Genomic DNA, 144,179 nt, shown 5'->3' on the forward strand with positions numbered 1-144,179 from the left:
TCTTTGTTGACACTTTTTTTAAGAAGAGCAAACTTAGACCAAAAGGTGAGGATACACATATTTATTCACTGTATGAAAATGTTACTGGATTTCTGTGCAAGTTCTATTTCTGCTTATCTGTTGTGCAGGTATTTTGGACACTGATACCAGAACTTGCTACATCAAGTCAGCAAGTAAAAACATACGATTTCATCTGGAAAGTTTTCTGCAGTAAACTAGGCAAAACTTAGCAAATTATGCTGTATTTTAGATCACTTACTACCAACTACATAGTACAGTGTTTCATATCAGATTAAACCTATGGTTTGTTTCTCTAATGATGGCCTGAGTATTTGACAATTTTTTTTGCATATGAGATAGAAACATACAGCTCAGTAGGAAATGCGTTTAACTCCTTGTCTTCCTCACTCCCCAGAGAAGTAGGGTCTCAGCCCTTCAGCTAATTATTCCACAGCTGTAGTTGTTCAAATGTGTTTTAACTTGTGTTTACATTATTTTATTCCCAGCGGCCTTTGCCAAGACTATTTAACCTGCTGATTTCTGCAAACCTGATTTAGTTAAAAAAAATTAGGCATGTGTTCAACATGAAGCATACACATAGTCCCAGTGAGATACATAATAACTTTGTTTAGGGCAACAGTGCTAAGCCTACATTAAGTATGCCTTGCTAGAAGATGTGATATCCTCGATTTGTAACCGCTTGCAAAATACTGGGGCTTAGTGGGCATTCCTAGCATCCATTTTCCTCATCTCAGAGCCAAAATTTTCTCAGGAGTATTTGGAATACTACAATAGCCAACTCGGCTCAGTAAACATCCCAGTGGCTCACCTGTACCACCCAGTGCAGAGCTGTTTTGAAGTCCTTGTCCACCAGAGTTGGGTCTGCTCCCTTGTGCAGCAGAGTCTGGGTGTGCTGGGGTCTGTTGTGGAAAGCAGCCCATTGGGGTGAAGTCATTCCCTGCAAGCCACAAGCCCAGAGGTGAAATTACTGTTGCTCACAGGAGCACCCTTCAAGTCTCTATAGATAAGCTAGGCAGTTGTGAAACCATCCAGGATGGTTCCATCTCCATCTTGATTTGAAATAATTAGCAGCAGCTTCTGAATCAGGGGAGTGGTTTAAGGGGGAATCAAGCAATGAGCTTTTTGGAGTTATTATACAAAATAGATACAAATACAAATGCTTCCTCTGTATGGGACTATATCACGTTATAAACAGTGCTTGGTCAGGACCACGACGGCTGGCAGACAGTTCCTCACCGCTCAGCCTGGATCTTGTGTGAAAAGTCTGCTTTAGACTGGTGTTTGACATTATGCAGTGTGATGTTTATGTTTGGTCTTATCTTTGACCCAAAATAAACATTGTAAGCTAGTACTGTAGCTGGCACTAGTCAGCAAGATAAAGAACTGACACAGTGATGTCAACAAAAAGTCACAAAATAAATGTCTTATATTTACTGTTTTGAGAGAAAACAAAGTGAATGATAAGCTATTCACCTGCATTTTCATTCCATCTTAGCTGCATCCAGTCAGTCTCGGTAGATCAGAGAATTCATGGCCTGTATTTGCACCATGAGCATTGTTACATAAACCTATATTTTACTCTATATCCATAATAATTAAGATTTTCTAGATAAATTTAATCATTTATTGTGTTTATTAAAAATTGCTAGTGTTTTTCAGGTGTGGCTACATTTTGTTTTGGGCAGGTGTTGTTTACTCTCTCTTAGTGGGAAAAATGTATTTCAAGGCTCTTGTTTGGTTTCCAAAATGATAAAAGTGCAAAAGAAATTAAAACTTGAAATAGAACCCTGTAAAGCCAATTGATAACAACTCAGGTAAATGATGAGCTATACCACATTGATACAGACAGCTTATCAGTGCACTAATAGTGGGGGTTGTTTGCAGTGATTTTCTGACTAAAAGCTTGAATGCCTTAACATTAATTTCTCTCATTCATCAAGTATCTTCTAAGCCCCCAGGTGGCTTAAGTCTGTGTGATGATGAAACAAGAGCGGTTGAACAAGAGCAGTTTTGGTTTTACTTATGGTTTGCAAAGCTTAATCATGGGGGTTAATTTGGTTTTGCAAAACCAAAATTGAGGGTAAACTCCTGCTCTAACTGAAATTTATGGGAGGTCTGCCAATGAATGTCAGTAGTCCAAGATTTTGACACAAGGGACTTAGTACTGTTGACGGACACTCAGTATTTGAGTGATATGAATGAGTGATATGAGGCTTCACTTAAATGATTCCCAGGTGGGAAACTGGTACTCATTGCTGGTCCTGGAGAGCAGGAAAAATCACTGAAAAAGGAGAAACTACAGTGTACCAGGCCAGCTTTTTGTCACCCTCTCTCACTCTCTTGATATGGACAAAGAAGATCCTTGAAAAATCAACTTTCTTTCTGTTTCTACTGTGGTAACCACCAGAATTAGCTGTAATGTAAGAGTGTAAAACTGTGGGTACGGTGCAAAGATCTCCCTAGTAGAGGGACACAGCTCAAACAGGTCAGTAGCAGATGCAAAAATATAAGAAATAAGGCTTGACAGTATACTGCCACCTAATATTTGGTAATCAGGCTAAAGATTTCCTATGACATCTAGACCTTCACAGACCTCCACAGGGTCATGCATTTTCTGAAAAAGTGTTTATTTTTCTTTGAAACTACTACGTGGTAATTTCTGTAGGTGTTCCTGTAATTCTATATGAAAAAACCTTCCATTTAGTAATCAATCTCTTTTCATCTTGTCTATGCAATTTATGTCACCATGGGTTTATATTGTCCCTTTGACACAGTTGCCAGGTTGAAAGTCCTATTGTAGTTTGTTTGTTCTAGTTGTTAGCCTGCTCATGAAAGGAAGCTGCTCTATAACTATTATCATCTTTATAGTCCTTTCTCTGTTCCTTTTGTTGTATATCCTTTTTCAAACTACTCTTGCATCTGACACTTGCCATGCGGCAGTACCAAGGATTCAGACAGAGTTTCCTGTTTCGTTCTCTACATCCTTTCTAGTACTCTGTCCTTTTGGAGCACCCAGCTGAGCAAAGTGCATTGAGCTGTTTGTAGCAGGAGCTCACATACGTGGGCCTTCTACAGCAGGCAACAGGTGTCTGGCTGTCTAGCCCACACTGTTTGATTTGTGCATAGTGTTACCACCCTTGAGTGCCATCTGTAGGTACACCACTGTGAGAGGAAGCATGAAAGTGATGTCAAAACTGTCAAAGTTGAAGGTCCAGCATAATATAATCTTAACGGTGAGACAGTCAAACATAAGGATGCAATAAGGATGTAAAAAATAAGGAGCAATGGGGGACATAAAAGCACAAAAGCCAAGAAATGGCAGAGAGAAATACAGATTTGCCCAGATTCAAGGCTTTTTCAAGGAATGTTTCTTCACATTGTCATCTCACAGGCTTCATAAGTTAACCCATAGAAAGCCACAGTTGTGGAAACTATGAAACTTCCAGATGTATTTCTTACTGTTTATGTGTTCATGCATTCATCAGGGTGTCTTTTCCAAGTGTCAGACGGGAAAACGTGTTTTACTTATGCCAAGAGAACAGCTCTATTAGCTGCAATCCTTTGTGAGGATCCACATTTTTCAGAAAGCATGAGTATTCAGGGCTTAGTACTGACTCTTGAACAAATACATTGTCAGCGCCAAATGACAGTGAGATGGACTAAAAGTTTCAAATTGCATGTAGCAATGCATTACAGCAAAGCATTACAGCTTGAAATTATGACCCACTGTTTCACACAATTCATTAGCAACATAATTCTACATCAAGACAAAGCATATGTCTGGTTTAGGATGCTGTGAGGAGTGTGTGCAAACGTTCCAATGGATAAGGAAGAGGAAATAATAACAGCCCTCTGGCCATTCTGGCACTGTGGAGAAGAGACATGTCCTTGAGCAATTGTTAGAATGAAGTGAAACATGAAAAGACTCTCAGAATCTCTCTTGTGTCTTGGCTTCTCTCTTTGGAGAAAAATATATGTGGAAAGTTAATAGTCTCCTATGTACCCTACAGATATACACTAAGGACATAATTCTGTATGGATCACAGAACAGTATAAATTTTGTAGTTCCGTGTCTGTTCTGCGTAATACCAGCTCTTTGATACTTTTCCTGAGATCAGTAGTTGAATGATGGGATCAAGGAATCATAGAGTCACAGAATGGTTTGGAGAGTATCTTGTTCCAACCTCCCTGCCATGAGCAGAGACATCTTCCACTAGACCAGGATACTCAGAGCTCCATCCAACCTGGCCTTGAACACTTATAATTGGTAAAGCTGGAGATTCAGTCCAGTCTCTAACTGCAGAAGAATCAAAGGCAATTACTGTCTTGGTAAGTGACTGATTCAAGGTACTTCATAGCTGCCTGTATATGGAGATGGTTTATTGTCTATAGGTGCACGGTATATAGTAGGAAAAATGAGATAATACTTCGCAGAGTTCAGCAAAAGCATTATAGATATTTTTGACTAGTGCATAGTCTCATAAAAGTGATTGTACAGTGGACTCTTTCTGGACAGAATGACTTCTAAGCCCCCAGAGCCTGGGACTGTGACTTGTAGAACAAGCTCACTCACCTCATTGGCCTGATGATTAATTTCACTAAGATTTGGCTGCTGCAGAAGCATGCTCAGAAGCCTGTGGAAGCAACGACACAGTCAGTCTGCTGTACTCCTGACTAAACTTGAAAAACTGACAGATTTTTAAAAAACAAAATGTGCAATTTTGTGAAAAATCAGTATCAGCGATGGGCACAGGTCAGAATCTTTGGTCTAAGCTTTGTCATGTGAGAAAAACAAACAGGACTACGTAGCTTACTGTAACAATGAAAGTTTAGTGCTTGGAATTAAAAGCAGATCCACTACGAATAATTCTTGTGCTGACTGCCAGGCTAGAATCAGGGTGTGTAATACTATACGCATGTGCAGTTTTTGGTAGCTTAGCAATTTACTGTGAGCCTATTTTATAATGTCTTAAACTAAGACAAATGCCAGGTTCTGCAAGGATTTTTCACTCTATTTAACTCTTGAAGTAATGTGATGTAGTGTACACATTTGCGTGAATGTGCGTGTGTATACAATGCTTACGGTATATTTACATGCACAAACCCTAGTATTTTACAAGGCCTCACAGTATGCCTCTGCAATAGGGCCATTATTATGGCATAAAACAGAGCAATGCATGGGCTCACATTTTACTGAATATCGAACTACAAACACTCCCCTCTGGTGGAGGGAACAGTAACAATAAAGTAGTTACATGAAATATTATTCAAGTGCAATAATACTTTTAACACTTCATGGATTTTACTTTTCTCTTCCTTTTGGTATCCTGTGAAGATGTTCTGAAACCACTATAAGTTTGGCAAAGATGGTTGTGTTTTATAGTAGGAGGCTAAGTGTTTGGATCATGTACATGGTTGGACCATGGAAATGGAAAACACCATACTGTTACAGGCTGTAACAAAGCCAAATAGCACACATCCTAACATGAATGTACAGTTCTTATGATTCTAGCAAGAGGAAGGATATATTCTAGGGGATCATTGTGCAATTCTGTGGCTCATCTGGAGGTTGTGAATTTGCTAGAAATCTTCAAAACATGGACATTAAAAAGGCATGTTCTTTTGCAAGGAAATTAAGATGATGAGGTGTAAAGGAAAGAAGTCTGATAAATGTACAGAGAACACAGAGACTAATGTATAAAACCCTTCATTTATCCCCATGCATAGGAGATGCAATGAAAAACTTTGCTGCTTTTCCTCAGGTCAATCTTCAACAACTTCTAGTATATTTTCTGGATTGAACTGTGCTCAGATGCGTGGATCAGATCAAGTTGAGAATGCTGCATGTCAAATTTGTTCTCCCCTACCAGTAAGAAAGAACTAGATATGTAAATTATTCAAAAGAATAAGCTGCCATTCTGCAGCTGAAAAGATTCTTCATTGTTAACACCTTCTTTGGGTGCCAAAAGTCCAAAGTCAGGCTTTTTTAATGCAGAAAATACCTAAAGAGTGATCGTTTGGTAGATCCCAGTGTAGGGATTTTGCTTTGACTTCAAATACTTCTGCATATGGATACAAATACTTGTAGAAAAGAGATGTTACACCTCCTTTTCTGAATGGAGTAATACTATAGGAACTCTGAAAAGGACAACACTTTAGGATTGCTGTGATTAGTTTGGTAAATGTTTGTAAAAGGGAAGAGAGATTTTGTGGTCGTTTAGCACAGTCACTCAAAATCTCAGAAATTCAGTGCCTGAAAACAGGCCCTGGTAAAAATGGACTACTGAGCAGAAAGAAAGTGAAATAACCATAATATGCTTGTAAAACCCATTTATCACATAGTTTTAGAATCTGATACAGGGTTCAATGGTCCAACCCCAGATATGATCAATGAAACCACTGTATGTGAAGGAAATCTAATTCTTTGAATGCAGAACCTTCATCAACAACAAACTTTGGCTCATTTACGTTGTAAAACCATTACGGCAACATAAGTGCTGCCATTTAAATATACAGATACCCAACCATGCAGCTGAGATTTCTCTGATATCTGCTCTTAAAGGCATAGATCAGGAACAGATTCTCTTTCCACCTTGCCTGTTAGGCTCTGTGGGATGCACTGAAGCACATAAATCAATTATCAAATCAACACATAAGTTGTCTCTATCTTTCCATGTAGTTCACATGCTGCCTCCAGCACATAAGGTTGTAGTAGTGGACTGACAGCTTTCACACTTGGCTGAAAAAGCATTTCATAGCTGACCACTGCATGTTCCCTTTTGGCAATGATGTAGGATTCAAGAGAGCGACAGTGACCACAATGGAAAAGCCCTACCCTTTGGTGCTCCATGTATGTGTTCTGGGCATGGGGTAAACCAGTGAGAATACAGAGGAAAAGGAATTTATCAACTGGTAAACTGCTGTGTAGAGCAAAGAAAGGTCTTCCTGTACCCATGGAGAACGTGAAAAACATTCAAGGAATCCAATGTGCTGCTGGGAAAGCAGATTACTGTTCCCTTTCAAGTAGCAGCATGTGCCATGTTGTACAAACATTGCCTTCTTTCTGTGTTGGCTTTGTTTAATGATAGTGATCTGTACTTTTGCAGAAATCTCAAACTGTTCTCTCCGAGTGATGCATGAAAAGGAATGATAATGTGGAAAATTAATAAAGCTAGTAAAAAAGGCTGGAGAGCAGATCAGCAGAAATGCGCAGGGTCTGGGCTGATATGATATGGTGACAGCAGCAAAACTGTAGACTCAGTGACTAAGTCACATGAACATTTTGCATCTACTGAATATTTTACCTGTCTCTAATGTCTTCCCATCCCTCTTTACTTAGGAGAGTTTTTTGAGTGTATTTATTCAGATGTACAACTCAAAATTTGTTAAACTTTCCTATTGTCACAGGCTGGAACGAGACAAAGAGAATCTTTAAGAGTTCTTGTGAAGACACTCCATAGTTTTTACTCCACTTTCAGTAAAAGTAGTTAAAAATGAGCCAGACCACTAATCCTCAACTTCCCCTTTATAAGAAGGGGCTCTCAAAGAGGTTGTGGTGTGGAAAATTTTTCTCATGTTTACCATTCTACTCAGAGAAGAAGTCCAGAGAAGTAGCTTCTCGTAATATTTCATATGATGAGGTAGCAGAAAGGTAGTTGGGTGGGGGAAACCCAGGGTTTCAACCTCTGTTACAATATTTTTACCCCCCTCCAGCTCTCATGATCTTAAACCAGGCTCCTCACTTTACTTGGCCATTGATCTCTGGTACACAAGTGTGGTACAATGTTTTTCCTCCTCTCTACCCTCTTCATGATAAACACTGAATAAAGCAGCAAGTCACACACAAGTTTAGCTGTCACAGCTATTCCTCCTGACATGGGTTCTCCTTAGGTTGCTGACTACCTGTTGAGATTCAGCCAGCAAAAGCTGTGGGACCCTGGGACATACCTCACGTCAGGCTCTGCAGTTGCAGCATGTAGTGGCAACCTCCCATTTTTGTCAGGTATGTTCTGCTTAGCACCGTTCCTGAGCAAGCTGACACAGCCTTCCAGCCAACCTTAAAAAGGAAGAGCATGTAAAAAGGAAAGGGAAATGCATCAGGCCAAATCTTTTCTTGTTGGTGCTGGCATTTGTGTGTGACTGTAGCCATTTCTGACAGCAGAGGAACTGGCCTTTTTTTTCCCCAGTTGAGGTTTCTCAGCACTGAGAATGGTTCCCTTTAGAGCCCAGGTCTCAAACTAGCTTGGTCATTCATTTCTCTGATAAGGTGAGGTGTTACACTTACACTGTACTTTGTTTTTTTCTGCAGCTGTGGCAAGTACTGACTGTCTAAACAGTGATTAAAACACTGCTAATTCCTGTATCACTAGCAAATGCTACACATATTCTTGCATGGGAATACAATTACACTAGATTAAACCAAGAACATGTACATTTAATCTCATGCACATTTGTGAGATCTTAGGAGGGATGGCAAATCACCAGTAAAAACCTCAGAGTGTGGTCTTATGAATGTTGTTGCAAAAGTTTGTATTTGTGACAATGTTAAGACTGAAAGCAGCACCAAAACAGACGGGATGAATCAGTTCTTGGACTAAAACCGTCTATTGATCACCCTAGCATAAAAGCAAGTAAACAGTCTGATTGTAAGTTGTAACTGCATAAATCTTTCAGTCCGGGGGAAATCAAGCATCAGTTTGAGTGTTTTGCTAAAATCTCCACAGACAGTCGATAAAGACTATTCCCTCCTATTTGAGCTATATTGGACTGGCATTACTAGCATTTTTATGGAAAAGGTGTGGAATGGTGCAATCAGTACATGCCTGTTGGAGCTCTTAGTGGAAGTACAAGACCACCAAATCCTGCATGTGATTGTGACTGTGCAGCTCTGCTGAATTCAGTTCTGGACTGACATGTCAGTCTGGACAGACATCACAGCCAAATGCTCCCTAGATGTCTGGTTATATCCATCACAGAAACAGAAATGGAAACTTCTAGGCCTGGGTGGTTTAAATCTATTCCAGTAATTTCTTTTTTTTCCAAAGAATATTTTTTTTCTCCTCCAGGAAAGGAGGAAGGAAAAAAGGAGCATGACACTAATTATGGAATTTTTTGAAAATATCTAGCAGAGGAAATGTTTTTTCTCAAGTAAGGGTGGCATGCTCCTTGCACTGGATGAGACTGCCTGTTTTGCTATTTTCTATGCTTATTTTCAGGCTAAGCATTGCTAAGCTAAGCAGAAGCATTGTTTTTATCCTGAATTTTCAGGAAGAAACTAGATGCAAGGGATGTCATTTAATTAGGCTGCCACAGTACCTGTTTAAATGGGTTGGCAGTCATCCAGCCATAACTCATATTATGCAGCATGGGTGAAAATTCCTTCTTCCTGTCCAAATAATAATGGAAGCCCACTCTGCTTAGCTAACTTGGTCCCCATTCTCTCTCTGAAACCTGAATTACCTTCTGCAAGGAGTAAAAGACTAAGGAGAAGAGGACCATCCTTGTTGCTTCAGAAAGGTGTGCCACATCTCCCTTCCCAAACGTCTCAGTGAGGTGTCTGCCCCTACTGTCACTTGCAGGTAGGTTGATCAGGGGATTGGATTGCTTATGATCTGCATATTTGGAACTTGCAGCACCCTGAACTTCAGTTCTCAACCTGGCCACGCAAAGTCCAGCACTACAGTGAAAAGAAGCAATGCTCTGGTTTATGTGGTGTGCAGGAACACCAACCTGCTGACCACTAGAATTTGAGACAGGAATGCCCTCACTGGAGCATAAATATCTGCTGCTGACTGTGGGAGGGAGAGAAGTTTATCTGCATATCAAGAACAAGAGAGGACTTTCCAGTACACAGAAAATAAGTGATTTTCTTGAAACCACACAGAGGACCCTGGATCCTACTGAGATCTTCATACCACACACTGATTTTACAGCCTGAAAGAGAAAGGACAGGATCTGACAGGAGTCCTGATCCTCTTCTAATAATCATTGCTCCAGCTTTGCATCATAGTAAAGTTTAAAAAACAATTCCACTGTTGTCTAGAACCAAATGTTTTGCACTTTTTTTCCTTCTGTAGTATAAACAGAAATCTCTTTTGGTCTGCATATTTACTCTCTTCACTCCATCCTTCTCCCCCAAGTCTTGGTACCAGATAAGTTGCCAGAGATAAACTGGTACGTCCACAGGCATCTTGAGTATTAATATTGGCTCCCATCTTCAACAGAAGCTTCACTGTATCAACCTGGCATCCTGACACAGCATGCATCAAAGGGGTGCAACCTGGGGAAGAAAGCCAAATTTTTTTACAATTTTTATTTTGTCAAAACCATAAGATACAGTTTCTTATTTGCTAATGTTAACACTGGCAAATTAACAAATTCTTCCTCTGGCAACTGTCCAATAGTTGTACTCAGCTTTTTGTAAGCAGGAAGTAACTGCTATGCCACTTACTGACCACCAAGTTTAAAAAGAGTGTGACTTCATTAGCAAAAGCTTTGCCTCATTAACTCTTCCTCTGTAGGAAAAAGCGCTTTTCTGTTGACAAGTTCCCAAAATGAGCTTTTGTTTTTGTACACCATTTTGGACGCTGATAGTATTCAGAATGACTAGTAGCCAGATATAGTGCTTGGTTAATCTTCTCAAATGCCAGCTTTGTTCTTTCCCTGTGTATTCAAAACAATTATGAAATCAAGCCCTGTCCCTTGCAAAGGTATATGTGTGCCACTTGGTGCTTTATGTAGACAACAACTTAATTTGAACACTGGATTTGTTTAGGATATTTTCTTTTCTGTTTTCTTAAGAACTTTTTTATTATTCTGCAAACAATTTCTATGCTGTAAAAAACCTGAAATCCACATTCAAACCTAATACTTGACTCTCATCACAAAGTATTATGATGTCATTTAATTGCTTCCTCTTCCTTCCAGTCTGTTAACTGCTGAAAAACAGCAAGAGATTTTCCTGCAGAATCTAACAAACCAATTTAAAATTACTAAGCTGGGAATATAGAAGTTAACATGAAAACTAGAAATTATAAGACTATTAGAAACTTCAGACACAACTGAAGAATAATTATTCTTACTGGATTCAATGAGACTGCTGAGGAAATGTGCTACTCAACCTGAGGTCACACAGACTCTGACAGACGTGCAGGACGAGCTGTGTGTTCTGCATTGCACAACTCGTCTTTAGTTACATTTGTATGTACAGCATAGCAAACAAGTTAATTCTAGAGATGATCAGCCCATCTCCACCCACTCCACCCCACCCTTTGGATCTAGTCCCTCTCCCCTTAAAGATCCAGACTGAGAGTATTTTATCTTGATTAGGCTTTTCCCTACTGACCAGTAAATGTTTTAATGATAACAGTTAGAATGTTTGCTTTAAAGTGTAAAAAAAAAATGGTAGCTTAGTAAAAACTGTTTGAGATTAGAATAGACAGTGTTCATATAGAAGAGACTGCAATTAAAAAAATACTTTTGATAAAAAAAGTCTTCCTTGAGAACAGCTTCCAGGGATCTGTGGCTCTAATTCACTTGGGAAATAGATGCATATAAACCTCAGCCAATGTACAAGAACTAAGCATTAAATAGTAACCTGAACACAAAATGAGCATAGTCTCACAGATAAAACAGATTATGTAGATGATTGCACACTGTACAACTAACCCTTTGGCAAAAAATTACTTGACAAAATCATTCAAGCTGTGACTGTACACATACTTTTTAAGTACAAAAGACTATAATCTCCTATTTCTGAAATGTGTAGAATGTATGGCTTTTGGCTTTGATAAAAATATTCTTTTGCCTTCCCTGAAATGACAACAATTTCTCAGCACCCCCCTAAATAAGATAAACTAATGGTACTGTCTATTTATAGCAAAACAGCTTAATTGTATCTGTATAAAAATTGCAATTACAATTACATGCAGAAAGAAATCTCCAAACTCTGCATTTCCAGTGGGATAACTCAAATTTATTCTGCTACTAAATATAATCTTCTGCACACAAAAATCAGGATAAAAAATTGGAAAATTAAATTGCAAGCTGAAGCAACAGTCTCCTGAGAACAAACCCAGCCTTCATTTACCCTCTCTGTCACAACACTCAAGGACAGAAGTATCTTCCCGAATCACTGCAGTCAGTGTGTTCACATCACCATTGGCTGCTGCTTGGTAAACCACAGTCAAGTCAATCTCTTCTGCTGCATCAGCTGCAGAAAAGGAGCATGTCCATGAGTAAGCAGAGAGCAAGTACAAAAATGATAAACAGTGAAAATAATGACACATCTCACTGAGTTTTAATGACCATGTAACTTGGGGTGGAACAAAGTGTATCTAAACATCACTGTGGACTTTATTAGTCATCTGGAACTTGATTGTCACCATAATGTCTTCCAAAAACTTTCAGACATGGACACTGAAAGGACTTAAGAAAACTTCTGGAAAGTTTCCACCTCTTGTAAGAAATTATACTAACATTACTGTAACAGGACGTGAGAAACAACGAAGTAATAACTGAACTAGCTTATAATGTTGCTGGCTACACTCTTATGACGGAGGAAGAAATCAGGACCCAGGTGTTTTCAGTTTCAATGTTATCCTTGCACCAGTCAGAAGACCAAGGCTTTTCACTTCCCTGTGCTGTCCAAGGGAATTCTCTTCTTAGGAGAGTGAACTTCTGGCAACAGTAGTTTGTGTTGATTATTTCTGCAAAAATGAAAAATGGAATATTGCTTGGAACTCGGGATAAGTTTATTTTGTTTGGCAACTACAGTGTGAGTTAATATTTAAACCAATGCCTTGCAGGACTTGTTCCCGAACGCTTCTCAGATTTTTCTTTCTAGAGAAATTAATGTGATAATTCCTTCTTTGCTTGCAGACTGGTCATCCTATATTCCACATGCCTACATCTCCTTTGGCTTCAAGTGGACTATTAAGCTGTTAACTCTAGGAGTCAAAAGAGTTAATTTTTTGGTGCTGGATTAAATCAGACATACTGGTAAAATGCTCTAGATATGTTTATCTAGGTCAGACACAATCTCATGTTTCTGATCTCCATTAATTCAAAAAGAAGTACAGCTGCAGCGAGCTCAGCTGTTCACAGTGGCTGAGGGTCTGTTGTGGTTTAACCTCAGATAGGAACTCTGTCTGGAGCCCTTGTTCACTCAGTCCTTGCCCTGACTCCGCTAGGGTGGGAAGGAGAATCAGAAAAAGGTAAATTGGTGGGTTGAGACAAGAACAGTTTAATAACTGAAATAAAGTAACATATACTAACAACAACAACAACAACAATATTAAGTAATTGTAATGAAAAGGAGGGAGAGAGAGAGAGAGAATAAGAGAGAGAAAGAAATAGAGAGAGAGGAGAATAAAAACCAAGACAGGCAAGTGATGCAGAACACAACTGCTCACCACTTGCTGACTGATGCCCAGCCATCCCCCCACTTTATATACTGGGCATGTTGGTCTACAGTATGGAAAATCCCCTTGTCCAGTTTGGGTCCGATCTCCTGGCCATGATCCCCTCAACCTCTTGTACTCCTGCTTGCTGACACTGAAAAGTCCTTGACTTAGGATGAGCAGTACTGAGCAACAACTAAAGTTGCTGTGTCACCAACATTACTCTTTTACTAAAAACAAAATACAGCACTGTACCAGCTTTTAAGAAGAAAATTAACTCTATCCCAGGTGAAACCAGGCCAGGGTCAGAGCTACAGAACAGATAATTTGTCCAGTCGCTGCACTACCTTGTTAACAGGAGAAAGTAAAACTGACACCTAAATCACACTAGAGAGTTGATCAAAGGAAAGACTTATCTGTACTGTTCTATCTTCTGGAGACAGCATGACTATGGAAGCTGTGCAGAAAAAATGGAGATAGTTTAAACAGAGTTTGAAAAGTTTGTATAAAGTCTTTATCATAATCAAATAATACATTATTCTTAATGCACTGATATAATATTTTAAACATTGTCATACATATTTTTGAGTGATCTTTAAATATTATTGTAAAGCATTAGCCACACTATTCACGTTGTGATCAGACGTTGCCTCAGACGAACCTGCAGGAGATCTGTGTTGGGATTTACAGCTCAATTCCCACATGTGACCTTCTCTCCCTGTGGTGCAATCAGCACTCTGGACTTCAAAATTTGGCTGCCATGGAAACACAATCTGCTCTTACTCTGGAATAGGTTAGTCTGTCAAAGCTGGAGCTCTGGTTGTGGGCTTTGGAATATTAGAAAGCTGATGTTAATTCTGCCTTCACCACAGATTCCCTTTCCATTGCTCCTCAACTAAAGAGAACCTAATTATTTTCTTTCTTCTAACTGGTATTTTATATTACAGATTTCATAAAATTTGTGAATAAAAATGTTAACTTGATTTTTTATTCTAGTGAGGAGTCTATTGCTGAAGGAAGCATTCACTTAGCTCAGAAGATTTGTCCTTTGTGCCTGGGAGATCAGGAGAGACTAAGAGTCATTGCCTCTGGAGAGTCATCATCAGTGACCAGTATATGAAAAAAAGAAGTAACTTTACCACAGGACCAGTTAATATTTCCTTATCACATCAGACCTGCAGACACCTCTCACAAATGGTAAACTCAGCAAAAACGTGTTAGTAACAAGCTCAGGTCTGAACTAGTCCCTTACTCGAAGAGAGGTGTAATTTGGGCTGGGTGGGAGGCGAGGAAACAGGACAGAGGTTGACTGCTTGTGTTGTTCCTCTTGACTAGTCTCTGGAGGTACATGGGGGGTGCCAGCCATAAGCACCAACACAGGTCCTCCCACAGTTGCATGTCGTGTACAGCTGTGCATGGTTACTGTCTGGGTATGGTACAGAAAAGATGCTGCTGGTATTGGGAAAGAAACCATCAGATGCACTGAGACACTGAATCAAAGGGGTACTCACCTACTTTGATGCATTACACATTTTGTACTTTTTTTGCCTTGTAAGTACTGTTATATCTTCCTGTTGTGAGTCAGGAGCAGAGAAATCCAACCACAAAATGAAAATCTCTATCTCCTGAGCATAGCAGTTGCTTACCTGGAGGGTGGTATGGCAGGAAGATGAGGACATGGATGCACACCTTCACGTGGGTCTCTGACTGCCTCTACCCTTTATCATCGAGGTAAAACTGAAAACACCTCCCCTGTGCCTTTGCTTATGCTAGGCTGAATCTGTTCTCCCTGGGCAATTATCCTTCTGTATGAGGAGAGGAAGCAAAACGCTAAATGAATGGATGGATGGATAAATGAATGAGTACAGTTTTCCCCATGCCTGATCTTGCAGAACACAGGTTCCATTCCTGTTAAGGGATGGTGGCATGAAGCCACAAGGATTCACATTTCCCCCCCAAGTCCTAGCTGTCAGAGCAAGGAGAGTCAGGTGGACTAGGCTGCCACTCTGCTGGCAAGGGAGCCTGGGCCAGGAGGAATTGATGAGTGCCCATATTATGCATCTGATATAAAGTAGACTGATTCCTAATTTCACTAATTCCACAATTTCCAGTGGGTGTCTTTAACATGATCCATATGGCTTTGCATGGTGGGTTAGGAGGAAGACATGTAGTCTTCTGATGCTTCACATGATAGGGAGCAGAAAATGCCACAAGGACTTGGATGTCATTTATGCTGGATGCACTTGGTTCCAGGTGACACAACATCTACCATTTCATCTTCCTCCAGCTTACCTTGTCAAGGAAGGAAAGAACATAGGCAGAAAGCTCACAGGCCATTTCTTTTAGAAGACACCTCCCTGGACAGAAGAGGAGTGGTTTGGAAAGTGGGCATTTTGCAGAAGGCAACAGTTAGGTACTGAGTGCTTGCATCCCCCGCCCCCTCTGTGAGCTTACCCTGACGGGGGGCTTGGCTGTGGCTGGGACACCAGCACCATGTGGCATAAAGGGACTGTGAACGCCAAATGCCTGATCCTCCATCTTCAAATGTGCTAGAGTTACTCCATTACTACCTTGCAATTCTATAAATGCCAGTCCCATTTCAGATACATTTTGCATTGTATTTTGGAAAATTGCTGTGCTACTGGTAGAAAGGAAGCTGTCAGTCAGCTTCAGGAAAGCAGAATGTCCAACTAAGAGCCTGCATATAGAGAAAGGGAGAAACTACAGGCTGACACAACAGCAGTGTAGAAAGGTCTGGAAGGAAAGACCAAATGACATATGGGGTTGTGGCATGTTTTGTAGCTAAAATCCTGAGAAAGAATCAAAGTTAAAAGCCAATCTATCTGAAATAAGCTGCAGTGTTTTAAAAGTGTGTCATTTCTTCAAGACAAAGTATCTGTCTTTTGATCAGAAAAGGGGGTATACAAAGAGAGACACAATGATCACAGGATTCAGAACAATGAAATTATGCTGTTTGAGATATTATTCTTCTCTGATTGTCCTATGAAGAAGGTATGTGTTACACAATTTCTGATGTCAGCTGATGTGTTGTTTTACAAAGTGCATGTTAGGTGTATATAAGTGCATGCTTTCTGGTGCATTGGATTTTTAAGGTCTAAATAAACTTGCCACACCTTAGTGTACATGCTCTTGACAATGGCTGATTTAGAACTTTCTAAAACACAAAGTACAGAAAACCAAAGACAGGATAATAGGATATTTTATGTTAATTGTGAAGAAGAAATATTTATGCATGTAATTTACTCCCCTCTCTCTCATAAACCCTTGTCTCCACCACTAGCCTTATGTGATTTCCTACACTTTGTTGTCAGGACACAATACTGGGCAGTTTGTTTGGTTTCAGCCCATCAGTGCCAAGGGTCAGTGAGTGCAGTTTTTGGAAACTGTAACTCATTCTTTAATATCATGGATTTATGGAATTTTTAACAAAGTAATAATCCCTGTCTATGCCTGGCTGTGCATGTACCAGTGCAGGCCTTTGTCTAGCTTCTCTGTTTAACTGGTAAACACTTGAAGCCAGGAACAGCACACATTTACTTAAATGCACTGAGCAGTATTAAGAGGGAAGGGGTTTCTGGTTTGGGTACTGCTTGCCTACTATAAGTCCCATGTTGCTGTTACTATTGTTAAGTATTATAAGATATTAGTGAGCAATACTATAGGATGTGTTGCAAAGAGACAGTATGATTTTCAAGCCTGGAATGCTGGTTTTTTTTTAATCTGTAGCAAGGAGATTTTTCTGATGTGTGTGGTGGAGAAAAAAAGGTTTGTGGGGAGGGTTGAATTATTTTTTTGGACCAACAGATATCAACCTAGTCTGTTTGAAAGCTACTTTGTATTATTCCATTGTTATAAATTGCTCCAATGAAAGACATCCCCCTTCCCTTTGCTAAAAAAATGATGTCTGCTTAAATCAGTATTGTGCCACAAAATTAAGATAGTATTTAGATAAAATCCACCATACACTGTTAATTTTGAACAGAACACTATTTGCATGATAACCAATGAGTTCAATGTCCCACTGCTGTGTGTTTTATGCTCCTGCTCCCCATCCACCTCCCATGCAGCTAGCTGGGAAGGCAAGCAGTAAGCCACTAATCACCTAATGAGCAAACATTCCTGCAGTGGTGGTGAAGGGGATATGGTGAATTTATCTGGAGGATTTGCTATGAGTAGAGTGTGACATGGACTGGAGATGATCCTGGACAGGAATTAGATGTTGCCTTCCAGCTCTCTCACTTCTATTTGGATAAGCTGGTTAGGGTCAGTAGTCTCCTGCATTGCTCTCTGCCCCCTATCTGGAAACTTGACTTCTCCTTCCCCAGGCCTGGTGATATTCCAGCCTTATTCCTCGCATGACTTCCATAGCTCCCTGGCAGCCATCTCCATGGCACTGAGCATGCAGGGTTTCCTCTCTGCCTCCCCAGTCTGAGCCCTGCTGGGTCAGCATGTGGCACAGGGAATACTCCTAGTGCTGCACAAGTAGAGGTTGAGAATGGCTGTTTGGAGCTGCAGAAGCTCAGTCAGCTCCACACCTATGTCCTGCTGGGGAAAATTCTTCTTATGTCATTCACAAGCTTAGGAGCACCTGTCTCTATTCCTGCAGTACACCTTCCACCATTGCACTTCCCTGTCTCCTTTATACTTGCTGATAGTACGTTTTTATCTCTTGTCACTCAGTTTTGCTTCCCACCCTGCCCCCCACTACATGGGAGTGGGTCCCATCTGGATTGGTGTAAACCAGATTCGCCCAGGCTTTAAGTGCTGCTATGGCTGAAAGGTAGCCACAAAACCACCTCTTTCCAAGGGCTATATTTACTTTGGTTTCACCAAAGAAGTGTAGGCAAGCACAAAAGTACAACCTGTGAAACCTGGCTGCCCAGAGGGCACCACAGTGTCAGTCTTCCTCCTGCCCTGCATCTTTGTTCCACAGCCAGCACCCTCACTGTGGGGCCAGTGTGGCCATGTCAGCTTGGACATTCTGCAGGTGCGCACTGGAAACTGTGCCCACTACACACACAATATTTGGCAAGTTGACTTAAAAGAGAATTTGTGGCAACATGGATGATCAAACAGTGACAGCGTCATGCTTTGAGAACTTAAAAAGGATGCCACTACACTTGTAATACATCAAGCCGTAAAACATAAAAGTTTATACTGGCAAATAAAGACACAACACTTAACATTTAACTTCAAAACAGACAACAAAGATACATCTGTATTTCCATAGCAACCTTACAATGTAGAAAATCTTCACGTTAGGGGGCTTAATGATATACAAAATGCACAGTTATGGTAATACTCACCTATACAGCTTAGATTTGCCAAAACAAAGTCGATCACTTGTCAGCACCTAATCCTTTTAGTGTAGACTTATGAATATCAGCTGTTGTTAAATTTTTACTCCATTTTAAACTGCTGTTTGCAAGTACTGCAATAACTTTTAATATATATCATAAGGGAATTAATATACAATATAAAAATATATACATCCATCTCTCAATGCTAAGCATAAGAGTAATTAATGCTGTTGCTATTCTGCTGAAAAATTTATTTTTAAAAATCACTGTAGGCAGTAGACTGAAACATCTGTCTGAAACTGATGGAAAAATTCCTTTATGTGCAAACAAAATAAAGCTGTTCTTCTCCAAAAATTTATCTTATTCATTCTGTCAAGTAATCTTAGTACATTTGCATGGGACGCATGGGAGGACCAAAGGATTTTGAAATTAGTAGCAGGTGACTTACCTTTGTGTTGATCAAACACTGATGATGAACTGAAATCCATTGTGATCTATCTCATTATTTACAACCAGACCAGACAAATGCCATCTCCAGGGTTTTGCGGGAAGAATCTCATGTATTACAGTGCAACGATAGCTGTTGCCAGTCTTCTTGTCAGAGAATTAAACTCGCTTTTATGGCTGCAGGTTGTAGACAAGGCAAGAGTCCGATGGAAAGACTGTATGCTGTCATAGACCTTCCTAAAAGGACGTCCCTGGAAGCTTAACTGAGATTCTGAAAAATGTCAGGTCTTCAGCGAGTGGCACTGCCTACGAGCAGCCGAGAGATGCTGCAGCTGCCCAAGTTCCAGCAGCCGAGGGCTGGGTGAGTGGGACTGGGCTGGCAGACAGAGCATGTGCAGAGCTCCAGCGCAGGTCGGGGCTCCGTCCTGGCTCCACATGCTCCACGGATGGACAGCCCTGTGGGCGGCCTGCCTGTGCACTCACTGTCAGCATGTGGCTGAGGATGTTTGTGAAGTGATGCTTTCAGACATCACCCGATTTAGCACCTTCACACAGAACACAAATTAGCAAATTTAGTTAGTTAAAGTACAATTAAGGGATAATAACCAATAGCAAATTACTGTGGCTAGATGCTGCGGAAAGTAGAGATGACTGGGAAAGATTTGAGGCTTGGAGAAGAATATATAATCCATGACAAGGACTTTTACTACCAAGATGGACATTAAACACTGAAAAGGACATTATACCGAATGGACAGTTCACCCCTGTTATCCCCAGTTATCCCCAGTTTGTGCTTATATGGTTTTGATGTTATGTGTACCCCTGGTTGTCATTTTAAAAATCCTATTCTCCATATTGTCTTCCTTTCCCCTCACGGTTTTCCCGCCTAAACCTGTTGTTCTCCCCTGCCTTCCCGCTCCTCTGCCTGCGATTGGTTGATGTTTGGTGCAGTGCAGAGGTAGCTCCCATTGGTCCTTTCCCCCAGATACCCAGAGTTACCACCCATCCTTCCCCTGATACCCAATCCCAGTTTGCCCTGAGCTGCCTGTCACTTTCTCCTCCCCCTGCCTGAGTCCAACCCCTGATCCTACCCTATATAAGTCCCTGTTCACCTCAATAAATTCGGCATTGCTTCCTCACCGTCAGTTGTGTCGTAGTTCCTTCTGCAGTGCCCTATCCTATTCCCTTTCACCCACGAGCCGTGGCAGCTAGAGTGGATAGTCTTAGCTATAACTGCACAGGACAACATATACAACAATGCACAGCTGTGCTAGTTTTAGCTGGAGTAGAATTAATTTTCTTCAAAGCAGCTGGTACATGTATGGCTGTGTTTTGGGTTTGCTGGAAAGTGTTGATAACACAGGGATGTTTTAGCTATCACTGAGTAGTGCTCACACAGGGTCTTTTCTGCTCCTCACCTCACCCCACCAGGGAGGAGGCTTGAGAGCACAAGTAACTGGGAGGGGACACTGCCAAGACATCTGATCCTAGCTAGCCACAGGGATATCCCATCCCATATGGTGACATTCTCAGCATGTAAAGCTGGGGGAAGAAGGAGGAAGGTGGGTGGGTATGTTGAGAGTGATTGTGTTTGTCTTCCTAAGTCACCGTTACATATAATGGAGTCCTACTGTCCAGAGGAATGGCTGAACACCTGCCTGCTCAGGGAAGGTGATGAAAGAATCCCTTTTTTTTACTTTTCTTGTGCACACAGCTTTTGCTTTCCCTATTAAACTATTTCTATCTCAACCCATGAGTTTGCTCACTCTTAGTCCTCCAATCCTCTCTCCTGTCCCACTGTGGGGGAGTGAGTGAGTGGCTGCGTGGTGCTGAGTTGTCAGCTGGGGTTAAACAACAGGGAATGCTTCAAACCCAGTGTCTGCCAAACTGACAGTAGATCCACGTCTTCATGCTTTTTTTTGACTGGGCTTCTGCCTTCCCAAATTGAGAACTCAGACTGTACTGTAAAGGGAATGGCACCCTGGTGAGCTTTGCTTTTTGCTAGGTTATTTCTGTGGAAGTAAAATAAATGGGCTAACTTGGAATTTACCTGGGGGAGTAGATGACCAGCAGTGCCTAGTGACTGGTGGATGGGAGGAATATAACAAGTTCACTTAGCACTGGTGCACTGAAAGAGACACATCATTACTGCTAAATAAGGCAAAGTAATATATGAAAATTAGGAAAGGCAATATACTTTTGGCCCAAAAGTACAGGCAGGACCTACACTAAAGCTATGCCTATGTTTGGTCAGCCTAGGAAGCCCTTACACTTTATTGATTGTATTTATTCTGTTCTGGTGTTTTGACTAATTACTGTGACTACTGCAGATGCTAGTGACAACATACATGTGGACACTGTAGGAGTTGTATCTGGAACTCATTCACAACCAGGCACCTGTTCCTGAACATAAATCCAAACTCAAACTACATGTTTGAGAAAAGATAGTATGGTCCAGGAAGCAACACAGCCTCAACAGCTTGAAATGAACACCAGAGCTGAAATTTTCTCAAATGTGACAGTGTGATCTACTGAAAGGTCTTTAACTGTGGAGAAGCATGCGGCAGGACTTTGGAGCCAGAGACTGGCTGTTCTTTTCCCTACTGCTGACTGGTTTGTGGTTTGCCTTAGCTCAGGCAAACTTTTTTACATTGAGGAGGCACCCACTGTGTGGCAAGTGCTGTCTGTGCCATCTGGGAGCAGAGTCTTGGTTATGCAGATTGTCAGCTCCTAACTGGCATCTACTTGCCGGGAGGGTGGCTCTGGCTGTGGTGCTGGCAGATGAAGTCCAGTCCATCCAGTCTAAAACCCTGACTCTGTTCAAAGAGCTGCCATGGCTGCTGACTTCATGGAGGAGACACTGGAGACAACAGTGTCTTCTGACCAGTATCTCTGGTCAGAAATTTTGAACTGCAATTCATCACCCCTGCTACTCTTTGAAAGACCACAGAAGTGGCTTTTGCTTTCTGCATGTGACAAGAGGCCCTGTGTACACAGGATTTCTGACCCTGGGCACTGCTACAGTGCAGGTTACACAGGTGTTCCACTGTCCTTTACTTAAGCCAGTCAATTAAATGCTCACAGTTTTACCTGCCCATTTGCCATTTCTGGGTCTTTGTCTTTTTATTCTGCTTCTGAAATGAAGGCAATGGACCTTGGGGAATACTACTCACTCTTGTAGTGCATTAGCCTGGGGATGAGGTGCACTGCAGGTATGCAGCCAGGGAAACTGGGGGAGGAACACCTGGCAGCTGATGGTTTGTGCATCCCACATGTGGACAACATTGGCTACAGCACTGTTTACGTTTGCCAGGGGCTCAGATGGCCTTCAGCTACAGGAAAGTGAGGCACCTTCTCTGAGACAGGTGTCCACAGCCTACAGATACAGTTATGTTTAAGAGTTGGCAACTTCTTTCCTCTACATCTATCAGAAGAGAAGCAAGGCCAGTGCTTTAGCAAAACACCTTCTTCCACGCAGATGCAAGCACCAGGTGAATACAGTTCTGTGCCTCGGCTGTGGTAGACATACGACAACTCAGAAGCTGCCAGAAAAGCTGAAATTTAGGAGCTGGGCTTAAGTCACTGACTTCCCTATATTGCCTCTTTAGAAGAAGGAAATACCTCCAAATTCCTCAGGACATCCTGGGCTCAGTGGCTGTGAAAGCAACCCTGGCTAAGGTCAACAAAGCAACAGAAGTATTAGAAGTTAGTATACTCAGTAAATAAAGATGGTAGCTTTAATATTGTTAATTTACATTATTCTTCAATTTAAGCAAATTGTGCTTGACTTTTTATGCTGTCAGCAGTAGTTGTTTTTTTGGGGGGAGAGGGGGTAAGAAAGCCCAGGTACTGAAAAGTGAAGAAGAGAGAGTAGAAGAAACACAGAGATTTTTTTTTGTTCATTTGGTTGGGGTTTTTAAATTTTTTTTGCACACATTTGCTGTGTATCAGTGTATCAGCATTTCGCTGTACACAGGATAGTAAACTCTCCTTCTCCTTCTAATTATTGTTCTTTGGGTGAATGCAAAAGTTGCATTCACAGAGAGTGAGTGAAACATAAATTCAAATGCTATGTAAATGTTATTTACTCGGCTGCAGAGCAGGGCTGAAGACTGGTAATGCAGAAACTGGGAGCTCTTTGGTGCTTACTGCTGACAGCTCCTGCTCTGTGCCACGTTGCCATCACGACTAGAGACTCAGCTTACAGATATTCTCTTCTACTGCCCCTGTAGAGAACACTGGCAAGTGGACAAGGGTTTTGCATTCATTTGATGCAATGACACAGTCAGTGCGTTGGAGGAAGGATGAGCCTCTCCCCTTGCACAGCACCTGGAGCAGCAGTGCCCTCGTCTGTAAGGAGCACTGCCAGCAGCCACCACTGCAGAGACAGCAGCTCCAGCAGTGAAGTGCTTCCCTGCTTTCTTCACAAACCTGACTGTTCCCACCCTCAGTATTCCTTGGTAAGCATGCAATCTAGGGAATTGGAGCCATAATTAACATAGGGGTACCATCAACCTTCACTTCCAGTTTCTAATGAATTTTATTAGTAATAATTTGATTGTAAGGTATTTGAAGTACCCTGCTATATATAAACTAACTCTTCATTAGATTTGGAGCTCCATCTGCAATGTTTGGAATATTAGCACCAAGCTCAGACGTGTGAAGAAGTCAGACCACTAGCCAGGCAGAAGGAGTCAGCTCTGCTAACTGGCTGGGACTAATTTGGAATCCAACCAAATGAACAAAACCTCCCTTGAAATGTCAGCAGATAAACAGTGACGGGAGAAAGGAGAATAAAGTCACAACACATGTTAGAGATTCTCACATGGAATATAAGACAGAGTGAGGACCTACTCTACTTTGCTCCCTGCTTTATAAAGCCAAATACATCCTCTGCTCAGTCAGTATAACCTTTTGCTCTTGACTTCAATGGGATCAGAGCATCACTTATGGTATGATTTATTGGGATATCATTAGAAACTTGTGAAACAAATTTAGTAAGAAGTCAATATGCCTTAGAGTCCGTTCTCTAACTAGAGTAGGGCTGTTAAACAGTTACTGGGTTTATGGGTATTGTTTTCCCAAATGATAATCTGTTTGTAAGTAACAACCCCAAACTTAATTTTTTTTCTGTGTGATTGTTGTGCCCACTTCAGAAGGAGTGAGTAGTCTCTCACTGAGTTTATCACCCTGACCATGCTTTCTCTTGTTAACTTCCAAAAACTTCTGTATGATATTCCAAGTCTAAAACTGCATTCAGTGCCTCTGGCGTGATCTAAGGCTGGTTTGATGAGCCTGTCACAGTGTGTGAGCCAGATGTCCCTGTGGTAGAGCAGATGGGGTGGGTGTGGAGAACTGCTGAGTCAGGAGAGTCAAGGTGCAGGTGTGTCTGTCCTGGGTACACACTCTGCCTGAGACACAAAGGAGCCAGAGATGGGGCACGTCACTTTTGTGGTGTTACACTGTTAAAGAGAAATTTCTGGGCAAACTCTCACTTCAAAATTTATTTTTAAAAAAATATGTTATTGTTCTACAGGATAATATAACAAAAAAAAAAAAGCAAGTATCTATTCCAGGTCAGATCAAAGTTTCGCCTGGCCTGGTCACCAGAGTGTCTGAATAGCACTTACCAGCAGCTGTCTGGTGACCTGCAGGACCTGTGTGCAGTGAGTGACATTTCGTCTGAGCACTTCTCTGGTCTCCAGTCCTTTTAATACTCCCGCAGAATGGTCTCCAAGGCAGTGCTGTGATGCTGCTGGGTTCCAGAAGGTGGTGGGCTAGGATCAGCACTTGACTTCATGAACCAGCAGGAGCAACTCTTGAGTAGAGTAGAGAGCACTTACATTGCTTTCCATTAAATCCTTTTAAGCACTGGAAGAAACGTTTGTCTGTGGGGAACCAGTAATCTCTGACATTATGTAGTGCATTAAGAATGCCTGAAAATTAATGAAGTCCCATTCTACATATCAAATAACAGTACAGAGCATGACTAATCATCTATGAATGGTAAGCTCTGAGAACCTTGATGTAAACCTTTGTGATAGTAGGTTTGCATTGGTAAAATACAGGAAAAGCTTAACGTATGTTTTTACCCCTTTGACTCTCAAATGCTCTATCTTAAACAAGGAAAGCTAGGAATGTAAAGATAGATAGCAAATTACAGTGGATTGGAAACAGTACTGAGAAGAATGGATCAAAAAGACAAAACAGAGTGACTGGTGTAAGTTAAAAGGCAAAGGGAGAAAATCATCCATTACAGCATTGCCTCAGGAGAAGAGCTTGTTCCCAGTGGGTGAGAATGTATGCAGCAGAAACTGAGGTCTTGCTGAGACAGCAAGGTCAACTCATCTTTGTACTGGATCCAGAGTAATAAAACCCAGTGGATGTCTGAATGACTTTGCAAGCCTATTTGCACCATTCTGCTTTTGTGTTGTTGCTGTACCAGTTTTCCTAGAGTATGCACAAGGCTGGGCTGGTGAGGGAGTGTTAGCTGCTCTGGGAGAGCTACCTGCCATACCAATGGCTGTGTTCAGACTCTACAATGGGACGTGTGGATGACACTGGCAGTGTAACAAATCCAAACAGGCCCAACTAGACAGGGAACAGGAAATCTAAGTGAGAAACAAATTCTTAGAGGAACAGCTGAAAAAAATTCCTACTTCATCACCTGCTTCTGAGCACTTTTATATTATATGAAAGCCAAATATGAAGCATCCAGTCCAATTAGCTGGGATTGTAGAAACAACAGGAATCTATTTATGGTATTGTAGGATTATTATATCACACAGATCTCCTCTGTTCCTCATTAATGCTTACAGTATACTGATACCAGTCAGCCACACTTTGTATTTTTTTCTGTAGCAAGCCATGGAAGCACATGCCTTCTTTCTAGTCCTGTTTCTCTGAATTTATTTCTCTGCCTCTTCATGCAAAAATCAGAGGACATAACAAGACTAAATTGTGCACCTGTGTCTTTGTGTTGTGTTCTTTTTAATGATGTCATCTTTGTATAATAATGGATGTTTCTGTACCAGGGTAAGTGTGTGTCTTTGGGCTGCTGGCCCCTCCTGTCTGACCTGTAAAAAAAACCAACATAGCTTACAACCCTTATCCTGACAACTTACCACTTGGCTGGGGAAGTAGCATGGTGCAGGGAAGCTGACTGGCACAGTGAGGAAGTTGTCAAGGCATGGCTACAGTTGGTGACAAAACAGATTTACACATAAGAAAAGTGGTTGCTGGAAAAAGTAGTAACATCAACAAAAGTGTTTTGGCATGGTCACATTGCAATGTCAGATGTTATTATGAAGTTGACCATCAAAATTTACACAGTGCCAGAAGAATAATTTTTTGCTTCCTCCATTCATTTCTTGTTATTGACTTACGTAATTTTTCTGTTTACAGCTACAACTTGGAAGCAGTTTACTTTTTCAACTGCTGACCATTTTTCTACTGCATATTAACTCCATCCCATGCAGGCAAAAGTAAGTACAATGCGATGACATGTGACAGAATGTTACTTGTGCAGCTTCAGCAATGACTGGGGTAGTCCAGATGTAAACAGATAAGTAATGCAGCTGCATAATATTGCATCAAAAGCTGCTCCTCTGACTATCTTTAGTGTGATTATAGCGAGGTGTGTAATATGGAGTGAATGAGCTGATGAATTCTTTTCTGTATTTGGGATAGTTGAAGGTATTCAAGTCTTTGATTAGCAATATTTTACATTTCATTGCCAAACTATGTCAAAGTCCCAGATATGAGAGACAAACAAAAAAGGTGTCAGTAACATGCAAACTATAAATTATGGCACAAAGGATTTAATCCTGCATTCTTGGCATACCAGGGACCCCTCTTGATATCTTATCCCAGATTATGAGCTTTACTTCAGGTTTGCAAGGTGACAAGTGCATTAGCAGTGATGGAGCACATAAGTCTGCAGTTTGGGATTGCTACACTTACACAGAAGTGGGAATTTAATCATGTGCCAATGAAACTCAAACAAAACCGCAAACATTTAGCTGGTATCTCACCATATGTAGTGCACTCACTGTCAGAATTTGAACTTAAGCAGCTGAGTAGGCCATAGTACTAGGGGCAGGTTCAGAAGAAAGCCAAACACACCAAGCTAAACAACATGATCCTTCAGAAGACTTACACTACTCTGACAGCCCAAGGCGCATCAGATTTGCAATCCATCAGGTCTCTGGATTGCAGCAGCATATATCATTGCTTTCATGTAGCCAGAATAGTTCCCAGACTTAGAAGACCTATTTATGGATGCCCCCATCACCTGCACAATTACTGCTATAATTATGGAGGGCTAAGCAGGCACTGTGCTCCCATAGTGTCATGCAGGACTGAAACCCAACCTGAAACTCATTTGAGGTCCCAAGATTTTCCAGTCTGCCTAGAGAAGACATAAAAAGGTTAGAAAAAGTCACTGAGGTCAAGTACATTGTAGAGAACACTTGGAATGCCATAGCAGGGTCACACACCTGGCTGGCAGTTCTAGGACTAGCAAAGAGCTTCCAAATGGCCATGGCAGGTGAGTGCTGGGTCACTTGATACCCTAGTTTTGGAGCAAGGATGGCCTTACTGATTAAATACTAAATTGGAAAAGTGTTGTGTCCGGCTGCAGTCTGCCCGCACAGGCTCTGCTGTTTCGGTTTACTAGAAAAAATAGTATTCATAGAAATATTATTCATAGAAAGCAAAAGGTTTGTACACAGCACTGATATAGTTTTAAATACTGGAGTGGATGTTTGCAGGAGGGCTGTTGTAAAGTTTGCTCATTTCTCACTGTGATCTCTAGAATGAGTGTGCAACAGAAATTTAGAAAACCTATTTTGCTGCTGAGTAGTGGCTTTTATGTGAAGTAATTTTTGAACTTCACAGGACCTTTCCTGAGATTACAAAACCATCCAAGTGGGGCAAAACATGGCCTTAAAATATGCATATACTTTAACTGGCAAGAGAAACTGGAAGCTCTTTGGAACCACTTGAAAACTCTGTGTGTGCTTAATCTGTCCGGTATATCCCATATATATGCATGGGAGAAGTAAGTACAAAGAGGAACTCTTGCTCTACAAATGTAACTGAAACCGCCAGGTATGTTGGTCATGAGTGGATTACATGTGAAGATGTGGGGCCGGAACAGGAATGTGAGAGCGGACAAGATGAGGTGCTGCAGCTGAAAGGGATGCAGCACTCACGCAGGGTGCTGTGACACATGGCCTGGAGTGCAGCGCAGAGCTATGTCTCATGCCAGGTTTTCCATGGCACAAAACCCCATGGCTTTGTCCCTGACCTGTGGAACCCATTCTAAGTGCATCTCCCCGAAGGTTAAATGAACGCGGTTCTTCCTGGTGAAATTGCCCTACTTCAGATGTTTCTCATAGAGAGGGAAATATTTTTCAGTCTGGTTAGTCAGGCTTACAGTAAAAAAAAAAAAAAAAAAAAAAAATCCTAGAATATAGTGAAAGCAGGCATTAGCTAAGGGAACATGCACATCTTTTTGGGAGACATAGCTTGTGGGGAAATGACTTTGCTTCATCTCAGCTGGTTTAGAAGACAGCTTTCGTGACAGAAACTGTCAGTGGCAGCAATGCCATGTTTGAACATCCAGCCTGGCCTGGGCATCCCAGGGGCTGCAGGTGGACTGGCAGCTGTCAGGTGGCAGGGAGGGTCTGTGCCTGTGGCAGCTGCATGGCTGTGCAGCACGCTGAGGCCCGTATAGCTCCTTAGTTGGCCAGGTCTCCCAGCAAGCTCCCAGCAAGCTTCCATGCCTCTGGGCTTACCCTCATCCTGAGTGTAAGCCTGGAGGTGTGCTGAAGTGTGATTTTTGTGACGTGGCCATAGAATCAGCTGTGTTTTTGTGCCTGCCCGAGCTCTTTTGCATAGATGAGCTGTCTACAGCAAATTCAGGACAGCAGGGGAGATTATACAGGGAATCAAGAGTTGTCCATGCCCTCATGAATTCCGTTTTTTCTCACTATCTGACTGTGTGCCTTTTGATTTCGTTCCTGACTCACTCCTCCTCAGGCCTGCTGTACTTGCTGGTGGCTGGTGGGTGGGACGAGAGCACATCCCTGTCCTGCCCCTGGGCTCCATACCATATGCTGCCCTGCCTCCTTGGAGCAGCTGCTGGTGCAGGCAGGACTCACCCAGACAGCCTTCAGGCAGCCCTGTAGTGCCTGGCAGCAGGAAGGCAATGTGTGGTGGGAAGTGCACGGGGATGGTGACAGCTGTTTTTCCACTAACCTCGGCACTTAAAATTAACAGCCTACAGACCCATCCCTTCATCCCTTCTGGGCACTTTGCAAAACAACTCGACTAACATTGAAAAAAACATGCGAGACTCCAAAAATGGTTTTGTGGTTTGCTGTATGACTGAGTTAAGGAAGAAGCATTTTAAAGTTCTTTGAGCAAATTTTTGTTCTTGAAATATTTTGAAATTATAGCACTTTCACCTGTTGTATAGTTCTTTCTTTTTCAAAGTATCTGGAGTCACTTTGGCAGTTTGTAAGTCCTAAGCTATTTATTATAATATTATCAGGAGTTGATAGGGCTGCATACAAGTAAATATAAAAAGTACTTTCATTTTTTGAAAATGTGAGTCTTATGGAATAGGCCAAGATATTTTTAAGTATGTGAAAATGCATGCTGAGTTGTTTGTGCTAACATTTAAGTTAACTTAATAGTAAAGAAAGTCCTTTGCAATTATTTTTTCTATTTCACAACTGGTGACTTGTGAGGTTATAATCCACAACTGTCTGGGCAGCTGCATGAATATGAAATTCTGTCTGCAAATTATGAAGATGTCATGACTCTCGCTATAGATGAGTGAGAAATTTTATCTGGCCTTTTTTATTCTACTTTTATAAAATATCAGTCATTAGCTACTCTTCTGAGGGTTTTGTGTTTTTGTTTTCCCCCCAAAAGTGATAAGTATGCATAAATCTTTAAGGACAATTCTGACATTGCAGGAATTTAAATCTATGCAAGCAAGGCTGGAGGTTTATAATCTCCAGAAACCATTTTAGCATATTATGTTATACATAATGCTCGTAGATGACCATTCAAACAAAAAGAACACTAAACAGTTTACAGTCATTTGCCTACTGAGATTTGCAAAACCATACACATGCAGACACAGATACTCACAACACACTGTGTTTTCACACAAACATACTCTAGGGCCTTTACCAGTCTTTAGCTGCAAGCTGAAACAGGTTATAGAAATTCACCAAAAAGATATTGCAGAGGGCTCAGACATAGGGGAAAAAAAAAGGAAATCTGTACAAAATAAAACCAGATAACAGACAACCTTTTACTGAACTTGCTTAATCCAGGAGGGGATTTGCTAATGGATGGTGGAAAGGGGTCAGGAGACTGTCCCTGCTCCTCCTAGAGGCATATATTTCATGTCACATGCATGGGGAGCAGCTGTGCAGCCTGTCCAATCCACTCCCTGGCTCCAGTGAGCTCTGTATAATCCATGGCAGATTTATAACTCACCCAAGGTGGGGCCATGTGGAATGACTCCATCAAAATTCTACAACAAAGAACACATGATACCAAAGGCACTGTGGACCTTTATCTTCAAAGATACTACAGGATCTCCAAAATTTATGAGACGAGTAGGCATCTGCTCGAGTGTCTTCTGCAAAAACCATGAGCAGCAGGTGCTTTCAAGTGTAGGAACTCTATCAGTGGTGCATAGGGATCCACATTTCTCTGAGGTTCTAGGTCTAGTTCCTTTTATGCAGATGTTGCTTAACCCAGTAAGTAGTGCAGATGTTTTGAGTTTGGTGAATATCTGCTGTGGTGAAGAGTAGCAAAATGGCAATTTCTTCCAGTAGGAAAAAATACATTTACTTGCTCAGATTTTTACAGCTGAGCACCATGAAATGAAATAAACGGAATGAAATTATGAAAAACTTTCCTGGAACAAATGCCCATGTATCAGATCTAACAGGATGCAGATATTTCTGTGGTCATTTTCTAAGGACAACATTGTCAATATAGAGCTGATCCAGAGCATGTACAGTAGCCACTTAAACTTGGGGAATAAATTTCTACAGGAGTTCCAGCAGCAGCTCAGACCAGTAGTTACTAAGCCAGATTAAATATAGCAGATAGAGGTTATAGTACAAAATACCTGCCAGTAGTATTTGTCATGATGCCAGAAAGGCTCCTGAAGTATCTTACAGCAGGTTTGCTTTTCTCCTAGTACTAGGGTACTCAAGAGAGGAGAGACAATAATGTTCTTAGACTGTAAAGAGACTAGAAAGCTTAAAATTGCTTAGCAAACACTGGCAAACCTGGCTTACAGTAAGGCCATTTCTATTGCCATCTGCTGCTGTGTTTTACTTTGAGCAGGGAAGACAGTATTTCACAGAGCTGTTATCAGAGGTGGCTCCAGGAGCCTCTGGGCCATACACTGTGCAGTAGAAAGTCTATGTTCAAAATGCCAAAAAAGAGTGACAGGAGGAGAAGGGGACAGGGTATAGCAATTGTTTTGTGGGATTTGGCATTCCACTCTTTGGTTCTTCTACTTGTACAAAAGATGCAACTGATTTGGTCTTCATATCTGTATTTCTCTCTATTGGATGCTAAATGTCCCATAAACACAGCAACCAGTGTACATATATGTATTTTTGAATATATGTATATACCCCCAGCCCTGTACACATTTACACACACATATGTAGTGGCCTAATATATATGTACAATTGATGTTTGTTGTGATATGCTTATTTGGAATGCTACTGATGGTGCCATTCCCTCAAAATTATTGTGAAGTCTCCTGTTTCTTTTTAGGTAATCCTATTGGTAAAAAGCTTTCAGAAGTAGAACACAGTATTTTATTATTTGAGGACACTTGAAAATGAAGATTTTCTTTGGATCCACGTTTTTACTCATCCCATTAAATATTCATTTCCTGGATGTTTTAATCAGGATTATGCTCTGTAATAAGATTAATTACATAGCACTTGTTAATTAGGGTGGTTGTCTACTAGACTTTTTCTGAACAGCATGTAGGTTCATGAAACAGAATACTTTGGAGGACAAGTGACTGTGTGAGACCAAGATCAGAGGCAGGATAGTGCAGGATATATGACAGTGCAAACATGAGTGTTAGCATAGAAGTGCTTTTTAAACCAGTATATTAAAAGATACTAATAGGAAAAATGCATGACAGACATACTTCTATAGGAGTAATAATGTCTGTTTAACTGCTATTCAGTTGCTATTCAAATGTATTTATTGAATTTGGGAGGACCCCTGGTGGTCTAGTGGTGAGGATGCAGCGCTCTCACCGCTGCGGCCCGTGTTCGATTCCCGGTCAGGGAACTCCCCTGGGCAGATGGAGCTCCTCAGCCCTGTAAGGCCATCCATCTAAGAGAAGGTCACTCTAAACAAACCTACGTCCTGAGGACCTCACTGACACTGTCCAAGCTCGCTCGGCCCCGGCAGATGAACCTTAGGATTAAAGGGTGGGCTCAGCTCAGCACACGCTGTGTCTCACCTAAAAAATCCACTGCGCAGGCTCAAAGGGTAAAGACCTTTCCCAAATCTTTGTTTGCAAAGACTGGTCATGATGATGATTGAATTTGGATAGATGATATGGGCAGACTGCAGTTGAAAAAATTACAATGAGTGTATCATGTGTCTCTCTTCTGGGTTGAAGAGTATTCCCAGAATGGATTTCATTTCTCCCCAAGTAAATGTGTTTGGTCCTAAGAATTGATCTAGTTGTTCAGCTACCCCTAAGGGGTCTTCTAGTAATCTCCCCATCTCTTTCTTAAATGCCCGAACTTCACTTGAGCTTAGGGGAGCATTTACAAACCCAATTCCCCCTTGTGCTCCTCCCAAGGGCACTTCTCTAAGTGGGTATAATTCTTATGTCGAGTGCACCCCTTCATTTTCCTCACTAGAGCTGTCTTGTTCTACTAAAAGGGCTCTAACTTCTCTTAGGGTGGTTTGTCTCTTCTTCTGAGTCTTATGTTTTTCAGGACTCTCACTCTTAGGATTTTGGAGGGTAGTGGAGTCTGCAGTTAAAGGAGTTTGTACAGGGGAAGAATAACTCATAGGCGTTGTGGAAACAGCAGCCGAAGGAGGCTGTAAAGAAAGTGGTGGAAGGGGCTGTGGAAGAGGTTGTAAAAGGGGTTGGGAAGAGGGTTGTAAAAGGGGTTGATGAGGGGGTGGATTATAGGGTGGAGGTAAATTGTCTAATGGCTCCCTTTTGGTTTCTGTTAGTTACTTTTTGGCTTGCTTTTCTTTCGTTAACTTATAAACTTTAATAGGTTCTGGCCAAACCTCCTCTTTCCAGCAAGCAGCATATTCACTTTCTTCAGAGTTTATCGGCTCCTTGCTGTTTACATAAATGTTGAGGGCTTGGCATATCCAACCCTCAAATGATCCATACACAGGCCAAGAGATATCATCATCCCTTATTTTTTCTTTAGTCCACTCAGTCATGCAGAAATGAATAATTTTTGACTTTTCCTAATTTTTAGTACTCTCTCTCTTTTCCCAGTTCAAGATCATTACCCCTAGAGGACTGTCTAGGGGTATATCTGGCAATACCTGCCTGCTCCCTTCCTTCCTGGGGCAACTTAATTTACTAATTCCTACCCCATATTCCAAGGTCCCTTCTAAAGTCTTCCTGCCTTCCTACTGACCCTCTGGGATCCCTTCTAGGATTTTTCACTGGCGCAGTGGTCCCTTCTGAAAAACTCCCACCAACCCCAGAGGTCCACTCATCAATTCAATCGCTTCGTCCCTTCACCTGCTGTGCCCCTCGTGGGGAGACAGGAACAAGGTTATAAGGACTCCACTCTCGTATCACAGCTATGCTGCGTCTCAATCACTTACTCACTCCGACCTCTTTATCCGCCCCCCCAAAGTGATACTCACAGTCCGTTGTTCTCACTCGGGTCTTCGTGCACAAGAATTACGGGCCTTTTTGCTGCAGCACTCTCTGAGCTTTTAATTCCTCGCTCTCATCATATGTATGTGTTACCCTGGTCCTTGTTGAGATACTAGGTCTGTGAACAGGCCGCTGAAAAAACAGCGGATGCGCTCCTATCCCAGGCACTAAATATCCCTCAGAACACAAAGGGTATCATGTCGGACAGGTCACCAAGTTTGTAAGAAGTAAAATCTCAGATTTGAGTAATTTCCAATTAGAATTTATTATATGGTGAGAACAAAGCAGCGCTGTGGTGTCCAAGCAGAGTCCCAAGGACTCAGGAGGCTTGTCACACCCCAAAGCAGACATAGTGTCCTACTTTTATTCTCAGCTACTTCATTAATATTCATTATATATAGGCATAAACATTATACATTGTTATGTCAGGAATTCAACAGATTTTTTCTTGGACAAGAGTGTTATCTACTCACAAGCATAAATAATATACATTGTTAAGTCAGACATTTAACAGATGTTTTTCTTCTACTCACAAGCATAAATAATATATGTTGTTAATTCAGACATTCAACAGATATTTTTCTTAAACTTAGTTATAAATGCTCAAGAAAGGTGTTATCATCTAGTTAACTAAACAGAGTATCTTCACTATAAATTTTGTACAAGGTAAAATGGAGGTAACTTGTTTTATGTCTTTATAGGGGCCCAATTAAGTTTTACGATTTGTTTTCTCTTCTTTCTCTAGGTTATACTCACCTTACATTGTTTTCTTTTTGGTTAGCTCTAATCATTCTTTTAGTTTATTACAATGAGAAAGCTTATTTTGAAGAATATTAGAAAAGAGCTAACTAATTTCCTGCTCTGAATAGTTCTGAGGTGGAGATATTTGCATGATGCTGGGCACTGTAATTGTTTGAGAGTTTCAATTGGATGCACTTGAGTTCCACTTACTTTTTCTGTCTACATAAGTCCAGAATTCTTTGCACTTCGCAAGAAAACAGAACATAAAGAAGTCCTGATACTTTACTTAGAAGGAAGGACAACAATTCAAAACTGTGAGATGAAACAAAACATAGTAAAATGTAGGCTGAATATCCAGATAGATGTCATGATAGTAAGATAAATTAGACTGTAACAGAGTCTGATGAAAGCCTGAGAGTCATTTAAACTAGAAAGAACAAAGATGCCTGACATATATCTGTCCAGAACAACCCTATGCTCATGGGAAGAGAAAACATGATATTGTAGGTCTTTTCTGTCATTTATTTTCTAGTGTCTGTAGTCTGTGATAAAGCATACTTTTCCGGATATTTTTAAGCCTAGCACTGACATTTGGATCTAGTTTAAAGAAGTATATCAGTCAGAGGGAACCTTTTCAAAACTCCAGGACATGATGCAAGTGGATCTGAGATGTTACTGTGTTGAATAAACAGACTGTTTGAAAAAGCAGGGCCTGCCTAGGAGCACACATCTGTATAGAAGTTAGTCTTACAGTGCTCCGTTTGCCATTGAATCCTACATATTACTAGAACAAAAATCATAATGGTTAATAACAGAGTACTGGCTTTGTGATGCCAGTACCTGAATACAAAGCCTCAGAACAAACCCGCATATGGATCTTGCAAACTATGGTATGGTTTTGGAATATATAGGAAAAAATAATTGATAGCATTTGAGTTTTATCTCTTCCACATAATACAGTATATCCATTGTTTTCCCTAGCATCTTAAGAACTAAGACCAAGAGCTTACCGTGAAAGATATGTACTGTAACTATGCACAATGGGTGTAATTAGCTGCTGGCATCGAATATGCAACATGCATGTAAATAAGAATACATAAGAGCCTTATAGCTTTTGTGCTTATAATATTACAGCAATACTTTCCTCTCAGCATTACAAACATGGCAATTACAAATACAAAAGGTATATACACACATATATATATATACATATAGTAGGTAACTACACAACTACACAGAAGGTTTCCTTAATGCTCTTTACATTGACTCTTTTTTTTTAAAATAAAACCTAGCATGTATGAGGAGAACATAAATAAAGAGAAGTATATTTGTCTTACCTAAAACTAATTGATCCTGTAAAGTCTATTAGAAGAATGACTAAGAAAAAAATGATTATTAAGCATAACCTCAGCCAGTCAAAGAAATGAAAATTTCCAAGCTATGTATTTACAGTAGAAGAAGATGATACAGTGATGGGGTGGAGTCTTACAAAGCATTTAGTCCATGTTCAGCCAGCTGGATAAGCCCAAAGTCCACCCAAATCCTTGCCAATGCTTACAGCATTACAGTAGGCTGCCGAGGGAAGTTGTAGAATCACCATCCCTCGAGGTGTTAAAACGATGTGTGAATGTAACACTTGGGGACATGATTGTGCTGGCTTAATGGTTGAACTCAGTAATCTTAGCAAATATTTTCAGCTGTAATGATTCTGTGATTCAATTTGTTGGCTTCAGCTCTTCAGAAACAACTACCCAATAGTAAATAGAAATCTGAGAAACTTAAATGCAATTTCGACCAATTGAATTTGGACTCCTCCCACTGATATCATTATGAGTTGTACATTCTTTTAAGAGGCAGTTATAGAATACATTTTTTTTAAGTCTCATTCATGGAACACAGGTAATGCATGTCTGTTCTTTTTTCCCCCCTTAAATATGAGCTCTGGACCCTGAGGAGACAGTATGAATGACCAGCAGTGTTGCCAAGCATGGCATTCATGGGGGGGTCATGTCACCCATCATCAGTTCTGGATAAATCCTCTGCTGTGTGATGTAATGTCATAAGTAATAAGTTACTTTCTGAAACATTCTCACCTGTAGCAGGGTATTTCATTTTATTTTCAACTTTGTGAACTACATGTGCAAAGTGGTTGGTTAGCATTTCTCTGTCTCCAAAGAACCTGATAAAAACTTACCTAATACAAACTACAAAACTACATTACTAAAAATAACCTGAAATAACAGAAAAGAGTGAGTCTCATCACCTCTCAGTCATTTAAAGTCTGATTGTAGATCTCCAGCATATTTTATTTTGAGCCTATGAGATACCTTAAAAATTATGTTATCATTAAAAAATTATATGCTTATTTGTACTTACTTTTCCAGTAAAAGAGTAGTTCCAGAATTAAATGCATTCTTATATTAATGGAATTTACAGGTGTTTTCATAGTTGATCTGTTACAGCATAGCCAGACACAAAATGTGTGCATTTCAGTTAATCATTGCTGGAGAAACATTTAGCAGTGTCCATATTTTTGAGTGGAAAATCCCAAAGTTCCCCCAGGAGTTGCAGTTGATAGAGAATACAGAGAAGTTAATAATGCCAGACTTGGGTACATTTAACAAACAAAACTGCGGATGTGAAACCTGGACTGAGTTGCATCTGTTTCTTGGAAGCCTTTCAAATGTTGATTATAATCTGAAGAGGCTCATGGAGTAGGCTTTGAGAGGTACTTGAATGTCAGTATATACTGGTGGCCTTAGGTCTTTTCAGCTTTTTTCTGAGGAAGGTGAGAAATATTTTAGCTTAATTTGACCTCAGGTAGGGAGGGGCAATACTTTTCCTGTGTTTGCTGGTGTGGTTTGTGCCATGTTTTTGGAATATGGCTCACACAGTCAGAGTCAAGGGCAATTTCAAGATGTCATGATACATCAGTGATAGTAATTAGAGAAAGAATGTGAGCTGCCACTTGGATTAATACTGCCTAATAATTAATAGCATAGCTCAATCTTACTGGCTCCTGTAAAAATCTGCAGGCTTGACCCAGAGCTTCTGCTTTCCTTTCTGCCTGCTTGACCTTGAGTAACTGTGGCATCCCACCCTTCTGAGCAGTTGCGGAGGAGACTATTTTAGCTGGCATTAGACTGCCCCAGATGGTACTCTTAATGCTCAACACCTGCTATGACTCCTTCACTTCTTGTTATCTCTGCCACAGCTTTTATATGTGCCTTTTTGCAGTTTGTTTAGTGGAACAGGGAGAGGGAAGGGAAGAAGAGGAGCGAGGGAGAGAAGGAAGGAGGGAGACTCACTGTCCCATACAAGGTGAATGCAGAGAAGTGCTATTTGCTTGATGCTTCATTCACACACCAGTTTCAGCACAGTGAGTGTGAGGATCCTGCAAGCCATGGGCAGCAGTAACTCTATTCACTGAGTCATCTCTCTTGTATGCTGATCTAGGAGAGTCTGAATGCTCACATCTCAGCAAAAATATGTTATCTGGCTACTGTGGCTCTTCCCAAACTGAAAGAGTTTTCATGGAGGTTTTCCCTTTTCCCTTTGTGACTACAGAAATTGAAGACATTGTGAGCCACCATTCCTGAGAAAGTGCCAAAACGGCATATTTACATTAATAAAATGACCTCATCTGTAGACCCCTCTCATAAAATATCTGATACCCACCTGAAGGTTCTTCCTGACTGAGTGCCTCTTTTCCAGTAGCTGTTGAGAATGTGACTAATATTACTTAATATTGCACAGAAGGAGACTGAAGTCGTAGACCAGCTGCTTTCTGAGACAGTCACAGAAAGAAAGATGAGGTTAGTGGACTGGATGTGTGTTGTAATTAAAATGTTCTATTAAATCAGGCTCTCCCAGTGCTAGCTCCCATAGGGCAAATATAGATCCATGTCTGGAACTAATAAATGACAAAATGTCAGTCTGGTCCTCCTGGTAGATCTGTTTTAGTCACCAAATTGATTTTATTTCAAGGGGATATGCATTTATCATTCCTCATGACCAAACAGTAGCAGCACAGCAGGGCAGATCCTCAGATGCTGCAAACCAGAGGAGCATCACTGACACCATTTTACCCAAAATAAAAAGTTGGGCTTACCCTAGGCACCCTGGGTTTGGCACAAAGCAGTTTGTGACTGAAATGTACCCTTGACCTCTGGACCTAATAGCAGTCTGAAAAGGAGCAGGCTGTCTACAGGCAGTTCTGACAGCTTCCTGTGCATGTCAGCAAAAGGGGAGGAATCCTGGAAAACAAATCCACATTACTAAATAACAATGAGAAAAAAAAAAATGTGGGCAAGGGGTCAGGAGATTTTGATGTGCATGCAGGGCATCTGCTAAATTTTTAGTACACATTGTCTGATTCCTTGCTAGCTGATCCAAGTTTCTGTTTGCTAGAGACAGCTCAAACTAGTTTTAATCAATAATTAGGAAACATGTTCAGACGAAGTTTGGCATGAGAACCTCAGTTCCATCAGAAAGCAGTCATTATCTGGTTTTAGGATCCCCAATACGTGAGATGTGTGTGAAATGGTAGCATCTTATTGTGCTGGTTTAAAGATAAACCAGCAGGGGAAATGAACGCAACTCAAAAGAGAGATTATAAGTCAGAATAACAATTTAATAAAACAATACAATAAGTACGATTATACAGACAAACAATTGGTTTTAACCCACAACCCCCAAATGTATAACCCAGCACCCTGGGACATGAACAGAGTGGTGTTCGTTGGGCCCTCTGAGTCCAAAGTAAAAGAAGAGGGGAAAACCTGTTGGTGAGAGTGCTGTTGCAGTCCGGTCGAGGGTGGTGGTTGCAGTCTGGTTGAGAGCGGTGGTCTGCAGTCTTCCTCTGGATCCCATGAGTGGTTCCAAAAGTTCCAAGACTCCAAGATTATATATCCTCCAGTTCAGGCAGGAATGCCCAGTACTTTCCTCAGGGCGGGGAATTCCACAATGGGTGTGAGGACAGGAGCATCCTCCTATCTCGCAGGCCTCTTAACACCCAGTTTATAGCCTGAGGAGTCAGGCTGCTCTGGGCAGAGGGTGTAAATGCTCTGTTAATAACAGTTTCTGGGAAATGGCATGGGAGGCTATAGAATATACAGTTTTGGGTTACACCCATACAGTGATGAACTGGTCCCAGCTGTTCTAACTAGGACACTTACATACCAAGGGCAATACTCTAGTGTGAAGAAACATTAAAATACCAAGTTTCAAGATCTGCTCTTTAGTCCAGGGGATTTTTTATTTTTGATAATTTTACAAATCCATTATGGGAAAAAAATATTTTCCTTCCTTATATTATAGCTCTAGATAAAATATTCTAGACAGATCAGACTGTTAAACAATATCTAGGAAAGTCATGAAAGAATTGCCAGGTGATATTCTTCCAAAGTTTATATTTTATTTACCTCAAAAATGACTATAGCATGCCATTTTAAGTCAGTCATGTTGGATTTAATGGAGGTTACTTGTTGGTGAGTGCTGATGGTGTATGACACTGTGCAGACAAACAAACATAGAACTCAGCTAATTTATTCTGCCTCTCAAATTTTTGTCATGGTAAATAACTGACTCTTATCATTAATTCGATGCAATAAAGCATTCTGCCACTGCTGTAATAGAAGATGCCTTACTTTCCTGTAAAAGATAGCTGGACAAGTTTTGGAGTTTTTTTTTGTTATCTTTCCTAAGAATCTTTCCAGGATAAACTCCTGAGGCAGACTTCCCTCCTGGAAACATGCCTTGGTTTTGGACTGACACCTTAGAAGGAAGAGTTTGCATTGCATGGCTTGTAATCCTATTTGTTTCAGAATAAGTATGTCCTTGCAAATCTTGTACTTAGATTTCCAAAGATGGCATCTGTCTGACTGAACTATGCTATGAATATTTATTTGCGCTGAGGATGCCAGTTTCTGAGTTAGTGACTCTAGAGACCCTTAGAGCCAAGAGAAAAACAGATATTGCTAGCGCACAACTAATCTCATCCTAAAGCAAATGTGAAAAGCAGGTCAGATGAATGTCATTCTTAACAGGTAGGACACAAGAAATACATGAAATTGAAATACGCTTGGAGAAAACAGGAAGAGTTCATGTGCTTGTTTTGCATGACTTCGAGGTGAAATGAAATCAGGCCGTTCTGAACTGTCAGCACTAAAGCACTGGTGGTCCTCCAGGGTCTGCACTCACAGTGTGGGTGTTTCCGCACACACTGAGACACGGATCCTACAAAATTCTATGGGAATTCCCATTCTTAAGAACTGACATTGGTGTGATGTCAGATTTTTAAAGTATTTCAAAACTGCTGACAAATTACAATGACATTACCAAGGTCTGCTGAAACAAAAAAATGTCTTCCATTTATACAGACTTTTGGTTAAACATGTTTCAATCATGTGCTGTTCCAGTTTGTGTGACAAAAAAATCCATGATGATGGGAAATACAGGTTTGCCTTTCAATCAGATTAAATCAGTTGAGCAAGGTTAAGATTACTGGAAAGATTAACACACTTGAAGGCATGTTTTCTGTAATCATTGAAGTCATATGCAAAATGCAAGCAGCTCCTGTAAAGTCTTTGTGAATTCCCAGAACAGCTTGATAGAAGTTACCTTATGTTTACCTTGCAATCCAAGCCAAGATAACCCTCTCTCTCTGGAGGTATTTCTTTTCCCACTCCTATATATACTTCACCTTTTTACTTTGTCATGAATTCAGTAAGTTCAAGGCCCTCAGTACCCGAAGACAACTCCACAATATCAGTAAACTGTTTGTTGTCATGCAAAACAAAAAAGTCATCACAGGCTAACCTTGGAACTTCTGTTGAAGTTTGTTCAGTTGCGTAATTTCATTACATTTTTGGCACTTGTTCTTAGTATTTGTAATAAATATTGTCTTTATAATTACGGTATTATGATTTTCACTGAAGAATGACTTCAGATTTTTCAAATATTTTAATTTTTTTTTTTTTTTTTAAATCAGCTGAAGGCATACCAAAACCAGATTGCTTACTTCTGCTTTACTGGTAGGTCTGCTAGTAAGTTTATTGTGATACACTTTCATCATCATGCAGAAATATTTCTTATTTCTTCTATGCCTTATGCTAGCAGTCTATTTTACTAAAAAGTTTATTGGACTAGATTTTGCTGGATACCACTGACAACCTCAATGTGTCCATATAATATGTTTGTATTGCTGTTTTCCTGCCAAATTCTGTACATCTTTATTTGTGCTTTCTGTTCTTCCCTGATTTGGGGTTGATGAAAGAAGCTATATCTATAACTTCACTGAAAAAATTGTTTAGTGGGAATGTGTTTTAGGGATGCTGGATGAGGCACCCTGGGAGATGTAGTTCCAAATGTCCAATACACATGGGCAGTGGCAAATCCCATGGTGGTTGGTTAAGAGAATCCTGTGTTGTTTTAAAGTGCATATAAAAGATGTTGTTCACTTCCAATAAACGGATTTGATTGTTGGGACCCCAACCAACCAGGTCGTGTGGGTTTATTTATTTATTATATTAATAAAGCTACAAATGTTTATCAAATGTTTATAGAATTTTGCTGGCATGTCTTTCTCTAATCCTCTTCTGACTGTCATGAGCTGCTGCTCATTTACTGTCTTCAAAGAATTCCATGAAAGTCATAATGAAAGAGAATATTTAGATTATCTAGTCGTGGTGGGGCAATTCCTGAAATGCCTCCCAAGTCCATAATACTGCTATTTTTTAATCTTCACCTCAATATATTCTCCTCAATCACAACACCTTCTGAATTTACCCATTAAGGCATTAACAGCTTGCACATTTGCATACATAAATACAGGCTGGTGGTATGCGTGCTCCAGTGAGTAATCTCAAACACTCTAGTGACTGCAGTACTGAAAGACAGCCCATCTGCTTTTAATTAATAGGCTGAAGTTCTTGGAATGACACTGAAATAATTGAATAGATAAAGAAAGAAACTTATAAATAGAGAAAAAGAGTGAGTCTTTCAAAAGGGAAGAACATATAGCAAGCGCACCAATTGATCACATATAGTTGACTCACTCAAATACTTCCAACACAGTGAATGACTTCTTGTAGATCACAAAATAACTATGTCACAGACATATACACTGTATTCACTTTTCACTGAATTTTGCTGGCACTTAGATGTTTGGTTCCAGCTCAGGATCTATCATCTTTAGATTAAAGAGCTGTTATAACTCACTGTTTGTTTGGGAACAGATTAATGATTTCCCCCCTGTTTTATCAGACACAGACTTTATTCTGCCTAGTGTGAGTTATTAAAAATGCTGTCCAGGATGCCTTAGCTGAAAGATCAAAGGTGTGAAATCAGCCAACTTTGACATAAAACAGATGACATATTTTAGCTAAGGTTACATTTGATATAGGTTCATTATCTACATAGTTCTACTGATAAAGTCACAGTATGTCAGAGATAAGAAAAATAAAATGGCTGTGACTTTTGCACTGACTGAACTATGCTCTCTGTTGACACAGCTATTTGACATAGCTGGAAAACAGCAAAGTAAACAGGGAAAACAGACAATTTTTAAAAAAATCCCAATCAGCTACTTGTCTCTTTTTCACCTCTGGCAAACAATAGATTAAATGTAAAGATTACTGGAGATACTGGCATATAATTTTTTGTCTGTTACTGCCATACTGCATGATCATTGTCGTCATGACCATCCTTGTAATGCTTCCCAGTTTATGCCTGTTATCCTTCACCATCTATGAATAGTTTTATGTTGACTTTTCCCAACAGTTGCCTGGAGTTGGTATCAGTGACCTAGCAGGTCTGCTTTGGCTTGGCCTCTTGTCAGACTACGTCTATGCTTGTGAATAAAGCACGGCTGGAGAATACCTGACTAGCCATGTTTGTGCTACATAGCTTTTGACCCTAGTGTCCTCTGTGTCCCATGCAGTTCTTCTTGCCCGCAGGAACTGTCCTTTTTTTGGTTTTCATTTCATGGTATCTGAAATAAAGTGATTACTTTTTTGCAAAGTACCAGTAGCATCACCAGTACGAAACAGAGGTGTGGCTACAAAGGTAACCAGGATATAGGACTGAAAGACATAGGGTGAAGAAAGCTAAACCTTGTACAGTGCTGACCCTACTGCCTAATGGATTCCTACAGTACAGTACTGTGTATGTTAACTTATTCTGTGCTCTTTTTCTCCTGGAGGCTTTGTCCAAACATTTATTGAACTCAGGCTTGGTGTTGTGTCCACCTCTCTGGGGAACCTGTTTCAGTGCCCAGCTACCCTCTGGCTGAAGAATCTTTTCTTAATATCCAACCTAAACCTCCTCTGACACAGCTTCATGCAGTTCCCTGGGGTCCTGTCATTGGTCACCAGAGAGAAGAGATCAGTGCCTGCCCCTCCACTTTCCCCCATGAGGAAGCTGTAGACTGCTACAAGTTCTACCCTCAGTCTTCTCCAGACTATACAGAAAATTTTTCTGGTCTGTGCATTCAGTAATGAGATTCTACCTGCCATGAGCTAGTTCCTCTCTCTGGCTAAGAACATCTCTGCTCCAGGGCTGTTGAGCTTAGGTGGGATCTGGGACAGATCACCCCACGGCTGCCTCTCTGACCTAGTAGTATGTGTCAACAAATAAATGTTTAAGAAAACTACAAGCAACACATTCCTTAATCTGTTGTAAGGCTGCCATCAGTGCCAGTAATTATCTGCATGCAAAGTGAAGATAGTCGAACTTTAAGGATCACATCTTCAAGGTGCTTTCAACTGACCACTAGATCGCAATGCTGAAGTATTTAGTGCCAGGAACTTTTATCTTTTCTTTCTAACACCCTGAACTCTTTGTGCTTATGAGACAGGATATCATTGCTGTCATATGGTCTCAAAAATATATGCATTTATAATCAGAGTAGAATTTTTTTCTGGCTGAAAGCAGAATAATAAAGCAGAATCTGAAACTTTAGTTTTGAATAACTTTAAATTATTTTACTGTCAGTTCTGGGCTAAATCTTTGTAAGTCAAGAAGTATATCCTGATATCACACATGTGAACTGCATGTACTTTCAGATGTTTTCGCTGTACTGTGGGGAATGCACTGGTAATTCTTTGAATTGTTCATAGGGTCAAATCATATAAAGATCATATGAAATCATTTGTGAGATACTGAAAATGCAAAGTATCTCTCATTTTGCCATGTAAAATAAATATAGAAAAAGACTTACAATATATGAGATATTTTTAAAAACTGTCTGAAATAGATCATCATCCAAGCTGAAATGACATCAATGAAAGAGATTTGGCAGATAATTAGAGATGACAGGTGGAGAGAGACCAAGAGAAAAGGAATTGTTTGGTTATAAGTGAAATGTGACTGACAAGTATCCATGACATTTCTGTTGAATACCCTTCAACTGAGGTTTGTCTTGCTTAATAGATTAAGCCTCACATACACATCTGCTTATTCTGTAGAAATAGGCCTGCCAGGAGAATTTGCACAAGGAATAAATGCATCTCTCCCTCCATGCGTATACGCCTACATGTGTGGAATTAAATACCGTTTTACACCAGAAAGCCAGGAATCACAAGAAACTCAACTGCAATCCACTTATTCTCTTATTCCAGTTTTTCTCCTTTTTCCCCCACTTCCCACATAGCCCTAAGCTTGATGTCTAGCTTCTGTAAGATTTGTGTGGATGTGTGTATTTGGTCCAGCTGACGTGGAGTTCATTTCCTGTACCAGCTCTCACAGTGCTGTGCTTTGCATTGGTAGCTAGAAAGGTGGGAAAATTGTTAAGGATGTATGAAGCTATTGGTCTAAAGTGGTAAGAATTCCATTATAAACAAACATGCAAAATATAAACATTGAATTTTTTTTTAAATGGAGGCACTAATGGTCTCTAAACTATATTAAGGTTTGCTTGTCATAACACAATTGGAAGAGAATGCCCTATTTCTCAGGGAAAGTGCACATATGTGCAGAAGAAGGCAAAAGGAAAAAAGTCGAAATCTACTGCTCCTCACAACACTTTGCAGGTTCATGCTCCTCTGTATTATTACCCTAACTCCACCTATACTGTTTACAATAAAACATAGTTGCCAGAAAATATGACGAAATATAAAGTATAATTTTAAAGTAGTTCTGCAAATGCCTGTCTATATTTCCTGTCAGGTCATTTTTCAGAAGAAAACAAAACAACCCCCCAAAACCCCAACAAAATCCTCACCTTACAATAAACTATAAAATGTGGTCCTTTTGCTGACATGCGAACACTGTATGCTTTTTTTAACCTCTTAATTCCTGAATTCAGAGTTTTTCTGATTATGATATCTGGGATGTTGTATATCTGCTAAATCATGCTGTGCTGTATCAAGCATTACCACCCCTGGAGAAAAGAGTTTGAAAATCATTGTTATGTGAGCATTTTCTGGATTTAAAATATTTCTGTCTTAGTCTGTCGCGTGCAGTTAATAAAAAAGCAATATCAAAACCAAGGTGAACTTTATGTTTTCTCCTGCAACTTTATCATTTTAATCCCACCTAAAGCAGCACCACCCAGAAAATGGCTGTAGGTTCACCTCAGTTCCTAGGGATTGGAACCGTCATCTTTTCTCTCTTTCCCAGGCATTTCTTTAATCATTAGCTGGAAAATAATTGGGAAAAGGAAGGGAAAAGATTAACTTCCATCATTCCCACAGAGGTTACTGACCCTTGTGAAAATGATTTTCAGACATCATTTTCACAGAAGGCAGAGAGACTCAGGCTTAGATGATACAATGTTGTTTGGCTTCCTGTACTAGCCCTGCTTGGCATGCTACATGCTCCGAGACTGTGGGATGTAGCCTCGCCATCTGTCTGGGTGGTCCCACACTTATGAGAAGTGTAGGGAAAGGAGTCTTGGAGAGACTAGTGGAAGGCTTTGGCTGCAACTCTCTTGTCATTTTAAGCTTACAGTATTTTCCTCAGCAAAAACATGTTCTCTATGTTTGAAGAACCATTCAGTGACTCCGATATTTGGACTGATAGTTTACCCTGTACACAGTACTGTTGGGGCAGATTTGCATAGAATGATAGAATGGATTGTGTTGGAAAGCACTTAAGTTCAGGTTAGAGATTCATGTGGCTTTTCCAAAAATTTGACCCTATTTAATGTGTCTAGGGCCTGACCAAAGTCTAACACCTGCACCTGCTTTTAATTCTGAATTTTGATGCTGTGCTCTAAGAAAAAAAATAGCATATGACCCATAATGGGTAAAAATTATCATCAGAAAAGAATTAATGAGCTGAAATCAGAACTGTATTTTAAATATAAAAGCAAACACAGTGCTTATAATGAATAATTTAGCATGCCAAATTTCAGTCCAGAATAAGTTTGTGTATTAACGTTTGAGTTGATTGTGAACAGAAAAATATGTGTATCTACATCTGTGTGCAGAGCTATGATGAACGAGGATCAATATACCTAGAAAGTTGCAATGGATACAACTATATAATTTGTTGAATGTTTGTCAGAAAAAGCCAAGTTGTTTTCTGGCTTTATTCTGGATTAACCATGAATATGTGAAATGACCTGGTATGGTATAAATCCTCAGGAAAGATCCGTGGAGTGCAGACATTCACTTAATATAACATCCAGTTAATGTAATCAGTCATCAGAGGTTACTTTTGCTCTGTGCAAACAAGATAGAGAGAATATTTGTCTGTCAATGAACCCCACAGTTTTATAGAGCCACTCTTATGTGCCACTTGTCAGTTTCTCTTTTATCTTCCCCTCCCCACTGAAGTTATCTTCCCAAGAAAACCTCTCTGAACATATGTTGCTTGTTTGTACTTATTTGTCACTGACTGCTACTCAAAAAGGCTACCAAATTTTTCAGAAACAAGGGTTGTTTATTAAATCCAGCAGATGTCTGAGCACATGCATAGTATTTACTATGCAGCTGTTCTATAACAGAGAATTCCAACAACATCACTTGAGAAAGGATTTTTAATTATTTCAGCCGCTCATAATTAGTTTAATGATCTGAGCTTTCTTGGTTGATTAGGCTGTGGTAAATTGGTCTAACATGTTCTGGCCTCTTCATTGGTTTTTAAAGTATTCCACGTAATGTTAATATTTGACAAGTGATTACTCAGAGCCTTCACAATGTGATGAGACATATTCACATCCCTTGGCTACCTCTGTATGCATATTTTAGTTAACACATCCCATTGCAGCATCACAGTTCGGAAAGTTTCTGTTGCAAGTCTCCCACTTTTTATCATTATTGTGAAGGAGGTGAAACACACTGTTACACTGGAAAAAAAAAATAGGGCTTTCTTATTATGTTGTTCTTGTATTTATGAGATAACAGGACCAATTGGTTCTGTTAGCTGCATTGCATTCATAGTCATGCATTCAATAATGTGCTACAAACTGAATTGGCAGACACTTTAACTTTCTTTTTCAACACCTGAACAAATGTTAAAGAACATTCCTTTGATTCAGCTGGGAGAGAGAAGGGTAGGAAAGGAAACAGAGTATATCAACATTATACACAATTTCCACCATCCTCACACAAGCCAGTTGTCCTAGTCACGAAACAGCAGTGGGGCAGGTCTGTTCCTTTGTCCACATAGTACACAAACCAGCTCAGAGCTCCTGCTCATATGAACTTTCTCTGATCCTACCCGATGATTTTTTGTACTCTCTTTAGGGGAAAAAATTAAATGAGTCTACTGTGTACTCTAGGTCTGCTTTGATTTGATTAAAATACATAGCTGCCAAATGACTGAGATATTTTGATAGGTTTAGGACGTATGTCTTTTCCCACTTAGCTGGTTGTGGAACTCTAGATTTCTTCTAGCCCACTTGCAAAAAACTTTGCATTCAGTTCTTCTGTGTAGTGTTATAAGTAATACTTATTTAGACTACAGCACAGACTTAGTTCCAGATGCTTCCTGTAGTGGGGAAACTTCCTGTTCAAAGGCAATATTTCGCATGGATTTTATACACAAGCATGCTGTGTGTGCTATATTTGTATCATATCCGAGTACTGCAAAACAGCAGGTTCACTTCTAAGAACACAGGTCCTTCTCCAGTAAACCAGCCTTCAGCCTTTTCTGCAGCCTCTGGCTTTGCGTGCTTCATGACAGGCTTTCAGGAGAGTTTCATTATTTTCTGATACTAAATACACCAGTGGCAGCAACTTTCTTTATGGCAGCTGTTGTAACACTTTCAGTTCTTCTTAGAAAGCAGAAACAAGAAGACAAAGGGATATGCTTTGATTTTACAACTTCTGTTTTCTCTTTCAACGTATTTTCATGTGAAGAATTTTTCATCTCCTATTTTGTGCTGACTTTTTGCCAAGTCCTGCCATTTGCACATATATGTTTCAGACCTTCTAAATTGCAGGGATCTGAGGCAAACAGATGGTAAGGCCATATACACAAAACTGAACATTATGCACCTAGATTTGTGACCTCTGCCTCAGTACCTGCCTAAATCTATGTGGGCCCTAAGTTCAAGATGGAAAATCACATACTTGGCGATCCTCAAATCCTCATTCTGCATCAGTGTCAAAACCCCTCAGTTTCGGAGAGTCTAAACAGCTTAATCCTGATACTCCACTAATCTGCCACTGGGTTGTACAAATATAAGTTCATCTGCTGTTACTAGAAAGAAGCATCAGAGCACATGTGATGAGTATTCATAAGATTAGGCTCTACATAAAACACAGTGGTAGAAAGTGCTTTTATTTAATATTAAAAGACAGGAGGACCTACATACAGTCACTAATCTGGCAGCTATACTTTTGAAATGCAGTCAGATGCACTGGAGACTTATTTGTGTCCTGTAAGTGTTTAATGTATAAAATTTATATTTATACGACTGTATAAACATTAGAATTCATTGTTATTAATTCTAGAGGAGTCCAGAGAACTTCCTTGTGTAAGGTAGCTATCTTCTTGCAAGTCATTCTTCTACTACTAAACTAAATAATTTGTATTAGGACAGTTTCCAGTTTATGTGCTGTCTTCCAAAACACACAGTCATTGGAGGGGCAAGCAGTATGGTCATATGAGGCTGCATGTGTGGACTAATAGTGTTCTTGCTGACATCCAGAAGGTTTTTGGGCCAAAGGAAGTCAAAATAAGTTCAGTCTAGATGCCCACAGGCCCCATACTCAGTGGCTGTGATCAACTATCAAGGCAGAGGGATGACTCTTTTTTTGAAAGGTGTCTTCAAACTGCTTTTTGCCTGTGGAAAACATAACAAACACTAAACTGAGTGGGTAGGTCTCTTCTGTTTTCTGGTTAGCAAATTCCCTCTGGTGCTGGAGTTATTCCAAAACATTTGTATCATTTTCTTCCTGTGCCATCATATCTATGGCCCTTGTTAAAGCCCCTATAATGGAGTCAGTGCAGCAGGAGGACTAGGTGCTTTAATTAGAGAAGACAGAATGTGTCAGAAACAAAATAGAGGAAAATGGCTTGAAATACCTGCCTGAGGCCTGGTTTTGGTCTGGTGTTTTTCTGGATGGCAGCAGACTCCTCTCTGGATACCAAGGAGGCCATTTTCCTCCTGCCACCACTGAAATTTGGCATTTTGCCTCTTAGCTTCAGCATGTGTCTTGCTGCCCGTGCTGAGCTTTTCCCATCACATCCTGTCTGCCCGGCTGGTCCCCTGCTCTGGGGATGCTGGCTGGGAGCCATCCCCCCTGTCTCCCACCCAACACAGCTCTCTGACACTGCAGGCGGGGCAGGGGCCCTCCGCCTCTGCTGCTGCTCCAGCAAAGGATCCTAACAAATGGAGCACAGGAAGGAAAGGGCTGACCACAAGGCAAGGCAACAGCAGTGTGGTCAGCAGCCAGACTTTAGGTCTTTAGCCAATAAAAACATTAGTAATAGGAGATTAGGGATGGTTAAGCAAGCAGGCTGGCCTGGAATGTGGCTGGAAGTCAATGAGGAGCTGGGACCAGGAATGTGAGAGACCAGAGACAGGGACCAGGCTTGGGAGGCAGTGACAGGATAGGTGGGCCACCTTCTTCTTGTCCTAACCTCCATCACCCAGGTATTACAGGCTTTTTGCTTTCTTGATCTTGTCTGACCACATTTTCATGTTGCCCATGTGCTGTCAAGACAAGATGACTGTGTTCCTGTGACTGAGCAGCAGCCTCCTCAGATCATCCCACTTCCCAGTGTCCTGACCATCAGGCCACATCCATATTCTGGACAAAATTTCCTGGGAAGCAGAGTGTCCTGAAGCAACTAGTGGGCTACACTTGTGTAGTAGATGAAGTCATATGACATCTGTGTGACCTGCTGTTAACACCTGGTTGGTGTGTGGAAAGGGGTTGTTCTGGCCTGATGTGATCTGTGATTCAGCTTCTGGGCTAACATTACTGTGGCTAGTGGATGTTCTTATGGATTCAGTAGGCCTTTGTTGATGAAGGGCTGGAGAAGCTTTGGTAGCTTTGAGCACGTTGAAGAGAAGCAATGTGAATCTCTTTCTCTGGGTCTAGCATCTCTTCCAAGCTACTGAAAACACAGAGAAGGCACAGGAGAATTTCCCAGACCTTCAAAGCCCTGGGCATGGGACTGACTGTCATCGTGCTGTCTAATGACATTGTCATAAAAAAGTGAGACTAACCAAACCAGATCAATCCAGAATTCCTGCTACCCAAGTGCCCTGTCTCCAAAAGTGACTCACAATTAGAAAGAAACAAGAATAAAACCAGACTTGTGGTAATAATTCCTCAAAATGTTCCTCCAGCTTCCAGCATGCTGTGTGGCAGGTGGGCGAGAGCATTGAGGTGGAGAGAGAAGTTTAAATTTCCCTCATGCTGCCTTCCATCCACACGAGACATAGTTTTATCCCATATTGCAAAAATATCACAAAAGGGACAGGGAAGTGGCAGCTATTTTGACCTGTGGCATTCCTGAAACTAGGGGTGGATGATGACATTGATGAATAAGGGCCAAAAAATGTTCCAGTATTTTCTAAAGAGAAGAATGAGATGCATAAATCAGGAGGTATTGTACCATGACGGTCTTTTCATGTTAATGTTTTCTACTGCTGCTTTGAAAATATGAACTGACCTCATATATTTCCGCAAAGTAAGTAAGCTTCAGGTGCTGATAACCAACAGCAAATGTCTCAGTTACTGCAGTTCCTCTCTGCACTTAGAATAGAAAATAACTATGGTGACCATGGCCTCTGTTGTCAAACACTGATTTTTGGAGTACTGCCTCTTGTGCATTGGCATCTGCAGTGGATACATCTATATGTGCTCCCTGCAATAAATAAGCAGGAAAACAACTTACAGAAAATATTCCAGTCAGAACTGCAAAGTTCATGACCATTAATTTTTCCTCCTCAAATATTTCTTGCATCAAAAATTGAATGAAGTGATGACCCAAAGGGGAGGGCTTTTGAAAAGCTTATCAGGAATAAATATTTAGAAAACTTTGCTATTATAGCATAATTCCTGACAAGTTTATGTTAAAAAACTCTTGCTTTATACTATCTTCCAGCCCAGAACTTGCACAAAAATGGACATTTGGAGTGGCTTCATCTGAAGCATATTCAGGCTTCCATGTGTGTTTCTAATGTTTCCCTAGACACCACTTTGAACTATTTAGGAAATCTCAAGGGCAGTGTTTGTTTAAGATTGGTGAACAGAATGTCACTGCAGCCTGGGAACTACACAAGCAAAAGAGAAATATTGTCCTCATGAAATATGCTGTGGATGCCTTGAATTGCTTTGTATTATAGCTGATGCTAAAATTAGCATTGCAGTGTTATTTTTGTGGGAGCACAGGGAATGTCCTGTAGCACAAGCAGAGCTCCAGTGGCAGCACCCAGGCCTGGACAGGATGGGAGCTCCCACTGTTCTCCTGCCTGGAAATGCCATGTTTCTCTTACATTTCTCAATTTTAAAAAAGTATTACTTTCACCCTGTGCTGAAAATATAAAGTGCTTCAATTTTTTTTTTCTTTGAGCACATGAAAAAGTCATCATTATTTTTCTGTGTTTTAATGCTTTTGTCCTTGCAAACCATGTTGTGAGTAAACACCTTTCACATGAGCAGGGACACTTCACATGGATCAAAAGAGGCTTTGCATTTTATTTTTACCTTCCAGCAAGGGCTTGTTATTAACTCTTCATAGGATTGTCTGAGTTAAGTAAAGACAAACAATGTTTTCTTCCAGGTTGTCATGACTGTTTATTTGTTCATGTTTTGTCATTCTAAAATAAAAAAAATTGTAGCTAGAACTTCCAGCCCAAAGGCATGTTCCTACTTCTAGCTGTGCTCCAGCCCTCCTATGGTCACATGTCCTCAGAGTCATTGGGAATGTGGAAACAGATTTTTTACTTAAGGAAACAAGAAAATGATCAGGAGAAGCTTGATCATGCTCCCTGCATTTTTATACATGAAAAAGAACAGGACAAAAAAATGCAACCATAGCTTTGCCCATTGTCTGGAAACTAATAATAAATGCCTAGCTTTATACTTCAGGCATCCCAGTCATGTTTCCAGTTCCTTCTTTCTCCAGTTTTACTCACAGACTTAGGTAGGAGCAGGGCTGGCCCTCCATTATACCTATTTACCTGCTTTGACATCCTCTGTGTCAGCTCTTTATCCACGTTCTCCTGTTCAATTCTGTAATGTCTCCTGTGTGGGCAGACACATTTTCACTATTACTGGTCAGGATTGGTTGTGCTACGAAGTCAGCTTTAGATCAGCCCTGCTCTTGGGTCTCAGGCTCTTTCTGGGCAGAGAGTACATATGGTGTAGGGAACCCAGTCAGAGCAGGGCATACTCTTCAGAGGGAGCAGGTAGCCATCACTGTGCCGCATTAATTCAGAGCATACCAGGGAAAACAGAAGTATTTGCTGAGGAGAATGTTTGTGAACCACTTTGAGACATCGCATGTAGAGTAGAGCAAATCTTGCTCAGGATTTTAGTCCCTTTTACCAATATGTTGCTCTGTCCTTATCGCAGGTAGCAGCAGATGTAGCTGGGCTTCCAAATTATGGTGCAAGTGAATGAAAAATCGGTTAAGAAGAATCTGAGCGTTTTTCAGTGTAGATTGTAGTATTTACATATCTCCAATAATGCAGCAGAAGTCAAGCAGCCAAGCAGAAGATCCCTCCTTTCAGGAACCTCCCCTTAGCATTATACTGTTGCAGGAAAACAGTTTTCACTTAAAAATCACTTTGAGTAAGAGATGTTTTGAATCACATGCACGCAGAAAAGCTCTGATGCATTTTCAACTACATTTTAAAATTCTGCCCTTCCCCTTGGCCCCCCAAAACTCTCTATTCCTCTTGTCTGACAGAGGTTGCCACTAGCACTCCACACACGCATGTCAGGTCCAACCTCCTTATGCCTACTACAAATACACAGATGCTGGCTGGAGGCAGCAGCACGCAGTAGATCTGCTTTTTGTGCTGCTAGGTCTCCACAGGTTGCACAAATATTTGCTTTGCTCTGCAGTATCATGGTGCTCTCTATGTTTCTTCTCTGAATGGGCCCAAAATTCTTAAATTGAGGTCAAGTGAAACTGCCATTTTTCAGGTGGTTTTGTACCGAAACCTCATCAAGAGACATCATCACTATTTCACAGAGCATTGTGGAAAGGTATATTTAGAAAAGCTAAAAAGGGCAGTAAGACTTCATCAAACTGCGATATTTAGAGCCACTTTACACTGAATGGTGGATCCAGAGCTCTTACATATTAAAGTGAGCTAAAATACATACTGTCCATAATAATTCATCAATATTTCCAAGAAATGCTTTTTCATCCCACACCATTTAACTTAAAGATGTGAAACCATCAGATGAGGTCCCGACTCACCTTCATTCCTGTCAGTCCAAACACCTGACTGCAGAGCCAGCCATCCTCCCTTCCTAGAGCAGGACTGGGGCCACAGCTGAAACTCAGGCTTGAAATTAATGTTACCGGAGAGTATTACATGGGTGGAAGTGTTGCCGATGACAAGCTACAATTATGTTTGCTGAAGCACTAGGGCTGGAAACAATTACAGAAAAGCAAAGGATTAGCAGCACAGAGTGGTCTGATCAGCACTTGCCAGGCTGCTGTAGCTCAAAGATGCTAAATCCCCCCTCTATCCACAGTACAAACCCAACTGTCAGTAACTTGACTTAAGGCTGTCCACTCCTATCACCTCAGGTGAGCTCAGAGATTGTCTGCTTTGCTTACACTGAGGCAAACCTACATTTCAATTACAATGGTTGTATTTTTCGTAAACCCTTAAATTTTTGCTCACAAACCTCAATCCCTCTTTTCAGCAGTGACTTTCTGAGCAGAGCTCATGAAGGCTTTAAAATCCTCCTGAAAACAGAATATATATGTTAAGGCATTGGTAGAGCACTGATTATCAGTAACATTGTTATTCTAGTTGCTGAATAATAATGCTTTAGAAGCATTAGGTGATACATCTGTAAAATAATTTGATTTTTGTTTAGAGAGGGCTGTCATAAGTAGAAAAAATCTGTCATATTAAATAGAGACATAGAGTGAGAGCAATGAACACTTTAAGAAAATAAAAACACAGGTAAAGATGGGACAGTACATTGCCTTTTTTTTTTTTTTTTTTTTTTTAATCAAACAAACAGACAAAAAGGAAAGAAAACAAGCCTACACAAAGCTCATCTTGAAAGATGTCCTGAACTGCTAATACGTCAAGACACATGTTGGTGATTCAGGCTTGTGTTGACATTTGAATCAGGACTGGAGTAAGGGTCACATTTAAGTTATGTCTTTATCCATTTGGGATCACTGAAGACTGATGCTGTTGTTCAGCACTGTTAGGCTGTGCTTTCAAAGGGGTAGTGTTGGTATAGTGGAGTTGTACACAATGGCTCAAACTGGGCAGCAAAGCGGATGCAGTATAGCCAGGAGACAACAGTTAGGCAATCCTTGCTGGTCCATGCTGCATTTTGAGGTAATTATAACAGGGATTTTTTTTCTCCAGATGAATTAAAATCTCCCATTTGTATTTATTCAGTAGGCCCAGCAACCTGCTGTTGAAGAGAGGATCAGAAGATGATAGCAGCTGGATTCTTTCCCCATCCCACACTACACACTGCTCCAAGCTACACTCAGTCACACACTCTGGGGTAGATTCAAGTTTCAGTGTGACTTCTGGTTTCTGACACTGCAGACTGTGGCGACTGGCTGGTACTTTTCATCCATCTGCTGCAAGTATCAGTAAGGATTTCTTGTCTGGAACCACTTCCCTGTTTGTATTCCACACAAGGATTTACAACAGACTACAAGAAATAAAGAAAGAGATAAATAAGTAGGAAGAAGAAGGGGGAAGACAGAAAAAAAGAGTGAAAAATGATTCAGAAATGTGTCTGTTCTTTCCGTTCAAGCCACTGTACAGAAACTATGATTCTATTGTGGGACAAAGACCTTTGAGCACAGTGAGATGTGTTTATGCTGCTCCTATCAAAGAGCCTTTCATCTCTACAAAGCAAATTATTAACACATTCCACTGAAGATGTGGGGGTGGAGGCCTGGCCTTGGAAAAAAAGCTGGCCAAAAATGAACAATTTTTTTATAAACACTTTTAATGATAGTGAATGGCGCCTTGCCAAGACCTTCATGCCCAGTGAAGCACTGCAGGCTGATTGTTTGTCTGGAGAAGTCCCGTGGGCTGAGTCTTTTGTGCTGAGGAATTTCTCATTTGAAAGGCAGTGGTGTGGGAGGTATGGGCTTTCCAGGTTCATCGAGTTAAGGCTTGCGCTGCCTTAAACCTGCACCAGAGACTAATTTATGTTGGATGAATGAACACCCGCCTCTGTTTCAGGCAGTAAATCTTGTTCTTTCAGAAGAAGCTCAAAACAAGAGGAGTAACCCACACAAAATATGCAGAACAGCTCTATTAATAAACTACTCCCCATGCACTCCCAGCATCCTGCACAGATTTCTGGATACCTAGAAAAATTTTTGCTTACAACAGTAAGAAAATTAATGAGTAAATATTTTATGGTTTCTCCCTTAAGGGGTGGATCAATATTATCTTCCCTAGAAACAAAGCTTATTTTTAGTAAATGAAGACCTGAAGTCAGTTTAACAATAAATCTGATAATAGCTTTTATTTTTCTCACTAGTTTTTTGTGTTTCATTTGAAAATAATGCTATTATTTGCATTAGATTCATATTTCTTCTTTATATATATATAAATGAATTGCAATGAGCTTGGTGGGTTTGTATGATTCAAAGGACAGCTGCTGTCCTTGGAAGACAATATGTTTCTTCTAGGGCAGCATTTAAGTAGAGCTCAAGAGACTTCCTGTAATGGGAGCACCCAGGCTCTTTTGCTCTGAAGATTTGACCTTTGGGCAGTTATGGATCCCAGGGTGGAATGGGAGTTTCTATGTGCTTTAGTTGCTATGTGCTTGTGCATCTCTGATGTTTATATCTTTGTGTTAGCTGATTCCCAGTTAAGATACTTAAGAAGACTCTTCTTCAAATATTTTTCCCAAGATGCAAATGTTCATATCCAACACTGGGCAGAAGCTCTAGAGTTTAGATAAACTCACTTGCCTGTTCCAGTTTACAATGCACAGCTGAGACGATAAAAATTTTCAGCTTCCTGCTGTAAAAACAGGCATTTCATGATTGAGAAAGGAATCAGAAGAAAAACACATCCAATTTGTGGAAGATATCAATATTAAAAAAGATTAATCTTGTTCTAATCTCCAACAAAACCAAGAATTAAAAAGTAGTCTCCGAAAAGAGGGAAGATACTAGTTTATAGCACTACAGTACAGAGGCTGCAGGAGCCCCATAGTCTTAACTTGAAGGCAGCTGAGACCGAAGGACTTAACAAATCCTGAGAAATGCCAGTGGCTCATCAGCTGGGAAGACAGAACTCTTGGGTCTTTGGTCACCCTTTGGCCTATGTGGACAGATGAAGAGAAATCAGGAAAAATGTCTACAGAAAAATCACCATGTTGTTGGAACTGTTGCATTTTTATGCAAGTTGGCAATTTCAAATAAAAAAATTCTTCTCCAAAATTTTTCAGCAATCTTGAGTTAGGTGCAGCCTAGCAATGCACCAAGGGTTGGTAAACCAGCATAATGTTTCATACACACAGGTCATTTCACTCAATGAGTTTGTCTGTATACATACACACAGACATATAACACATGTACACTCTCTGTACATTACTATGATATTGATAAATTCAAGACTTCATTATTTTTGAAGCCTACACGGGAAGGTTTTGTCAAAGATGAAGTGTCCCTTACCAACAACTTGGGAGGTGTAGCTGAACTTTAGTAGAAACAATTGTAATACCCATTATAGCATTTCAACTCAAATGGAAATAAAGTTTCTTCCTTTCTTTATAAAAATTTCTTTATACTTATATATATGTCTTTATAATTCATTCAAATGATGAATTTTCAAAACTTTTGCATGTTAAGTTTTTAAACTCCCAGAGCACATGCTGTTTATAAAGTGTATATCATCTCTGAACCCAGTGGTTAAAGCCTGGTTCCCCTGCAGCCAAAAGCAAAGCTCCTGATTGATTGTGGCAATACTAGGATTTCACCCGGCCTGCTTCACTGACAAGCACATTTCTCCATTCACTCCTAGCCTCTTTTTAGCTTTTCTCCTCCAGAAATTCAGTTGTTTGACATTATTTTTTCCTCAGTCAGCTCTTCTCTGTTCTGCTGGAGGATAGCTGAGTCCAAGAGATCAAAAGACTCCTAGATTCTTAATCTACCCTTACTTAGAGGGGTTTGTTTTATTTTGTTGTTTGCTTGCTTTTCTACTGAAAGCTGTTTCACTGCTCTACTTACGCTGTGTGAGAAAGTCTGAGTAGAAATAATCCTGAAAAGACTGTCCCTGCAATATCTGTGATCAGAGGCATTCTTTCACTAAGCTAATGGAAAGCTATTGTTCAGTGAGAACAGGTTTTAGGATTCACACTGCTGAAGCCGTCAGGATGTCGCTTTCTTAGCCCTGGGTGCAGTGCAAAAAGGCACATGGGAACAGTCTACTTCAGAAATCTTGCCTGTCTAGTCTACCAGTTTAGGTATTAGGCTGTAATATTAGTTTATTATGTATCTTATAGACAGAGTTTTAGAAGCTTTTAAGGATTAAGACAAGTAAGACTCGGTTTTTTCCCAATCTGGGTAATTACACTGCAACCAGTATGTTATTAATGCTATAAACACAAGTAAAGAGCAATTAAACTGTGAAGTGCTTGGTAACCACAGTGGATGTGTGCTTAAGGTTAAAGTTCGAATCCATCCTCCTGTTCCTAAGTAAAATCAAAATAAATTTAAGAACCTCCTAGGACTTCATATTGCTTCAAGAGGCTCATCTGCCAGCTTTAATCCATATTTCCTACATGTTCAAATCAATGAGGGTCCAATGACTTTGGGGGATCCCATGATTCTTTGGAGATCGCAGTCTCTTTAGAAGTAGCTGCCCTTCAATGTGCATTTTACAAAAAAGCTCTAGGCAATAGTTTGTTGCTTAGACTTCTTGTCTCAACTCTGCTTGCTTAGCCTGCAGTGGTCCAATGTTTGATTTGAATGTAATACTAAATACCAGATCTTTGTTTATTTTGGACTCTTGATTTATTTTTAGTCAGCGCTACACTGTCACTTGCAAATATGGAGGTATGCATAAATCATCTCTCTTCAGACATATAGTTTCAAAAAGATAAAATAAGTGTCTGTTTTCTGATATCCTAAAACCAAAATACATAATCACAAATGTCTTACTTGCTGTATGTTGAGTTGCATGACAGGTCAGTGCTGTGATGACTCACAGATACCTGACACATTGATATGCTGCATGTCATGGCTATATTTTGGGGTCCTGCATGGAAATTTTCAAGACCTTCTCAGAGTTTTGGTGTTCCTCATGATTTATTTTAGTCCAGTGTGCATTTGCCATTTCTGAAGCACTAGGTTAAGGGTTCATAACATTTCATATTCCTTATTATAAACGTCAGCATTTTGCCTTTGTCCATTTGAAATGGGACTTTTGTTTCTAGCTCTCTGCTTTTCTGCACATTTGTCCTCTCTAGCCCTCAGGCATGAGGTATGAGGGCTAGAGTCCTATGCAGTGTGTGATGCTTAACCTAGTCAGACTTGGTTTTTCAAGTTATATTTGTTTTGCTTTGGCAGCAAAATTTAGTTTACAATGTGACAGACTCTGGTATTGTCTAGGCAGATATAAATTCCATGTTTCCCTTAGTATTTTAACAGGAATAGGACTAAGGTAAGTAAGTGTAGCTTTGAATAAATTCACACATGAGTGAGTGAAGCAGACATTATCATCTGACCAAGACTGGTGTGTCAGTCTGCCTTTGCTCCCGTTTGTAGGACATTGAAAGAAGGAAGTGCAGTGGTTGGAAACATTGCCTGTTAATCAACTGCAAAGATTGAATTCCAAGATTAGCAACTGTGTGGTTGACTTTTTACAGCAGGTTATCTGAGAGATGATGGTTAAGGATGCAATCTCATTAATGAGTAATGTCTATGCAAGTTTATTTTAAGTACCTTCCTCCTTACAAGGGCTCAAGGACAGATTTCACCTAAAGACAGTGAAAAACACCAGCTTTTTGTAATGTTCTCCCAGTCTGTGGCTTAGCTGAAAGCTTAGTTTCCAATTTCACTTTGATTTTTCTCTTTGTCACTACTGCAGGCAGCTGACTTCCCTTTTGGGAGGCAGAAAGCTGCTAACGGGGAAACACCTTTCTCTGTGTTGGTTGATTTTTCAATATCCAAGGGGATATTTCCTAGGATAGGAAACTGTCAAAGGATGTGAGTATTTTAGGAGGATGGGAGGAAATGGAGAAAGAGGGAGTCCTAGATCATTTGCCAACAGCATTGCAGCTGCACAGTCAAGATTTTAGAATGGAGGAGAAGCCAAAACTTTAATCAATCAAACAAGTTGGGGAAAAAACTCTGCCAAAAGTGAGCAATGGTCTTGGTGACATTAGTGAAAAGAAGTTGAGATGTGAGGAGGGGGACAGCTATATCCTCACAAGGGGAGCAGAAACTGGTAAATAGTGGGAGATTGGCTCTTTCCTCAATGAAAGTGGGAGAGTGGCCCAGAAAATCCTCCCAACTCCTGGGGTTGCCCCTGTTTAAAAAAGCACTTGCACTCACACAAAAGCTATGTGTGTATTTATAAACACATGTGTTATACTACTATCAATCTTGGCCTCATTGATGGCTTTATCTTGACTCTTCTTTTCATGAAGATGAGGCTCTTTGAAAGCAGTACAGTGTGGGTGCATGCGTGAACCCTTGTTTAACTCTGACTTTATGCCTTCACTGCATACAAAGTCTGCATGGAGAAGTCTGGCTTGCCACTTGCTAATGCTATAAGATTTAAACATGTCAAAACAATCAATGCTGGCAAAAAAGAGAGAAATTTGGATATGAAAGCAAGCTAGCTATCCTGTGCCATTCAAGAAGGGAAAAAAATCATAAAGTTGTTTAGCAAAAGGCATTTCCCTTCTAGCTGAGCTAAAAGAGTCCCTTCCCGGACTGAAGCTACTAAAGGTGATGAAGAAAGAACAAACACAGCAGCCAGTAGAGAATAACAAGACGTGCAGAGTAAGACTTGGCCGTTGCATGTTCCCTGAGTCAGTCTTTGGTATAAGTCATTACTACTGTTCTATGAGACAGGATTTCAGCTGTTCCTTTTGAAAAGGGAGGAATTATGCAAACCCCAGATTTTGCTATTTAAGAACTTGTTGGGAACAACTAAATTGTTCTTAGATATGTAAATGTGAAGAAAACGCTTTTAGGTTTTTTTTATTTCTGTAGTGAAACTCCTTTAGAAATGAGGAAGTAAAGAATTCACAGACATCAAATATCTAAAAAAAATAGCAAGCATTAAAGGATTTATTTGTATAAGAGCTTTTAAAAATATATTTTGATTTATAGGTAATAACCTAGCTGGGTTAATTTTAGATCAGTAGTGTCACAAGGCTTCATGGGATGTGAAGTACATTGCATTACTTTTAGTCCAAGATAAACCAGCAAGTTAATAAAAATCACTCTAGGCTTCCCACTCTGGCATGCAGCAGCTCCAGATTCAGAGAGGGATGGGGAGAGGAACAGATGCAAACTCTTTGTCACAGTTTTCTCCCTCCCCGGACTTTGATGCTGGAGTAGCAAGGGAGTCCACAAAGCGTGTGGACCTGTTTCTGACAATATACAGCAGCCACAGCTTGCAGAAGGACTTGTGTCATTGTTTGCCTTAGGAATGGCCAGAAAGCAGTCACGGTGCTGAGTCAAGTACAGGCACAGATGCCCAGAAGTGCTTACAATGATGTCTTCGTGTCGTCTCACCTTGTGCCTCCTCCTCATAACCTGAAAAACAAAGCTCCCTGGGCTGCTCCGTGCGGACAGAGATTGTCTGGGCAGCACCAAAGCAATGCTCCCTTCTGCTTTGACCCTGTTACTGTTTGATAACACAGGCTACTGCTTCGCTGGCATTCATCCATCATGTTATGTCTGGAAACTGGGTCAGAGAAGACTAGCTTTTTGACATACACTTTATAATCATCACTCTTCATTGTGAGCTGCAAGGTCATGCAATTCAGTGGCCTGAGGAGAGACATAGATGCACTGAACCACTGCCAGAGCAGCTGAAAAAGAGCTCCTATTCATTGCAGATTACATGTTTTGACCTAACTCTGATAGAAAAGCATACCTGTCAGGTCCATGGCAGGCTGATTAGGTTAATTAAGTCCTTGCCTATGAGTAAAATAATTAGAACTGTCAGTTGTTTAAATGATGACAGAAGAAAGGCAAGATTCAAGGAGAAGCACTGAGGTTTGGAAGTACTAACAGTATAGGAGGGAATCCATAGCAGGCAGTGGTTTAACACTTATCTTCAGGCAACCTCATTTATGAATAATGCTGCGGGGAGAAGAAAAGTGTGTCCAGAGGAGCTTATTTTGTTTTGCACTTAAAGTAATGAGAATTGAGATAGTCAATAAGTTCATAAATCAGATTTATAGGCTGCAGGCTTAACTGCAGCCTAGGGATAACCTTGGAAAACTTCACTCTTTTCACAGGGAAGGTTTGCAGAACAAGAAGAATAGTGCATATTTTCTCATCCTCTCAACAAAGGTTTGAGAAGCCATCTCATGTATTCTTGTAGCTTTGGATTTGTCAGTACATGCCATGCACCAGGGTGATAAGTTATAGTAGTAGCACGGTTAGTAGCACAATATGGGAAGAAATGGAAGTTGAAAGAAACAAACCCAGGAGATCCATATGTAAGGCCAGAAAATATGACTGCTCAGTGCTGGGAAGGCTCTTAGGAAGTTTGATTTTTGTGCTTGTGGTTTGAGATGTAAATACATTTGCAGGAGACCAGAGAAAAGAGAATGAAATAACAGTGTGTCTGGAAAACCTAACTTGCTTGGAGCAGAATTGGGTTTTCTTAGTTCAAAACAAAGAGGAGACTGTGGAGGAAAAGAGGATGGTCATGGTAACACCCAGTATGGTAAGTGAAAGTGTGATGTTTATTGAATCACATGGCAACTGAGTGAAGGACAGGAAGAAATCACCAACAGGAAAGAGTATGGTGGAAAGAAAACTTTTTAAGTGTCAAAGATATTAGAGAAGGCTAAGAGTGTGGTGAAAATACTTGAAAGTATTAAGAAGATGGCAGGTACACATTTATTTGCATTAGTGGAGGAAGATATCTTGCCACCTCTTAGAGCTCTATCTACTGATGATTCTGTAGGGGAGTATGACGTAGATGTGTTCAGGTTAAGATGCCAGGAAAGCATCTCCTAGAGAAAGTAATGGCAAAAAAAATATAAATAAGGGTGGAACAGAATGGAGGGAAAATGATTATGAGCTGCAAGTCAAATATGGGGACTGAGACTAAGGAGGTTTGGAACTATGGGTAGATCAAATTATGCAAGGAAAAGTGTAGAGCAGCTTGATAAAGAGTCCAAAGTCTCAAAAAAGCAACGGAGACACCCCAACAAAGACTATCGTAATGACAGACAGAAAGTAGAAATAAAAAGGTGGAGAGAAGGGTAATGGAGATTGGCCACTTTCTGTAAAAGGGAGTATGACTAACAGCACAACCGATGAAGAATAGAATGCACAGAGGCCTGGAGACCTGTCCATGAGGTCACTGAAACCTCAATCATGAAATACGAAGGTCCTGAGGTACAAGGAAGTTTTTATGCTAACTCTGCAACATTAAAATCAGATTAAAAGAATGTAATTGCGTCTTTTTTAAGGAACACATCTGCCCCCAATTTTTTAGTATGCACAAAAAATCACATAAGCCAAGCAATAATTAGAAAAACCTTCCCGAAAACATTACTGACTTGTCTTTGTGGAGCTGAACAGTTTCTCATCCTACTAGCTCAATCTGTTAACTAGTCTGCGTACAGGTTGATTTGGACGTGGCTTGGGGAAGGAGAGGTAACATGCAGATGAGAAGTTCTCAGCCATTTCCTCATATTGCTGTAAAGCACAGAACATTTCATAAGTGTGGCGGCGATAACAACCTCGTTTTTTACTGACACTCCATAAGTTTTCTGTGTGATTGCCATCAGATGCTAGAAGAAGCTTGTGAGTTATATCGATCTTGAGAAGTGCCAGAGCCGATTCCTTTCCCACCAGCAGGAACAGTTGATGAGCACTAGTAGTTTTACCAGTTTAATAATTTACTGATTAACAGCAGTGATTCCTTGGGGTAAGGATTGCTGGTGCTGTTTTGTGTTAAGAAGAGGCAGCTCCAGCCAGCACTGTAAGTCATGCTGCCTGTCTGCTGCTGGGTATTAAATGCCAGTTATTGAGGAAACTTCACTTCAGCTTTTTTTTCTACAAGAGAGAAGTAAACAGTATTTAAATGGCACAATGTACCTCTCTGCTCTCTGTCTATGGTGAAACTCGTGCTTTAGCTGTGGACCTAAAGATGAAAATCAGGGGTTTCTGACAACTGTGGCATTTTATTATTCAATCCCCTCCCTTCCAATGCAGTGCTTATTCCTGGGCCGTACACAGGCACGTATCTCCTCTGCTCTTCTTGATGAATACAGAGGCAACTGTGGGAGCCTCTGCTTTAAAATAATTCAGAAATTACCAGAGAGTAAATCTCCAAATCACAGCAATGCCCTGAAATCAACTTAGAAAGAGAATGTTGCTGTTTACCACCCTTTCAATGCTACTGAACCAGATAGAAGGCACAACAATTTTAATTTGAAACACTTTTTTTGCTACAGATCTACATGTGTAGAATGTTGTCACATTCCAAATCCTAAAATTAGTCTAGTGGCTGCCTCACACAATATTTTACAAACTGAAAGTGCTCTATAAATAAAAGTCTTCAACACACGATGGGATCATGAGTCCACAGGATCATGAGTCCTCACTTTTCAACAGGCAGAGTGCTTGCATGTGGTCTCACCCTACTGCAAGTGTGTGAGAGCCAAGACAGCTATGCTTCACAATGAAACAGGTAGAAGACCCTCTGCATTTACTGTGGGGAAAGGGCTTCATTGCAGGCAGCTCACAATCACTGAACATGATGCTCTAATTAATTTAAGGGCTGAATTTTTCCAGATCACTCAGCAAGAGAAAAAAAAAAAAAATCAGATGTAACTATAGGAAATCTTGACTAAACTGAGCTACATATCTTTTAATTTTACAGATTCTGAAAACCTGTAAAAACTTAAATTTTGCCCTACGTTGTGCTCTTAAATCCCTGTTTTGAGATATCTGCATAGAAAAGACATGGATTTCCAGAGAAGTGAAGCCTGGAGAGGTAATGTGAGCAGAGCAGTGCAGTGGCTGTAGGCTGGAGCTGGTTGGCATGGGTACCCAAGGGCAGCCATCCAGCCCTCATGCTGCACAGTGCAACAAGACAGACACTTGCATACCTACTGGACCCTGTAGGATTTGTTTGTGGGTTTTGTATGCTTTTATGTGGACTTCCTCTGTGCAAGACTGCTGCTTTTGAACTCACCAGAGGTAACAGACCTGGTAACATTCACCCAATTAAAAAGTACTTCACTGCAGAGTTCATCCAGAGGGATTTTATCTGGCAAATGATAATTTCAGGGAGGACCTTATGGTATTCTGAAAGCATTGGATACCCAGAGGAGACAGGATTGGTAATTTGATGACTTCTTGTTCTGGATTTACAAAGTAATTGTAGCCAGCAACGTATAACGACCAGTACAAGAGAAAAATAACATAGAATAAATCTTATGCTGAGGAGGTAAAGGCTGATGGAATTGTCTTAGGGGTTTTGAGCACATATATTTCATAGGCTGATGCGGATGTCGACATTTATCTAGCATAACACATACAAGATGAAGATGACATGAATAAAAAAGTGAGGGTTAACTGGAGGCTGACTTGTAAAAAAAAACCAAAAACAAGATGAACCAGAAAAAGCAAGAAGTCAAACCTCAGATAATAATGAATGGCTTTAGCTGTAAGATGGATATCAAGACCAAGGACTTTAACCCTCCTGAATTAGAGACTGTTTGGATGTGTGGTTTTATTTCAGGCAGAACTTTATTTATAAATAACAAAAGGGTCTTCATGCAACCTGCCAATTTATGCAGATGGACAAAGACAGCTTTGGAGGCTTAATAAATAATTTTTTTGTTTCACAATACTACATCTGTTTTAGATAATAAAGGAATGCTGTTTAATAATATCTTTCGTATATGATTCCAGTTTAATATCTCTCCATAATCACTTCAGCTACTCATATTAGAGAAATTAAACTAGACAAATGATACGATGACAAGAGTCAGATCTGAGCAAAGACATAAACCAATGAAGCAGATTGAATCTGTAGAAATGTCCTGGTCAACAAACTAATAAAGTGTTCTTTTCTTACTCCTTGACAAAGACTACATTTTATTAAGCAAGACCCTTCTGACAGCTCTGTTAATACACTTAGATGATGTTGCTGAGAAACTAATCAGAGAAACATTGGGACATAGATGAGGTCTCCTCTTTGACTTAAAAGCAGAATGAAGCTTGAAATACGACCATTTAAAAATAGATTCAGCCTCTGATCTGCCATCGTGAATAATTTGAAACTCATTTTTTGACTAAAATCTGACAAGTCAGACAGAGTTTTGACAAGACTGCAAAACCAACCATGTCCTTTCTTGTCTGGCATCACAGTTGTTCTTAACAGCATTCAAGATTTCACCTGATTCTATTACCTGGAAAAATCCAGAAGAGTAAAGTTTAGAATGAACCTCAACTGATGTAACCTCATGTAGCCTCTTTTACAACGGTTTACCCAAGAAGAGTGTGTGCCCATTAAAAATTTTTCTGCATCCTAAATCCAGTAAGGCTAAATCTTTACTTTCATGACTATTCTAAGTGTTGGACTTTAAAGATCATTATCAAATATATTTAATTTTGCCTATATTGGCTGCACCCACTCCCTGCCTCCCTGACCAAGTTTTGAATGGAAAAAAGGTGGAGGCAGAGATTGCCCATGAACATCAGAAGTAGAAGTAGAAGTGGATATCTGTCTTGCTGTTCCAGACATTGCTGCAGTCTGGTGCCAAAAATATTTTCTCACTGTGCTAATTCCTTAATAGTAGCGTACTAGCATGCCACAATAGCCAGTTCTGTGCTTTACATGGCTTGACAGAGGCTTTTTGTTAGCATTGATTGTTGGAGGAAGTTGCTCAGGTCCACCAAGATCCTCCCAGTCAGTTGTCAGATACTGCAACCCGGGCTGCAATAGGGGAAAACCAGTCATATTTGGCTCCTCCATGGGGATCCTAGAGACCAGCACCAGCCTCCGGCTGGCAGAGCATATTCCCTCTTTGATGCTTTGTCTCTGAAGGCTGCCATAGCAGCAGCAGCTCCTCCCAGATGGCTGGGCCGTGGGGTGGCCGTGGGTGGGGGTGAAGGGAGTCCTGCCTGAGTGCCAGGATCTGAGAGGGCTGCCATTCACATGGCCTAGCTTGGCTCCAGCCTCACCAGCACATTTGGCACATGGTGACGCTGTAGCCCCTGTATCAGTCGCTCTTTGAGCCAGCATGTGCTCGGAAAGCCAGCTTGCTTCAGAGAAAGTCTCTTTGGCTGAGGCCACTCGGGTGTCCTGTCTGGGGAAATTCCCTCCTCCCCTACAGTCATTTGCAGGCTTCATGGTCCTGGTGCTGTGTTTGGATACCTTAGATCACCTGAGTGTTCCTCATGCAGTGGAAGCAAAGCAAGACTTATGTGTGCTTGTATGTGTCCACACATGTATATCACACCTAAATTGCATGGAAAAGACCATGAAGTCTGTGAAATCAGGGATTTTAAATGTGAAAATCCAAAAAATCTAAACTGAACATGGGCAGTGTGAAAGAGCCAAGACCGGTGCATTGACAACCATGACAACGAGAGCCCAGGAAGGAGCTTTTTGTGACATCTCACAATGACGACATTGCCAGCCCTGCTCTGCCAATTCTCCCCCCCCCTCCCACTTTATCCACTGTCCATCCCAGGCATCTAACTCCTCTCAGGCGCTACAAGCACAGCCTTGGGTTCTGTTGCCAGGATGCCCTTGGAGCAGTGGCTGCTGAAGGTGCCTTCCCAGTCCCCGTGTCCCTGAGCTACACTTGACAGCATGGTTTGCAGCAGGTCCTGACAGCAGACAAAGGATGTACTGGCTGATGGAGGCTGTTAGGGTCGGAGGACCAAGCCCTGCCATCTGTCAAAGGGGGAAATCTCCTCCGTGGAGGAAATCAGCAGAAACCAACAATGCCCTGACATGAACGTAGTACTTTTGTTCTTCTGCATGGTGAAGGATCTTGACCAATGTGGGTAATCATTAAAGATGTTTTATTCATCATTAATGCATTCATGTTGCATGCTATTCTGAGAGTCTGACTTAGTACTGCTTTTAGATGTGTGGCATAACATAAATACAGCCAAGTTTGAAGTATTTTTCTCTAGGTTTTCCTTATCATAAGATAGATGCATTTCTGAAGTGTTGTTCCACAAACCATTTTAGGCTCTATTTTAGACTAGCTACCTTACCTGTTGTTATAATTTACTTAGGTTCTGTGAGAAAGTTAACAAGTGAGAGGCTTTTCTGATGAAATCCGGTTCCAATCTTTTTGATTAAACAGCAAGTGTTTAATGTCTCCTGTTACTACATTTTAATATGCATTTAATAAAACTCCTTAAAAACAAAGACCCAAATCCTTATCTGCAGAACCATTGCCTGATACACAGAGGGCCCTTGTTTCACAGTTTGCTTTCCTCACTGCAATGATGGTCTGTGGTCTGTTGAAGCAGCAGCTCCCCAGTCTGACACGGGAACTGCTAATATGAAATAAAAGGTCCTGACTTTGCTCTATTTCTTGTTGTCTTGCCGTCACTTGCTCCAGCTGGATGTCACAGGAAGCAGCTACGTTTTCTTCTCTTTCTTCCTCAGTGTGGCCATGACCAAAGTTGTGGTGATAGAAACACCTCTGAAGAGTATAAAGGGAGTACCGAGAAGCTGATCTCTCTGCAACCAGTCAGTGAACTGTTGCTGGCCAGTTGAACAGGCTTAAAGTCTCCATGGGATTTCAAACTTATCCCTCTCAAACCTGAGGATGGCTGTTTGGATGGAATGGAGAAGCAGAGGCTGACATCTCAGGAAGCAGTCTTGATCACCCCTGATCTTTAAGTTCTTTTGAACACAACTAAAGAAATGTACTATTTATAATTTGGGTAAATCACTCTTCCTTATCTATAAGCCTCTGGCTGTGTTGAGTTGGCCACCATAGTGATAAGCAGGTGTTGCAGTCCTGGCCACCCATGGCAGTGGAGTTCTTGCATGTGGTTTCAAATCCCATGGGAAAATAATTGCTATTGTGGGCATCTCAGACATGTAATACACAGGTATATCATGATCATCAAAGCACGATGTCATGTTCAGTTCCGGCAAAGTGTTACTGTTGCAGTGGATTCTCCTATGGTAGACTGCAATACATTAATTTTTTCTTATTAAAAAGTCAAGGGAATAAAACATGCTTTCTCTGATTAACAAAGAAACCAGATGTTCAGTATAATTATTGAAGCATAAGCAAATTCAAAGCCAAATAAAGCAAGTATGCCTGGATGCAGTCTCTTCAAGATCTGCTTTCTCTCCCTTCAGTCCCTCAGCATGAAAAAATAAAAATCTTGCTGAGTGATAATACAAAAGTGGATGATTAATTGTATAACTTTCTCTCTGGAGTATTTAATTTCTGGGAACCATGTCACACACAGCCCTCAACTGACTACAAACCTTATCCATATGCAGTAAAATATTATAAAGATTTCTCCCTATATGCAACCCCTCTTATGATCTAAATAATGTCAAGGGTTCAATTGTCCTTCCTTATTTAGAATTTAAGCACTATATTTGAAGGACCTTACTGGCTACATTTTCAACATGAAAGGCAGAGAGTTGTGGATCAAGGGTTGGACTTGATGCTCTCAGAGGTCCTTTCCAACCCAGCTGATTCTATGACTCTATGACATAGCAAACTTACTCATGATCACATTGAATGGGTTATTACTTTGTGTGAACATTTTTGAGAAGTGCAGGTGTTTGGTGAACAATGTGCTTATTTGTATATGCAAACATGGTAACTGGGCTTCCACAATAGACAATTCCTACTGTATATAGTTTTGTGTAGGTTCTATAGAACAATTAGCTCTTCTGTCCAGTAGTCAACACAAGGCAAGCGTGAATTCCTCAGGATGTTGGTTTGCGCCTTTTACACAATGAAAACATATTCACCTTTCTAAGTCTAGGAGCCTTTCCAGAAAGCAAATTCATCCAGATTATCAGTTTGGGGGTATACAATCGTCAGTCCTTTACAATGTTTTAGTATATATCTTCCTTGACATACTACTTGAGCATGCATTGGACACTGAAATACATACAGATGCATATACATTGCACAGCACTACAGGAAGATACTTACTTTAATCTAGAACTAATTTCTTCTTGTGAGCTTGGTTTTGGTTTTGTTCTGTTTCATTGGCTTTACTTGGGTTCCTAAAAGATAATTTAGGAATACAAGTAACTTACAGAAGCTTTGTAGGATGTTAACTTTGGAAAGTATCATGATTTATTATACCAATATCTACTGTTTTTGAGCATTAATTTCTTGATAATGAAGTCTTTCAAATCAAACACTACTGACTCAACAGAACACTTGAATTTAGTGATTTGACTGAACAAAAGATAGGGATCATTACTTTTGTCCAGTGTATTAACTTTGATCTCTATGTATGGACAATTCTCATTACACTTTACTTTTTAAAAATATGAATTTAAAATGAATTAAAAAATTTCTGTACACAAATCTCGTGTATATTTTGGGCTATTCACTCTGTCTACCACAAAAAAAAAAAAAAAAAAAAAGTGAGGCTGTTCAGCTAGATGTGGATTCTTTTATGCTAAAAGAGGTCAGGATAAACTCTGCTTTCCTTTGTGTATCACAGCTGAAATCTTATCACAAATAATTTTTCATTAATCCACAAAATATTGCAGCAGAAGTAAAAAGCTGATATCTTTGATGTATCTCCATTCATAAATAAAGTACAAAGAGACCATAATTTCACAGCTCTATACACCTTCTTAACTTGTAGAAATGAACTGTGTTTTCCAAGTGGTGCTAGAGGAAAAAGGTTGCAGGCATATCACTCACAAGCTGGAATGACGCTTGACTACTACTGTGGAGTCTCAGTTTTTGGGCACTGAGGTTGTACATTCTCGCTGTGCGCAGTTTTATACAGTGCTAAAAGCAGCAGAGATGCCAGTATAGCAGTGAATACTCAGCATTTATTCTAACTGGGCCTGAAATTCTCAAGCCAGGCACTGAAGATCATACCATCTGGTAGTTGTTAAGATAAAACAATTTTACTCTATGACAAAGACAAGGAAAAATCCGTTTTCAACAATGACCCCAGAGTCAACCCCAACCGAGCAAGTATCCTGTGGGGAAACTGTGTGTAGTCAGTAACTGAGGACTCTATCCTGTGTTGAGGTGGGATTAGGGAAGAATAGAAGTTAATGCCTCATAGACTGTCTGAGCATCTCAGTTTTTGAGAATTTAACCTGCTCTTCTAACGTAACTCTGTGTGTAAAAGTTCTGTGAAAACAAACTGAAGAAACTCCAACATGTAGAAATACCACCACCCAGCACAGCATTCCTGTCACATAGTGTCAGGGTAGGTAACAGGTCTCATGGCCCTGGCCTCTGCCACATGAGCTGCTGCGGTTCTGGTCAGCCATACTGGTTTCACTCACTGCCTCAATGCTCGGTTTGTTTTAGGTACATAGCATATTTTCACTGTTGCTAGGCCAGCCCAATCTCTAGAGACAATCTTTCATCTTAGCCTGCTCAGTGTAGAACAGGTTCTGCACAAAAGGCACTGACCAACAATGCCTTGATAAGAGCTAACCACAAGTCATGGGAGCATGTAGGGTCCTGATCCGGCCTTGGCCCTGAGAGGGAAGGGACAAGAGAACATGCTGTTCCTCCCCAGTGTCACCCTTCTATGTTGTCACTCTCCACTTATCTTCAACCTTCTTCCCTTCCAAGCTGTTGTAAATGGTAGATTTGAAAGGGCGGTAGTTTTGCGAAAAGGTCACAGGCCTCATACAAAGCATTTTTGCCTTATCTCAATAAAAATTCAAGTGTTGCTCTTCCAGAGTTTCCAGAGTTTAAACATCTCGAGAGAACATGTCAGTCACAGCACAACTGTGTTTGGATACACTCAAAATAATTTTCCTGAGAGCAAGACTTCTAGGAGTAAAAATGGCCCGGGGTGAGGTAAAGTCCAAAGCATGGAAAATTTCAGCCCAACATTTACAGTTTGACAAAACTCTCTGCAACAGAAAAGTCATGCCAAGTCATGCATCTGAAATAATTAATTAATGGAAAAACAACCACAGGAGCTGCTGGATGCCCACGGAAGCACCGCACAGCCGTTTCAGTACCAAACACACTACTGCCCTGGGAACGTAGGAAGAGATTAGGCGAGCAGGCAGAATTTGGGCAGAAACGCACGGGGGTTAGCACACCCTTTTCCTTTTTCCTTCCTTTTTTTTCCGGAGGAGGAGCGGTACGGGCTCTGTCTCTGGCCAGCAGAGGTCAGGGCCTCCCAGCCCAGCCCCGCAGAGCGCCCGTCCCGTACAGCAGAAGGCCCGAGGGCAGCGCCCGGACACCCTGCGCGGCGTCTGGGAGCCAGTCTGACAAAGCACAGCCCTCGGGGACGTGATTCCCGCCTGCACAGGGACCGCTCTGTCCCTCCTAGCAGCCGAGAAGGGGTTAATGCTCTGCTTCGTGTCGAAGGGTCCCCGGGGACCTCAGCTGAGCCCCTAAAAACAGTGGCAAACTCTACCATGTGAAGCCTCCAAAATCTTGCCGAGAAGGGAAAGAGAGAGGTGTAGTAATTATTTCAGTGTCACGCAGTAGGTTAGTAGAAGAATGCCACATCTTCTGACCCCACTTTTGGGAAACTACCCTGTTCTGTGTGTCTGAGGGATTCAGAAACCTTCGAAGCTGATCCTCCAGTAATGCTACATTTGGCTGATGGTACTAAGAATCTTCACCAATTTTAGGTAAACAGGCCTCTACTTCAAACATAAATTTGTCAAAAATCCAGTGCTATGACTCTTTTCCTCCTTCCCACCATCCACTTGCTGCTCAAGAATATTCTCTTCTTGCTATCTTCCTCACACTGGACAACTGTTTGTTGCAGCCTCCCACCCCCTTTAGCTGTGATGTGCACAAAGCAGAGGAGTATCATCGTTCCTGAGACAATTACTGTTATATTTATTCAAAAGCTATACAACCATATTCTGGGAAGCTGTTTTCAACATGAAAGGAACATCCTTTCCCTGAATCATGTAATATTTTAAGATATCCCTTCCAATACTACGACCTATTAAGTTTCAAGTTATTGGTAACCTATCTCTGTTCTGACTTGAGACTAGTTTTATGCTTTAAAGTTAGCCAACATAATAAAAAAACTTTTTCAGTGTTAGAAGTTTGTTTGGTCCTAATGTATAGTTGTTGATTCCTGGGCAAATAATAAATAATTCATAGAACTTTCTTTTGTGTTGCAATTTCACTGGATATACATTTACATGTACTCATAAACCAGATCATAAAATAAATCTGAATATATATATTGCACCCTATAATAGCTGGACCCTCTTCCTAGGTATCTGTAGAATACACTCATTTAAGCTGAAAAAAGAGTACTAAAAAAAAGCAATGTCTTAATTTTTCTGCATTTTTCATATTTTATATTCCTAATATAAAAGTTATTAAAAGTAAAATTGTAGTAACGTTACAATAAAGTTATTTAAATGCAGGGCTTTCCTACTCAGGCTAAAATCCAGCAATAACCTTCAAAAGTTTTACACAGCTCTTGTATATTGGAATAAAAATGGAGCACAAACTTGATCCTGGCCTATAATTGACTGCAGTGGGAGAAAATATTTGAATTCAGGAGCATCTATAATCAAGTAAAGCAGCAAATTAAGCCTAGTGATTCAGAGGTCAGTCTGAAGAAACTAGAAACAAACGGATGTTTGTACAATCAGAAGTGTCTGGAACAGCATCTCAAGGGAGGTAGGAGGAAAGCAGGTAGTTTTTAAAATGTCTGTATCTGCCAAAGATGGGCAGGGGACATCATCATGCACCTCTGGATCTCATGAACAACTGCCACCACCTGGACTACCCAGATCCTCATGGAGGGTGCTCTGACATCCACTGTAGTTGCCTAATGTGGCCCTTTGGGTGCCAGAGGAGCATAGCTCTGTCTCTGTTTCCAGCCAAAGTATGGGTGGGAACCCCCAAAGGTGAATATAATGAACAGGAAACAAGAAAACAGGTGGAGTTAATTAGCTCCAGTGAACTGGCATTTTCTCGTTAAAATGTGTTCAGTTGGGCCCATGAAATGGAGAATTGCTGCCCTCCCTAAAATTATATCCTGGTTCTCACACGGTCAGTTTATTCAGGAAACAAAACTGGGTGATGCATCCTCTCAGCTTCTACATGAATTCCTGGTTCTTGTTTACATTTGTGGCAAGTCTGGATGGTTTCTTGACTTCATTAGAAAGCAAGAAGCAGCTCTTCAATTTTCAGTGACCTATGCTCAAAAATGCTTTGCTAAAGGCCTCAGTTGTGAAAATATCAGGAGAATTTTGTTTTGAAAATAGCAAGTCCAATTACACTTCTTCAGTAGCTGTATCACTTCTTTAGCAGCTGTATCATTTAAATAAGATTTTAGTACATTTTCTGTCTTCAGAGTTAAATATTCAGGTCAGAGATTTGCTGATTTGACCTCTACTTCAGTGAAAAGAGAATATATTTTTGTATTATTAATCCACACACATTTTACTATTAAAATCAGTAAGGAAAACAAGATAAACTGTATGTGTGAAACAGCTGGATTAATTGTGGTCAGATGGTAAGCTGAGTTAATAGAAGTAAGCCAGTTGCTTTAACACAGAAGTAGAGTAGTTTGGAAGGAGAATATTTCCACGGGAGAAGATCAGAATATAGTTTCCAACAAGCTCAACACAAGAAGTAAACTTAATTTTAAATAAGTGATCCACAAACTACTAAGGAAGAAAATACAATTCTGAAGGACCTGCACAACACAAAGAGATATATTTCAAACAGATTTGAATCTTAGTTTTTGGACTTATGTTTCTTGTTTACTACAGTCGTCTTTAGTCCTAAGTTTATGTTAGCTAGTGTGAAAGCAATCTGTGCCGTATCTCTATCCCAAACAGCAGCATAAAACCGAAACTTCACAGCCAAGGTATCTCATGCACCAGAGAATCATAGAATTGTTAAGGGAAAGGATTTTGTTGCAGGACATGGCTGAGGTGGATTAGAGTTGCCATAATGCTGGGGCTGCAGGACAAGGTGGGAGGCAATTATTCCCATGTTCCCATTTTGTAAGCAAACCATTTACCCTGAATGGCCAAATGTGGAAGTCCTGAGGTTATGCCTCATGGGTCAGCAGCTGTGTGGGCACATCTGACTTTGGTTTACAAGGGTATGCTGGGGTAATCCTGCATGGAACTGCAGCAATATCTTCTGTCTCATTTGTGTCAGAAGGAAAATCTCAGATTTCATGACACCAGCTCTCTTTCATTTGCCCAAGCACAGCATGGTCTACCTGACACTCCATGCTCTCAGAAATGGCTTCACTTCCAGGGCAATCTACACTGGGTCTTAGGAGCTGCATAAATCCAAATTGCATCCCTAAGGACACCTGGGCTTCAGTCTCCCATGAGTGCTCTGGATGCCTTTCTTCAGACTTGCTCACCTAGCCAGGCAACTGTGTCCTCCATGTGCCAGTACAGAGGCAGCGTGCACTCCAGATTTGCAGCATTCATGGGCAAACAAAGATCTGATGCTTTCTCTGCCCTGTATCACTATGTTTTACACCAGGCACCACCTCTAGTGGTTTCAGCACATACCACTATCATGCCTTTATCCAGTCTCTCTGCTTTCATTGCTTCTAACACTATTCCTGTTTTTTGTTTTAGGCAATACTGACAAGTGTCAGTCGCATGTGAGTACATTTATGCCTCAATCATATCAGTGTCACCAAAACACCATTAGCATTGTGCTCAGCACTTTGTAAATCCCGGGCTCAACTATGGCCTCACTGAGACTGATGGAAATTGTGTGTTACTTTGTGGTATTTGTCATAGCTTCATTGGTGTCAAACTTGTGCAAAATATGTCAAAGCACAGCCTCTGATTTTACACAAAGCTGTAATAAAGCAATTTCTAATATTTTTCTTCTGTAAGCTCAATTGATATGGTAAAATCTCTCCTGGCTGAAAAAAAACCCTCGAGAAATGCTTTGTGTTTCCAGATGGGCACCTTCAGTGCCAGTAGCTGCCTCAGTGCTTGTTCAGCTCATCAGAAGTGGCAGTGCTGCCTCTGAGCACTGAGCTGTGCAGTCCCATTGAAAATGCATTTGTCTGTGCTTAGCAGTTGAGGGGCAGTTTGCTTGGAGGAAATAAAACTTAGGAGGTGGCAAATGAAACGTCAGCTTTCAAGGTGCTGTTTCTGATAGGACACATCACTTCTGCTGTATCAGTTGTTAACATCTACAAGCTGGGTTGTTATGTGGACAGGCAATCTGTTCCTTTAGCTACAGATCCTCACTCTTTAGTGATGACTCTTTCAGGTAAATGGCAATATGGCTCCTTTTTATTTTGACCAGAGTTCAAACATCTGTTTCTGACAACTATAGTGAAAGTAAAAGCACAAACTGCATGATGAAAAAGTCACATGAAGTTTTTTCTGCATGGTATTTAGTCCTGATGTGCTGCTTTAACTGCTAAGCTGCACTTACGTATACAGCTAAGAGCAAGCCCTCTTGTCATGCATTTGTGCACAGACATCCCATATTGCCTCCTGTAACAACAGCCACATTATGCGTCCTTGCACAAAACCAGCTGTCAGTTTAGATTTCCTTAATCCTGCCAGATTCCAACTCAGCCAGCTAACAACCATTATCTATGGGAAACCCTTCTGTGAAATAAATCAATGTCCTTACAGAAATGACATGTCATAAAAATTAGTTTGGTCACCAATCCGACAACATACTTTGTTTAAGTTTGAAAACTACTGGTGGTAGTAGACTGGTGGTATCATGTTCCCTGGTGCTATAGATCTCAGAAATGATGAGCAGGACAGCACAGTAACAGCATGCAGTACCAGATCCCTACTTGCCCTAATCATACAACACACTTAAACAGTACAATTATGTTTTGCAAATTGTTGCTATGTAGACAGCGTGCTTATATGGCCAATGGTACAATACTCTCTGGCATAACCTTTCCAAACTCCATCAGTATAAACTCAGAATGTGAACCATAAGGATTTTGACCTGGCAGGGTTAGGATGGCTCATTTGAAAGCAACCTGCTATCACCAGTGAAATAGTTAAAGGGGATAATTGTTCCCCTAAAGGACATGGTAATGGTTTTCATGGGCTCTTCAGAGCAAGGCTAAGGAGAAGACAAATGATGGATGCATACTACAGAGATTATTCCTGCTTATGGTAAACAGAAGGCAGAAGAAAACCAGGCCGTGTTTCCTGACCCTGGACACAGAACACCATATGGATCAGATTGATGAATGGCCATAAGCAACTTCAATGCAGTGGTCCTCAGCCTTCTTAGCCTACAGTGAACCCTGCAAATCCTTTATGCTTCCCCACCTACCTGGCTCACTGGGTAGGAAGAGGGAGGAAGGTTGGATGTGAGCTCAGCTCATAAGGACCATACCTTGTTACTTGAGAAAGGGAAGCCAATCTGAAGTCAAGTCAAACAGTTCAAATGTGATTCCATTGCCAGGTCTATAAGCACATGACACTTTGACAAGAATTGCAGCTTCTCAGGACACCAGCTGGGGAAAGCTGAATGTTTCCTCCAGGTTTTTCTGTTTTGCCATTGTTTTTATGCATTTGTAACATAAATGGTTTGCAAAGTTGCTAACCACAGTCAGTTTAAAGCCAGGAGTCAGTTTCCAACATATCAGCAGATTGTCTTAAAAAGAAAATTCAAAGCTATGGAATTTTTTAAGTTATTTTTAGGTATCATTAAAAGCAGCTAAGGAGATATTTTCTGCCTTTTTTTTTTCACTCAGCCATGTCCAACAATGAGGTAGAAATCTATTTTTTCTTTGCAATGAAACCTTAGGCCTTTATCTGTTTACAAGATTTGGCACCAGGGACTTTCAGAAAAAAATTATGATATATAATGAGACTTATGATAAAATACCAAGAGCTGCCAATCCATACGGAATCTGATAATCCTTTTATATCCTGATCACGAATGGCAGCAAAGTTTTTAGTGTGTTTAAATATAATTCTCTTCATGACATTTCAAGCCACAGACCAGATTTGGTTTTCAGTTCACAAAATAGAGTACTACCCCCAGTTGTGCTGTAACCACACAAATAAAAACATATACTTCCTTTTTTGGGAGGAATATCATACCCTTTTGAAGATGAAAGTTTTTATGTGGATAAGGAAGAGAGATTGGTGTCTTTTCCAAGAAATGCAGTAACCACCATTTAATGAGCTTTTCTTTAAAGTTTTACTTTTTCTAAATGAAAACTATGCTTCTTTATTAATAGTTATTTCCAACCTAATTATTTTGGTTCTATTAAGTTCAAACAGCTATTTAGAGAGGAAAAAAACCAACCACTGTGGCCTGTTCCCTGTAGGCTGATGGAGACCTCTAGGCAATCAAAATAATCAGAGTGCTGTCTCAAGGTCAGCCTCATCCCTGCAGAGATCTCTGCAGAGGCTGCAGCTGGGCTCTTCACATCATGTTTGGAAGTTGTGCACATTTTATGCAAAAGGTGACAGGCACAGGCATGCTAGAAAGGTGTTTTAACAGGACAGAGGTGCAAACCTCTTTTCAAAAGTCAGTATTAAATCACATATAGCAGCTGTATTTTTGGAAACAGAAAAAAAAAAACCCAAACCAAACCCACAGCCATAAGAAACTTCCTTAAAGCATTGTTTCTAGCCTGAGAGCAAACAATAAAAGGATGGTCTTGTGATAAACGGTGAGAGAAAATCTGGGGGTACAAATCTGTTTATACTACAGACCTCCAATGTGATTTTATGGTATTGTCTGTGCTTATATTTCTTTCTTTTGCTGCTGAAGCGAGACAGCAGTACACCTGTTCTGGACCCTTTTATCTGTCCAGTTGATTTAGACTTAAGTGCGCAGTGGCAGATACTCTCTCCTTCTCAGTGGCAGAGCAGTGTCCTGCATAATGAAACCCTAATCTCTGCTGAAGCTCAGCGATGCTGCAATAGCAATGCTAAGAACGAAGCAGAAAGTGCAGTATTTAAAGGCAGCAGGAGAACATGGTTAGGCAAGCTCACCTCAGATGAAACCTTTCTGACTAAGTAATTACTGGGTGATGATTCTACCCTGGACTTCCTCAGGGCAGATTTTGGCCTACTCACAAAAGTGGTTCAGAGGGTACCTTGGGAAACAGCCCCTGAAAACAAAGGGGTCCAGGAGAGATGGACATGCTTCAAGAAGGAAGTCTTGAACACACAGGAGCAGGCTGTCCCAGTGTGCCAAAAGGCGAGCCAGCAGAGAAGTTGTCCAGCCTGGCTGAACAGGGAGATTTTGAGGGAAATTAGGGGAAAAAAGAGTGCTAAAAGACTAGCTACTCAGGAAAAGTTTAGGAATATAGTTAGGTCAAATAGAAAGAACATTAGAGAGACAAAAGCACAATTTGAACTCAATCTAGCCACTTCTGTCAGGGATAACAAGAAGTGCCTCTACAAATACATCAATAGCAAAGGGAGGGGCAAGGAAAACATCCATTCTTTGTTGGACATGGGGGGGAACATAGTCACCAAAGATGAGGAAAAGGCTGAGGTACTTAACACCTTCTTTGCCTCAGTTTTCAACAGTAAGACAGGTTGTCCTCAGGACAACTGGCCTCTGGAGCTGGTAGACAGAGACATAACGCCAAATAGCCCCCCTGTAATCCAGGAGGAAACAGTTAGCAACCTGCTGAGCCACCTGGATCCTCACAAGTCTATGGGACCAGATGGGATCCACCCAAGGGTGATGAGGGAGGTGGCGGAAGAGCTCACCAAGCTGCTCTCCATCATTTAGCAACAGTCCTGGCTCACTGGGGGGGTCCCAGATGATTGGAAGTTGGCAAATGTCATGCTCATCCACAAAAAGGGCTGCACGGAGGACCCGGGAAACTACAGGCCTGTCAGCCTGACCTCAGTGCCTGGCAAGGTTATGGAGCAGATCATCCTCAGTACAATCACACAGCATGTACAGGAGGACAAGGGATCAGACCCAGCCAGCACAGGTTTAGGAAGGGCAGGTCCCGTCTGACCAACCTGATCTCCTTTTATGACCAGATGACCTGCCTGGTGGATGAGGGGAAGGCTGTGGATGTGGTCTGTCTGGACTTCAGCAAAGCTTTTGACACCATCTCCCATAGCATTCTCCTGGAAAAGCTGGCAGCCCACGGCTTGGACAGGGGCACTCTGTGCTGGGTTAGGAACTGTCTGGAGGGCTGGGCCCAGAGAGTGGTGGTGAACGGGGCTGCATCCAGTTGGCAGCTAGTCACTAGTGGTGTCCCCCAGGGATCAGTGTTGGGCCCAGTTCTGTTTAATATCTTCACTGATGACCTGGATGAAGGGATCAAATGTACCATTAGCAGATTTGCAGATGACACCAAGCTGGGGGGGAGTGTTGATCTGCTGGAAGGCAGGAGTGTTCTTCAGAGGGACCTGGATAAGCTGGAGAGATGGTCTTGTAACATGTATCTGGCAGAGAGATCAATGACTCTGCCTTCTGGGTGCTTTTCTTTGCCACTTAGTTATTAATAACCTTGTACATAATAACTCATTTGCTGGTATGAGAAGTATTGCTGCTTCAGGGGCCTTTTAGTGTCTTTCAGTATAAAGAAGTGCCTAGTCCCATGCAGAGTGCACTGGATTGGTGTTCAGAGAGTGCAGGTTCATTTCTGGCTCTTGCTCTCAGTTCCATGGTCACATTATTTCCCCGCAACCTCTCAGTACATCTGCTTTCCCATATGGAAAACATTGTAAAGTTCTTGAAATTACCTGTGGTTGCAGGGCCTGTTTTAATGATATGCATTAAAATACATGTCAACTCCTGCACATGTCCCGATGTACTTGACCAGACTGGATTTCCATAGAAACAAGCTGAAGGAGCTGAAAGTAGATCTATGGAGATGGAACATTGCAAAAGCCCTTGAAGTTCAAGAGTGGCCTGTTCTGTACATGAAACACTCTGTTGCAAAAACCAAGGAGGTAGTACTTTGCAGAGTTTGGATGAAAGGTGCTTATAGCTAATCCAGCTCAGAACAAGCAGAACTAGAAAATATAAAAGAAAAGATGTTTTCATACTTTTTTTCCCACGTAAGACTCTTGTTTTGAAAGGTTTGTCCAAATATGAGGACAGCAGGAATGTAATGAGCAGTAATAAAGAAGCTTAATTTCATGGAATCAGAATACAGCAATGTGGGTAAGAACAATGTTAGGCAAATAGCTGTTGATTTTTCTTGTAGTTTAAGCACCTTCAAAGCCCTGAATGGGATGGTCAAGAGCCAAAACAAATGACAATATATGACAAGTGAGGAGGGCAAAAGTAGCCAGGGGTGCTTCTGCTGACAATGGAAACATCTATTTTTTGAAGTGGTCTAATGACTGTTGGTTTATTTTCCCTCTTCAGTTAAGGCAGAGGTGTCTCCTTCATTTCTCTTGACATCAGTGTGGCAATCTTACACATACCCCAGCTGTACCCTGGTCTCCCACTGATGGAACTTGTGCTCACTGGGTTCAGTGTCACATGCAAATGCTCAGCCTCTTGTCTGAGGGAGCATAGGCAATATAGCTATGTCCAAATTCTGCAAGCAAAGAAGCTGAATACTCCTTTAAACAAACATTTCCTGTACAGACTTTGTTTTCCTTTGTGTTTGTATTTCTCTAAAAGAATTGCATGTGGCCACAGACGCAATTGTCCCAATTTCATTTACGGTACTTAGCTATTGTTTTGCAACACTACTGTCTGGAAGGTTAGATGAGTTAGACAGTTTGAAAGTTTTGCACTTGAGAGCAATCAAACCTAGCTCTCTTTTGCACTTTGAAATGTATGTCTCACCAGGAAATTTCACATACATTGTTTCACTGCATAAAAATTTCACCTCAATTAATTTTATTTTTTAACTCTATAGATTATAAAAGGGGGAGGATTTCTAACAGAATTGACTGATGTAAAAGGAGAAAAGCAACTGCAGAAAAACTTTGCTCACTGATTTGTACTAGAAATGCATGATAGAAGTAGAACATAAAAACATTCTATGCTAAAGACAGATGACTGTGAATGGAAGATGGGGTGGCATCTGGAAAGAGAAATTCATGTCTTCTCAGTGTGATCTCCCCAAAAAGCTGCAGTTTCATAGGGTTTTTACTGTGTAGATGTTTGCATCAGTATTTCTCTGATGTCTTGGTTTGGATTAGACCCATGTGAGTGGTAAAATATTTCTTTACAGAGAGGGTGATCGGACATTGGAATGAACTGCCCAGGGAAGTAGTGGATTCTCCATCCCTGGAGATTTTTAAAAAGAAACTGGATGTGGCACTTAGTGCCATGGTCTAGTAACCACAGTGGTAGTGGATCAAGTGTTGGACTTGATGATCTCGGAGGTCCCTTCCAACCCAACTGATTCTATGATTCTATGATCAGTCTGAGCTAGTTTTAAAAGTCTGCAGATTTTTCTTTAAAAGCAATTCAGACAAAGACAAAACTGTTTTCTTGAACTGTTTCAGTTCCAGAAACTGGAACCAGAACATTGCTATTGTTCCTATTGACCAGCTTCTCTCACTAAACAGCCTTCTGATGAATTTAAGGAAATCCCCCAAACCCTGAGAGAAAGGCTGTCTCTTTGGGCTGTCTAAGCTTTTAAAAAGGGTACTCAAATTGGTATTTTTGTATAACATATCCTATAGATTATACAGTTGCATATATTTTTTTATCCAACTTCTTCGTGGGTGATACAGGAATTGTGCTCTCTTTCAAGGAGAATGTGCCATGGTACCAGAGTTCACTAAGCTAATGGGAAACACACTGGACCAGATATTAGGTGCACTGAGGTCTACACTTGGTTGCACTGTGGCTCAATAACTTGTTGCAAAATTTGTAACTTTCATTTTGCCTCCTTTTCCCATCTTGTCTTCTATTTATCTTTAGGTTATCTTAATCTTCTCCTGTCCATTTACTACAGACACCACAAAAGTCCAGGCTTGCTCAGGGTTTTGGGTAGTACCAAAACACAAAGATTAACTTACAATTGTGGCTAGCTGGAGACTCTACATTTTGGTTAAACAGGAACTGACACACATTTAAATTCAACAGGAGATTTCAGTTCTGACCAAGTTTCCTGTGAGTTCCTCCTTATGCTGCACTCCCATATGCCAGGAGCCTCCACAGAGAAAGTACTTTCCTCTCTCTCCCTGATGGTTGATTATTTTTGGGGAGTTCCATATGCAGCAATGGTCTGTCAGGTGTTACAAATTTCACTCCCTGGAGCTCATGGATCTAACCTGAGGAGTCAATATGTTCACACAGAGAGGATCAATCTCAGGTATTTTCAGTTTTCCTAGTTCTGCTTTTGTTGCAGGTGTACAGTGACTCCATAGGGTGTGAGAAGTCTGGAGGCTGAAAGAGTTCCTACACTCAGGTGTGATCCCAGCTACTGCTGGTGCACAGACCTTGCTCACCACTCTGGTCATCACTGCAGAAGCGGAAGCCACTCTTTCTCTGGCACAGGCTTTCAGTTCATTTACTTTACTGCATGTTCCCTTGGCAACCAGCAGAAAGGTAATATTTTTTATTCTCTAATTCAGGGATTTACACACAGAGTGAGCACAATTAACTAGCAGAAGCTGGCAAGCAGTGGTTTGTGGGAAAAGGTTCAGAGGAGCATGGCTTGTGGCTGGTGCTGCCCACAGCGATGATGAGGCAGCAGCAGGGCTGAGCTGTTGTGGTCCCTCCTCTGTACTGTAGCTCTGTACAGCTGCACATCCAGTCCTGCAGGCTGTGCCTGTGCTCCTATTACAGGTTTATGCTCTTAGCTATTTCCTCACCTTTGGCCCTCCCAGGCAGGCTGGGAGCCATCTCAGCCAGGGTTGAGGACAGTTAAGGGACCTTCCCCAAACTGCCTTGCTGGGCTCAATGCCACTACCCCAGCAATTTGCTGGCCACTCCCACTGTTCAGCCATGGGACTTTATAGCTGATTCATGAAAGCGGGCTCCAGAAATTCACAAAAGCAGCTTAAAAGCCATAAGATTATACCAAGTTATAAACCATGGGACTTTTAATTACTTATGGGGTTTCAGCTTTTACCTTGAAACTACAAGGATTAAATATTTATTTTATCTTAAATGTATGCTATGGTTCCCACATAGTCACACACAGACACAAGCCAGGCACCAGAAAGCAGATGTGGGGAACAACCAGAAAAGGAGGGCAGTGTAATTAATGCCAGCCAACAGGGTCCCTTTCCTGTAACAGTTATCATGCTGATGAGACTGTAGTCTTATAAACGTAACCTAGTGAGAGAAACAGATCACACGTGCAGATGAGGTGGACTGACTAGCTATGTGGGTCTATCTGGGCAACATGTGCTTTAATCACGGACTCATAGAATTGTTTAAGTTGGAAAAGACCTTTAAGATCATTAAGGCCAATTTTTAACCCAGCCCTGCCAAGTCCACCACTAAATCATGTCCCTTAGCCCCACATCTACATGTCTTTTAAATATCTCCAGGGATGGTGACTCATCCATTTCCCCATGCAGCCTGTTCTAGTGTTTGGTAATATGAAAAGGCAGAATTGCTGTGGGAAAGCTGAAGAACATAGAAGGAAAGGTACGTGACTGGAGCAGATTCAGGGAAGTAGTGGATAATCACTAAGCATCAGCTCCCAGGATGTTGTTATTGGTAACTCTATAAAATTATGACTCCAGGAACTTTAAAATAAACATTGATCACTACAAGATTCATAATAAAGTCATGAGAGTTGGCTGCATTATCAACCCCCATCCCCTCTGGTGTGCCTCTGGTGTCAGGGTCTCTTGTGTATGTGAAGGAATGTGCTGTCTGTGATTTCTGCAGAAGGTATGTTCAGTCACTGTGACTTGTGGATCCTTCCTTGGGGCTACTTGCATTGGAGGGGTAGTGATTAAGAATCAACCTCTCTGTAGTACTCTGATGACCTCATATCTTTGACTTTTCTGCTAATGGAAATGCACTCTAAAATGTGACGTATGTGTTATCTTGCATGACTGTAATGACAGAGAACGCCGTAGGACTCACAATTCCATAACCTTCTCTGAGCCCAACCAGTTGAGTTGCCCTCTTTTCAAGGGCTGAAGGCAATGATGAAGAGAGTCTGCACATACACCCATATGATGCATGATTTTGCTGGAACCATGAAATAGAAAAAATGGATGTGATCAGGATGCACCACTGCTACAGCAATCCAGAGATTACAAGAAGGTACAAGTCAGAGCAAACTTTGTAAAGTTTGTACAGTCTGGGTGTGGGAGATGGATAAAACACATCTTAAAGCAGGTAGTTTGAAGAAGCTAACAAAACCTACAGCTCACACTACTGTGACTTGCAGTCTGCTTCCTCCTGACACTTTGGCACTGTCTCTATTCAAAAATGTTTATGCATTAACACTTTGTATTATGCCTCAGTCAAACTGAAGGATTGCATGTCTTTCTCCTGTCCCTAAGGTGTGAGGCTACAGGTTTAATGTGCTTTCCATTCCTTGCAGATAGATGTATGCTGTCTTCGTTTAATGAGACTGTGGGATGTTTTTGAGTGTCTTCTGAGTTCTGGAAGAGGAAGCTTGGTGACAGTGTTTGTCTCTTTGAGTCAAAAATATCAGAATATTACAGAAGTCATAAAATCTTGGCTGTGTTGCTCCATCTTTCCTATTATGCTCAGAGCTTATATAGTGTGCAATTTCTCTTTGAAGAGTTCATTTTTATAGTGAGAAAACTGTGCAGGCATGTGCAGAGGAGACAAGCTGTAGTGGAGCTTTAGCAGTGTCAGCAAGGGGCAGGTATCTGATGTTCATCTTAGTGCCAAGCCAAAGTGATGGGTTTCTGGAAGAAGGGACCCAAGACAACTGTATGAAGAAAGTGGAACAGAACGTGTCAGGAGGAACACAAATGAGTAAGAGAAAAATAGAAGAAGACAACAGTTGTGGAGACAGAGCCAAACAAATGCAGAAAACATAGAAACAACATTAAAGGACATTGAAAAAAGTACAAGGGCTTATATATAGGATTCACATCCCCATTTTTGTGTTAGCTGTTTTCAATTACCCATTTTCCAAGGTCTCTTATCTGCTACAGGGGAGATCTAGGCAGTTATCACAGATCAGACAAATGGCTCATTTCATCTCAGGGGAGGCCAGTGGCAGTTGGGAGCAAATTTCAAAGCTGCTCAACCAGTTGCTCAGCCTCTCCACATGAAAGAGCTTTCCTTTATGAGACTTGATAACTTGAAATCACTCCCACTCAGGCTGCAATACTGTGATGTGTAATTGTTACTGACCTCTGAAAAATGCTCGGTTTTCAAGTATGGCAATACAGTTGCTTGACTGCTCAGCCTCTGTCAGGTAAGGAATATAAACATGTCAGGCAAAGCACTTCTCTTGCCTTTCTTCACTGAGAAACAGAGCAGAAACTCTTTTACCTGGAATAGTTTCAACCATTATGCATTATCTACTTATAGTTATTATGTGTAAACTATATATATATATATATATATACACACACATATTTATATGTTATATAGTATTTAATATATAATATATGCATATATCATCATGGCTAGGCTTCGCGAACAAAGATTTGGGAAGGCTCTATCCACATTTGTTACAGGCACGTTGGTGGCTTATGAGGCCAATACGAGATAGACATGTCCGATTGCAAAAGGCACAACAGAAAGATTCCTTAGATGGTGTATTCTGCAAGATACGATTCTTTCTGCATTGCCTTTTCTCCTCGAGAGTGATCCTGCGTGTGCTCTCAAAGGAGACAGCAGCATTATAGATGGTGTATCTCCAGGCCTCCTGATTGGCCAGAGTTGATCAGTTATGGTGATCAATATGGCCAAGGTTGAGATGTTGTTTCAGGGAGTCCTTGTATCTTTTCTTCGGGGCTCCTCTCTTGCAGCAGCCAGTGGCAAGTTCACCATAAAGCAAGATCTTAGGGAGGTGGTGGTCCTTCATCCTGGAGATGTGTCCTGCCCATCGCAGCTGTGTTCTCATCAACATGGCCTCAATACTTGTGACTGCTGCTTGTTCTAGAACAGATGTATTGGTCACAAAATCTGACCAGTTGATGTTTAGGATTGTACGGAGGCAGCGTTGATGGAAGCGTTCTAGGAGATGCAGGTGGTGGTGGTAGATGACCCATGATTCGGAACCGTGTAAGAGAGTAGACAGCTCTATGGCTCTGTAAACACTGATCTTGGTACTCTTCTTCAAGTGTTTATTATGCCATACTCTTTTGTGGAGTTTTCCGAAAGCACTATATGCCTTTGCTAACCTGTTGTCTATCTCTCTGTCAATCTTACCATCCGAGGAGATGAGGCTACCTAGGTAATTAAACTGCTGGACTGATTCGAGCTCTGATTGGCCAATGGAGATATGGGGATGATGGAAGACTTCCTGAGGTGCAGGTTGATGGAGAACTTCTGTCTTCTTTAAGCTGACTTCCAGCCCAAAGAGCTCAGCAGCATCTGCAAAGCAGGATGTTAAATGCTGCAGAACTACTTCTCTGTGAACGACAAGGGCGGTGTCGTCAGCATAGAGAAGCTCCCGGACAAGATGGTTTAAGGTCTTGGTGTGGGCCTTCAGTCATCTTAGGTTGAAAAGGCTTCCATCAGTACGATATCATATGTAGATACCGTCCTGATCATCAAGGTCTGCTGTGGCCCTTTGGAGCATCATGCTAAAAAAGACTGTGAATAGGGTAGGAGCGAGAATGCAGCCTTGTTTCACACCATTCTTAATTAAAAAGGGCTCAGAAAGTGTGTTGCCATATCTGACTTGGCCGTGCTGATCCTCATGCAGTGAGATGATCATTTTAAGGAACCTGGGGGACAACCTAAACGTTCCAAAATCTGCCACAGTATCAAAAGCCTTGGTGACGTCAACAAAGGTTACATAAAGACCTTTGTTCTGTTCCCTACACTTCTCTTGCAGTTGTCTAAGAACAAATACCATGTCTGTGGTACTCCTGTTGGCTCTGTAACCACATTGGCTTTCAGGTAGAATGTCTTCTGCTATAGTGGGTATTAGTCTGTTCAATATAAATTGTATCTATGGATTTCAGGGGATGGTTTCAGGGAAGACCCTATCACTCTCTACAATTACCTGAAAGGAGATTGTAGCAAGGTGGAGATCAGCCTCTTCCAGGCAGCTAGGGACAACACAAGAGGAAATGGCCTCAAGCTCCACCAGGTGACGTTCAACCTGGATATCAAAAAGATTTTTTTCACAAATGGGGTGGTTAAGCATTGGAATGATCTGCCCAGGTTAGTGGTGGAGTCATTATCCTTGGAGGTGTTCAAGAAAGGCCAGGATGTGGCACTCAGTGCCACAGCCTAGTTGACAAGGTGGTGTTTGGTCAAAGGTTGGACTTAATGATCTTGGAGGTCTTTTACAGCTTTAACAATTCTGTGATTCTATGATTTGTATGTATTATAAATGAGAAGGCTTGAGCTTTTAAGTCTGTTGTGAATTTTTCTTGCCCTTCAATTAGTAGAGGACATGATTTATTGATGAAAATGGAAAACAAAAATATGTGAAAGGTAACAACATGTTAAAGTGTTGATCTTTTAAGTTTCTAGGGACCCAAGAGATAACAGATCCTGTGCAACTGCAAAAACATCTCTGAGGGGATGTTTACATCCAGTAATTTACATGAGCAACGTTTACAGCAGATGAGGTTTGCTTAACAGAATACAAAATGAAGTTAAGCATAGGGAGAAATTTGTAGGAAGTCTGACGGAAAAAGAGTGCTGTGGTTTGTAGTTTGTCACAAATAAAGAATGTGGCAGGACTTGATGCACATGGGAAAGAGCTACTTGTACAGATAAGATACCATCTCTGTACTGTCACTTCTGGGCAAAGTAGGAGTCTCTGAAGTTGCTTTCTTGTCACACATGTCATATTGCTCTGTCTCAAGGGCAGAACAAGTCAAGAGAAAGGAACATCTTGATCCTGAAATGTAAGACAACATTGTGCAGTGTGAAGTATGCAGCCAGGAAGAGTTCACTTGATATAATTTGTAACGAGAAATCATACAGAAACAGAAACCATATTTGCAAAAAGCCTATAATATTTCCTTTCATAAGGACAATTAATCACAGACACTGTCTGCTGACAGATCAGAATTAAATAATGATCAGTAGAAGACCAAGTCAAACAAGTCCAAAGAAACACAGTTGTCAGTTCTGTTGGAAATTGACCAGTTTCTCAAACGAAGAGGATCCCCAGGGAGGGCAGATCACAGGGCAGCCACATTGGCAGCTGACTTGCAGAGAAACAGTCTTGGCCTTCCTCAGGGAGCTTTCTCCCTCTGCATTGAAAGGACAGAGTGTGGCAAAGACACTTACTACCAAGTGCTAAAGCTTTACAGGCAAAACTTATTCTTGACAGTGTCCAGAAGAAAATCCACAGAATAAAGCAGAAGTGCACAGACTAAAGGAATGCCCGGTCCTGATGGGAGTTTGAAATGTTATCTATGATAGAAGAGGATGACACTGCAGAAGCTGCTTGAGTTTCAATTTATGACCTAATTTATCAGCTGGGTGGAAATTTTTTGCAGATGTGGCTGCATCTGACAAGACAGAGGAAGGCAGCACTTCCTTCAGTCCCCAGTGCAGCCTGGGCCCTCTGTAGCATGGAGAGGCAGTGATGTCAAGTACATCCCATGGCCACTGTGGTCAGCTCAGATTCCCAGGATACACTGTGCATTACACGTCCTTGCATTGTGGTCAGGTGGAAGCGATCACACATGTGGAGGTTAGCACCCACACTTGGAGGGGTTTGCTCTGAGGTCTGCACCAGCGCTCTGCCAACCTGTGACTGCATTTTTGCTGTGTTTTACATAGCTGAACATTGCCTGGTGGCATTTGCTATTAGTCATAAAGAAAACATTTCTTGGGATTAAAAAATCATATTATTTGGAGCATAGTCACATAGAAACTATTTCTCTGGACAGATATAACCTGGATAACCTGGAATACAGTGTTCTGTTTATTACACTGGGGTGATACATATATTCAAGGGTTGTCCCATTCTTATTCTAAAAGACTACAGAGGTTGATCAGACAAGTAACTGTCCTCTCAAACCAGAGTAAAGTCAGGACTCTGACAGTCAGCATACTTTAGATATTATGTGCTCCACTATAAATTTTCCAAGCCTAGACAGAGGCTGAGCAATCACATTACAAATAATGTAATATTAATGCACATTATTTATTTTCTTCAGAGAAAGAAGATCTTATAAAATGATGCTAAGAATTGAATTACACTGGGTTTTGACTTAACTCGTGCCCTTTAACAGATGGATGCAACTACCATAATGCCTTCTTCTGTTCATTTATTTTTCAGAATAAAATAATAGCAAAGCACAGCACAGACAGTCCAATATCATCTTATGCATTTAATCCCAGGCAAAAATCCAGGAGGCCATTTAGGAAACAATGGGCAACCTTTGTTCACATTATAGATCTTTGAAGAAGTGCAAATATCTAGTTGAGTGGTGTACTTTAAATTTTGTAATAATAGAAAGATTGATTTAACAGAAAAATCTTTAATCTGGACAAAGTTGAGTTCTATATTTGAATCAACTTTAGAAACGATGCCTAGCTCTGGATAATAAATTATCCCACCTGTTAAGTAAAACATATCTCCAAGCAAGGAAGTGTAAATAACAGATTCAGCATCTATCCAAATAAGGATTTTTTTCTTTGTTTGTTGAGTCATGAGTTTTGTAGGATGGAGCTGAATCAGATTTCATCATGAATATGATATAGCTCTACTAGCAAGACCGTACCCACAATTAGGCCATCAATACTTGCAAAATTAGCTAATAGAAAGGAAAAGTGGGCTGACCTGTTCGGATTCCAGACAACCTCCTGAACATACCATTGCATCTCAGAAAATTAATGCTCCCTTGCAGCTCATATCCAAGAGATGGCTCTGGTGCAGGTGGTGGTACAGGATTGTCCAACGATGAAGTGGACTTTTGGGGTTGCAGGAACGACTGGCAGCACTGTGGTCAGCAGAGACAAGACTGCCAAGTTCCTGTGTAAAGCAAACAGAAAACTCATCCTGTTCCCCCTGCCTTTCTGCAACCACTCCCTATTTTTAAACTGGGTTTTGTTGCTGACTATAAAAGAATATAGTAATAACCTGAAACAACAAAATTCCTCATTCAATGGGTATGTGCAAGCTTTGAAAAGCTGCTTAGGTCCCTAATTCCTTCTGGCACAGATGGATTGAGGTACCTGGATGCCTCTTATCAGAACCCAAAGTTTTCTCTTGCTGTTTTAACAGTTTCTCTTCCCTAGCTACCCCAGGCAATCCCATTGTGTATCCCAAGAGAGGGGCTTAGGCAGTATGGCAAGGGTTTTTTGCTCATTCAGAATGGGCTGATATGATGGGCACAGCAGGTACCTCATCACTAATTCTCCAAAGCATCTGTCTGCTGCCCACAGGAGAGGGTCTGCCGGGGGAAGGACCCTGCTCTTGGACGCATGTGCGTCTCCTATGTGGCTGCCAATGAGCACCTCTCGCCTGCTACGTGTGACAAAGGATTTGCAGCAATGCTTGGTGCTTGTTGACCATGAGGCTGTTGCCTGTGCACTCATGGAATAAGTTTTAAAAGAAACACCCTTTCCTCACATTTAATGAGTTATCTTTATTTTGGTGATCGCCATCATGAGGCCTACTCAGTTATTTGCTCTTTGTGTATGGTTTGTTTTGGTCATCGCCTAGGCCCTGTGAGATAACAGCCTATCATATGAAATGTAAGCACAATAATGAACCTGTAGCTGTAAATCAGGGAAATTAGTGAGAGTCCTGTTCTCTCTTACACCATGCTTCACTTGAAATCCATCCTGCATTGAGCAAGGCATTACTTGGAAGACCATAAGCAATTGCTCCTTCCCATGTCTGAAAGTGACCGAGCACTGTTCTGTCAGCCATTCCCACGCACAGAAACCTTGCACAGCCCTGTCTGTCCCCTCTCTCAGGAGGGAAGGCTGGTGCCCTCCCCGCTGGTTGCTCTTGTTTGCTTAGCCTGGTCTCTGGGCGGTATTCCCTCAGCTAATTCCAGCTGAAGTCACCTCCTGAGCTGACAAATCTGGCCAGTGGACTGCCCTGCCCAGACTGCTGTCATTGCTCATTCCTCTTGCCAGAAAAATATTTTTTTTTTAATTTTCGGATTTGGCCAACCAATAAGTAAAAACTTTGTCTCCCAAGCAGAGGTGAGGTCATGCAGATACCAAGCAGATCTGGGAGTCTGAATGAGCTAGTTATGTCAGCCAGTTAATAACTTCACTGTTGTCATTTATTTGTCATTCATCCAGAAGAATCCAAAAGTGCTTTGCATTCTTTACAACGAGATTACAAGCTCTTCTTGCTAACAGGGTTGCTTCACGCCCCACTGAGAGCCCATCACTACTTGGGAGCAGTGCAGAGCTCCTTGGTGGTGCCCTGCCACTCTCCCCTGAGGCAAAGACTAAGGGGGTAACTGCAGTAGCTGAGGAGTTTAATGTTCTACCCAGGTGACCACTTGGATATTGTCCCACAGCCCAGAGCTAAAGCTTCCCATCAGCACAGAGCACTGCAGGACTGGACCATGGTGTCAGGGCCACCATGCCTATGGGATAGAGCCTTCTGATGTTGCCAGAGGACCCTGACCTGCACTGCCTGTGCTTCTTAGTAACCTGGGTATGTGCTCAGGGACTTGGCTGTTTCTCAGTGATGTTATGGAAAATATTACATATAAGTTCAGTGCCCAGAATCACTTCCTTCTCTTGTTAAAGAGGGAAAATATCAGTGGCTGGGATACCTCAGAAATAGTTTGTATGGAGGAATTAATTCAGTTTCCATGGTGTTTTGAGAAAGGCTCAGAACAAAATAGTGCTTGCCCTGCCATGGCTTATGTTACTTCACTGCACTGAGAGAGAGAGAAGCTGCATGAGTGAGTGCACAGTATGCTAATCTCCCAACCCAAATCCCATCACAAAGTTGTTCAATAAATTTTATGTCCCTCTCTCCTGGCACCTCTCCTCCAGGAATGGTTTGCAATATTTTTAGATATTTTGGTAGTTCAGCTCATGCTTCTTTTCAACATTTGACTAAATACAGTCTTTTCTATGTTAGACACTGTTTGGGCTTTTTTTGGTTTGGGTTTTTTCCTCTGTCTGAATGGCTTATTAAGTGAATCAAAGCAGTGAACGCTTGCCTGAAGTTTTCACACTGCTTATTTTTCCCCTGAGAGCTGGGAAATTGCTCAGTACAGCTCCATGGGGTGTCTGTGTGTAGGTCTCAGAGCTCAGTGTGTGGGTCTCAGTTTGCTCTGAGACTAGAGGACTTGTGTTCCCTGGAACTTTCTGAGGTCTTGAGGGGAAAGGGATGCTAAAGGGAGGAATAGGGACAATCCAATTTCCCCTGCACTCTCTGAGGCCATGCTGACCACTTTGGGCCATCTTCCTATCCAGCACAGAGGCCTTCCCTGATACCATCACTGCCCCACCTTAGCTTTTCTTCTGTCCTCACATATGTTCCAGCTCACTACTACTCTTTTTTTCCTGTTCCTTGCCCCTTGGGAAGCCCTCTGACACTCCAGTACCCACTCCATCTCTCACAAGTTTTCCTGCAGCTCTCTCACTAGAGTACCCTTCTGCCTCCAAAAGCAGTTTTGATCATACCACTGTGAAGTTCTCAGTCTACAATTCATAAATGGTTCAACAGTTGAAGTTTCCTCCCTTCCCATAAAATTTAGAGTAACTTGCAAGTGTAAATACCCTTGGACAACAGCTACGGAGCTCACAGCTACTCTGTGTTTCTGCTGTTCATGGAAGGCAAGTCCAACTTCTCTGTAATCTGGAACAAAATAGCCAGAAGGAATCAAACCAAGTTTGACAACCACCTGCTCACACTTCCCATGATTCCTTCCTGAAGGAAGGCCTATATTAACTAGATGTGTTTGTGAAATCCTTTAAAAAATCAATGGTGCCTAAGGAACTATAGTTACCCTAAGTTTCCTTTGGGTTTTTTTTTTGTTGTTGTTTATTTGGTTTTTTTTTTAGTTTAGTTTAGTTGTTTTGATTTTTTTTCTCTCTCTTTTCAGGCTAATGGAAGTGCTCTAGATATTTAAATATTGTGCTGTTCTCTTTTTTTGTTTTGTTTTGATTCTTTTTGTTTTGTTTTAAGGAAAGTAAATACTGATATTTTTTGGCTGACACAAAATTATGTGTCTTGGAAAATTAATCTTGTATTCCCTTTTGATTTTACAGCCTGGACTCTTCTGCCATACTGTATTACCTGTGCTGCCTTACAGTCTTTCCTGAAGGAAAATGAGTTGTTGTGATGGGATCACAGTTGCAAGGGAGGTGGGAGATGATCTATAATATAACAGACATTTTCCTTTAAAGAAACACATTTAATCAAAGCTCTTTTCAATGAAAATATATCTTCAAAGGAACATTTAAGGATTTATAACTAATGTAATTTATCTCATGGGTCCTTTTTCCATTTCTGAGAGTGACTGGGAAAGAACACATGTTATACTTTGAGCTTCTTCAGTGTGTTAGCAAATACTTGGGGTAAAATAACTAATACTCAGGGAAGTGTAGGAGTAGGAAGAATTTTGGCGAAGTGGAAAATGTGTAGATTCTTTCTATTTTGCTACAATTTCCACTGTTTCAATTTCATTTCCTGTTCCTTTGCTGCCAGTCTCTAACACAAGAACCAGACAGACTGAGACACTGATGTCAACAGTTTTGAGAGGAATCCCTGTCAGTCCTGTGCTTCAGGTTCTACCACTCATCTGTCTCAGCCGGTAAACATGCCATTCAACCCCTCCATGAAATTTGATGAAATTAAGAATACAGTTATTGCTGGGGGTTAGGGTTTCTGTTATTTCCCTCTAGTTCAATATATTTATTGTGGTTTAATCTGAAGGGAGAATGCCCTGCATCAGCACACATTTCAGCCCCGTTCTGTTGCAGAGTTTTGGCTTGTCACTGCAGAGCAGCTGCTGAAATCACAGCTACTTCCCAAACTTGCTGCTAAAAGCCACCTTAAGTGGCCACTTATGACAGTATTATTTCCAGCTGTCCACACACAGAACATCCAGTGTCTATTCCTCTGTACCAAAGGGTAACAAACAATGGCTTGGCAGCTTGTTGCAAGCGGAGTATGCTGAAGGTTGATACTGGGATTATTATTGTTCAATGTCTTTATCAGTGACCTAGGAAATTACACTGAGCATACCCTCTGCAAACTGGAGATGACACTAGACATGGAGCATGGCTGACACACTGAAAGACAGACTTCACCCCAGAGACACTAGGATAAATGTTTCGCTGGGTACACTGCAGTCTTGTGAAGTTCAGCCAGGAGAATTGTGAGGTTCTGGAGCTGGGGTGGAATAACCTGGTGCATCAGTACAGGTTGGGCAGTGACAGGCTCAACAACACCCGGATGAAAAGGACCAAGAAGTTACGGTGCATGCCAGAGTCAATGGTAGCTGGCTGTGCTCCTGTCATGGAGAAGGCAAGTTGGGCCTTCTATCCAAACGGATGCAGAAAAACTGGAGAAAATACAATGAAGGGTTCCAAAATATTGGAACTTAAAGCATAGAAACTATAAGAAGGGGCTGAGGGAGCTGGGCTTGTTTAATCTGTTGAAGAGGATAGGAAGAACTGATCTGATAGCAACCCACAAGTTCTTAAAAAGAAGTTAATAAGACTGAATCCAAATTATTCCTAGCTGTGATAGATGATAAGAGGAAAGGGCAACAACCTGTAGCATAGATTGTCCAGGATGGGCATTGAGAAAACCACTTTCACCAGGAGGCTGGCACAACAGTGGAGTGGGTTAGCCAGGACGGTTTTCAATCACTATCCTTGAAGGTTTCCACAACCTGGCTAGATAAAAGCCACAGCTGACATGATCTCATCCTGGTGATATGCCAGAGGCCCAAAGGATATTTCTATGGTTCTTTGATTCTTTCAGAAGCTCAAGTTTGGAGTCAAAAGTCCATTCTCTCATGCACACGTGGGAGAAATCTCTGGGCTTCCTGCCTCCATCTGTAGCAGTGCCCTCCTTCTCCTGCCCTGGTTCAGCAACACCTGATATTCATTTGATGATGGCCCACGTAAGATCTATGATTACCTCTGGATCAAAGATTATTTTGGTGACAGTCATCAGTTGCTCCCAGAATTCACTACGGACAAAGTTTTCTCTTGGTTAGATCTCTTATGCATCCTTGCCTAGTAGAAATGAGCAGCTTATTTCCCTTAATTCCTATTTCGGACCTGGCTTCTCAAACTGAATATGAAGTTCTTCTGATCAGTCTAGATAATAGTTGCTGACTGCAGGTGTAGCAATCTCCAAGTTCTCTGAAATAGATGGGAGAAATTGTATGTGAATGAGTTTGATGCAGGAAAGTGATAAAGAGTGCTTGTTCCATATGCTTTGTAATTAATGTTATGTCAGTGCATGATGAATGTACAAAAGGGCAACACCATTCTAAAATACTTCTAAAAATGAAACTGATATGGCCATTGATTTTTCCTTCTCAATGTTTCCAAGATGCTTTTAACTACTTTAACTACAGGAAGCCACTCGTGCCTATCCGTCTGCTTGTGACAGTGCCCTTTTCATTGGGCTTTAATATGTGAAAAGGGTGTTATTATTTTTTTATTTTGTTGAAATAGATAAAACTTCAAACAGCTCCTCCAGATGACCTGCAGACCCTGCAGCCTTGGCAAATTTCCTCTACTACTAAGAGTAGTATTACCTGCTCTGCTGATAAAGGTCCCACTTCCAAACTGTTCTTAGTTAGTCTGTCTTTAAATCCCTGCCAATGTCTGCTATTGAAAGACTGCCTTTCTGTTATCTCTCCCTTGGCATACCCAAGAATAATGAATAAGAAAGTCTTTTACTTCAGCTGCTAAAACCTGTTAACTGCATTTTCTTAATAAATTAAATCAAAACCCAGCATCTCAGTAGTAAAATCTGTATTCTTCAGCATTTTATCTACAGTCCATTTTTCATTTTACAATCAGGAAATAAAAACATAGTACCTGATTTAGTTTTGAGAAACGGCAAGGTATTTTGCTGAAATGCCCTTAGTCCTGCACTTGCTTATGAGTATGAGCTATCATATGAAAAGAAAATTAATCTAGATTAATTATGAAAAATACTTTCTGCATATGAATGTTCCATACTTCCCTTCCTAGGTGTAATACATTTTCAGGCTGAGTTTGGAAAATAAAGACTGATTCACTGATCAGTGAATACTGACATGATGATGGGATGTAAAAAGCCATAATAACCATCTTGATTTGAGAGGCCTAATTCTGCTTCCATTTAAACCCATTAGGGAATAGATCACACTCATCAAGACACTCATCAAGCCAAAACCAGACAATAGACTAAGTATCCAGTTCAGTGTGCAGCAGGATGGATCTGTTTGTGTCTTTATGCCTTGTTTGTAATAATGCCTAATGCCTTACTGATAGATAAAACAAATCAAGAGGGCTATTGCTCTGATTTCATTAGATAGTGATGTCTGTGAATACCAACTTGCAGCACGTAATATGAACCCTACAGCAACTGATAGGCTTCTTTTTTTTTTTTTTTGACCTTGAATATCTGGTGTTAGATGTAATACAGGTCACAAATCAAGGGATTTTCTTGTAAACCAGTAGTTCTCAAAGGTTTTGCATGAATCCCCTTCCTGTTTTGTGCAATGTTTGCACTTGCCGTCCCCAGGTTGAGCAGTGGCTCAGTGCCATGAAGCCAGGGGGGGTCAGGAGAGCCTCATGCTCCTACCATGCAGGTGTCTGCCAGCTGGTCTGTTACCAACAGTTAGTATCAACTAGCTGGTCCTTGGCTAGTCCAAGTTGTGATTAAAATCAATAAACAGTCACTAGTTTTCTTCCATCTATCAGCTTTTATAGTAAGGTAAAGAATCAGAAACAGATTTTTTTGGTATAAAACTGCAGTAGGATGAGAGCTAGAAATGAGGGAAACAACTCTTTCCCATGCATCTTTTCAAACAGAAGATGCCTTACCTGGAAGCAAAGTGTGGCTCAAGGAACAAGAATGTGCATGTGATTTGCACACCACGGGGCAAACCGAAGTTGCTGAGAAGACTCATCAGTCAGCTTTTTCTTTTGGTTACACAGTTACTCAAGAAGTTCATTACAATTACCTGCTGCCATTCACTTTCTTTTCAAGAAATTTGTTGTAAGAAATACACAGAAAAAATGAGCTGAAAAGGGAACAACCTTGACCACGACAAAAACTACATTTTACTAAGCAAGCAAGGAAAAGGAAGCCTTTCATCACTTCACTAAGCTTGTTAACAACCAAAGGTGGAATTTGGATCTTAGTAGTTTATGCAGTTCCAAAAGTTTGTAGAGGTAGGTGGTTTCTCTAATTGAACTGGTCTTCGCTGTGTCTCAAGCATGGGGTGGTATCTTTTCAGGCTGAGGATTGCCTTTCAAATGAGACAATAACAATGGTAATAAAATACTTTTCACTTCTAAATGCCCTTTCATCTGAGATGCCAACGTACTTTGCACAAACTAAATACTACACCAAAATGTAAATATGAAATATTATCCCAGTGACAACAGAATCAGAACATAAGAAAATGATTTGCTATGTGACAAAAAACCAGGAGTTGCTGCACAAACCAAACATGGTTCACCTGCAAATCTGCTGTCCTTTGTGTGTCAGTGCTGAGATGAAACTTAGCTTTTTTTCTCTCTTGACCACTATACCAGTTGTGGGGTTTTTTTTTGTGATGTTGAGCATTCAAGGGTAAATACAATTTTCACAGGAAATACCTCTTTTCCAAACAGCAAAGGGTGAGGGGGAAAACAAAAATGCTGATGGCTAATAAAAATAATTTGAATTTCCATCTCAAAGAGACAAGTGCATCTTATTCTAATAAGCAAGGACATGCATGCTCCTGGTAATTTGGGCTAGGTGCACGCAAACTGGGTAAGAAGGTACTTGAAAGAAAAGGCATATTTTCTCTCTCCTCCTTCTCCTCCACTCACCTCTACCTCTCATGAGAACTGCCAGCTGACCACATGCTTTAAGTCTACTACAACTGGGATTTTAGACTAGTGAAATGTCAGAAGAGTTGTCATAGCATGAACTGGTATTGCAGTCACTGCAGAAACTGTGATTCAATGCAAATCAAGGTAAACTGAACATACCCTAAAGGACTCAATCTAGTGACACTGGGTAGACTGAGAAGCCTTTCTGCAAACACCCTCACTATTGTGTGCTGCTTTGATGGTGGAGCATAGGGTTGCAACCAAGCTCAGCAAGAACAATTGGACAGTACAGGTCATGCTGCACCACGCTGTGAACTGGGCTGGGGAAGATGCACCACCATGCCAGAGATCCTGCTGCCCCTAATCCCCATGCTGTCTTTCCACATTATTGCTTACACTGGGCTGCAGGCAGGGCTCAAAGCCTGCAGGGATGTGGTATGCTTGGCTCTGCCTTGCATCCACCTAGATTTTGTGAAAACGCTGGTTGAAGCCTATGAGGCACAGAACACGCTCTGGTCTGCTGTCTCTAGAACCTGCTGGAGTTTAAACCACGGTGAACTCTTATATTGCGCCTGAAGAGATGGATCAGAGACAGTGAGCAAGCTCAGTCTTGAGAAAAGCCTCAAACCATGCCTAATATACCAAGTGAGAAACTTGCTTGTGTCACAGTACCTTGAAGTAACTGAGAATACAACTCTGACAGTGCAGCTGATACCAGTGCTCTTATTCCAGGTAAGCTTTGCATTTCTCACTCCACATTTCAGTTTTTTCAGGTTTTTTTGAGAGTCCCAGGTTTTCCTGCCGTTTATCCAAAGCTGCAGACTATTTTCTGGTCTTCAGCATAGTGGGATGTTCTCTTGTGTGTTTGTTTTTTTTTTTGTTGGTTTTGTTTTGTTTTAATTATTTAACAATAAAAGGTAGGAAAAGTGGAGAAGAGCTTAACTACTCAGTTGTTTGCTATTACTGATCAGCAGGTATGAAGAAATCCATCTGGATTTTCTACTGACTGAAAAACACCCTGGTTCCTAGTGTCATCAGGATACTTTCAGATTTTCTATTTGGCAGTTATCTCACTGGAACAGCAGTTTCCCTCCTCCCATCTGTGCTCTGCACTGAAACAAAGAGGAAACTGGTGTCTGCTTGTTTTACGCAGCTTGACCCCCAGCCTGCAATTTTTATGATTTGCATGGCAGTGAAAGGCAAAGAAAGGGGAAAAAAGCAATAGCCCAGGGAAGACAAGGAGAAAGAAGCTTCATTTTTCCCAAGCTGCCCTAGGACTGACCGCAACACAGCTAGGGCTGATTTGTGGCCATCGAGTAAGCGAACACAAAAGCATCAGAGAAAAGGCACAAAAGGCTCTCCTTAAAGATTGACAGCTTGTTAAGGACTATTATTAATACAAGTTCAACTTAAATGACAGGGTCACCTATACGATGCTGTTTGGGCTCCCTACCCTGGTCAAATAGCATTTTGCTACATTTTTATTCAGAGGGTTTATCTGATAAACACATAACCCTGAATTCGCCAACCTTTATCGTCGGTTATCTGATTTTCTGGATTGTACACTAACTTATAACTGAGTGAAAGGACACCACACTCACCATTATTTTCCCTCATCTTTAGTGGAAAGAGAATTCATTTGGATAAGAATCTGCTTTATGTTTGAGCTTTAAAAGTCACATTTTATTAAGAAAATGAAATCAATTAGTGGCAAAGAATTACATGAGAAGTATTACAGTGGTCTATTATTTAAAGGCATTTTCACAGACTTCTAATACAGCATCTGTATTTTAGGGATCCTGTAATCGAGGATGATGATTGGTGTCCTGAAGGATCTGACAAGTGGAAGAACCATTCCTCATCTCCAAAATGGTAAGAACATAGCTTAAGAGAAGACAGTTTATCAAGAGAAAGCTAAATAGTTTACTTTAATGTCTTCTGGTGTTAATTGGTTTCTTACAAGATCTAAATCTAATTACCCTTATTTTATCACCTCCTTTTTTGAGAAGCACTTAATGAGATCATTCCAGAGAACCTTCAATTAAATTAGACATTAAGGTTTCAAAATATTATAGATGGTATTTAATGAACATGCTATGTATGGGAGAGATAAAGGAAAAATGCATGTTTTTCAAGCAGTATAATCTATTTGCTTATCAGACACCTCCCTGCTGACAATTCCTGTTAAATAGCAAGATGTTAAGAACTTTTTTTTCCCCTGCCAGAAATAACTGCAAAAGGATGACTTAACTGAGCATACACTTTCAACATCTGGTATAGTTAGTCCATGCTACTCCCCTGTTTCCCAGCGGCATCCCAGTTAGGAGACATACAGGGAATAAAAGGTAAGGGTAAGGTGATCTAGTCCATGTCCATCCCAGTTTTTCCTTAGCTAAGAGGCTATGCAAAGTCTTTGGATCCTTCACATCAATAGCAGCAGAGGATGGCTTAACCCAACCAGCCTGTCCTGGGGGTTTACAGACTCAGATTTTACAACTCAACCCTTGTTTTAGAAATCTACCTCTTTTTCCTTTAGAAACCAATACCAATTTGAATAAATAGTAAAAATGTGTGGCAAGGTGAAGACAAAAAATAAATAAAAGTTTCAGCAAATGTAAATCAGCATGATTCTATTTACTTCAGTGGTGCTACATCAGGATAGGCAAACTGAAGTTATGATCACTGTTATCACTGAGTATGTGGCAGTCTTTCAGGGACAAGATTTATCTGCAACAGCTTATTTTATTACCTTTTTCCTGCCTAGTCCATACTTGCTTTGCATTTTATTGTCATTGCCTCTGTAATAATCAACCTTTTCCTCTTTTAGGTCCTGAAGTTAAGCATTGTGCAACTTCAGCAGTGGTCAGAGTCAGAGAAGAGGCCACCTACATGGTGTGATTCTTCCATGATATTTAGGCACTGAAAGAAAATCTAAGAAACTGGGATAATTTGCTTAAAAAGAAAAAAAAGTTGTGTGAGTTTAAGGCTGCTCAAGGGCAACTTTAATTTATGTGCCAATAAGTTACACAAATATTTTCTCTACTATTCAATTAAGAACAAGTAGTTTCCTTGGCAACTGCCACATTACATGGAACTTACCCAAGCTCTAGTTCCAGCAATGTGCTTTCCCTAAGAAAGGAACATACCCATCTATCAGGTAAATGTCTAATTTGTATACGGTTTTGAGAGAGAGGGGAGAAAATGGAATTTTCAGCAAATTAACACAGCCCTTCTCTTTTACTGGAGTCAGATCCATGCTCTTTTCTGTAGTTTTCTCCTGCTTTTTGTTTATATCTCAACAATAACTTGTCTATTAAAATCGTAAAAGAGTAGGATTTTGAGCTGGATACATTAAAAACAGCAAAAGGTGGGCAGGTTGCTGGTGAAAAGTGCAGTTGGGAGGGTCTGGGTTAAAAACAGGAAGGTGGCAGTCTTCTTCCATGTGGAGTTGCTACTGAAAGTGCTCTCTGGTTCAGTTGTGATGATGATTAGTTCTTTTGTGGGCAAAAATTAAGGATCTCAGCCTGATTACACACTAAATTGTTATTCCCTTTTAAACTACACCTTTCTCAGTGATGCATTACTCGGTCCCATAACACCTCCCTTCGGAGGTGTCTGGGCAGCATATACCTGGGAGTCAGCTGGGCACCTGCATGGCTGTTGCTCTGCTAGGGGCCTTCTACTGCCCTGAGGCATTCCCCAAAACTAACTAAACAACTAGAGTTGGAGCCAAGCTTAACATCATCTCTGGGCGTGGAAACATGCAGCTCTATAGCAAGGGGAACATCCTGCCCCACCTTAACCTCTGCAGGAATGCCTTACTCCCACTCCATTTGCTCTCTTCCCAGTGAAAGCTGTGACCAGCTTCCCCAGAAAAGTCCTGACTCTGTGCTCCTATTTGCATAACCCTGCCATGGAAAATGGATTTGGCATTGTCAGATTTACTCCCTAAGGGACTGATTTTCTGCAAAACTGGAATAAAATATGTCCCACTGCTTTCATCTCCTGGCTTATGTTCAATTCATAAGTCAATTTTAGGTTTTTAAGATGTTGTTCTACAACTTTTTCCTCCATTCCTGTGTCTATTGACACTGTGAAGCTGAAAATCATTATTTTGAACTGTTTGCAGCCCTCTGCTCTTGGAAAAAGACTCATTAGACAGTCTTTAAACTTTTACGTTCTTTGTAATCACAGGTAGTCTTTGTTTTTGAAGATATCTCACAAGATGACAGGTCCTTTCCAGCCCCTCTGTGTTAGTGGGAATATTGCCATGGAGTATGATGGTGGTAGAATGCTGCACTCTCTATGCTACTCCACTTTTCTTCCATTTATCTATTTGGTTTAGTTCCATTAATACTAAAGGCATCTGTTTCAATCATATCTTTTACCTCTTGCACATCTGAGCTCAAGTAGGGTTATTTAATGGACATACTGAGGCACCGCTTTTCCTTTTGAACTGCATTCTGCTCTGAAGGAACAGCAATACTGAGCAGCTTTGCAAAATTTGTTTCTTGCAGTCAGCAATTAGATTATTTCCTGTTTTACAAGTCCCTAAGTTCAGGTCTACTCCAAGTCTAGGTCAGTATGAAGTTATGATTATGAAATACATCTTTCTTTTGACTTGATAGAACTTATGGGGCTGGCTATTCAGTGGTTAGCATTAGATTTATGGACTCTGTCATAATTTATTTCTTTTAAGTGCCTGAGCACTGTAAGTGCCTGTACCCAGTCTTCAGTCTGTCTATTCCCCCCTTAATTACATTCTGTAACATAAGAGTTTCTCTAGCTGCTTTGGAGGCTGGGAAATGAAAAGCCACTGCAAAGGCACTTCATCTGTGAGCAGACAGTGTGGGGTGAGACAGGAAACACAGGTCACTACCTGTTGCTGTGTGTGCAGACAAGGTCTGATTTTTCTTTTGTCCAGTGGGAGCTGACATATTTTTTGCTAACTTTGGGGTATTTTTTTCCTTGCTCTGCTAACTCTAGTGAGAAGCTGCTGCAAACTGGGATTTTGCTAGCTCAGAAGGTGTGTGAATCTTTCCCTCATTTTCTGGGCATGAGGTAAAGGCAGCCCAGGATTGGCATAGTGACTTGCAATTAGCCTGTTTGCTTGAATGTGTTAGAGTGTGCAAATATCTTGCTGTGGGTTTTTTTTTCCTTTCCTTCCTCCTGGCCCCCTCCCCAGTACCCTCTCTGTTGCAGTAATGATGCTAAGTTTACCTGGTCTATTCATCAAATACTGTATTATGATGCTATGTCAAAAAGAAATCACTTCTAAGGTCCATTTGGGAACAGATGCTAAATATTGTCTTGATTCCTTCCAATTAAATTGTTTGACAGCATCACTAGGAATTCATAAAAAACTGGGTTTTTTCTTCAATTCCTAAACTCATCATAACCTTCCATGGAGCTCTAAGCAATCCAGCCATGCCATTCTCATAAATCTGGACATATTTTTTAGTCAAAATCACTCTGACATACTGTTAATTCTCCTGTCTTCAGGCGATATAATATTCCAGGCCACAACATTGAACATATTGAGCAATATTGTAGCAAATGCTTTCATACACTATCTATTTTTAAAAGGAAAAGTTATGGTTGGGGAGGAAAAAAATGTGACAAAACCATCACTGTGTGTAATGAATTCAATAAAGTGGCATATACAAAAAATAAAAATCCCGTTGGACTTTCCCATCAAAGAAATTGTAATTTAAACATTTGGGAGATGAACTGAGGTGTTTTAGTAAATGTCAGAAGAACACATCTAATACATCTCTTCATGTAGGCAGTGCAAAGTCTGCTCACCTCTGGTCAAATCACATCCAGATAGGCCATTGTCTCTAATGGTGTTCAGAGACAGTGGGCAACAGACTAACACATCTAGGCATGTAATAAGATTTGGTTATCCAGTGCTAGAGAGCTAAACCCCCATATGGACACAGTGGAAATAGCCATTCCTTCTACCTTAAAATAAAAGGCTTTATTTTAATCACAGCAAAAGAATAATTCACAGGGGGTTTTTTCATTGTGGTATATGGTGCCTTTCCTACTAGAAGCTTGAAGATAGGAAGAAAGTAAAGGATGAGGCAGCGTAAGATAGCTCTGTAATGAGCTAGAGGTCACTTATATAAAAATTACTATTTAAAAGATGACCTTCCATCTCCACTCCTGAACCCTCTGCTGACAGTTGGACTCCTCCTTATTTTGAAGAACCTTCTTGAAAAGTTGAAATACCAGAGCATTTTAACAGATGTGTGCCACAGGCACAAAAACAGTCTTTACCATTAATCATTTGCTCTTAAACTTTGCTTTCAGAAGAAAGGAAGTGTAATTATTTATTTTTGCCAAAAGAGTTAAATAAGTGACTTAAAGTGCTTGTTGTGCATTATTCGGCTGCCTAATACACTACATCTCCCTATTTTCCAGAGAGATTACTGTGCCAATTCTTTTTGGTGCAATCTTCATGAGTACAGAAAGCCCATACAGCAACCCTCAACTTGTAAATGAAAACTTTTTGGAACAAGTTCTGTGAGCCTGACAATGACTGCATTGATCACAGTGCTGAGACAGGAGTCTACTCTTTTGCATTCACAGAAATAATGGGGAAATGGTGCATAGGTAAGAAGTTACATGCGGAAACACAGACACAGATGAGCTTTTCGCCCTCTTCAGGAGCAAGGCACAGCTATTTCCTTCACACAAATAACATGGGAAATACACCCCTAAGTGCCATCCGATTGCATTTTTCGTTGCAGCGGTAATAATGTAACTGAGAGCTGAGAATGGTACAATGTGCTTTTCTCAGCCATCTGCCAAATTTAATGAAGTGGTAGGGAATCTTTTAAGCTGGATTTGGCCTGCATCATCCAATTAAATGGGGGAAGTGCCTCTACTATGTGTTGGATGTGCTGTTGGGTAAAGATCAGATTTGCTTGATTGCATGAATGTATTTTACTTTTCTGCCTCCATAAGGTTCAATTAAAATGTATGAATTCTTTGATGCCACTTTAATTTTGGTGACTGTTTTTCATTTTGATGGCAAGAAGCCAAACTTCTGCATGGCTTACTAACCTTTACTTAATGTTTTTTATTTTTTAACTTCTCCTGATTTCTATAATTTTGAATCAGCCTCTTAATTTCACGAGAAAGACCATTTCCTTCAGAAAACAACTGACTGCACAAACATCTATGCCTGTGCTAGCCACCTGGAACTGGTAGGAACAGGTTTCTCACTGGAATTTCCTCTTGCAATAGGCAAGTCAATACATTTAATCCGGATGCTGTTGCTCCAGGGCCTTGTGGAGGCAAAGGTACAAAATTAACAATTTCTTTAATTTTGGGGTGACAGCTCAGAACCTCCCCTGAGCAGAAAACCTTGCCTATTTTAGCAATACTGGAAGGAGCATGTGGTGAAGGACAGGCTCAGACACTAGGAAGAACATATATGATTGCATTATTATGACGGTAGGGTCTGAAATACTCAACTGTTTTGGTAGGTGTTGTAGAACACTAAGTAAAGGATACAGCCTTCAGGGATTCACTATATTGACAGGAGACAAATGGATACCAAGGGGATGCAAATTCAAATCCAGATTCAGTTTCATGCCAGATACATGGCATAGACACAGCTGGAAAAGATGAAGGCTTTCATTTGTGTCACATGGAAATCTCTGACAGAGCAAGGAGCATTTCTTGGGTATCCATACTTTCAGTCTGCTACAGGGCTCAGAAGGTAGTCCCTGCTGCCATGGTGATGCTGACACCACTGCTCACGAGTCGACAGGCTGGTGGGAAGTGCTGTAACATAGTTTGTGCCAAATAAAGTTGGTTGCACTGCAAGCTGTGTTGGCAGCTCCATTTTATTACTTGAGGAGAGACTGAGGGATATTTTAACCAGAGGAAGACTATCTGATGAGCACTGGTCATCAGATTCATGATGAATTTTGTGCAATAAAGGAGTGTAACCCGTATGACACTGGCATGGAAACACTGCCATGCAGTGTTGCTTGTTTTAGGTTGCACCACCGCTACAGTTGCGTCTTTTGTTGTGTTTTGGGGGCTCAGTGTCTGAGCTGTGTTGTGCTGTTTGAATTGTCACTGCTGCTGCTTGCAGGTGCTTCACTCCTCTGGCCTTCCTCTTGACCAGAGCTACATAAAGAAGCTTCAGACTACATGGATTATATATAATTTGTCTGTTATTCAAGATGTTGAAAACAGTGATCTTGCATTGTATTTCCTGGTCCTATATGGCAGCTTCGGCATAAATTTTTCCTCAGACTTGATCAGTATAAGGGCTTTGCAGCTTGGTTCATCGCTGTCCTTGCAATCGGAAAACATGGGTTCCCCTGGAGAAAGGACGTAGAGGCACTGGATATTTTGCAAGCTAATGACAAAGTGGCAACATCACCGGTGCCATAAGAGGTAACATTTGAGGAGGAAGCAGTAGCTAACAGTCACAGCAAGTTAGGTGAGAACAGCTTGGTGCTGAGTTGGTTCTCTGCAAAGTTTCATCTCTGCGTTGTTTGGAGAACTCCTACTGGAAGAAGCAGCCAATCCTATAGAGTACAAGGGAAGGGACAGAGGCTTGCGAGATGCCTTTGGGCGAGCTGGTTCTGGCCTGGAACCAGTGCAGTCACTGCTGAAGGCTGCTGTCAATAACAAGTCCCATGGACAGACAGCGCAATGCTCCACGGACGCTGCTATAGTACTTCCTGGCTTGAGCCAATATGCCATATAGAGGTTTGCCATACCTTTCCTCCTAGCCCTATGAATTCCCAGAAATCTGTGCAGGATTCTCTGTGGCACAGAACAGACATTTTCTGGGTGTCCCATGCCTAGTATCTCGTAGCTGCTGAATAGACAGTTATTGTGTCAACTCAAAAGCCATGTCTGTTACTCTGTGCTATTTAGACACAGGAAATAACCAATGTTGTCTTAAAATTAAATATGAAAAGTGAGATTTGTGAAGCAAAACAAGATAACTTTACAGTGCCATAACAGATTTTTGCATGTCTTAATAATGACAGCCTTAATAATGGCAGTGGTCAGGACACACTGAATCACAATCATAATTTTTTTCACTTGGTAGGTGAACAAAACACAGTTTCCAAAAAAAGCCCTAAGTGTCAGTATACTTCTTAGCAACACCATTTTTTCACTGGCAAAAATATACTTTTACCTTCACATCTCCCTATGATTTTGAGTAACTGCACTTACATTGATGCATTCTAGCTGATCTGGGAAAAATTGTCTAAAGCTGGTGCCATGGGAAGGATGGTGTATCCCCTGGGGCTGTGCCTTGGGAGTGGCATGGTGGAGAAGGCAAAGCGCTCTGGGGTGTCCCAGGACTCAGGCAGTGGGAAGGAAAGGCAACCAGCAAAACTGATGACACAGGCATGGGTGGAGGGGCTTGCCCACACACACACAAAAAGAGGCTATACTGGGCTGGTAACAGGGAGACAAGGATATGCCAGCCAAGACTCCTGGCAAGGATGAAACATAGTGAGCTGTCACGATTAATAATAGAGTTTAATCTGACACTGTGAGGCATAAAATATATTCAGAACCCACCATGCCACTGACATGCTGGAAACTCCCAGTGGAGATGTGTGCAGAGCTGCCAGAGAGTGAAGAACTAGAAGAAGCAAAAAGATTTCTGCACTCTGCTTCCTGTGATGCAGGGCTTGAAGGTTGTGCTGGTTTTGGACCCAGATTTTTGCATCTCCCAAGCATGTTGCCCACAAGCACAAGGTGACGGACCTGTGGGCTGAGCAGCTGACTGCACTGCTGCCATCACTAGTCCTGTCACAGCAGACAAACCCCAGGAGCTGGAAGGGCTGGGATTCATACACAGCTGATGCTCCCTATAATACGAACTCTGTAAAACTCTTTTCCTTTTCTTTTTTTTTTTTTTTTCTTAGTTATTTTCTTTTTTTTTCTTTTGACCTGTTGCATTAAAATTGGAATTTTTTAGAGCCTTGCAACCTGTCCAACCTCAGAGCTTGTCTTCTAGCAACTGGCTTAGTCTTAAAACCACAAAACTACAGAAATCTGTTGTAAACAACTAATTGAATAGAAGTCTTTGGGGTCTAGATTAGTGAATCAGAAACTAGTTTTTGGACACAAAAGATACTAATTTTGCTTCCTTTTGCTTTCATGCGAAAAGGATGACTCTGTACTACACACAGGCAGGACCCAGAAGAAAGGAAAATGGTTGTAAAACCTCATTTTGAACTCAGTTGCTAAAGACCAGAAAATTCCTGTGAAATCTTTCTGAAACAAATTTTAACCAACACATTCCCAATTATCTGACAGCTAAATATTTTCCTGTTGATATTACATTCCAAGGTATAAGCTTTACCACACATGACCCAGATTAGTAAACACATTTACGCATTCCCATCTTTATTGTTAATTGAATACTTTTCTATTCCTGTTCTCCAAATAAAAAGCTTGTGCTTGAGCCCATTACAGGTATTATAATCCGATCCTCCAAGAAATGATTGCACATTAGCTCAGATAGTCCCTGAATTTAGGTCTCTTGAGCACAGGTGTATACAGATGCTCACAGTAAGTGGTTTAAAAGAATTTTTTGCTACTATAATTTTTTTTACCTAATATGTGATGTGTAGCCCATAAGAATTTAAGTTGTGATGAACTTCTCTAAAAGCTCTTAGACAGTTTTTTAAAGTAATCTTTGCTGTCAGTTGGAGAACTCTGGGAGTTCATCATACTGCTGATAATTCTGATTTGGGATTTTATTTTCTTTTTTGTTTATTTGTTTATTTAAAAGTGTAACCATTAGTTAGTTCATAAAAATATATTCCTTTATACACCTTGTAATTCATTATAACTCACAAGAAAAGACAGAATCCTTCGGCATTAATAAAGTCTAACACATAAACCCACAGTACAGTGACCTTTTCCCACTCCAAGGATTAACAGGAGAACAGTCTTTTGTCTCCTCTGAAGTGCTTACATGTGTTTCTGACACTTTTAGTAGAAGATCATAAAATAGATCTTTCTTGATCTGCATTCCTGTGAAAAGCATGTATATATATGCTGCGGTCTCTTAGGAGCGAAAAGTTACTTTCCAAGTACAATCATATTATAAATGTGGATATTTCCAAAGATTTTTATTTTTAACCATGATAGATGTTTTAGGCTACCTTAACAAGTGAACATGGTAAACAATTCCAGTTCAGGGTAAGAGAAGTACAAACCAAGGTCTGAGCACAAAGAATTTGGAGGTTTTGTTTAATTCTTACACTGTTAATTTAATTTGAAATTTGTTTCTACTCATTTTAGAAATACCTAAAAATGAATTTAAGCCCAGAGGATTTTTTACAAGGAAAAGATGAAGCCTTACAGTGGAAATGGAGGACAAGAACCTCTAAGCTTTACTCACAGAGAAAGAGCCACGTAAGTGGAAGGTGGGAAAACAGGAAAACACAACTCTTTGCCATGCTTTTTACTTTGTCTCAGATTTCTGTATCAGGGATAATCCCTTGGACCGCTATAAAAATTGGTTACTGATGGCGAAATTCCCATGACTGCATAGAGGAGTTACACGCTTCAGTCCCGCTGACTGTAATACAAATTAGACATTTAAATCCTTGAAGTGCTTTTGAGAAACTGATACTGAAATGTGCACAAAGGTTACAAGTTCAGTTCAAGGCTGCTTTGCAAATGCTGGGCAAGCACAGTCCCAGTGTCCACCACTTGCAATCTCAGGAGTAATATCCTGGTTATTGCCAGTCAGATCAGCATTCCCTGTGTGTTGCAACACAGACCTTGAATCTTCCCGATGAAGACTGAGATGTGCTCTGTGCACCCTCTGCTTGTGTCTGATACCACACTTCCCATCCCGAGTTTTTGGCCAGAAAGAGCAAGGTATGCAATTCAGAGAGGTTTATCAAACTCTATGGGTGGCCACAAGGACTGAAACTTAAATCCTTGCCCCACAGACAGGTTGAGAAAGGGAACAGCTGTCTGTAACCTTTTGAACTTTCTGAGAAAGTCAAGTACTGCCTCACAGACTAATGTTTCTGTTTGTCCCCTTAGTAGCTGTTTATATTCTTTGCTGTGGAAAAAGCAAGATGTTTGAATCTAGAGGACTTTTTACATGTGCTTCTATGTTGCCCTAGTGCACAAATAAACTCTGTAGGTGCTTTGTGAATAATCTCACATGATCAGTCATACATTGTTCTCTTGTCAACAGAAACCATCTAGGACCAGCCTTCTGTCCTGGACTGAATCCAGAATAAACAAGCACCCTGATGGAAAGGCTCCATAAACACCCAGAATCTGGTGACATTCTTAACTTGCAGGATGCCAAGTTTTTTCTGGGAAGAAAAAAGCCAAAACTATTACATTTGACATAGGGCCATTTTTTAGATACAGAAAATGTCAAGCAAATTAATTTTTAAAGGAAGTTTGGAGTTGTGTGCAGGTGTTTAAAAAACATTTTTAAAAAAAATACCACCCTTTGCTACATACTGAGTAGAGATACACATAGGGCCAAATCTCTACTGGCACAAAAGTATACTGGGGCTAATTAAGCTGCTACTCATGCATCCTTAGATATTATGGTCTCATACAGCAGATCACAATATTCCTTTTCCTGTCAGTCATATTCATTTTAGATAAAGATAAAACTGATCAAGAAACTGATTTTCCATATGAAATTATCTACAGAGAGCTTGCATATTCAATTAAAAAAATTAAATGCATTCTGGACCAGTGTCAAACCTTACCTACTCTAGCATCCATAGCATTAATACATTTGTGGGACTCCTACCTTGCAGTCTGATAGAATTTGAAACCAAGATTGCTGGTTGTTGAGGGGGTTTTTTACTGATCTGCAGGCTCCCAGTGGACATGCTGAACATTTCTCCCAGCAGATGCAATATGTTGCTACTTCTTTTAATCCTCCAGCCAAGGTATCCAGGGCTGACTCAAGACCTCTGCAGTGCACTCATGTTAAATTGAACAGCAATATCAGAGCTGCATAGTGCACCATTGATAAGCACTGCACCTGAAGATGTAGATTAATGATCCCCTGGAAAATAATAACACACGTTATTAAAAAGGTTTTAAACACAGGGGTAAACTGAAGCTGTAAAAACACCTGCATCCTTTGGTGCTGACCACCAAAGGGTGGTCCTGACATCACAGGGGTGAGTATTGAGCCCTTAAGTTTTTTTGCTGTAATAGCAAACATGGCATTTCTCATAACCCTTCTGATTCTACTAAAGCTCTGCCCTAGAAAGCCAGCATATAACAGTGTGGGTTCATATCTGACAAAGGGATCTCTAACTAATCTCCAGTATTATCCCATTTACGGAAATTGCCGCTCCTCCATAAAATCAGTAGCAAGAATACTTCCTCTGAGAAAAACATTTCCATTCTCAAACTGCCCAAGGGAGGAATTAGAGCAAAAAGTATATACATCACAACAGGATGTACTCCAGTGTGTTACTGCTATTTCAGTATGCAGGACTTTATCTCCATTCCTTCCTTTCCACTCCTTGTTGTTCATTATCTTTCCCCTTGTGATGAAGCTTCAAGGCATTTCCACACTCTCTGCAGCTGAGAAAGTAGAAATGCTGGCAAAGAATTAGATTAGTGTGCGGAAGGCGGTATTATCTTTCTTTTGGTTATGCCCATAGCAAGCTGTTTCACAACACTTGTATGTTATTATACTGCAAAGTCTATCATTCCACCCCTAAGAAAACCTCCCAGCTGCTCTGCAAATCTGCTGATTTTATATTAAAAAAGTCATAGTTGAAGCAGTTGCATGCATTACCTACAGAAGGGCCAGGAGACTGTCAGGAGTGTAGAAGAAACAATAAATGGGTAGGAAGAAAAAGAAAGAAGAGCATTGATACACTCTTTCCTAGTTTCCTTCTTTCTGAACTCCATCTGTAGAAGACAAAGGAGCAGTCAGGACCACTAAGGCTATGTCAAGTCCTGGCCTAACAAAAGAGTGTGGGTTGAGGCAGTCAGGGTACCATGTGAGTGGCGGGAATTGTATGCAGTGTGGACAATTGCAAGTGTGAGCCGTTTTGTCTGCTCCCTTTTCTCTGCCCATGTAAATATGTACCTGAATCAGGTACAGCTACAAATGCATAAACATTTCTCAGAGGAAGGGTGGGAAGATAGGAGTGTAAGATTGCCTGATTTTAGATTATTGTGGTACTCCCAACATTTGTTCATTGCGGAAAATTAAAATTTTTTTTTTTCAATCTTGAGTTCTGGGTTGGGTAAAGGAATTGCTTTAGAAAGTCTCAGGCTGAGTTTCCCTTGGTGTTTGTAATGAGGGCTACCAAGCACATCATGCACCATTGTCTGGCAGGGATCTGCACTGTACCAGGTGTCAGCCTGGAGGCTGATAGCACATCAATACAGCAACCCGTGAGACCAGAACAAGCAACATAAGTCATTTCATGTTCCCATACAGACAATCAATGGCAAGGAGATATTTGGCATGAGTTGTATGCAGATTAGATGTAACAACAATCCAGAGTATAATATGGTAGAACTGACTCCAAGTGTTTTTTGGCTAGACTGTCGTCACTGTAAATATAAAGGCATAGTTGGAGATCACTGCTTTATACATAGGTTTGGCATGGCCTGAAATGCTATGTACATCTCAAAGGTGTTTATGAATTGGAGGTAAACTGGAGAAAAGAAAGAATTCAGAAGCAAGAAAGTTAAATATAATGATACATAAGAATCATAGAGTCATTCAGGTTGGAAAAGGACTCTAAGATTATCAAGGCTAACTTTTAACCCAGCACTACCAAGTCCATCACTAAACCATGTCCTCAAGTGCCACATCTATGCTTCTTTTAAATACCTTCAGGGATGGTGGCTTGAACTCTTACTGCCCTGGGAAGTCCAATGCTTGACAACTCTTTTGGTGAAGAAATTTTCCTTAATATCCAATCTAAACCTCCATTGGTGCAACATAAGGCCATTTCCTCTTTTGGGCAACAGAAGTCAAGAGGAGAATAGGCAGATCACATCTGAGATAAAGAGGGTAGGAGGAACGAATTCATTGTGTTTCAAGGAGGTCTCAAAAGCAGGAAAAAGTAGTGTGTTAGAAAGACATTTCTGTTCAGGAACTGAAAGACTAGACGTAAAAATTCAAGCACCTAAACAAGAAGTTAATCAAAGTCCAGAGGCATCTTCCACATCTCTGGGATTCCCTAGGGGAATCCTCTTTGCTCAAGTTATTTAGAATGAAATCAGCATGGCCGTTGGGGATATATTTGTGGGAAGGCTGCCCTTGAGAAAGCGGGAATATCAGGGGTGACCAGCCTCAGCTCCTGTGCTTATGTTGCTGGTACACAGGTCAAGCAGGACTCCCCTGAGATCTCATATGATTGGCAGCAGGGCAGTGCCCACTGGATCTGGGTTAATCACAGGAGTAAGGGAAGAAAAGCCATCAAGGATGGTCAGACCAACCTGGCTGGGCCTGTCTCAAGCCAATGGCATCTGATGTCTGTGGAAAACTCCCAGGTGTTTGTCGTCCCACACTCCAAACTCCCTGAGCAACATCCTGTACATATTTAGGCTCTAAATACTCAAATGTTTTGGCACATGGATTGCAGGATGAAAATGTACCCTGCACACCCTCTCGTTGCTGTGTTTCCTCCAGATCTGAAAACAGTGATGAATACAATAAGTCAAGGGTGAGTGAGATGCTGAAAAGAAAGCAGCATCTTTGTATTTTGAGCCTTGTTCATTTTGTATAAGAACACTCACGCTAAAGGTTTATTAGTTGCCAGATGCACCCACGATTCTGATGTATGTTTATTTATAGTGACATAACATTAAGACAGCAGTGAACTGAGTCCACGGGAAAATTAAAATATTATCTGAAAAAGAAGGAAAATGACAGTGCAGTGATGTGCAGCATGCACACACAAACAGATTTAGAGGTGGTACTTTTATTTCCAGCAAATCACCTTTTTGTTTTGCATGGGGACTTTAGCCAGCAAACTTCCACAGTATATCTCCAAAATAGTTAATAATACCATGTAATTGTGGTTCTGTTCATTAAAGTCCTTATCCCAAAATCTGACCCCTCAACAAAATTTAGCATAGAAATAGTGGGCCAATTTATGGGTCCTGTGAAGACAGAGAGACAAAGTCTATGTTCTGACTTCTCAGGAGCTGTAATTCTCTGGTGGACCATAGCTGCTCACTTATTCTCCATTTCTTACAACTTTCCCACCATCCTATGCAGACCACCCTAATTCTTGGAGCCTCTTTCTGCCGGCTTCTTCCCCTACCCATCCTTGAGATACTGTCCTGCCATGATTCACGCAGCTCACACACATGCAGGAGTTGAAAGAAGTTTTCTGAAGACAAAGACAACAAACATCAAGATTTTGAGCTGTGCTTGCAGTTTTGCCAGGCTTCCTGTTTGGCTTGCTTTTGCATTGACTGACAAATAAACCTGTAGAGCATCAATTTCTAACATTTGATTATATATTTTATCTATATTGATATAGATACATATATAAAATAAAGGTAACAACCTCTAACATCCCAACCTCAGAGCCCTTTACCTATCAGCATAACCCTGTTTGTAGAAGTCACACAGCAGAACGATACTGCTTTAAATCCCTGTGTGCATACACAGCTCTTCAAGGTATGAGGGCAGAGCATCAGCTGCCAGAATCTGAGGGTTTACCCACTTTTTGTATCAGCTGAGTGACTACCACAGAGCATCTTGCCTGCCTGGTGAAACTCATAATATTGTCTGTGCCATTCAGAGAACCAGCAGACCAGAGTGTGTAGTCCTGATGAGTGTTTCTGAGCACCGTGGTAGAGCAAGAGCTGGGTTGTTGAGAACTGGACCATACTGAGTGACACCAAACACACACACAATCACATCCTGTCCCATCTCCAATAAGGTCATCAGAAAAAGGTCTAGAAACCTCCACGGGCAGATGGAGAAAAATCTGTACCCTGAAAGTCCTCGAATCTTGAGAGAGGCTGGTCAGGTCTGAGATGTGACCTGCCACAGTGCTTCTGAATTTTTTATTAGAATTTTTTATTAGAATGTTTCACATTTTTGCTAGTGTTTAAAGATCCACCTCTTATTTGACTCTTGCAAAGTGTAAAACATTTGTATTAGAAAACTGTCCCTCTCCTAAAAGCAAGCTTCCACTATGCACAACTGCAGCAGGAGATCCAAGAATGGGTCTTAACACAGGATCTCCTGGGATTTGACAACCCATTGAGCTCTCAGCTGCCTGGTGGGCAGTTTTTCACTTCATTGTACACAATTAACATTAACCCAATTCACAACTATTTTGCAGAAGGTAATTAACTTTAGCAAAATATATTTTGAGACCTTGAAGTATTTTACACTCAGTTTAATATGTATTTGCTCATATGTTGATCTGGAGACTGTCAGGCATTTATCTATTTTAGAATTTAAATAAAACTAATAGACTATGTTAAAAAAATAGTTATCTATTTTTTTCTCTCTTTTTGCAGAGAAGGATGAAAAAATAAATAAGCAAAAAAGCTGGACCCTTGAGATGTTTTCCTAGCTGTTGCTTGTGCAGAGGCAGGGAGATAGAAGGAGGAAGAAGATAAGGTAGGGGAAGACTATGGAGACAAAGTACATTTAGCTATAATTTGTAGGACTTACAGAATGACCTTATCTCCAAATTTCAAATGTAAGAACAAATTCATTTCTGGTGCTGCTCCATCAGCCTCTGTGAAGTGCAGCCAGAAAGTGCTTTAGACTAGTGTTATACAGCAGGAAAATAGGAAGCTTATCCTTCCACAGAGAAACATGTGAAAGTAAAGGCTTACCCTGGAGCCATAAATCCAATTTTTATAATGGATAAAAGATAAAATGCCACATGGGCAGCCCTGCACTGCATGGATGTGTGTATATCCATGGTTCTCCCCCTGCCCTATGAGCCTCCAGGCTGTCCCCCCAGGCTGGCAGAGGCTGACACACAAGCTGAGGTGATGTAATGGTGCCTGGGAGCAGGCCAGTGGGGTGGAATGCCATCAGGAGCAGCCCTGACCTGCACCACTGGCTTGGCAAGCTGGACAGACACGACTGTGCCCTGAGCATGGCCGGGGCTTTGCTCCCAGCTGGCAGTGCCTCACAGCACACAGACGAGCTGTGGGCACTGGGGCAGGAGCTGGTGCTTTCCAAAGGCTTTTGCCTCCCGTGGTCCCATAGCAGCTGCATCCTCTGACCTTATTAGTGTGCTCTGGCTCCCCAGCCAGCTTGCTAAAAGGTCACCACAGATCCCAGCAAGGACATTCTGTCCATCTGTGCCTCTCTGGGTGTGAGGGTGATGCATAGAGAGCTGAAGATTGAGGAACATATTCAACAATAATCTTTGCTGCAAAGAGACACTCAGTTTGCCTTTGTTCTGTACGTGTTCTCTTAAAAGCCTTGAATTTAGAGCTGAGTAGTAAGAGGCAGTGACAAACCACACAACCTGACAAGCGGACATGCCGGAAAAAATGGCACCACATTTTGTCAAAAAGTTGCAAAACTCAAAAATCATTCACCAATACTACTGCCAAAAGAAACCCCTAAAACATATTCCTAAATTTTGAAGATGGCTACGGAGTTAGTTAGAGAACTTGATTTCTGCTTTACAGGGTTTAGAGTGAATAAAAACCCCCCAAACCTGTACAAAGAAGATGCAGCTGCTTAGGACTTCCTTGACTTTAAAGACCAAAGGCATCCTGTCCCTGTTGAATTTTGCAGGACTTTTCTGAAAGGTTGCTACTAGTCGCAGTGAATTACTGTAAAGTCAAAATTGTTGTGTTGCTCACATGCCTGCCTCAGGCCTTGTGCTTTGCTTCACTTGTTCCTGCTTCTGAATAAAGACTGCTGCTTGCAGAAAGTGCTATTATTAACCACATTTCTCCCTTGTGCAATGACTTCTCCAATACGAAGCGACCCTTTGGCATACAACCTGAACAAATGTACATAAGCTTTATCTGTAAACCACCAGAGCTTTTTTTATGAAGTTTTCATTAAATTAGAAAACAACAAAAGAAACCATCACCAGTGGAATAAGCAAGCTCTTCATCTAGTGCCAACAGAATTATTGCCAGGACTTTTTATTGAAAAAAAGAATGAGATTCTTTGTTGAAATACAAACAATGTTGCTTCTTAGATGTAGGCTGGCAAGTGGCAAATTAAAGAATTCAAACCAAACCCCATTTGTGTATAACAAACTTCAGAAGGATTCTGCCTTTTCTTTTACCTCCCATTTCAGCTTTGTTATAATTCTCTCCCAAATACTCCAATTTAGATTCAATATAACTATGGCTTTTCAAATCATGTAGAATAAATAGAACAGCACAAGTCCTTTTTTTTTTTTTTTGTACTGCCAGAAGAATCACATACCCTTTGTATTATAAAATGCCATCTTCATGCTTTAGGGCTATACTCTGATAGTTATGAAGAGGTTATATAAACATATACTAAAAATTATCTGAGTTCAGTTTCTAAGCTAGTGTGAGGAATATCCCCTTAGCTACTGACAAGGTCCAGTACAGATTCAGCTGCCAGAATTCAATAAAGTGGCATTATCTGAGAATAGACATGTATCTGTATCTATAATACTGTGTATTACAGTGTCACAGCATCTGTAATACTGCCACATATATATAGGTTTTACATTACAAGCATGATGATCAAAATATGTAAAAGTACTTAGTGTGTAATAATACACAAAAGCTTGCACATGAAGTTTATTGTTTCACTTTCTGTAACTGTGAACTGCAGACTTGGACCTAGATGAAGGATTTAAGATGAGGATATGAAGTACTTTCAGGGAGACATTGACTTTGAAAAACTGACGAAGAGGGATTCCTATCACAGGTAATGAAAATGCTATGGGAATAGTGATGCAAGTCCTGATCCTGCCTTAAAACTAAAACTCATAAAGGCTTGTGAGTGGAAAGGGATCTTCACTGACTTTTCAGATACTTCTTCCCTCTGGATTATTATAGGAGTCTGAAGACCCTTAGCAGTGGAGGACAAAGTTTTTCTGTGTAAATTCATGCAAAAACAGATGAAAAATCTAACCAGATGAATGTTACAAAAAAAATAGTGGATGTTATTAAACATTAGTAGCCATTTTCCTGCACAATGCAGCTTTGCAGACCAGCAAACAGAGTTATTTGAAAACCAACAAATTTTTTTCTGGCACATACTGTTTCTTGCTAGGTTAAACAGCACTCTTTAGATGAGGGGAGCATTGGAGGGTTATTTTAGCATCACAGATATAGAAAAAAAGAACATAAACTATTAAAGCTTCCACCGTATATACTTTGGAGCCACGATGTTTCCTTTCAACTGTTAGCCAATGGATGGCATTATTCAATACGTGTAATCCTTCTGAGATTAAGAATAATTAGCTAATAAAATATGCCTTAGTGTATCTGTAACATCTGCAGTTTCCTGGTCACAGAAATGCATTTGTCACAGGGAGCAAGGAGAGGAAACAGGCAACGATTCCCCAGCTGAAAACCTTATGAAAGCAGGGACTTCTCAGAGGAGGCTGTGTGGGGAGGGTCACAGCTCTGCACACTGATTGACTCCTTGCACGGGAAAAGCAGAGCTGATTTTAGAAAAATCCTCAGAAACCTAGGACTTTCAAAGACACAACCAAAAAAGCCCCAGATCCAACTAAACCCAATACTTGTGGTTTTTCAAAGAATCAGGCTCGAAAGAAACCGCCTCGAAAGCAGAGAAGCTGCTAAGCTCTTTGTGCGCTCAGCATCCGTTTGAATAACTACACAATTATCAGTGGAGTCTATTTCATCACAACGGATTTAATTGTGCATTGACTCAGAGGTTGGGAGGGAGAGAGTGAGACGACAGTCAGCCTCGAGGAAGAGATTTATCCCCTCCTGTCAGGCAGTTTGATAAGAGATGTGGATTCTGCGATGTCTCACAATGGCTTTTTTATTTGTTTGCTAAATACTGGGCTGTTTCAGAAACGCACACAGCTGAGCTGACGGGAGATGCAAACAGAGCACATTCGTTTGGGAATTACGGGGGTGGTGGTACACAGGAAAATAGCCTCAGTCTTCTTCACAGGAAAGTCAGCTGATAAACTGATCTTAAGACAACGTATCTTCCTTCCTGTGAAATGTAATAACAGGCAGATCTTGTGACCTCGATGACCTTCTGCTGAGTTTACTCCTAACCAGGGAGGGAAGGGGGGGGGACGGAAGCTTTCCTTGGCAGACGTAGCACACAGTGCCTGTGTGAATCTTGAGGCTATGCTTAAAGCGAGAGCCAACAATACCAGCACAGAGGGCCACATATCTTTCAAAGCAAGTGAGTTCACAAAGAAGTGCCCTGCTCGAGGAGATAAGCCGCAGCAGCCCTTTCATTAAACATCCGCTGTGTACTTCCCGTCGGAGTCGTGGGTTAGCCCAGGAGACGGCCGACTGACGAGAGCCAGCAGACACTCTCATGGCTTCTCGTTTTGCTATTTAGGCCAGATTTGCTCCCGCAGCACTTGGCAAAGGGTGAAGAGGAACACACAGTTTATGTCACCTTAGTAAATACACACCTCTTTTGCAGCCCTGCATCATGCTGCAGCTTTTCTCATTCCTTTCTTGGCTCTCCACAACAGAGTAAACATCATAAATAACATAAAAAGGAGTTTTCCTGAATTTTCCCTGAACTTCCCTGGCAACAGAAAGCTTTAACAGGGTGAGGGATTTTTCTCCTCTCGAGAAAACACTGCTCCACCCTCCTTCCTCCTCAAATAAATTTGGCCAAAACCCAGTCTTGTGTTTGAGGGTCATGCTCAAGTGTCCTTTCCAGATAACTTCATTCAGAAGAGCTAAGGCAGCAGCTCACTTATCTGCTTTGAATCATTCTGTGTTCATGCTCACTTTCCTCCTCTTGAATTAAGTTCTCTTTGTAGTAACCCAGATTGTTACACCTAATTCCTATCATACAGACTGACGGCAGTAAGCAGGCATCAGGCCAGGCTGTCATCTGCCTTGCACCGCAGTTGGCCGCTTCCATATGTGCTACATGAGTGTAACACACTACTATCTCCAATTCATTGGTGCTGTACAGCCACCTTATTCCTTCTAAAAGCCAGATACCCTTCTCTAAACAATCCAAGAGTGCTTCCAGTTAATCCTTTCAGCATTTACAGCTGTTAAAGTTTGTGCTGGTACAGAACCAAGAGCCTAGGGGAGTTAATTTTATGGGGTGCTATATGTGAGTCCTGACTCAGGACCTTACAAGCCAAAACCAGCTAGAGAAGACAAGCAAGTCAAGATTGGGTGCAGGCAGGATGCATGCACTCTAAATAGTGTGCATACATGTCTTTAGTCTCTTAAGTTGCTATATAATTGTCTTTATTGTTATGATGAGGAAAAGGAGGTTTAAATTAAAGTGGTTGACTTATTTTCCAAGTGAGGCACTGTGCCAGAGGTGCCATTGTGGCTGAGCAGTGATTGAAAACGGAATCAGAATTTTGCAAAGCAGGTCTGTGAGGTCTATAGTAGGATCATTGTCTCAAATAATAAACCCAAGCAAGTTTCTCTGTAGCTTCACGGGGAGCTGAAAGCTACTTCTACCAGAAATGGTACTGGCTGCCACTGCCAGCAGAGGCATTTGTTGCAGAGGTCTGTGGACCTTGTGATCCTTTTAAGCAGATTTGTTTTAAGCAGGAAGACCAACATTTTCCATCATAACTAGTGGCACCTCCTTCTCAGATGTCCTGTTTGAAAGTTATCTACTTGAGAAGGACAAAGGCATATGAGATGCTTGCTGACAAGCTGATTCCCATCCCCTTCCTTTCCTAGTTCCCCGGGCTGAGACATAGCACCTCATTACCTGCCATTTGGTGCCCATGTAGTATTGTCCAAGTCATACAGAACAAGAGGAAAAGTTCAAAGCATACTTCGCATGCCCTCCTGCTTTTTCACCTGACATACAAGGTGCAATTATATTTTCTGGTCAGCCAGCCGTCAGTAGCCCACTAGCAAGTGCTCTTCATAACTCGAGAACCATCCTAGATCTAGAATATAACTTTAAATGGAGAAATAAATATGTTGCAAATTCAACAACACTTCTGACTATTGATCAGCATGCCCTGCAGCAGTGGAACTTCAGGTTCAAAATTCTGCCTCCTAAAATGTGCTCAATTAACAGAAAAAAATCTAATGCCAGATGTCTACTCATTAAGGAAGTTTTGCCACTTTCCTGTTTTTATTTTTGTCCATCTGGAAGGATGAAAATCTCACATGTGTAATCTCCAGGGCATTTCTCAGGAGGAGGAAGGCATCCTCTCCCCCTTCTGCAGTGAATATGCAAACATAGCACCAGCATGCCTGACCCCAGGAAGTCACGTGCAACTCAATGGTTATTTTTGCAGGACTCGTGAGTTTTTTATATGAAGTCTGAAAGTCACCTGATCTATCTGATGTGGGTCACATGCATGGCAGGGAATGTGCTAACAACAAATCTGTGAAGATGACTGCAGGGCTGTGCCTGATTCTGTGCTCTGGTGTCTTGAGTTTGCTAGAACATAACCTAAATGAATGCATTACTAATGCAGTAAAACATGTTGCAAAAGAATCACCCAAACTTTGCTCTAAAATTCAATTCAGCAGGTGCAAATGCATTTGGGTCTGAAATCATCCACATTTTTTACTCTTTGAACACAGTGAATTTATTCTAGGATTACAGTTCTTTATGGAATGAGGTGAAGGGTAGGCAAATGATGACTTATAAAGGTTTTGCTGATTGTATGTCTAGTTTGAGACATATATTCCATCCATAAGGTAAAGATACCCAAGAAAAGCAAGAAAGGACTTTTTATTAATACTAAAAAAAAAAAAAAGGAAAAGAGAGGAAGTCCTCTCTGTACTTTCCTAATATAGCATGTTGGGAAGGTTAAAGCCTGAATCTTTAACCTCCATAAAATTTTCACATGAAAGAATCATTTAAGATAGTTTCATCTTCCTGCTTTTTTCCTCAGCAGTAATAAAATTACTAACAAGAACTTGCGTTTGGTCCCACATGATCAGATGTTTCACTTGTCTGAGCCAAAAGAGAGCAATGCAGAATGTTTGTGTCAGTCACTGATCAGGGTTCCCATCTCAATTCCTATTCCTGTATTCTGACTGTAAAATGATGAACATGCACATGCTTTTGGGGAAAAAGCATAAGCATATTGGTGGATAATATTTGTATAGACTTGTCATTTACTAGAACAGTGTGCCCCTGCATGTGTGGAAGACAACGCTAGTCTCTCTCAGTGGCTGCCATATAATACATGAAATGGTATGAAAGGAAATGTTTCTTCACAGTACACAGATTTCGTGAGCCAGACAGGCTGGACAGGCTGGACTTTAGGATAAAACATCAGTTTATGCAGTGCTACATAATACTATAATGTGGAGTAGCCACAAGCTCTGCACAGGGCTGAGCTGGGCTCTACTGCAGACTATGTGGCATAGGAGAGCACGTGTCACAGCTGTTTACCACACATTCTCTGGGACCTAGCTCCAAATGTCAGCCTTGGGTGGACTGTTTTAATACCAACACTTTGGTGTGAACAGCAGCTCTCCTACTTCAGAAATGGGTTATGCAGATGGAAGTTCTTCCTTTAAATCTTCCCCAAAAGGGAATGAATTACTGTCGGAGCAATTATGTCATGTCCTTCTGCTTCTCTTCATAACATGTTCCCTCTCTCTTGACTGCGGATCATTAGACACTCCAGACATCTTATACAGCCCCTGTATTGTAACACTCATGAGCTGCACAATCCCTCTGACAGAGCAAATGCACTCTGAACAAAGACTTGAGAGGAAGTACCATCATACCTTACAGCTGAGGCTCTCAGATGCACTGAAGTGACACGTTCTCTCCTATGCCACAGCTCCTGTGCCCCAGCCTGTAGTGCTCTCTGGGGTCGCTTGGCTTTGTTGAATCCTTTGCTGTTGGCCAAAGCTCTCTGTTCAACCAGATTTTTCTCCTCCCTCCACCAGCTCGTGTTTTGGCACATGGTCTTTAGGATTTCCTCCTGGAAGAATACCTAGCCTTCCTTGACTCCCTTGCCCTTCAGGACTGCCTCCCAAGGGATATTCTCAACCGCTGTCCTTAACAGGCCAAAGTCTGCCCTCTAAAAATTGAAGGTAGCAGTTCTGCTCCCCTTCTTATTTCACCAAGAACTGAAAACTATCACTTCATGGTCACCATGCCCAAGATGACCTCCAACCATTCCGTCACCCACCAGTCCTTCTCTGTTCACAAACAGCAGGTCCAGTGGGCCATCTTCCCTTGCTGGCTCACACACCAGCTGTGTCAGAAAGTTATCTTTCCCCAGGATCCTCCTAGACTGCCTCCTCTCTGCTGCACTGAATTTCCAGCAGATGTGGGAAATTGAAGTTCCCCACAAGTACAAGGGCCAGTGATTGTGGGACTTCTCCCAGTTGTTTATAGAATATTTCGTCTGCCTCTTCAAGTAATCAGCTAATTCACCACTTAAATTTAGAGTAAGTCTCAGGAAAAATGGTCTGATTGCAAATGTAGTGTAACACTGGAACCAACTTTTCAGGAGCATGGGGTTCTCGTTTACAGGAGGTTTTTAAGAACAGTTCAGGGAAATATCTGGGACACATCATGCATTCTGTGGGGCAGTCCTGCTCCCTTGACTCGTGGGGATGACCTGCTGATGTTTCTTCTGGTTCCCCATTTCTACAATGTTGTGATTCTCACAGTATAGACAAAAAACAAACTTGTAACAAGAAAAGAAATTGAGACTGCAACACAGCTGTTTACCTCCAGGCCTTGGCTTTGTGTGTGAAACCGTCAGCTCTGTAAGAATCATGGTAAAATCCCCCAAGTCTACCATACTCTGCCTGGCAAGTTGTGACCCTTAACTTGGACCTCAAACACAGCAAATACTGAATGTCCCTTCTTGAGTAGCTCACTGAGCCCCATAATTTCTGATTGATTAAACACCTAAATCAGAAATACGTCCAAACTCTCTCTAAAAAGCCTTTGTTTCTTTCTCTAGCAAAAAAAGATTCCACTACATTGTTTTCTATTCTTTCCAAAAGGCTAATTGTCTTAATGGTCAGAAATCTGCGTTTTATTCCTGTATATCCAACTTTATATTAGCTCTACTCAACCTCATTAAGGTTGCTTCTGCCAGCGGATTTTATTCGTATTTAGAGACTTCAGGAAGGTCAGGTTACCACATGGCCTGCTGATGAATAAGCTGAACAAAACTCATGCAACTCCTCTGTCATGGTAAGACTGTTTTTCTCTTTCTCACTCTTAAAGTTCATACCTGACCACCAAAGTTCAAAACACATATGTGGATAAGGCTGTGACCACAAAAATGCAGCAGGCAAAACAGGCTGGTGTGTGACATGTCATCGTATAGGCACTTACACCAGTATGTGCTATGATCACAAAATGGAATCTAAAAGCAAAGTAGCCAATATAAGTAATTCTTTAGTACAATGTCATCAACCACAAAAATGGTCTTTTGCTGTCTTTCTCTGTTTTACAGGTACTTGCATTCATATACATTCATTTTGGTTGCAAACATCAGAGTGAATTAGTGTTTCCCCCTAGTTGGACCAAATTGAGGACAAATACAAACACCCATAATTAAGTGGTACAATTTCCAGAATTGCTGACTGTTTGCTCTTGCAAACAGAGCAAGAGCAAGAATTTGAGATTGCTGGAGATCAAACTACTCAGTTAAATTTATCTGCATTGATTTGAGAGGTGAACTTTAAAGGCACTGAAGCCCTGCACGTATTCCTTTTCAGTCCTAGCCAGTCTGTTCTACTCAGAAGCTGTATTTCTCTTGTAGATTCAGATATCTGAACTAAAAGCTTTTTTTCATATCCTTTTCAACAAATCCTAGCCCAGAAGAACCCCTTTAATAAGGAGTGCAAGGCACTTTAGTGTCTTTGCTGATTAGGACCCTGGACAGAAGGTGAGGTTACAAACTAGAGCTGTTGCAGGGAGTAGTTTTCCTGCTGACATGTCTCCACTGTCTAGGAAATTGAATGAGATGACCATAGAATTTTAGGAAGTCTGGTAAGATGCTATTAGACAATCATGCCATTTCAATATCAAAGGATCAGCCTTTGCCAGATTTGAACTAATTACCTAGAGTCAGAGTTGGGCAAATACTTTGTTTGGAATGGGTTTTGTCAGGATGGGCTTTTTTAACTTGGTCCCTGGTTTCTCATCTGAATTAACTTGTTATAGCTGAATGGCAGATAATCTGCAAGCATGTTAAATGAAAGGAGACATTTTGGATGTATTATTAATGCAGTAACCTTGCCGGATAAATGTAACTTTTAGAATCAGATCCTGCAGCTACAAACACACACAATCATGTAGTCAGATTTGGCTTTGCTCACATACCTTGTAGATCTATCCTAAGCATCCTTTGCTCTGGGAACATTTCCTAGAGTTGATGTATTTATTAGGGTATTTGTAGGGGGCAAACCTAAATGAGATGGAGTTGAGGGAAAGAGAATTCATTTCAGAAGTGCAAAGAAGGCATCTGTGAGCCTAAAACCACAGGAACAGCTATGTGTTATTTCCGAAATTTCTACAAAAGACACTGAGTCCTTCTGCCGAGCCTCTAGCCACTTCCCCAAAACAAAGTGCTTAACTGTTGACTTCACCCTCAGTGTCAAGTCCAAGTATTGAGGATCAGTCATTAAGTGCTAGTTACACAGAAAATTTGGGCATGCCTCAAACTGTCAAGTCTACTTGTGCAAACTCAATATTTATATTAATTGAGGTGAGAAGTGATTCACAGTCAGACGACTGCTGTTTCCTTTGTTTGGATCTGATTGGCAGCACTAGATTATGCTGTGCAGTAACTGTCAAGGCGAGATAGGACACGTATCAACCCTTCCACTTTAAAATGTTTGATGAGAGCTTTCCTGATGTAAACCTGTTTTGCGCTGTTCTTTTAAAAAAATTAAACAGTAGTATTAAATTAATCTAAAAACTTTTATTTTTTGGAAAAAAAAAATCAATTTATTTAACCATACTAATAGAGATATGCCTGTCAGAGACCTGTGTTTCCCTGAAGTTTTGCTGCTTGAATCCAGGGGCTGAGATTGGCTCAATCTCTCTATAATATATCGAGTGCAACTGCCATGTCCAAAAGACGAGGCTCTTCAGGTGAAATCAGTAACACACTAGGGTCCTGAACAGCCACACACACTATATATTGTAGGCAGAAACACGACTAGTCAGGTGTGAGTCACAAAGTAGAAAGTTTGGTAATTATTTACAGTGTGTTCATAGAAATTACTATAAAAGGATGGGGATAACAGGAGGAAAAACAGCCTGCAGCCTTTTATCCATTTATATTCATTTGAATGAGCTTGGAATCTGTAGAATTCTGTCCAAAGGACAAGGTGTCCATATCAGGTTCTAATTATGCCTTGGTGCTGTTCAAATTATTTAGACATTTAAATATGTATGCCAAGAAGCTTCAAGTCACAGTATACCCAGTAATCTCTTCATTCACAATAAAAAAGCTCAGAAGAGTTGCTGAGCATCCATGTCTTACTTGCTGTTTGAGAGATTATTAATGTATTACATCCTTTATAAGTGAAAATGAACTCTCAAGTGTATAGGATAAGATGGGCAGAGGTGGCACATCTAATGACACAATAAGAAAAATATCAAGAAGTTAGTGTTTTATAGTTGTCAAGGCCTTTACTTCACTAGCTGATTTTTAAAATTCATTTTGCTTTTCCCCTGAGCAGCAGGGCTGATATAACATCTAGGCTGGAACTTTCGTAAGAGGTTTAGAGAACAGAAAGAAGAGAGGCTTGCAATAAAAGACCACATTCAAGCAATATAATTTGTCTGAGAAAGAAAAACGGCAAGTTTAAGAGTGCCACTAATGACATAGATATCTCACTCAACTGCAAGATAAGTGTTTACCCATTCAGCAAACTTAGCTTAAATTTTGCTCCAATGTTCCACATTACAGATGGCAGTAGGCTGATGCTGGGTGTTATTCTATCAAGCTAGTTTGTTTATCCCCTGTCTAACACCAGTCTTCATGTTTCTCAAAGGTTTCTAATATTTATAGTTTCTGCTTTACATACTTTGGCTTTCTGCACCTGATGAGGTTTTAAAATAAATCATCGAAACTCAGGTCAAAACAACAAAGCTCTTAGGCTCATACAATGTGGCATTTAGTAAGAGACAACTTAACTTGCTGGAAAAAAAGCCGAGATACAAAAACTAGGGGAAGAAAAGCATGATTCATGGTGTCTCTGTAACATGTCACTGGAAATATCACTAGGACCCACCAAAAAACTCCAGCAAATTCCTGATCTCTTTAATTAATTTCCCCCTTATTCTGCAAGCACCAGTTAAAAACATTTACAGAATTAATGGCTACTGGTAGACAAATGGCCCCGAGAAAGAAGGTGGATCACAAAATCACACTATCCACTGCTAGCACGTTCATGGGCATGTTAAGGGTGGGGCTGGTCCGTCAGAGAGAAATAAAAGCCCTGTTTGCTTTTGTTTCTAAGGGAAACTCCACTCATGTGTGTCATCATGTACGCTTGCACAGGGGCTTTAAGAATTTGAGCCTCAAGGCTAAGGGATAAATGTTGTTGTTTTAAGATGCAGATATGGAAGGATGGTGCATTTAAGCATATAATGGTCAGTTCACGCAATATTACTATGCTTTATGTCCTAGAACTCTTACACTCAGAATGCTTCCCAGGAGTCTTTTTGTTATATTTTTCAGATTCTGTTTTAATAAATTTTTCTGCTTTCTGATTTTCTTTTTTTCTCTCTCTCTTTTTTTTTTTTTTAATTTATTTAGACAAGCAATAAAGGTGGAGGCAAACTAGAGGAGAGAGTTGCAACCTCACCTGGAAACAAACTGCCTAAGTGTGTGTGTGCTGTGACCAAGCCACCTTTGCAATCTTGTGTTTTGCGCAGAAAGACAGGCCCATTCAGCAGACAATCAGGGGAGCTTGAGGCACCTAGTAACTTGCAAAACAAGCCAAACCCCATGTGTTCTTAAAGCGTACATCAGCTTCCATATGCAACTCAAGGAATCTTATTATTTCTCTTACTTTGGAATAATTAATAATTTTTACATTTCTGAAATCTCAGTTCACATCAAAGTAACACATCCCATAATTTACTCTGATTTATCTTACTTAGCTATCCCAACTGCTTAGATGTTGTTGCCCAGCTTCAGAGACTTGCTGTAACAGAAAACACTAGGGTCCTGTCAGCCGACTTACTCTTGCTTTTTAACTTTATTTTATTGTAATAAAATTCCCATTGACTTCTGGTTTATATGTGCTGGGAATAAAGGCTGAATAAATCCAGAACAAGGACTGAGGCCACTGACTAGTACAAAGACAAAACCAGACTGATGGCCATTTACAAGCGGTTAAACACATTACTTGCACTCAAAAAGACCACTTTCTTCTTATATATGCTTCTCTAACAAATTGCTTTAGCAGCTGGAGAAACCCATGCAAGTAATGTTGTGTTCTGCTGTTGCTGGTGCCATATTGCACAGCAAGCATAAGCTTTTGAAAGTGATTGTAAAGGGCTCTACTTCTCTAGCACTATGTTTTACATCTAAATATTGTGGCTGGCCGACATCTGATAGGCACTGGCCCACAGCATTCAGCTTCGTGGCAGAAAGGCAGACCCTGCTCCCCTCACTGCAGCAATGTAGAGTGGAGGTGTGCAGGGTGGGACAGGCTGGGTGTCAGGAGGAAAGTGATGTGTGGCATAGCTCTCCTGCCCTCCCCAGGAGAGGCTATTTCTGCAAAAGTACCCTGTGCCAGGTGCCATGTCTCTGAGGCAGTATGCAAACAAGTGGAAGTCCTAAATAACTGAAAAGTTCTAACCACCCTTAGCATTGTGAAGTGACTTCCTGCTGAGGCCTCTCTGCAGGGCTTGGCAGAGCCAGGTCTGCCTGTGCCAGGGCTGAACCTGGCCCAGCATTGCTGCACAACCCTTATGTAAAGTCCCCTTTGCATTTCCAGAGAGCTGTAAAAATAGTCGTACATGACTCAGAGATGTTTTTGTTTTTTCTGGAGAGTGAAATGCCTCTGACTTCCAGAGAAACCTGTACCTGCGCAGCAATCTGGATGAGCCAAATTAATTTTTGCTCCTGAGAAAATTTTCAAGGACAAAGAGAACTGTTGAAGGCAACATGGTGCTCATGTAACTTTTTGTCTCTGCTAATGTCAACTCTATATTCATTATAATCAGTCAGTGTGAAGGTCTCTGTTGATATGTATCAGAGAGACAGCTTACTTCACACCGCTCTGTCCCACTGGCTTCCAAATCGCTTTCCTAGTAATCACATTTGAAAGGACGATAATTTTTGCCTTGGATTAGTCTAAAAGCCTTTCTGTCATAAACCGCATTTTCCTTCTATGCCGGAGGCAGTCTGAGATGAAAAGGTGCTGGATGTTTCCTTTGGTTTGTTTGTTTTGTTCTTTTTACAACACTTTACTCTGGAGGAGGGGGACATCTCAAACACAGGCATAGCTGGTCCCCAGTCCCCTTCTGGAAGCACTCCCCTACCCTTGGCACCATTATTTTAATGCAGCCTGATGTGTTGTCACCCAGACTGGATTGCATCAGATGTGCAAATGATTTTAAATGAAAATGAGCAAATTATGGCACAATTCCCAAGAGTGTAGAGAGGGATTTATATAACCAATTTTAAAAAAATGGAGAGAAAGAGAGATGGCTGGCAAAAAGGAAAAGAAATAAACCCAAGGGCAAAAAGGAAGTACTTGTAGGACAGGAGAAAACATTGTTTTAGTCATCATACATGAAGGGCTTTTAGGTACAATCCAAGAGCAAACTGGCACTCAGGATCAGGGAGGAACCAGTTTCATACCATGCACCAGAACTAACTGTGCTCTAACTGTGTTAGAGCACCAGCTCTAGCACAGAGTGCCATTGACCTGTAAGAGCAAAGGCAACAGGGGAAAAAACAGTGACACACCTAGTGAAGATTAATGGGAAGAAATAAAGGCAACAAAGAAAAGAAGCCACCGAGAGATGGGGAAAAGATTTTTTTTTTTTTTTAATTCATTGATCTTACTTTAGATTTCTTCAGTTTATATTATAATGTTACCTTCCACATTATGAAGTTCATCATAGCAGGCTGCTTCTTGGCTGCTCAGGCTTGGGGAACATAGGGTTAAATGTGTGTATGAAATTCTCTGTCTTGTTCATTCACAGACTTAGAGATCAGTCTTGGATCAAATCAAAACAGTAAACGACTCAAAGTTTGGGCTGCCGGACTTGATTTGCTCCCAGCAAAGGGGACATGGCTGATACAGAAAATATTTCTTCCTGGAGGGGTTCCATGGAAACTGCAGGGCCCATCCCGGGAGCAATGGTTAGTGCTAGGGCTGAAATGTACATTCCCAATGCAGTCGGAACGGTAGTTTCTGAGTATAAGTGCAAGGCCTGCTTGAGTTGAACAGCACTCATGCTGTGAGTGCTGTTCAAATAATCTAACCAACCAGTCTGAAAAACCGTATGATTTTCTGCTGAAGTAGGGAATTTTCTCTCTAGTTTTAAAAAGATAGGAACATAAATAGCATTTAATAAGCCATTGTAAGGATAAGTATAAACATTGAGTGAACTGCTTGTAATCCTTGCTAATTGGAAGGCACAATATGTTATTTTGAGTGCGCTTAGAGGATCAAGTTCTGCAAAATACAGGTATGGCGATATGTATGGAGTTGACCATGTTTGGACCAGACTATGAAATAAATTCATCCCCAGGGACCTAACTGTAGGCTTTACCAGATCAGCATGTGGATCTGGTCAACACTGCAGTGAGCTCTAATTGTGGACCACAGAGAACAGAAAGGCTGCATGGTTGCACAGATATTCCTATGGGAAGTCTGCAACCTTTGTCAGTCCTTGTTTTGTAGTTCAATGATGAAAGCAGTGTCTGTAACTAGTGAAAGCCTTAGGTTGTGACATTAGTCACAACACAAAGTAGGAAGTCTTGCACTGATTTCAGAATATCATGCATTACCACGCACTTAAAAGAAGTAGGGTATTTTTTGTTACTTTTAAAAATGTTGAGTAATTCTTTTGTGATTAATTCTCTTTAAAGGAAAATCACCTAGATGTTGAAAGAAAATGTCAGTGATGTTACCATAACTATATTGATAAAAATTTCTGATTTATATATTCCTATGCATGAAAATCTAAATGAAATTTACTGTTTTCCCTATCCTTTTTTTTTCCCAATGAAGTGAAATCAATACAAAAATTATATCTTTTTAGACTATATTTTGTTGACAGTATTCCCTGTAAACATTAAGTCATTATTTATCTATCCCAAGGAATGGTATGCATTGAAAGACAATCACCTTGCAGTGGAATGTGGCCTCGGCTAGTCAATAACAGCTAAAAAATGCCATCCCTCTGACATTGTATTGTTTTGATGGAGGGAAAATTAGCTAACCTATTTGGAACAGTTGTAAAGGAATCTTCAACCTCTTAGAATGAGTTCAGCTAACCTTTAGACTCTCTCTTTGGGCATGCCATTAGCTTGTGCTGGCACAGTGTCTTTTACCTAAGAGCTTTTTGCAAAGCATCAAGGAAACATAAATTGAGGTTACAGCATTTCAGGGGACAGACAAAAATTATCAACTTCACTTTAAATGTCAGACTCTGGACCTGGTTTGTCTCTTTGCCACATCTGGAACTGTGGATGGACCTTGTGACCACATGTTTAGATGTTGTGGGATGCAACAGGGAGAGCACTGCTAGCACTGGGGTTGCCCTCAGCTCCTCGCTCAGCCCTTGCCGTGGAGCAGCCCTGCTCCTGCTCCTGCTGGGCAGGGCTGTAACTGAGTATAGTTTGTCACACGGATGAACAGAAAACAACCAGTATCCTTTGCTATCCCAGAAAATGAGGATTGTATGGTAGTCGTGTTGTTCTGTTCACAGTCTTTCTGCAACAGAGGATATCTCCTCCAAAAGAACAGTGTCCCAAAAGCTCTCTGTGCTGCTTTAGCAAATGCTTGTTCTGGGATGTTTGATCTGGTGTCAGGGAACAGCTGGGATGCAGACGTTTTCACACTATTAGTGGGTAGGGTGTGTTGGGAGACTAGCCTCCGCAGCAACATGGTGCATCTCCTTGGACTGTGCTGGCCCAAGGAAAACATTACAATTAATGACTACAGACACATTCTGACTTGTGTAGATGGAACCTGAAGCAAAACACAATATGTAAATAGCTCTTTTTAAATTTGTGTTTCTGGAATACCTACGCTGGGTCATTCAGTTTGCCAGAAATAATCTCTCTCAATCATAGCCTCAGTGACCTCAGACTAAAGCTACTAACATAACTTGTTCTAAACTCTGCAGTGGCAGCTCTCTCAATGCTAATAATGATTTTCCATTGTGATGTTGGATGTTGATACCTAAGCTATGGGTCTGGAGGCACAGCAAGGAGCCTGGGTGTTGGCACCATGGCTGAGCACCTCTCTGTAACTGAATGAACACTGTCGGACACCCAGTTCTGGAAATCAGACTGGGCAATCAGAGAAGGAAAGTCCACTTAAGGTAGCATCTTCAGTTTGGATTAAGAGAATGTTTCTGAAAAGAAATTTCTCAACTCCCCCCACTTGCTTTGTTTAGGATGACAACCCACAGATCAGGGTCAGAGCACCCAAACTGGGTTCCCTTCAGGTAAAACCCAAACTGAAGGATGCAGTCAAGACTGTTCCTTGTGCTCTCTGACCTCTGGGGTCTTCAGTTCCTTCTGTCTAATTTTGGGAGAATTTCATAGTCTTTTTTTGTATACTTTGTAGGAGGTAAGTAGATCATGCATGTGCAAATGTTTGGCATGTGCACAAAGAAAAAGATACTTCCTTCTTCCATTACTTTTTCTAGTAACAGAGGTAACATATGAGTTAACCGCATTCTTCCCTCACTACAACTCTCACTTTTGCTCTTCTGGTTCCCTTGTATTTGAATATTTCTGTCTGAAATAATGCTACGTTAGGTGAGGGCACCTACCTGTTAGATGGTGGCTATTTTTTCTCATTATGAGGAATCATTTTGACCTCCAGATTCACATGGTTAAGTTTTAATATTTAAATCAGTCACACCTGCATCAAATTTGAATGGTTCACATTATGCTGAACTGCTCATTGGAAAACAAAATTAACTTTCCCCAAAGAATCTCTCCCCTCATCCTTGTCTTCTCTTGTCATCCTCTCCCAAAACAGGGTTCATTAACTTTGTCTAACAGATTTTTATATCAGAAAATCTTTATGGTAGATTTTAATCTTCTGCTGGTTTCTCTGTCAAGCATCACGACAGCTGCAACATTGCTGAGCATTGCTGACTGTGACTCTACAGAAGAGAAAAACTGTAAGAATTTTCAATTATTACCTAGAAGCATGCTATGTTTGCAAACTCCTCTTGCAAATCCAAAAGACTTAGAGCTTTTATAAGGTACATATTTCTGTCATATGTATTGCTTAAGGAATGCTCAGGAGAAGGGCAATTACTGGAGCCACAGATTTGTTTACAAGGCTAGAAAAATGTTAGAATAATGTCACATCTAAACATAGATTCACCAGGATTTTGGCAAAGAGGAAAATTCAATAGAATTTCATTTTTATATCTAACTATGCCCTAAAAATATATTTAACCTAATTTCCCATTTTTTAACATTTTTTTGCTAATCTTTAGTTTCAAGTCAAAATTAAAATGCAAAAAAATATTTTTTTTAAATACTATAGTTAAAAATGACAAAATTTACTATCCACACTACAATTTTTAATGCTCCCACATCATGATTGCTGAAGAAGAGACACATTTGTAACTGTGTGCATAGTGAGGCATCTAGTTTAATCAGCAGATAAGAAAAAAACTGCAAAAATATCACCTAATTCTGCTTTACCTTACAGCCTGAGTCATTGCTTGTGAAAAATTAATATGAAATGAGACTAAAAAAGACATAGCATACCCAGCAGGCCAACCTGGATGTTGATTGCAGTTATTCTTACACTAAAGCTACAGTAGCTGATGAGCATACTGTCAGCCTCATACCGATCTATCCATAAAGACAACCATACCATGAATTCCACACCACAGTTTGTATCAATAAGCCACCTTGCTGACCAGCCTTTTTGAGAAGCCAAAGACTGAGCAGACTTGATGAGTGAAATCTCTCTAGTTGCCAAGGTGGGCCCATGAAAGCTGGCAAGGCAAAAAGTGTTCTGTGGAGAAGCCTGTATGCCTGCTGCTTTCTGCATTAAGCAAAGGAGCTGGGCTTGCTTCTTTAGGCAAGAGTGTGTTGCTTTTAGACATGCATCCTCTAAATATTTTAGGAGCAGCATTTCTGCTCTATGGCCCACCTTCTGGGGGTATTGCAGATGATTTGCAGAAATAAGGTTTCAGGCTTAGAGTCACAATAGCTCACTACAGAAACCCTATCGTCAGGCTGCTGTTTATCCAATCAGGAAATACAGCAGCGTCAGGCGATCTGAACAGCTTGCTTTTCAGTGCTCCCAGGGAACCAGTTACAGAAATAGCTATGACTTAATACCTATTTGCCACAAACTACTTAGCCAGTAATTTAAATACCAACTGAATTAGTGATAATCACTACCTGTGCAGAAAAGTAATATTTGCCAGATTAATAATTTCCTACAAATTATTTGACCCATGCTAATCTCTGTTATTGAACCACTGCAGTTATATTTTCCCTCCAGGCTAGTTGCTCTCTAATTGCAAACTGACCTTGAGGTACAGAAACTAGTCTATCAGCTACGCAAAATCTAACACAGGCGCCCAGGGTGGAGCATCACCAGCGAAGCAGAGCTATTACTCAGCAGTCATGACTTAGCCCTGCTCTCCTGACTGCAAGCCCCCTATAGCGTCTCTGCATTGAAAACTGCTTCTGCTCTTTGTTAATTTTCTATTCTGGCTGCACATGAAGAAGCCTCAAAAATTATATAGCAGAGGTAGTTTTTCATTAGCCAGTGGAAGGTCAGTGTGAGTCTCTCTTGGCTCAACTACCACCCAGCCAAATTCCTTACACAGCTTCAGGCTCTCTAACATGTAATTGTTTAAGTCAAAGTAATAAGATAGAGTACCTAATACAGGACTCAGAGAAGGCAACCTGAATCTCACTCAGATGTGGCCAAAAAGTGTTACCTAAATGTAATCAGAGAAAAACTTTTATTGTCCTTGAGCACAAACTGATCTGGTGGCATTAGCTGCTGGGGAAAAGGTTGTTCAGCAGGAGCTGTGACTGTCTACCCTTTAATCTGTGTGTCTGCAGGTCACTGAAGACCTTTAGGCAGCCTAATTCTTGTGAAGGAGGATGAGATACTTCATCCTGCATGGAGTCAAAACCTGAAGGCGGGCTTTGGGGGTGAGAACTTGGCAAGAAGAAGCTCTGGTCTGCACTTCCTGAAGTTTTATCCAGCACCACCCTCCCTAAGCACTGGAGAGGATTCTCCCTTGTGACGCCCATCAAGAGCAGAGGCTCTCAAGGAGGTGGACTTGAATCTGACAGTTGCTGTGGGAGGCAGGGAAAGACTGGGAGCCAGGACATCAACACGGGGCTTCCCCCTCTTCTCCTGTGGAATCTCCCGCACTATGTGCAGATCTGCAGGAGACAACAGCCAAAGACTCTGTTTTGCTTTGCAAAGGAGATGGTTATTTGGCACAGTCCAGGGAACAACTGACTTCAGTGTTGTCCTTTTCTGGGTTTTCCTGTACAAGGGAGTGAGTTAGGCCACTTTCTTGTTTATAAAAGGCTCCTATTTCACCCTTTTTCTGTGCAGAGAATTAAGATAGAAAGTACAAGGTGTTGTAGAAGCTTGTTTATGAAAGATGGATTTTGGAAGCTTGAAAAAGAACTGGATTGCATTTCCAATTACTGGGGCCAAATCCTTCTCTCAGTTACTCCCATAAAGCCAGAGTAACTAGCCAGTGTAATCAAAGTTATTTCAGATACCTCTAATGTGATGGGAAAAGTCATATCTCATGACATTCAAACTCACAGCATTTCCCTAATAACTTCCACTTGTATTTAAATGACTTTTCTAGTATTCCAACAGGATGGATGTTTTTCAGGGAGTGATAAGTCTGTAAATATTTTCTTTGTTAAAAAAAAATACCACTTCCAGTCTTGTCCCCTGGGAATGTGACATTGACAGGTGTTAGGGTTGAAAGATCAGAAGACAATAGTATTAACTTTGTAATGGACATGAGTTCCTGACCTGCCCTGTGGTAAGTGGAAAATTCACTCATGAAAGCTCTGGGAAATTAAACACTCCCCATTCTTCTGACTCTTTCGTATTGTATTAGCTTTCCTTCACAAGGTTCACGTATCCTTGCTTATTTTGAAACACATCTGAAGATTTTGTTCTTGATATTGCATCAGATGACTTATGTAGGGGCTACTGTGGAACAGGACTGTTCAGATCCTGGTTGCACTGGCAAACTAAGAAGCTTGTGAATATATATGTGCGTTTATGTGCGTGCATTTGGGGAGCAGTCATGCTGTATTAAGATAAGACATGATTTTTATTCTCCTTAATCCTGCTCTTTTTGCATATTTACGACCATCTGTCTGTACTTAATGCAGTGAAGCTGTTCAGTGATATCAAAATTATGACAACTCAGCTCAAGAGGTAAGTATTCTACATATTGCTAGAAGAAGGCAATCCCCACAATGTGGGAATGCATTGTCTGGCCATCACTCTTACGGGCATTATACTTGTCCTCTACTTCTGAGTTTTGCAAAAGCAGCACTCGTATTTTATTTGTGCATTTCAGTGTGACGACTTCAGATGTCTCATGTGGTTCTGCTTTAAATACAACCCATGTTTATCCCCAGATAGTGCCTTTGTATTTAAAGAGTCTAATTTAGTCACCAGCACTTCTCTATCTGCAGCTGGAGTTTTCTCTTCCCTTGCAAGTGCAAGAAACTCATCTCTTGAAGAGATGGAGGAGTCTGAGATTTGAGTGCATTGATTTGTGTGTGGGGATGAGCAGGCAAAGTTCCCACTGGCTGTAGGAAAGTACTCGCATTCTGTACATAGTCCAAACTTGCCTCCTTCCTGGCCTTTATTTGCAATTCAAACAGAAACAATAATAAAGCAAACTTCATCCAAAGTTGTCTCTCCAAACTTGGCTAAGATTTCTCTGCATGAATCCCCTCTGTCCGAGCCCCTTGTTTGTTTTCTATCAAAGAAAGAAACACTTGTCACATCCTTACTGGAGCCAGCAGGATCCACCTGCCAGCACAAGGCAGCTCTGTATTTTTGTGCAGGACACTAATACCTGAACAGAGCATGACTAAGCAAAGTTGCTCTCCCTGTGGAGGAAAGGGCCACCCAGTTATAGGAGCTGTATTCAGTTCCTGTGCCTACTTCTTAAGGACAACATACAAAAGCAGAAAAAGCAGCAAGAGAACTAAGAATACCTGTCTGAAAGTTATAAGAGCTAATAAAATTATTTCAGTTTGCAGAAGAGGAATATGGCAAGTGTGTGGATCAGTTTGTAAGGCACTGTACAGAGAGGGTATCATTTAATCAGGCAGAGTATTAAGAAGACTTAATGTCTAGGTGTTGAGGTTGTACAGATTTACACTGCAAATAAAACGCGTATTTTTAACAGCAAGACTGACATATTCCCAGATTAATTTACTAAGATGTGTGGTAAATGCCTTAAAATAATATAAAATCATATAAATGTCACATAAAATCTTTTAGCCCCTCAAGCAGCTATGTATCTTCAGGCAGAAATTCCTAAGAAAATGATGTGTAGAAAGTAGAAATCCAAAGGAGGTAGCTCAGAAGTGCTGTGTGCTGTCCCTTGCCTTTGAAATGACAGCTGGTCCTCCCCAGTGCACTGCCAGAGTGAGTATCATGGAATATCAAACTGGCAATATGACATTGGTCCTTTATTCCAGCCCACGGCCAGTATTTTTATTGCTGATCCCACTCATTAGCCATATCATACTCCTCAATCCAGGACAAAGAGGCAGAGGTCAGTGTGTTAATATGCTTCAAGAAGATGTGCTCCAGTGCTGCCCCCACTTTGAGTATAGTTTAGAAGTAAGCATTCCCAGAAAACACCAAGGAAAGATCAAAGGTCTTCCTCATCAGCTGGAGTGCCCGGTGGCTTGTGTTAGCATTTTGCAACATTGTCCCAACATAGATGAGAGATGAAGTGATAGGTCCTGTCATTGTGCCCAGGAATTTTCACTCTGTGACCAGAGTTTTGATATACAATATGGACAAAGTAGTAAGGACTGAGGGTGCTGTGTCTGTTGACCCGTTTTGTGTGAGATTCATTCCTCTCCCCTTTCAGAAAAAAAAAAAAAAGAAATAGGTCCTCGCTTTACACTAGGTATCATGAGCATCTCTTCCCAGAGCAGGTGTCATGGACTGCCTTATTTCACGCTCCAGCAGAAGGACATGAAGCCTCTCGGAGTCAGAAGTCCTGCGTGAAGTGATTCCTAACTGATGGAAGGGACTCTCTAGGACAGGGAACTCTCTTCCCATAAAAAAGGCTGTTCATTTCACATTACGTTTTAATTTAGCAGAACAATTGCTTGCTGTCTTCAGAGGAGGAGAACATGTTCCACAAACAAAGACTGTCTATAACCATTAACTTTGGCCCCACTAAGCAAGAGGTCATGTTTATTTTCCATGCACTGTGCTTGCCAGACCTGTTTTCCCTTGTTCCATTCTAGTGCTTTTCATCAAGTCATGCTTATTATAATTCATCTGTGAAAGAAAAGGATGAAAAAAATAATTTCTTTAAAGCAAAATTAGTTAAAATATCAACATGCAAGATGGAAATCAGAAATAACAATTAAGTTTAGAAATAAGCTTCTTTCTTTGACTAAGCAGAACACATCTCACACCTGAAACAGGACAAGAATAAATATTTTTCTAGACTCAACAACTGGCAAAACCACGTAGGACAGTTTTAAAGTACCAAGAAATTCAGATTAGAGTTAGCTACAACTTTCTTTTAATACGGTGTAGTCAGAAGTAAGGGAGGTATAGAAAGAGTCATTCAAGATTTAGTTTTGCTACCAAATTTTGTTCTGAGAAATCTAGATTTTGGCATTACATCAAATGACTAATATACATCAAATGACTAATATACATCAAATGACTAATCCACTAATCACATTTTAAATGCTCCTTGCTTTTATATTTTCCTTTTTTGATGAATAAGAGTATTTTGCCAATGACAAAGATATAAAGCCCCACATGTAGATTAACTTAGCAAAAAAATCCCACAGACAGACTGATATATTTTTTTGTGTGTCCAAGGGAATACAGTTGTAAGATTCCTGAGAAAACTTGTGGAAGAAAAAATTATCTCATTCTTGAGTATCTTCCAGACTTTGCAAAGAGCAAGCTCAGATGGTTTAAGTGTTTGGGGTGCATGAGTAGCAGCTTTAACTCAGTTCAAAGACAGAAGGACAGCAGAGGTCATCTTGATTTGGTGCAGGCTTGACTCCAAAACTCACTGCAATTACTAGAAAGGCTGTGACATCTCAGAAGCTCCAGTAAAGGTGGTGCTGGGCAGCTGGCTGGTTAGCAGAGACCTGTGCAGCCCACAGGAGCTGACGCTCGGTGGGTCAGCTGCTCCATGGCATCCTTGTGTGAGGGAAACCTCCAACTGTGGGCATGGAAATGGGTTTGACTGAGTTGACAACTGAAGTCTTCTGCTCATCTGGCTGTGGGGCAGTCATGCCAATGGCATCACTGTCATCAGAGAGCAGGATCTGGCACCAGAGGGAGGAAGATGAGTGAAAAGCAAAGAATGCTCTCGCCCTTTGCTTAAGTATACAAGCCTCTCCTTGTGCTAAACTCACTTGAAAGAACAGACACAGCACCTCCATTCCAAAGAATAATTCATCTGAGTTAAACCACAAGCAAAGCCACAAAGAGAAACTGGGATAGTGAAAGGCAATGCATCTATCATGAAACGTAGATATAGCAGGGACATTAAGGAGATTGTTTTCTCAGCAAATAAACCACTGAACCCCAGATCACATCTTCCCCTTTGGAAACAGGCTGGCCTCAGCCATGGGTTTGTTATTCTCAAGTTTGGTTTGTTTTGCTCAGTTTTGTTTGTTTCTGTAGTCCCTTCACAGTTTTTCTGAAAGCGATGCTAGTACACAGACACACACAAAGTGGAAAAAACCTAAATGTTTTGCTTTCTGGAAACCCCATGGCTAAAACCAGCTAAAAGGTCAGCTGCCAGCTTACATAGACATGACAAGGCATATGACTAGACATGGAACACAGCTGAGACCAATTCTATTCCTTTATTGTTATTATAAAAATGTCTTCTTGAAAAAACAAATAGAAGAAGAAAATTGGAAAGGCATTGAACTGGGAAGACCTAGCATTTCTAGACCTAGCCTTCTCTTACTGTTTCTTTTCCACATCCATCTTCTCTTTGTAACCAAAGCTCGGATTTACCTATATGCTCTTTCCCTCTACAGTTCTTCTATAGAATTTGTTAAAATCACTGGAATTATTCTTTCTTCCCTCCCCATATTTGTGCTATTCAAAAGGACTAAGTGGGGAGAAAGAGGAGAGGTGGGCCCAGTCCTTTGGTCAGCTGACATCCCAAACCCACTTGTGACAGAGTCCCTGTGTTCCAGTGAACACAAAGATGAGAACTTCAGGTTTCTCTGATCCTTGGGTTGTGTTTATAGAGTCAGCTGGCTGGAAGGACAAAGCAGGGAATGACCCCGGTACACAACCTCTCTGCATCCAGCAGAACATGGCTTCTAGCCAAACCCCAGGATGAAGCACATTTCATCCTTGCTCACTGAAATTGCTTCTTCTTATGGGATCCATTAAAAGAGAGACACCGTGCCAGATTACAGAATAAGAGCAAAGCACTTCTCTACATGAGCTGTTTATTGCGTGACTAAGGTTATCTCGCATCAGTAAGCAGGACACAGTGATGCATGCAACCTGGAAAGACAATGCTTAAGCCCCCTAGGAAAATGCAGATGGGGAATCCCACCTGCTAACATCTATCACAGGATACTTTTCTCTTCATCCTTCACCACTGTGGAGGATCTAGATTAGTTGCCTGGCTGCTCTGCCTTTTGTGGGGTAAAGTCCTCAGCCATCACAATGGATAAAACAAGGGTGTCTCTTTAACTGCTGTTTGCCCAAAGCCTTTTGAAGGAAGATACAATTTCTGCTCCTGAAGATTGCAGAGCAGGGCAAAGCGACCTCGTGCCTTGCCTTTGCTAAAGTGCAGGAGACAATGGAATCAAGTGGCGGTGATAAGGAGATTCCTCAAAAGGTCTGCCATTGCAGAGTCCAGGCAGGCATAGGAATTACAGGAGGTCACCAGTTATGCAAGATGGTGGAACTCAGTGGCAGATGCTTGAAATCCAGGGATTTCAAAGGGAAAGCTATTCTGTCCCAGAGATGAAACCGAATGAAGAAATATGGAATTTCCCAGCAATATCCCCTTTTTTGGTTGTGCACTACACCAGCACTGTCACATGAAAGGAGGAAAACATAATGTATCATTTTGAAGGATAATACCAAGGTGCTAAAGAGCTGCTGGCTCTTTGAGACACTGACTGCTACAGCTGGTCTCTTCCCCCACAGAGGAGCCTGGGGCTGATGACTGGTAAAGCATGGCTGGGGTAGCACAGGAGGTAGCTGGTGCGTGATCTTTAATTCCTCAGTTAGAGGAAACTGCCTGCAAGAATGCAGGAGAAATTAGAGGAATTAACTTTGTTCTGTTAATACTAGATCTGTCAATCTAGTTCTTTGGTTAAAGTGCATGGCAATTCCTGTAAACAACTGATGGCTTTAAAGGCCTTTATCTAGAATTCTGGTCACCTTCCATCCCACTGTGCCTGACCTTGAGCCTTAATTAGAAGGTCTGTGATTCATGACTAAACAGCATAATTGCATAAAGCAGAGCAGAAAGGCATCCAGACATAACTGGATTTACTCTAAATGTGAACATTTGTGCATGTACTGATCATCACCAGGATAATAACGTGGTACATTCCAGATCTTTGTATATACCAAAGCATAATGAAAAAGAAAATGGCCCCAGGTGGTTTCTGAAATGAACAAAATCCTGCTCCCAGTCTGTAACTGTTAATCGTTAACTACTCAGATAGGCTTACATTACTCTTACTTTACAAATTAAACTCACTTGTCATCAGTTATTGATTTAATAGCTTTAACATTCAGTGAAGGAAAACAAACTGTAAAA

The sequence above is a fragment of the Corapipo altera genome, unplaced genomic scaffold, assembly GCF_003945725.1.
Source record: "Corapipo altera isolate COAL_440 unplaced genomic scaffold, ASM394572v1 61411, whole genome shotgun sequence".
NCBI lineage: Eukaryota > Metazoa > Chordata > Aves > Passeriformes > Pipridae > Corapipo > Corapipo altera.